The sequence below is a fragment of the Prinia subflava genome, chromosome 3, assembly GCF_021018805.1.
Source record: "Prinia subflava isolate CZ2003 ecotype Zambia chromosome 3, Cam_Psub_1.2, whole genome shotgun sequence".
Classification (NCBI taxonomy): domain Eukaryota; kingdom Metazoa; phylum Chordata; class Aves; order Passeriformes; family Cisticolidae; genus Prinia; species Prinia subflava.
The window spans coordinates 45,670,525-45,804,698 of NC_086249.1; the positions used below are offsets into that span (position 1 = coordinate 45,670,525).

Consider the following 134,174-nt stretch of genomic DNA (forward strand, 5'->3'; position numbering starts at 1 on the left):
GGGGAATGCTTCTAATACCCAGAGGGTAGTATTCAAATCTGATTGGTGGCAGGCTGAACTTCCAGGACCTGCCAAGAGGACTCTTCCCCACTTTACATGAAGAGCCTCCCAAAGAGATGCAGGTCATATGGGTCATACTGCAGTCTCATTCACGCTGCTTTACACCAGTACGTGAACTGCCAATCTGTCTTCTTCTGTGTTAATTTTAGAGAACACATGGCATTTGTAACTCTGCACACAGAAACTGTCTGTGCAGTTTACCTTTGTCAACATTCTCCATTGGTGTAGGCAGTTTGGACAGCAGCTTAGGAGGCAGAGGTCTATGGAGCAATTTTGGTTGCTAAATTTCCTGCTTAGCCTTTGTTCCTGACAGATAAATGAAGATATTTCAAAAACCAGAAAAATCTCACAACGCCAAACAAAAGAAATAATCACCTCTAGTTTAAGGTGCTGAGCTATGAATGTCTGCTTAGATAAAACAGGTGATAAAAGAGCCATAACATGCAAGAAGTGGCCAAAAGGGGCATTTGTTCTCTTAGTGACAGATCTAACAATTTTTCTAGTTATCATTAGTGTTTCAGGAAATAAATCAGTGACACTAATTAAAAAACCACCCCAAACCTATTCTATTAACTTCAAATACTTTCATTAAAGAATATTATTCAGCACTTGGGGTGGTTCTGTGCAGGGCCATGAGTTGGACTTTGATGATCCATGTGTGCCCCTTCCAACTCAGGATATTCTATAATGCTGTGATTTATAATTCTATAGTTCTATGACCTCTGTCACAAAAGGTGAGGTAATTAGAGTTTTTAATCTCTGAGCCAAAGGAGGTACAGTAAAACAGAGAAATGCCCCATGGTAGCCATTACAAAAGCTCCCAGAAACAGTTTTCGGCTGGATAAACAGATTTAATAAGAGCAACTATTAACCCTGGAAAAAGGCCGAATCTGCAAGTAGTAATTTTATGCTTCTTTCTAGTTTCCTATTAGTTTATGAATAGATACAATAACACTGATTTCAATCAAAGAATCTGTAATTTGGTGTCAGAAATCCTCTTATTGCTAGCCAATTTTAGCAAATCTCTGAGTCACTGTAGTTTTCAAGATTATCTATATCCTAAATTGCAGAGTGTGTTGGTTATGTTGTTTTTTCCTGTAGGGCTGAAAACATCTTAGACATTGTACAGTATAAAGACTCAGTCCTAAAGAACTGGAAATCAGAAGGAAAACACTGAAGGGAGAGCACTGATGAAGGTGACTTTGAAGAGAAACTAAAAGTGCCATCAGGAAGCTAATGGCTTACAGAAAGATTTACAAATATTAAGAAAACTGTCACATACACCTAGAAGCAAGGGTACCTCTAGATATTTTTTTCCAGTAATTTGTTTAGAAAGTAGATAAACTTGAGATTTCAGTGCAATTTTGCACATGGACAAGATTAATTTAAATTAAGTGCAGCGTTATATAAAACTGTGATGGAAAGAAAAGTAAATATTGTGATGAAAAGAAAAAAGACAGTGCCGGAGTGAATAATGAGTTCAGAGTTGACACTTAACTACTGGGTTTGAATGGCATTTAAACAAGGAGCTGGAGAAAGGAAGAAATGGGGGAAGTTTAAAAAGGAAGGTTGGAGCTCAATTATAGCCCTGCTGAGTTTGAATAAATGGACAAACATTGCAACAAGATGAGGCACGATGACACAACAATGGTTCCTGATGTTAACCAGATGCTGGGGACGGTACCCTTGCAGTAGACTGGAGGCACAGGAGGAAGAATATATAATATTAAAAAAAAAAACCAAACCAACAAACACCAAACAACCCAGTAACAACAATAACTCTCCTCCCTCCGGCAATGCAAGACCTCTTAAAGAGCCAAAGAAGTCAAATTGGAGGAACAGGAACAAAACGCACTCTGTAATTATGTTTGTACTTGACACACTCCAGCTTAGCATTCCAGTTTTTTCCTCTTCAGGATAACATTTCTGGCACCTGCCACACGGATATTGCACAGGGAGGAATTCAGCCTGGAAGATACCTCAGGAGGTCTCTAGTGCCAGCTCCTGCTCACAGCAGGGTTGAACTATAAGCTCTGAGCAGATTACTCAGACCTGTACGCAAGGATGGAGACTCCACAACCTTCAGGGCAACCTCTGGGCCTCCTCCCAACACTGATAAAAACCCAAGACACAGAGTGCACACCTGACTAGGGCACACATCTAAAGATAAGTGTGCTTGTTTTCTCTCATTTGTAGGTAACCTCTGCTGAAACTGGCTGACAGATCAAGGATGGTGAGAAATGCTTGCAGAAGTGGTCCTCAATGCCATGAGGAGCACTGCCTGCAAAATTTCAGGAGGAAGAACAGGCTGTAAAGAGATGAGGACCTAGGATGGGAGTGGAGTGGAAAAATTCCTGAAGTGAGTGAACACAGCACAACTCAGAGACAGGGAAGGAGGTGATAACACAGGAGGAAACCTGAGGTTACAGAGGTTAATGAGAAGAAAACAAGAGACTCGATTGGGGGGAGTGGAGGAAATGCAAAGTAGACAAGAAACCCAAGTGCTTCTGGCAGGGAAGAAAAGTAGAGGTGTTCAAGCTACTAGAGACAGAAAGGATAGAAGCACATCAGAGGGAGAGGGAACATGATTTTCTCATGAGATGAAAGGGACCATTATGTTTGGTGACATTTTAGGTAAAAATCAAAATGAAATCAGAAGAGAGTCACAGAATATTCTGAGTCAGAAGGGGCCCATCTAGGGATTGAACCCACGACCTTGGTGCCACAAAAACATGACTGTAATTACTGCTGTGGGTTCAATTTAGTTCGAATCAATGGGCAGTTGAGCCACCAAGACCCATCAGTGCTGCAGAAGGGAGAACAGAAAACTGGTGGTGAGAAAATTGAGCGTGGTGAAGGATGCAGGAGCAAAGGAAGGATGTATCTGTCATGAACCCTGCCAGGCTGCTCCTTACAGTGGGAGAAGAGCAAAGTCAGGGCCTGGAGAAGAGGGAAAACCAATTCCAAACAAACATATGTGGATCAAGAGAAACGGGGATACAGCTACTCTAACCACGCCCAGGTACCAGGAACTTTCTGCTGCACAGTATCAAAACCGGGCTAACACTGATGAGGAGAAAGCACCTGTTCTGTTATCAGCTCAGGGCAGAACTCCTTACAGAGGCACCCTTCATCAGCCCAGTTAGCCGAGCCAGGCGCTGGCTGCCCGGTGTCACACCCCGGGCTGGCCTCGGGGACCCTCCCGGTGCAGGGGCGTGTCCGGGGCGTGTCCGCGGGGCTGGGCGGGGCACGGGCGGCGGCGGCAGCGGGCGGAGGGCGGAGGGGCTGCGGCTGCGGGAGCGCGCCCGGCCCCGGCCCGGCACCGCCTGTTGCTGCGGCGCTCCCGGCTGGTAACTATCCTCTGCGACTGTGTGCGGGATGGAGGAGGTGGTGGTGATAGCGCTCCTTATTGCTTTTAGTGTTATTAGTGCTATCCTTGTAAATTAAAGTTACTGTGAAGCGGGCTCCTCCGGGAGCAGTTACCGCTCTTTCGGGGGAGCGGTGCGGGAATGCCGGGATGACCCTGCGGGGAGCGGTGCGGGAATGCCGGGATGACCCTGCGGGGAGCGGTGCGGGAATGCCGGGATGGCCCTGCCGGCTGCGGGAGCGGTGCGGGAATGCCGGGATGACCCTGCGGGAGCGGTGCGGGAATGCCGGGATGGCCCTGCCGGCTGCAGGAGCGGTGCGGGAATGCCGGGATGACCCTGCCGGCTGCGGGAGCGGTGCAGGAATGCCGGGATGGCCCTGCCGGCTGCGGGAGCGGTGCGGGAATGCCGGGATGGCCCTGCCGGCTGCGGGAGCGGTGCGGGGGCGGCGGGCGCGGTGCGGCGCCGTGCCCGGGCAGCGGGGAGAGCGGGGCTGTGCTGTCGGTGTCACTCTTGCCCCAGCACAGCAGTGCCGGTGGCCGTGCCGGATGGGGTAGCAGGTGTAAAGCTGGTGCTTCTTCGTGCAAACCGGGTCGAGCTGAGCCGAACCTTTCCAAATTCATCTCGGCTATATCATTACTTTGAGGAATAGGCCCGGCACCGCAGTCCTGATTCAAGCAAGTCTCATTTGGTGCACTGTAATAGAAATTTTAGCTGGGTACAAAGTCTTTTGAGAGTGACTTACAAATGCAGGGTAGGGCAGAGGGAGAGACAGGGCAGGGCAGGCTTTTAGCATCTCTGATGCCTTTTAGCATCTCTGATGCCTGCAAATGTTCTCTTGAGGTTGCATTTAGGGACTGATGAGTAGTTGGCATCTGTGTTCTATGAACACTGACTGACCACCCACCATAGTTTTCTCTGTCAAAAAATGCTTGGCTCATACATTTAATCCTTGTATTTATTTTTTAAATTCGCTTTTGTCCACAGGGCCCCACTAAAGACAACTTTATATCTGTAATAATTTTGAAAATTTCTGAAGGGCACTTCTTGTGCCTCACTGTGGAAATGAAGAAGCTGGTTTGCATGTTGCAGATGACTCTGCTGTTTGTCTTTTGCCTGCAAGGTTAGCGTTTCCCTACCAGGCTGGCAGCAATCAATTTCCCGCTTTCCTCTGCTTCTGTCCTTCCTTTGCACGTATTCCACTGCGTAGAGTAAGTGGAATAGGCTAAGGGGAAAATTTGGATGTCTTTCCTCAAAAGAAGCTGAGTAAATGAAATTAAAGGCAGGGTTGCAACATGCATAATAGGTGCCAGAGAGGGATTATTTAACACACCAAAGCATTTACATTTTTCTTTATGTAATCATCGTTCAAGGATCAATACAGTGCCCAAGTGATTTATTTCATCATCGGCTTTTGTGCTTAGCGGTGCGAGGTTGAGAGGAAAACGTCACCACAAACAAATACAGAATACAGAATATAAATACATCCATGTGCCATGTGGAACCACGGGCTCTCCCCTGCGGGGCTGGGAGCTCTTTTGGGCAGGAGCAGCAATGGTTGTGTCTGCCCTGTGGAGCTGCCCTCCCCTGCGTGGGGCTGGTGGGACACCCCACTGCCCACCCTGGCGCCCCCGGCACTGGGAGGTGGAACAGGGGCATTCGTGTTTGCCCTTGGGGTTGGAGCTGGGGCACAGCTAGAGTGAGCCTGGGAGCTCGTCCAAACCCGGGAGCCCAGGCACACTCCTGAGTGCCCTGCTCAGATGGAGGTGCGTGCACTGAAGATGACAGCCTCGGGAAGGCTAGGAGGGTACCCAAAGGATACCAGAATCCTCCTGCTGAAACATTTTGCAGGTCTTCCTGCCATTGATGGTGAAATACTGGGTTGCAGACTTCCCTTGGAGGTAAACGTAGAATCCAGTACAGGAGTGTGACTTAGGCTTCCTTTCCTGAGGAATTTTGCCACCTGTGTTTTACAAGGAGGATGAAATTTTGCTCTTATAGGGATTTGTGAGCTGCTGTGGGATTGGGTTTTTGATCCTTTCTGATGAGAGGAATAAGGTGGCCTTTGTGTTTGCAAGATCAAAGCCTGTCTTTGTTTTGTTTCAGCATAAAAGATAATTGCAAGAGTTGTGCTTAAACCACCATCTCACTCAAAGGTTTGTGTGTAGTTTTCCCTGGTGGGAAAGGAGCTCTTTTCCACTTTCTTTTCCACAACTTTCCCACAGTGATGGCAGGGGCCATGACAGCAGCTGGATGATGGCACTGCCATCTCAGCAGGAGTCTGCTGTGACAAGACACGTGAGAGGGTCTCTGGCCTGGTCCCCTGCAGTCTCTGTCATCCACTGGAGATCAGTCTTGGGTGACTGGTGGGGGATGCATCAGCTGCTTCCAAAGTCACTCCCTGTATTCTTCTAACAATTGTTCAGATGTAACTGTGAATGAGAAGATCAGCAATAGTGGCAGTCCAGCAGCGGAATGTGCTGTCCACGTTATTCCTGAGTTGGACAACAAGAGGGAACTCAGATGAAACTTCCTTCACCCCACTACTGCAACATGCAGGGCTTCCTGGCCATTAATACTTTCTCCCTCACGGCCCATCACCATCTCCATAATGGACCTGCAATTCCTGAATTTTCCCATGTACAATGCACACTTCAGGTAGCCCTTGATAAAAACAATAAGTCTTGAGAAAGTGCTTGCCCTCTGATCATCCATTCAAATTCAGAGAAAGAAGCAGTGGTCTGAACAGGGAACATGGACAGGGTTTTGTTGGGAGCACATGCTTGGAGATCAAAGGGAGAAACTCAGAGCAAAATGTTTTTATTTCTCCACAGGCACACATGTAACCTGTACTACTGCTAAATAATCACATTTATTATTTATTCTACAGATACCAGCAAGTTTTTCTCAGGAAAATACAATCATTCATCCAAAACTATAGTCTCTTCCTTGTTATTAGAGAATCCACGTGTCAGTTTTGAGGGATGGATGAATTAAGTACCAATTGTAGCAGTGTGGGTTACCAAACTGGAATGAATTTCACCCAGAAGCCAGGACCATGCTGCTGCTCTTCCTGCTGACCTTCAGCATTGGCAGCATAGGGGGCACTTGACTGGAAGATTCACAAATAGGTAACAGCATTACAAGTTGGACTCAAGGGATGGATTTCTAATTTGACAGTGGACTCTGCAAAGAAAATATACTTCTTTTCTCTCAATATTTTGCTTTTTTTCAGGCTCTCCATGTGCTATCTATAGGCAGAGCCCTGACACAGCCAAGAGCCCTGATGTGAGTCCCACTGCATGCAGGCTTTAAAGTCTGAGTGGAATGGGGAATAGTCCTGATATACACATGTGCAGCCTGTAGGCTTCCTCTTTTCCTTTCTCCCTTACCTTGTAACCTGGTGACTCTGAGTATTTGCGGTGCATTCATTTTATTCTCACTTACAAGAAGAGGTCTAGTCCATTTATTTTTTATGGGAAGAAAGCAGCCCACTTAATCAGCATTTTAAATAAACACTAGTTTGTACTTTAATCTGCTTTAGTCATATTTAATCTGTTTCTATTGTGAACATCCTTATACTTTTTTCCCCCTGAGGTTTTACCCTGAATCAATATTTAACATATTTGTCTAGTTTAAAATTAATGTGTCTTTGTTGGTTTTCTTTATTGAACCTTCAATATTTACTCTTCCTTTACTGTTGTGACATTTTAGCACCAGTAGTCTTTTATTAGATTGTGACTGCATGCCCTTGACTACTGCTGTTTCAGGAAGCCACCGAAGTTGTTTGCAGGGCTTTTTCTTTAAAGGAGGTCTCAGAAGAAGGTCAGCACATTTCATTTTGCCCTTTCCTGCAGAAAGTGGACCATTTTAACTAAGAACACTAATAGGAATGAGCTAAGTAAGCATGCATTTACATCAAAAAAGTTTCCTTCCTCGTAGTATTGAATTTTAATGTGACCCACTGAATATGAGGTTTGGGTAGATGAACTCCAAAGTTGCCATCACACCTACATATACACAGTCTTTTCTTCTCAGCATATTTAAACTGTGTACCACAACATGGTAAAGCATGGTTAAAACTCTAATGTCAAAATATTTGGGGAGAGTTGTGTGGCAGCACATTTAACATTTACATCACACTTTAATCGGCAAGTCCAAAAGCTTTTGGGAAAGGAAAGGAGGTCAGCATCATTCTGGAATTGATTTTCCCAAAGATAAAGCACTGTAAATGCAGTGGTAAAAATATTTGTTTCCGAGACCTGAGTACTTTACAAAATGTGTTTGTTCCTTCAGACAGAAATAGCCATATTTCTTATGAAACTGGAATTTCTTTCCTCATTATAGTTCCTGTCACCATGCTGTTATGTTGCCCTAACCTTGAAATAAAAGCAGTTTTTTTAACTTTTTACAAATGCTTGTTGCCATGTTGGGATTGAATGGCCTATTCCTCTCAGGGCAGATAAAAAACCCCAAAAAGTTTCATTTTCTTGTATGTACTGGTAAAAGGGAGGCAGTGTTCTGGGTAAAAGAGGGACTGAGCAGGAAAAAAAATATGAAAAAGAATCCAGTTACTGCCTTTTTTTTTTTTTTGTTTGTTTTAATGGGTTTATATGGTCATTTTAGGTAACAAGGAAACAAAACCCAATGTCTGCTCTTAAGCAGAAGTTTAAAGTTGAATCACTGAAAACATATCTTAAAATAGTATCTTAGAAGCAACTTCTTTGTTTCATGATTATGTGAAGAAACATGAGAACATTCTCTGATTTTTATAGAGAAAAGGTCCTGAATGATTGACTTCAGGAAGTTGTCAGTGTAATTTTTCTTTTGCTTATGGGAAGAACTCCAAAGATGAGATTTCAATGTATATTACAGACAAACTCTTCTTTGCATTTACAAAATAATTTATGTCCTAAGTCAAAATCTCTTAATTAACTAAACATTTTTTACCCAGCTTTTAAATTCAGAAGCATCTGTATTAAGCATCAGCAAACTCTTACAGTATTTTTGCCCCGTTGTTTTCTATACAGTCCTTGTTTGCATGACCGTCTGTAAAGGGATGATTTTTCTCTTCTTCCCCTCCCCATACGTGTGCTGTCATTTTGTACAGGTGGGTCTCATGAGTTCACTCGTCCCTCTCTTCACCTGTGTATCCAGGTTAGAGTGTTCAAAGTAAAACTTAGTTTCAGATTACCTGGTTTAAAACATCCAGGCATTCTAGAACCTCAGTTCAGCCAGGGTTAGAGAAAACAGCAAAGGAATGCAGCATAAGTGGAAATAGCTTGGATTGCGTTTTGCTGGCAAAGTGAGGCCATTTGCATGTTAGTGACTTCATCAGCTTGGCTCTAATGAGCAAAGTTAGTCAGGACTGTGATTAACACAGTAAGTGTGAGCAGGGATGTGCAATGAGCAGCAACATCAGATTTTGTTTCTTTGTTGTTTTTTTTTTGCCTATGAATTAAAATAAAGTATTTTATGTGTTCTTTAAAAGACCCCTGGTTTTCCCTAACAGCTCTTATCTTGGACCCAGTTTATCAGGAGGTGTCCTCACTGACTGCTCTGTTGTAAGGCTAGGCAGAGTAACTCCTGGCTCCTCTTGCCAAAGAGACAAGAATCAGAGGAAAGTATCCCACTCACCAGGTACCCAAAGCCAAATGCCTTGTGCAGGTGTCTGGTGGGGTTGTCCCTCCAAAGAAGCCATCTCTGACTGTGGGAACAGGCTCCTCTGTGCCTAGTGGGGGATACCTGAGGTGCCATCAATTGATAATCCTGGGGGCCATCTGCTGCTTAGGGAGTGTAGAAGTAATAATATGGAATCACATGGACAGATGATGCTGAGGGAAATGGGGCAGAAAAAGAACCACCATGCTACTCCTTTCCTGATGAGGAGAGACGGGTGGCCACTGAAGGTCTCCCATGTTCATGAAAGAGTGTCTCAGAACCGTCATCAACCTTTCAATAGCTGTTCTTTAAAAGGAATGTCTTTGAATGTGTCTGTCAGGAGGAAGCCTGGGGTTTGGGTAGTATTGGAGGTGTCAGTATGCACAGGGCATTTGGGACTAATGATTGAAAAATTCGTGCAAGAGAAAAATACTGTTTTGCACAGTTTGCTTCTTGATAATGGTAAGTGTTTTACATGATCAGGCAGTTATCAGTTTCTTTATTCTTATATTGCAAATACAGTTCTAACATTGTCTGTTTGCCTCAGAGAGATTGCTAGGTCATAAAAGAGATACCAAAGAAGAGATACTTCCCAGAAAATGAGGAATAGATTTATGGTCAATTAGAGAGAGAAAATGTCCTTTTTAGATCACTTAGACCTACCTTCAGTCTCCTGTAAATAACAGGATAGATGACACTTTTTAATTCTGGTTTCTACTGTCAGAGGAAATCAAAATATTCGTTAATATTAATCACATTTTTTGAAACAAATAGCATCCTTCTCTTTCCTTCTTTTCATTTTGGGCATTTATTCAGTTAAAAAGGCAGTGCGGTCTTAATGTTGTGATATACCAATGAGCCCCAGTAATTCTGTGTGAATGCTACACACATAGATGAGAAATTAATATTTCAAGCAAATTCAAAAGCAGCCTTTAGAGGAAGGCTGTCACTTTACACTGGTTTTCAGTGCAAAGTTGTGAGTGCCCAAGTATTTGCCTATGTATGCAGTTATCTAAATCCCAATGTCCAGACTTAGTCAACATCCACTTTCAGAATTATGTGTCCAAGATAGACAAGCAGAAGGTCAGAAGAGGAACAACCAACCAATAGTTAGACCACTATTTCAAACAGTGAGAGGTCTCTTTTGGACAAATGTTTTAGATATATGTCTCTCACTTTTTTTTTTCTTTTTTTTCCTGTTTTTTTTTCCTTTTTTTCCCTTTTTTTTCTTTTCTGCACTACTGTGCCTTCACAGCACGGTCACAGTAATTACTCTCTTCCTAATAGCTACTCCAAACACATCCTCTTTCATCTTAAAGCATGCCCTTGTGAAAGTTCCTTCTCCACCTGTCTTGCAGGCCCCTTTAAGTGCTGGGAGGCTGCTAGAAAATCTCCTTGGAGCCTTCTCTTCTCCAGGCTGAACAACCCCAGTTCTTTCAGCCTGTCCTCATAGGAGAGGTGCTCCAGCCCTCTGATCTTCTATGTGGCCCTCCTCTCCTCAGAATTTGTTGCTGCAGGTCCGTGTCCTAATGTAGGGGTCCCAGCTCCAGAGCTGAAGCAGCACAGGTAGGGGTCTCATAACAGTGGAGTAGAAGGGGAGGATCATCTCCCCTGATGCTTCTTTTGATGCAAACCACAAGCATCACAGCCTTTGCTTAAATGCTGACTTACTTTGCAAGGGCAGGTAGGAAGACCTGCTGAAATCTGTCCTTTGGTAAAAGTCGGGGTTTGAGAATGCAGGTACCTCTGTGCTGGGAAGGGAGGCCACAAAGTTTTGATGCAAGGCTGCAGAGCAGCTGGTGCATGAGATCTTAGAAAATGCACAATAATTTCATTCGTGTGTCTACATCTCTTGCACTCACTGGAGGAACATACCCTTAGCATACCCTTACAGAGTAGCTGTAGCATCATGGTTCTTATGCCTGCTGTCCTCACAGAGCTGTGTCCAGAAATGAACTTGGCAAAGGTGTCCCTAGGCTTTAAGCAGAGAAAGTCTATGGTGCTGGAATCCCACTGGGATGTGGAAGTACACTTACTTTTACAATTAAAGACAACAGCTCTCCAGCAATGGAGGAAACAGAGGTTGTGACATACAGCTGAGACTACTGTGGAAATGTAAACAAAACCTAAATCTAGTCTTTGCAAAGGCATCTGCAAACCCTCTTGTTCAAGTGTGATTTGCAAGCCCGAGTGTGCCCTGTGCAGTTGGTGTCACAGTGTCAGGGTGCTGCTCAGGAGCGTGGTGGGTCTTACCTCTCTGGGGAAGGAGTCAGGAAGAGATGGGGGTGGGGGGGATTGCTGCAAGCCATCAGAGCCAGACCCTAGTTTTTCTTCCTCTTCCTGCTCAGTTGCAGGAGCAGCTCACGTGCACAGGAGAGAGGGGAACCAGGCAAATTGGTGGGATTTTCTTCAGTATGAGAATTTTGCCTGGCTCTGCTACAGTTTGGTGTTTCTGTCCAGTATTTCTGACAGCCAAAATGGATATTTTATTACACAGCTACTCAGTCATGTAATATGCAATGCTGTGAAGAGCTGAAGAACATTCCTAGTTAAACCTAAACCTTCGATACTTTCCAGAGGAACACTTAGAAAAGGACTTAGAGTTCCTGTCCTGTCAGAAACTTGTTGCTGCTGATGTGAAGCTCATAACTCACCAGGCAGTCAAAGACACAGAAATGTCTGAAGGAGCATTAAACAAGAAAAAGCAAGTTTAACCAGCAGGCAGACTGCTCCTGCCACTCTTGACACTAAACCCTCTTTCTCTTGAGCTATTTGATGGTTTGTGCTAATCTTTTATCTCAGTTCACCCCTCCTGTGTGCCTGACCTTTAGCCCTGGCTAGCAAAGTGGATTGAAATAAAAGCTAAGGATGCTCCTTCCTTTTCCCCCCATGCTTTCCAACTCTCTGAATGATAGTGGTAGAGCAAACCTTTCTTCTGTCTGTCTGTTATGTCTGGTTCCTCTTACCTGCCTCTCTCTGTCATCTGGCAGAGTGCAAGACCTTTGGGAAATCTATCTTTCTTCTTCTCTTTCTTCAGTTCCTGGAACCACAGTGCCTGGAGTCTCCAGGACATTTTGTAGAAATCAGTTATAGGAAAAAAGAAGACTTAAAGATGTGAAGGAAAAGCTGAGCACCCAGGAGCATTCTGGAAAAAAATTCTCAGCTGCATCACACATTCCTCTATGCTTGATGTGCCAGGGAGAATGGCCAGCACTTCACAGTGCTGAGGCATTTTCACCTCAAGCAGCAATGTGGCATCCTGCACCTGGTCCCAAGTTTTGGGGTGGATCCTCAGCCAGCCTGTGCGCACTGCCCGTGGCAGTGTGTGCCGGGCGCTTCAGTGGGAACGGGGCCAGCAGAAGGGGACTGGGGCAGTGCCAGCCCCAGGCTCCCTGCATGCCCAGGTCTTGTCCTTGGCACAGCTCCAGCTGCCTGGCCAGGGGCAGAGGTGGTGGCCATGCCTCAGTTGCCCATACAGGTCAGTTGTCACGACCTACAGATCACATTGGCCAGTGGTATCACCTGCAGAGATTTCCTCCCTCCTCAATGTGTCCAGGGGTCTACATCTCTGCTGTTTGAGAACAGCTGAGCTCAGAGGTGATGGAGTTTGGCATTCATTGCATGAGGCACAGATAAATACCCCTGAAGGGGCCAAGCAGATCTGCCTGAGCTCATCTCCAAAGCTGTACTGCTCACTTGCTCAGCAGTGAGGAATGGAAACTGGGCAGCAAAGCCATGTGTGCCTAGTGACACTGTCCCTTTTGGGGTTTTGGTTTAGGGGATGGGTTGTGTGCACCTGTTCCCTACTGGTCAGTGAGTGCCTGGGAAAATGGACCTCACTGATGGCTTGGGGGTGACCTGCAGAGGTGCTGTGTTCTGTGCATTTATTTGGTGGGATGCCGAGATGAATAAGTCCAAACTCTTGCTCCTTGTGCCTTGCTTCTTTTGCTGTTTATACAGGGCATTTTGGGGCAGCTATCCTGAACAGTTTGGGTTTTTTTCCCTGCTTTGTGACAGCAAAGAGGGCAGAGTGACCACTGTGTGTATTGCTTGGATAGCACATGTCTTTCCTCCTGGATCCGTGATTTCTAAATTCCTGACACCACCCACCCCCCATAAAACCAATACAGTTTGGAGTTTTTGTTTGCTACAGAGTTGTTTAACATTTCAGTTTCCCCTGTGCCGCTTGAACACTTTGTCAAAAGAGCAATTAACGTTTGCTTCAAGTTTGTCTTTTAGATAACACTCCAGCTAAAGTTTTGTTCTTTTTTACGAGAACAGCCCTTCAGGGGCTCTTTTGAGTCTTCTGACATTTGAAAACACACCTGATGTCTTTGCCTCATTAGCTTTCAGTGTGCACTGGTCACAGCAGCACAGAAAATGGAGCAGCTAAGGGAGGATGCAGAAACGAGGAATTCCTCTGCTTGTCTGTGGATGTGCTCTGCCCATTCCCTGGTGGCACAGGCAGCTCCTGGATGATACCCACAGGGAGCAACGCAAGGAGCATCTCTGGGATCAGACTCACGCCACCTGACACCCAGGTGCTTTCGAGGAGCGGCCCTCTCATCTCTCTGTGCTGCCTCAAAAACCTTTCACTACAAGCAGTGAGCAAAATTAAAGTCTGGTCTTCTCTTTTCTAACATGTGGCTTCTGTAGGATTTTTAACTTAACAACTATCCCAATATAAAGGGTCTTCCTGACTATATTCTTAGTCAGGTGCTAAATATGTTGTTTGCTAAAACTCATTCAGGCTGCCTCAAATATTTGGTCAGGTGTGTCTTGGCCACTGTTACTGCCAAAGCCTGGCTCCTGCTCTAGAGAGACTCTGAGAATAGGACCATGCCTTTGGGTGGATACCCTTCAGTTGCCTTGCAGGGATTTTGTATTCACATCTCTTCTAACCTCATCTCAGCGGATCTTCCAAGAAATATCAATGCTGACCAGTAGGGGAGGAAGGTGTTTGGCCAGGAAAATGAATTTAAAAAAACCAAACAAACAACCAAAATATCAAGGAAAACTTCTTTTTGCTTACTTGAGATAAGCAACACTTAAAAACTGAAAATATGAAGGAATCATTACTGTTTTTTTGTGGTGCCAGTGCTTGTCATTGCTAGAGGAGGCAATGTTTCCCCCTTCCAAAGCTTTTTCCTCTTGTATTTTTAATTTACGTGTGTCATGTAAGAGATTAATCCTAAATACAAGCTCTGACTCAGAAGTCTAGTTAGTCACTATGTAAAAACATTTGGAGCACTAGATTTGTTCACATTCTTTTACAAAAATAGAGATGTAACAGGTAAGAGTTTGTTGGATTCAGAACCTTTGTGAAAAGCCTGACCTCAGATCACAGAATAATAAAATAATAAAATAATAAGGTAACAGCATAATGGATTGGAAAAGACCTTTAAGATAACATTAAATTCAATGATAAACCAAGCATTGTCAAGTCCACCACTAAACCATGTCCCTGAGTGCCACATCTACACATCTTTTAAATACCTTCAGGGGTGGGGACTCAACCACTTCCCTAGGCAGCCTGTTCCTGCCTAAGGAAGAAATTTTTCCTAATAACCAGTTTAACCTCCCCTGGCACAACCTGAGGCCACTTACTCTTGTCTTGTCACTCGTTAATTGGGAGAAGAGACTGACCCCAGCCTGGCTACAACCTCCTTTCATACAGTTGTAGCGAGATGCCTCCTGTGTTTGTGTTCCATATGATGCCTCCACCAATGAAAACCCTTTTTTTTTTTTGCAAAAAAGTGAAATCTTTTTTGTCTTCCTGCAGCTTCACTAGATGCAGGACATGTTCCTTCTGAGCAAAAGGCTGACACTCAGCACATGGCATGGACACCCTAGTGCTTTCACCCCTCACCTGCAGGAGGATCACAGGTCCCCCAGATGCAGCTCCAGAAGCAGGACTGACTCTGCAAACACAACCATTGCAAGGCTGGAAACAAAATCCCTTCAGTTTGGCAGTGCAGGGGGAAATACTTTTTTTTTTTTTTTTTTGGATGTGCTGTAGAAACCCAGCAAGTTCCTTCTGTGTTATGCAAAATTTCCCGTCCTGACAGGGAACTAACAACTGCTTGTGTGTGTTTCTGAGCAGCAGTTTCAGTGCAAAACTTGGGTCCCAGGTTTGCATGTGAGAGGCTGCAAACAAGACATGAAGATTCTGATCTGAACACAGTTACAAATTTCATGAGGAATGCTGGCTTCAAAGCTTGAGAGCAAGCAAGCAGAAACTGCCAGGATAGGAGTCAGGAAATGACAAGAGGTAGATGGAAAAGCGGAAGAAAAAAGAAAATGTGCAAAGGAAAAATGAGATAATAAAGGGAAGCATGCCAAAGAAAGAGGAAGATACACAAGAATATAGCTTTTTAAAAAGCTGAGAAGCAAAAGATGAAAACTAAGAAAAACACAGAGCAGACAGCCTAGGATGTAAAATTTCTAACATTTAAAAACCTATAAAGTCAGAACATAATGATAGAGTGTTCAAGGAGACACATATGTGAGTGAACCCATGTGCACATGACATTTGTTCAGTCCTGCAGGTATTTGTGTGCAAATTTTCATCTGCATCCCGAGGAAATGGAATTATTCTTTTCTTGGCAAAAAGCTGCCTGATGTTCAGGAGAGCAGTGTAATTTATAATCTGGGGTTTCTTTTTCCTCATGCCATGGTTTGCAGCAGAAGACAGGTACTTGAAATTGTGGCAGTGGGTTGGCAGTGCCTGAATTTGCAGCAGAACAGCTTTATCTTGGCTGTGACAGCCACCCTGTGCAGGGCAGGGGCCCTGGGAAATCCCATTCTGCTACTTTGTCAAAGCCTACGGTTCATGCACCAAAAACTGAGTGAGACTGAAGCTGAAAGTACATGAGAAGGTTGGTTAACCATGAGTCAGCTTCTGCCAGATCAGAAAAATCAAAAATCATTACTCTGTTTCCTCCCAGTTTTGCAAAAATAACTGGTATAACAAGTGTAATTAAAAAAACTTTTTTTTTTTTTCCTATCTGTTTCTCATGCTTTTTGCTCCTGTCAGCCTATGGCCAGTGGACCCACCAAAGTCACATTTTCATGTATTTCCACCCATTACAAAGCTGAATTATTTTCCAAAAGAAAACCAGGAAAACTAGGAAACACATTGGATTGAGTTAAGCTCTAACCAAGACACTGGTTGTCTTTTGTAGGACTACCAAAACAGGATAGACAGTATTGTTGCAACAGCCTCCATGAATGACACTTCTAGACCCATATTCAGCTGGGAATGGATTTATCAGCTGGAATAGTCACTGCCAGTCTCTGCTGGAAATGTGGGAATTCCATGCTTTCCTGGGAGAACTTGGAGGTGTGCCCTTCTCCCACTGCAGCCAGACCTGGGAGATGACTGTGGCCAGGCTTCTCCAACCTCTTCTTGTCACTCTCTCACCAAGTAAAACCTAAGATTAGCTCATGCACTGTTATTAATATTTCACTAGTATTCCCCTTTGCAGCAAATGGATGGTTTTGATCAATAATTCATCGTTGGGTGTTGCCTATTAAATTTAAAGTGGGTTGTATGCTTTCCTGTTATTTATTTATCATTGCTTTTATTTTACAGGGTGTTTTTTCCCCCAGCTATTTCATTTTTCACTTGCTTAAATGCCTCTCCTTCAAAGTTCAGACTGCTTGCAGGAAATTAATCTTGTGCCTTATGACTCTTAAGTAAGACTGAGCTCTCTTTGAGGGCTGAGCCACAAGGAAAACTTTCAGACTCACTCAGTCACTTCAGTGCAGGAGATCTCTTTGAAACAAATGACTTGGGAAATTTGGAAACAAATCCAATCGCTCAAAGCTCATCTGTGGCCTCAGAGCTGTCTGCTTTTTGTTTCACAGGGATATTTGGCCACTTCTGCTGAGGGAATAACCTGCTCCGAGACCAGAATCCGTCCTTGCCCTGTCCCCTCCTTTGCCAGTGGGGGCTGTTCTACTGGAACTGTCCTGCACACAGGTTTTGGGGAGTGTAAATCTTCCTGGGCTGGTTGCAGGTTGTATGCCCTAGTTAGAAGTGGCCTCTTGCTTTGCTTTGTGAAAAGAGTATACTCACAGCTTACTTGATTTTTGTGGCTCATCTTGACTCATGAATAAGACAGATTGTAGTGAAACTGAAATAAGGATTTCCTTAGAAGGCTGTAAGACAGGTTTCAGAGTTTAGGGCTTGGGAACTGAAAGCTGCACAAGCACGTGAAATCATAAACCAGTCTCCAGCCTAGCTTTAACAGGCCATTGTCCTCCATGTCATTCCTGTGTCTAGATCCAGGGGAAAGGGTGAGGTTTGGAGAGCTGCCGATCTGAGAATTACCCTACCAGAATCATGCTTTTTCAGTATGACAGAACTTCTTTCTACATTCCTCTTTTTCCAGCCTTGCCAGTATGCAAGCCTGGCTGTCCCTCCCTGGCATAAATCTCTTGTTGCTGATGGGCACTCGAGGCTGCTGTATTTGCTGTGTGGCACCTGTGTGCATGGCATGGCCATCACCTTCCACCCCACCTGCCTCTCCCCTCCTCTCCACACGGCAGCCGTGCAGGGTGCCCTGGGAATGCCCACACAAGGGACCCACGGGGGTTGGTGAGTCCTGCCATGGAGTGTGGTGGCTGGATGAGGGTCAGAGGTTTCTCAGGGAGGGAGGGCACAGTGGCAGACTCCAGCTGGAGGCAAAGCTCTGGCAGGGGTAGATCTGCCCCACTCCTTCCTGCATGAACAGATTTAGACGAAGAGTGAGATGCTCTTGTTGCACCAAGAGATATTTCACGATATCATGATTCCACCTCCAACAGACCCCAGTATCCATGTTGTGACAGGTTCAATGAGATCACCCATTTGCATCCTCAAGGCATTTTCTGGCATATATAATGCAGGAAGAACACAGTGTAAAAGGTCTGAGTTTCACGTGCATTCTGCAAAGCCCCAGTCTGCAGTATTCTCTCTCCTGCAGAGATCACAGGTGGCATTTCAGGGTCAAGTTACCCTCTTGCAGCTGAGCACATGCCATCAGAGTAATGACTCCTGCTTCACAAAGACTCATTTACCTTTCAACAGCATTGAACTTCTCAGGGTCCGTATTCAGAGACAGTTCAGTGCCTAAGTCACTAGTGGTTACAGGAGGTGTCAGTGACTTTCACAGGAACAAGGACACAAAATAAAGGTGCAATTCAGATAGCATCAAACTGTAGCGGGAATTAGATCAGGTCCTCTGTACTTATATATGACCAACACATTATTTGTTAAAAGGAGAAAGTTTTAAAATAATATCCATTATTTTGATTTGCCCTAGTTTTTCATGGACCAGGATGTTCCCCTCAAAGGGTTCATTTAAAATTGTGCTGTCATTAAGTCAAAGACACTTTGCAAGGTCCAGAAGAACTTTAATTCAGCCTGGAAGGTCTGTGCAGTCCCCACTCTGCTCCCTTCCACGCTCTTCCCATCCCAGAGCGTAGTCTACAACCTGTGACCCTGGCAGCTGTGGCGAGGAAGGTGTTGCATTACATGAGTGTGATTTTGCAAAGCAGTGGCTTTTGGAGGAAGTAATTTCCTGAAGCAGAAGTGGCCTGCAGGAAGGCAAAGTTCTTGGGAGATTGTTAACAGCAGGCAGTTAAAAATGTGGGAGCCAAGAGGTGTGTGTGCCAGGAAAGACCCCCACAGGAATACACTTCCCTGGTGCCCAGAAGGAAACTACTGACCCACAGCAGACCCCAGCTCCCTCCTCAGCTGGGGATCCCTGCAAATGCCCTCCTGGCTGCCAGGACACAGCACTGGCAAGCCAAATGGAGCTACTGGACCTCTTCTTAGGCAGATGCCCCAGATCCTTCAAATGTAATTCCCATTCATTGGTGGAAGTGGGATTACTGGCTCCTGCACGTTTCTGGGTTGTCACTTACCTTGCTAAGACACACCCAAGCCTCGTGGCAGGAGAACACAGGCAGTTTCTGCCCTTCCCAAGGCTCCCCGCAGCACCCGGGGGTGAAGGGGAGGACAATAAGAGCCTGTTGGCTGGTGAGGAGGTTGAAGTGAAAGTGCTCTGTCACTCAGAGCTGAGGGGCTGACTCAGGGGTGGAGGCGAGGAGGAGAAAAGTCGTGGAAGGGTTTGAAGCCTGTGGTGACACAGTCCGGCTGATCTGCAGTGGAGTGTGACTGCATTACAGAGGCAGCAGGATGGGAGTGTCAGCACTGCAAAAAGTACTTGCAAAGAAAGGTCCTTCAGGCACAGGGACAATAAGGGGCAGGACTTTTGCAGTGTTGTAGTGGTGAGAACAGGGGGGAAAAGATCGTTTTTGACCTTCTCAGCTGTGTCTCAGGGTCATGGTCTGTTAACAGGTATAGTCCTCCCTCTGCAAGTGATTGAACATAGTGCATGCTAATTTATGGTACTTAATTTGTAGACAATCATCTTGGATATTTCCTAATGTCTTTTCCTGTAATTGGAGGACCACCTCCTTTAACTTTTTTACCTTTCATGCACATAAATGTCAAATCAGCTGCATTGATATTTTGGCCCTAAGACTGAAGTTGTAGGTCAAGTGTATTGTTTTTCTGAGGTGGGAGAGTAATGGACATTTTCCTCAGTCCCACAGTACAGCCTGTCCTAACACCAGCTGGCCTGTTCCTAGCCATAAGCATACTTTGTGGCAAAATGCAATTTTGTATTTATATTGCTATTTATATTGCAGAGTTACAATTCACCACTGTTCTAGGAAACCAGTACTGTAGTAATAGCCTGCTCTGTTTAAGAAATTACTTTGGAGACATCACCCTCATGGAATCCTACATTGTCAGCAATAACACAAATGTCCACCACACAGGTACAAGTTAACCAGGTAGGAAATAACTATTGCACCGTCCCACTTAAAAGTGTTTTGGTGCTTCCCAGTGAAATTGTTATTTGTGTGATGCTTCAAGGACACATTGCAGAGTTTAAATAGTGTGTCATGGCAGGGCTTCAGCTGGGGTTGTATCCAAAGACTACCCAGTTTAATAATATTTGGTGAGACAGCATTATTAACTATACAGTGACAATCCAGCAGGTCTTGAAATGAGGCAGAAAAAGGCATACATGATCCACACACAGCAAATCTCTTTTTTGTTTATGTCTGCCTCATAAATCTGTCATACTTTACATCTCATCCTTGCTGTCATTGTATTTCCAAGCTTGTTTGAACGCTTCTTTAACACAGCTGGTGCCTAAGGGATGTGCTGGTATTGAATCAGTGCTGAGGACACAGTGTTGAGCTCAGTCTAGGTCACATAAATATAAAATAGCACACAGCATGGTGGAAACTCTCAGTTGCTCCCCTAACTTCTGCATAAGCTGTAACAACTCCAGAGAGGGTGCTAAGAGTGTTAAGCAAACATATCTGGTAAAGGAAACAGCCACCCCAGTTTTCCTGTGCAAGTAAGATTTAGAGCACACATCCCATTGGTGCCCTCTCCCTTATCTCAGAAAAGACATTGCAGCATTTAATGGGATGTCATGGAGACCAATGAAAGTAATTAAGGATTTGGAAAAGGTCTGTAAGAGAAAAGCTGGGACAAGCCATCAGGCTGGTGTAAAATATCCTAGAAAACAAAGAGGAGCTGTGTCACAGCCTATCAAATAATCAAATACCATAGAGGAAGTATTTTTTAAACTGAAGTGAGTAATCAAAAATGCCTAGAACGTGTTTCAATGTACTTCCGAGTAGAGCAAATGTATGTTGATTCAAGGGTGGATCTTTATGGTGGAGATTTGCTCATGAGAGGGCTTCCTTGAGTCTCTTTACAACAGCACATAGCTCATGGTCCAGCTGGTCTGGTGAATGACAGCTTTTTCATTAAACATATACAGTTTGGTAATCTTTTTCACCTGCCTGCTTTCAGAGGTAAAAGTGAAGAGTTGTTGAAAAAGCTGAAGGACGATTCTTCAGCCTGTGGAAAGTGGCAAGAATCTTGCTGTTAAGGCAGGACCTTTCTTAAAATCCCCGTGGGACTGATTAATTACTTTTCTCTCTTGATGTTGTGTTTTCAGATCTAAGGCTTCTGCAATGCTGCATCATCAGGGCTTGAAAGATAGTTTATATTTGCATTCATCAAGCACTTTTACATGGACCCTCAGTGCACTGGGAAATGTGTCCTTGAAATCTGTGTCAGTTGTGAGGTGGTGTGAGAAGTGCTGTGTCCTTTCTCAGGCTTCCCTGTTCAATAAAGCCTTGGGCAAACTGCAGGGAGACACCAGGATGTTACTGGGATGGAACACAACAGATCAGAGAACAGGGAGAGAGGGCTCAGCTTGTTCAGCCTGGAGAGGAGAAGGCTGAGAGGGAACTTGGCATCTACACCAACCTAATCAGAGCTTATAGAGAAGACGGAGCCAGACTTTTGTCAGCAGTGAACACTGATAATGAAAAGGTCATGAGTTGCATCAAAGGAAATTCCAACCACTTGCACGGAAAAAGTTTTCACAGGGAGGGCAGTAAAACGTTGGCAGAGGCTGGGCAGTGATGCTGAGGAGTTTCCATGCCTGGTGACTCTGTCCCAGCCTGGCTTGGCCGCCAGCCCTGCCTGGTGGATGAGGTGTCACTGCGGACCTCGCTGTTCCGTGCCTCCAATGTGGCTTCCCTTACCAGTAAAGAAAAGAAGTGCTTTGAGCGTGAGTGTGTTCTGTGAGAGAGAGAGTAGTGAGGGGAAGCGGTGCAAAGCAGTGGCCCTTATTGGAGGAGAACTGAGGTGAAGAGGTAGAGACCAGAGATGGTTTCTTGCCTTATAAAGACAAAAATCTATTGCACTGTGGGTTTAGTCACCGCTCACTTCCCTCTCTGGGCTCAGACGTGGGCTGGTACTCTTGGGCTTGCCTAGTGGCGCTGCAGAAAAGGAAGAGCTTCCTTGTCTGCAGTGACAAGTGCTTTGCTGTTCCTCCACCCTACAAGACGTTTGGTTTGTTTGAGAAGTTCTGCCCTTTCCGTTGGGTTGGCAGTGGCTGAGCTGATCGTTGCTCTGACAGTTTGGACCCGCTGATTGAGCCCGGGAGGTAAGATCACAGCATTTGGTGGTTTTTGGCAAGCTGCTCTCACTGAGGACCCCAGCAGTTCAACTGCACAGGAAATTGTGGTCGCCATGAAAAAACAGAGCAGGTTCTGTATGACTGTGAGGCATTTTCAAGTAATCTTGTGCATGGCATTGCTACTGACCTTCAGGGAAGAATTTGATGGATTTAATTTAGCAGAGTGGTTTTTGGCTGAGTAGAATGGTAGTCTTGGAGTTGGCATTGGCTTGGAAGGGCATGATAAAGTAAGGAGCCATTATTTAGATTGCAGGCTGGATCCATGTAAGAAGGTAATTTTAATTTCAGTGATGAAAAACACTGATTCATAAGTATAATGTATTTTGGCTCGTAGTGCTTACAATGTAATCTGCTGGCTGTTAGGACATTTATATCAGATTTTTAGAAATGTAATTTTACTTTCCAGTAGATAAATAAAACTGATTCATGATAGGGCCTGATTGCAGTAAGGACTTCTGCTTTAAAAATAGTGATATGGGGTGGTCCTAACATTATATTTGCCTTTTAAGATCTTGACTGATGCATCTGGTCAGGTTTGACCCTTGTCTTTTTTGGGATTTAATCTCAGGCTCTAGATGAATTGTGTGCTGCAAATATCTACAGATATATTAGGTGTTGGTACTGTGAACAGGAGCCTCCAGGCTGAACTGTCTTCTCTGTAAAAGCAATAGCCTTGCTGGTTTTGTCATGTAGTGATTTTCTTGGCACATTTGGATTTAGTTTGAACACTGATCCAATGGAACTTTAGGTCTTTGTTATCACAACCAAAGTCACAGACTGGGTTGGCTGACTGATCTTCTACTGCTACAGGTGTCAGGTGATCTCTAGCAAATGCAGCTGGCTTTTGGGGTTTGATCATCTTGCTAAAAGCAGATCACACCCTGAAGCCCCTCCTGCAGAGAAACTGCAGCAGGTTTCACCTTCCTTCCGTCTTGCCTGCCCACAGGAGCAGCCTGGCCTCCTCAGCTGGGGAAGCTCTCATGAGTAGACAGGAGATGTGGAAACCCCCTCTGTGTTGGGAAAATCCACTGAGGAGTGATGTTAGAGCCAAGAGGGACTGGGAAGTACCTGCCTGCTTGCTGGTAATGTGAGCAGGGGTTTCTGATTCCATCCTGACCATAAGGTCCAGATTTACTTAGCTCAGAAGCTGAAGACAGTGTTCACTCTATAGGTCAAAAAAGGGATGTATTGTATTACTGGGTCTGATTCTGCTTCCTCAGCTGAACTGGAGTGACTGTTTGGACTGTGGTTATAAAATGTTTGTACTTAAATCTAGTGGTGTTGCTCTTCTGCTCACAGAACCTGCTACACTCCATTGTCTTGTATTTTGCTAACAATTTTTTTGACCCTGTTTCTTTCTGATTTCAGTCATGAGCAGCTTAAAACACAGCTGTGTAGCTTGGAGCAGAGTTATCTTGATAGAGAACCTACTGTGAAAATCATCACATGTTTTTTATAAAGCATGAAAGAACTCAGAAGAGATTGCGTAAAGGGGAAGGAAGGAGATGGGGAACACCAGGGAAATACAGTGCATTCAGAAATGTAGTTCATTTTCATACTCAGACCCTTCATGCAAAACAGCAGGCTCCAGTGAAATGCTGATACAAAATGTAAAATATTTATCAAAATGAAAAATATTTAGGAAAAAAATCTGAAACTGTATTTAGGTGCTGCAGGATAGAGTACAGGAGGTTCTGTTGGATGCTCTTGTTATCTGCAGTTATCCAAGAGGAAAGCTGTAGGATGGGAAATTCCTCTAGGAAAGCTGTCTTCTCCTTTTCTTGCATTACTTACCAGGCTTCCACAGCACATTTGGGTCAGTACTTTGTGACCTGACCTCTTGCTGTCAGGCTGAAGTCCACAGGAATAGGAAGAAAAGATTCTCTCTGTCTATCCAGGGTTTTATGCCCATCTGTCACCCCAGTTGTGATGGGGCAGAGCTGGGATTGATTCTCATACCTCTATCCAAAGCAGACCCTGCAGATGCTCTCCTCTTCCCCCACTTTTGTCAGTGAAGATGGAACTGGGTGGGACAGGGCTTTCCATGCAAATGGGACACCTGTTAAATTACTGAAGCTGTTTGTCAGCTTAAGAATCAAAATGTTTGCTTTATCTAAGGAAAAATGTTTTCACTTTAAGGCCTGTGTTGATAAAGAGATGAGAAAGATAAGTGACCCAACAAGAAATGTAGTGTATGGGATCTATTTTTGTTTTTAAGAAAATTCTACAGACTCTGGTTGAAAAATACTACGCACCTATATGCTGTCTCCCTAGGAGGGTGTATCTGACAGATACATAGGGAGAGTATTTATAGGTTCAGAGCTCTGCTTTTTCAATGTCTTAATTTTCTTGAAGGATTATCCCTTCCTGCCACTGAGTGGTATATTGGAAAGAGATCTCCATCTCTTTCCAGACCCTGTGGATTTTCCCCTCCTAAGCCCTGTTGACCAGTATTTGATTTAGGACTCAGGCATTGCACTGACAAATAAGGTCCTTTATAAAATGGAACATTAACAAATAACTCATGGGCATTGCTGTGCTCTTTCTGAGCAGTGATAAATGTCTTTTTTCTTATTGTTTTTTCAAATTGTATAAGAAAAAAAAAACACAGATAAAGTGCAACATCTTAATAATCCCAGTGCCTACACACATGGTAAGATTTGCTGTAGCAGGCACCAGTCTTTTAAAAAACTTTTGAGGCAAAGATTGTCATTTATTGTGGGCTAAATCATGAATCTTTGTAAGGTACTAGGGAGGAAGCATTTGCCATATCTTCAGAAAGACTTCTCTCGGTGTCTTGAATGCTGGTTTAAACAGCAAGATCCCACCCAAACTGAAGGTACTGTGATCCAAGTTACCCATTGCTAACAGAGCCAAGTATGTTTCTGTCTACTTTAGGATTTAAAATTTAGCTCGGCATCTTTGAGGAAATGAAAAAAAAAAGCTCTTGTTCATCTGTAGTTATTTCAGTAGGGGAAGTGTCATAGCCCAACACACGCAACATGAAAAAAGTAACTTTTAAAAATGAACCACCTCAGGTGTTTGAAAATGTTGCAGTTTGTGCTTCTTAAATGATTTTCAAAGTTCTTGTGTAAGAAGTGTGTCTAATTGGCCTGTGGCCAAACCTGTTTGTGTTTGCTGATATTGTCAGCCATGGTGAGCAGCCGTCTGAGTAACTCACCAGCATGGCAGAGAGATACGGCCTCTAGTTTTTATCTTACATCATGAGCAGAAAAAAAGCTGTCCCCCCCAAAAAATCCCCTCATTCTGCCTGGAAGCTGCAACACCAAACAAGGATAAAGGACACTGGTGGGATTGTTTGTTTGTCTAAGAAGGCTGGATACCCCAGAGCTATCACTGCAAATGATCACTGGCAGCTCACTTTAATATGGCATTGGAGCTACTTTCCTATATTGCTGTGGGTGCAGTATGGATCACCCTGCTAGTGCAGGGATATAAGCACATTACTTTGATCAGAACTGTAAGAGAAATAACAGCTAATAATAAATATATAGGAGAAAAGCATGATAGTAGCAAATGCTGAGACCGAAGTTTAATTGGGAGATAAATTATTTTGGATTATGCAAAAGAACATGTTTGGCTGATTGTCAACAAGATGGCTTTGCCTGCTACATTGTAGTTGAAGGTTTTTGCTGATGAGCACAGGATGAAACTTTCAAATTGAGGAACTTCTAGGCTACGCCGCTGCAGTTTTGTAGCATTGATTCTTCTTTCTACATGAGATCTACCGTATGGTTTATCTTTTTCTCACCCTTTACTGACAATGAAAATGGCAAAGACATGTCTCCAGAAGGAAAGTATCAAAACCTAGCTCAAAAATCTTCTTCTCTTGTCTCCTCCTCAGCCTTTCCACCCTGTAGGGAAACAGCTGAGATGAATCATTTGAACAGAAATGCATATGGATACATGGACTTACATGTGGGATCTTATGAGAGAAAGGTAGAGGGAAATGTTTCTGGGGGGGAATATCCTGTCAGGGATATTCTGATGAAGGACCAGGAGTAGGCAGGTATGCAAAGGTGCAATAAATATGGGACGAAGATTGAATATGTGCAAGATAATCTTGTTTTCCCCTGTACTTTTCTGGCCTTCAAGATGCTTCGGGTCTATCACAAGAGGTTCTGCACAGTTCCAAGGCCTCTTCTCTCAATCCTCCCTGCTGGGGGCATTATCCAGGGCAGGCTTGGGGGAGGATTGCTGGGGGTACCTCTTTGATGTCAGCTGGGAGGGAAAGTCTAATGCAGAAGAAAGCTGGGGAAGTATTCCCCAGCCTTTAAGAAAGCTGGACTTTGGAAACTGAATTTGTGAGTGAGATAAGAAAGAGAAGAGGAGATAGAGCTGTGAGCTCTGGTAAAGTAAAAGGCAGAGTTCTGTGTGTGCAGGGGGACAGTCTCACACTGCCCCATGAAACTCTGACAGCTCTGTTTTGCCACAGCAGGTGCCTCTTATTTCATCACTTTCTGAAAAAAACGAACAAATTTGAAGAGATGATAGCAGGAAATTTATATACACCAGGGAACATGTGTCATGTCTCTCTCCAACAGTAGACAAGTTATCATACAGTTAGCAAAGTACTAGTGCATTAACAAAGCAAAGCCCTGATGGTAGAAAGTGTGTAAATTTTAGTAGTTTCTTTGAATTTCTTGACACCAAATTCACGGTTAAGTTGTTCCTGACTAAATATGTTTGTGAAAGGTAATGTTGTCCCAAGAAATGTACTTTTTTATTTTGGGGAAAGGTACAACTTTATGTCTATCTATAAAATGCCATTTCACATCTTCAAGGTTTTCATTGCCTCACTTGCAACAAAGTTTAAACACCACTGCAGTGGAGAAAAGTATCAAATAAGGTAACCATTTAATACAAGTCTTGGAAACCTTGAGATTTTAATGGTTTTGCCATGTATTATTTATAGTGCATGGTGGGTGTACACTTTGCGAAGCAATGCATAACCAGGCAGCTCCTCCGACTATGGCTTCAAAATCGAAAAGAAAATGAAAGAACATCAATATCACTGTGTTTCAATTTAGCAATTATGTTCAGGTCTAAGAATATTTTAGTTCTTCCTTTATATTCCAGTCTAAAAATAGTTTGTTATTAGATCTCTTAAAACATCAGTGTGGTTGTAGGTTCTTCTGAGGGTAAGGTCAAACAAAAGGAGGCTTTGAGATACAGCTGTAACCTATTGGTTTGGAAATGGCAGCAGGGAAGGGAGTGCTTTGTTAGAGACTCTTCCGGTATCAGTTTGCTTGTATTCTCAGCAGCTTAGGTGAGAACCTCTTCCCTTTTTTAACTGAGCAGTCTTCTGAGGAGGAAAGAGCGTATTTGCAGAACTCTATATTTTGCTTTTGCAATAGCGGGTTTATGCTGCTTGCCAAACAAGAACGAAGCGTCGCTTCCAGGCAATGCTGCAATCTGGATGTCCTGAAGCCATCTGGTCTCAGACTGTCTCAGGGAGTTTTCTATTTTCTTCTGAATGTTTACTACCTTCCATTTATTTCTTGTTGGCAGTTGCACTGCTTTCTTGCTCTGACCCAGGGAGCTGTCTTCCCCTCCTCAGCATCCTGTCTCAGCAGATAAGCACGTGCTGACTTTCACTTCATTCTTCCTAAGACACTTCAGTTTCTTCACTGCTTCCATCACACCAAGTTCAAGAGCCTTCCTCACAGCTGATCTTCAGTATCTCATTTGTGCTGACAGCTACGCTGTTTGTGTTCAGTCTATATCAAGCTCACCTCTGTCTTGCCAAACCTCTCCCCTGCACAGCTTCTCTCTTTGCTTCTGGCCATACATCACTTTGCTCAAAGCCATTGCCTGGTTCTCACCAGCTGGTTTTCCCTTTGCTCCTGCCTCAGTTAGCTCCTCAATAAATGTTTCCTCCAAAGGAGCTCTTTCAGCTTGCTCACATTGCTCATCATCATTGCTCATCCACATATTCTCCTTTGCTCTTGTATCATCCTCTGCATTTTTTTCTCTGCATTTGCCTGGTCATACTGATTTTGTAAACAGTTTGGAGCAGAGCAGAGCACCATGTGAGTTATCAGTACCTGGACTATTCACACAGGATTGTCGGATGCCTTCTTGATGGGATGCCCAAAGTATTTTCACTTTGCGTTGAGGACGGTGAAGTGCTGAAAGTGTTTGAACCCTAGAAGCAAATGGCTCTGCTCTTGGGTGGTTAAATCAGAAGAAAATATTGGGCCTGACTTCTCCCACTACTATCCAGAAGCATTTTACACCTCTGTGTGCCTAAATATTCTCATTTAATGATCTAAGCAGAATAAGAATTTTAAACACTGAAAGGTAGCTTTTTGAAAGGGGATTTTCTCCTTTTTTGCTGTGTGTTGCTAAAACTTTGGACTTCTACTCACTTGATTTCCTTATGTTTTATTTTTCCTACTTGAACAATTTTAAAAATGATAGTGATTTTCCACTGGGAACAACACTGATGCCTTTAATCTGAAAATTCTGGTGCCTTTCTGAATCTCACTGTGTTGTGAAACCACAGTGGGGTATTAATCAGCAACCCCTGGTGGATTTAGGTACTGGAACCAACAGGCTGAAATCAAGAGGTGCTACGAGGGTGAACCTGTAGGAGAAACTCCGTTGTGTTTTGGAGCAGGCAGGGACCATCCTTCTGTCACCTGAGGACAGCCACCCCCAGGTGATGGAGGTCCAGTCCTCGCTCTTGGTGTGCACCTGAGATGAATCTGATTGCTCAGCTAAGTGTGGTTACCTTCACAACAGTGGATAATACTGACCTAAAGAAGTCAAAAGGGGTCATTACAGCAAAGCTCTTCACCCTATTATTACTATGTATGTACACGTGTAAACATATGTATTACTAATAGGCTTCTCTGTATTTACCACATTACTTTATTACATATCAGAGCTCATAACTTCTTATGCAGTCTGGAAGAGACCATTTTATGTTGGTGATACTTTTTTTCTCAAGCTTACTTGGAAAAGTAATATTATAGGCAAAAATCTGTAGTGTTTCCTACCTCTTAAGCCTAGAGCAGTCTTCATGCTGTTAAAAGTTGTGTTGCAAATTATATTGCTTGATCAAGCAACTGGACTGGAAGGAATGATCTTGCAGTGAAATATGGATTTTCTGGCTGATAGTGTAAGATTTTCATGTGTCCAGGTGCATTCTAGTTAACCCACAATTTGTAAAAACACACAGCGGGCAAGAGAAAAAGTTTGGCAGTGAGAAATCAGAGGCAGGAAATATACCAGGACAGACTGAGGGAAAACTATTGATCTAATTTTACCTTAACATACATTTCTAGTGGATCATAGGGGTTTTTAAAGGTAATCCTTGAAAGTATGGTGGTTAGAACCAACTGCAAGAGCAATGGCATTATGGATTCTGCTGCACTTCTCTATGAAGGTTGGAGTGAATGAACAGATTTTTTTATCACTGTCCTCATCCTAAAACCACAGTGATTAGGCAGAAAAAGGGTGCATGATACTACTGGGAGACAGCACACAAGAAGTTAACCACATGAGATTGTTTTTGGGCTATTTCAAATCCATGTCTGTAGGGGTTTCCACAGACACAAGGAATCAATGCATGAGTTCAGCAGAGCATTGAATCTGAAGCCCAGATAGGCTGTACATAACTCTGTGTTTTTACAGAGGGCTATAGCAAATCTAGCTTGTTTTGTTTGTTTGTTTTAATTATGCAGTGTGAATTTTACTTTGGGAATGGCATATTTCTGATTTTTTTCCCCCTCATTTGATTACTGTAGCTACAGCAACCACTTCCCAGGATCAACTCGGGTTTCCATTCTATTCTATTTAAATTGTTTGGTTAATTAATACTTAAAGAGACATAGGACACTATAGTCATTCTCACAAATATAGAATAATAGATAGTCTGTCTCCTGAACAGTTTCCTCATGAATAGATGCAAGGGACAGTAGGTGCAGGAGAAAGCAGATGGGGATAATGTTCATCTTCTAGCAGTGTATTTAATGATGCCATGAAAGTGAAGTTTCCATTACTAGTTATTAAGAAAAGTGCCTGTAAAGTGAAAGCCTAATCCTTGCTCCTGTTTTGTATCTTTGATGAGAGGAAAGGCAGAAAAACTCATTCTGGCCACACATTCCTAAAGCCACCCAACCTCAGGCACTAACTTAGACACCTTGGAAGGAAAATCCTTACACTCCTCACATATCCAGGGAGAGAAGTAGCTGACTTTTGGGAAGCCAGACCTGGTGCTCTGAGCACCTTGTGAAGGAGCCTCTCTCCATCCCTCAGCCTTTTAAGGGTGAGCAGCTCCTCATTAGGTACCCAAAGGTAAGTGGTGCAAATGTCCCCTGAGGCTCTGGCTCCAGCCCAGAGCCCTGGGAAGCACTCAGGGCTGCTTCTGTGCCAGCACTGATGAAGAAATTGCTGGTGAATTGTTTCCAAGGGGGAATAATAAGAACCAGCACAATTTAATCCATTTTCTCCATGCGAAACTAAAGTCAGCAGAGTGAGGATTTAATTTCAGTTAAATTAGTATAAACAAAACTGTTGTAATTTTGAGCAGGGCCTGGCAAAACAACAGGAGGGACATGGAATTGTATCTCATCTACACAGGATTTTATCCCTTCACTTGATTTCAGGATACAGGGAGGAGCTGGGTTTTCAGCTATGGCAAGCTGCTCCAGAACTTTGAAAATGCAAGTAAAAACCTCTCTGTTTCGTCCCAGTTGCAAACCCAAAAAGCACCAAATGAAAACAAGTGTCTTCTCCTTGCAGGCCTGCCACTCACAGAAGTAAGAAATGGCATCGACAGCACACTTCTCTGAGGAGGAGCTGGCAGAGCTCCGGGAGGCTTTTGGCAAAGTTGGTGAGTGCAGCCACCAGCAAGGGCACTGCTGGAGTGTGAGTCCGTGGCAAGCTCTTTTCTCATGGCCTGACTGACTAGCCCTGAGGAAATGGAGTCTGCTCCAGCACTGCTCTGTTGTGTGACAGCAGACACAGAAGGGCCTTTTCCTGCCACTGCAGGCCTTCCTGATGAAACCACATCAGCTCGCTGAAACCACATCAGCTCACAGCAGAGCACTGGACTCTGAAAGAGGGGGATGCTGGGGCTCCAGCAGAGTTTATGGAAAAGATTCAAGAGCTGTACGGCAAAACATGTTGGAAATATTGCCAAGTGTTTTCCCAAGAATATTGTTTATTCATGGCAAATTATTTGGAAGGCAAAAATATTTTATTTTAATGTAAATTGAGTGTTCCCTATGGGAAGGAAGAGTGTGGAGAGGACAAATGTCCAAATGGATGAAAAATTTGTAATCCCTTTACAATGACCTTTCAGGCCCTGTATTTCTACTTTGTATTTTCTTTCCAAACCTTTAAACATCTCATCTAATTGGTCTCCTTTGAAGTCACACAGACCCGTCACTGTCTACCCAAATTCTAACAAAAGGCCCTGGAGCCTCTTACAGCTCACTTAACTTCTGTCAGCAGATCTATCAGCCTTGCTGGATTATGCACTCATCAGTTGTCCATTCAGGTGGTGGTTGGTTGATTTCTGAGCACACAACAGTCTAGGCTGGCAATCTTAAAAATCTGGTCCCTGTGAGTGTCCCCTACACTCAATGCACTGACAAGGCAAATCCCAGAATCCTAGCTTGGTTTGGCTTGGAAGGGACCTTAAAGATTATCTAGTTCCTACCCCACTGCCATAGCAAGGACACCTTCCACTAAATCTGGTTGCATCCCCAATGCTGGAAGGAAGCTCCCATTCCTTTCCCTGACATTTCCCTCTCCAAGTCCAGATCCTTTTGTTTTATACCATGGATAGGATGCTCTTTGCAATCTATATTAATCCGTGCTACTGGTACTGAGAGCTGAGTATCTTTTTGCAGCATGCAACAAGTGACTCAAATTGCAACTTACTATGCAGGAAATCAGCACACACTGCTTTGAAATCACCTCAGCCTCCAGGATGGTGAAAAGGAGCCTGCAGAAAAAGAAAGACATAGACACAATATAATGCGAATATAAATAACCATATATAACCGCATATACATTTATCTATGTTGTAACCATAGTGTTTCAACAAAAACTGTCCATGTGATAAACTCAGTTTGCTGTTTTTATCTGTGGAGCTTTTCACTAAGTGGAGAATAAAGGACTATGACCCAGTATTGGTGATCGTCTCATCAAATACTACCCAGGATCTTGCAGGAAGCTCAGCAGGAATATTCATGTTAGCACCATCACAGAGAAACACAGAAGGTTTTATTTTGAACATGACCATATGCAATTCCAGCTTACTTCTGATGTTATTAGATGCAGAAAACAGGCTAAAATCACAGATTATATCTATGGATAAATGCATATGTGTATTGTGTCAACTTTATTTTCTTTAGCTGTTCTGTAGACAGGATGCTTCCTCTATAGATCACATTTGCCAGTGTGTAAACCTTGGAATGGCAATTATATCCATTTAAACCTAGCTTTGTTAAGGTATTTCTATGTCTAAAAATATAAATTCATCACTATGAGTTTTTGTTTGTTAAAAAGGATTGTAATTCTTTCTTGGGTGTGAATAACACCAAAGCAATTGAAAATACCAAATTTCTAGACAACAAATCTTTTTATTTTCCTTGGGTAAAATAAAAACAGCCTTTATGTGCAGAAAATGTCACTGGGCTGATGCAGAATTTAAATGTTTGCTTTAATCTTTGCAGATATCAGTGGGGATGGCTTCATTGATACCAATGACTTAACAGAGGTGTTGAAGGCTGCCAATCTCCCTCTCCCAGGATATAAAGCCAGAGAGCTCATTCAGAGTCTGACAACCACAGGGAATGGCAGGATCAGTTTTGATGAATTTATTTCAGTAAGTAAGATGTTATTTATTTCAGTCGCTCAAGGTTGTCCTCAGGGCACAGCAGAGGCACAAGCACAGGGTCTCATGGGCACCTCATTAACCCAGTGAGTCTCCTCACCAGAAAAGTGGAAAGCAGAAAGTAACCAAACTAGAAATTCTGCAATGAACTGGGACAAGTTATGTGAATACAGCTGCCCATTGCATAGGTGTCATATCTTTCAGTTTGGTTGATGCAGCAAGGTAAAGTTTTTCAGTTATACACTGCAAAGAGATGGCATTCTGGCTGGATGATTACAAAAAGTGTAAGCAGATCGAAACTGGAAACTTCATGGGGCATTTTTTTAACCCAAAAACTTCTTCTTTTTCTGGTCTGAACTGGATCAAAAGCAAATGCTAAAATAGTGGAATTTCCCCCGGGATGGAGAAGTAGGTTTTTACTTGCTTTTTCTTCAAACCCAAACTGCTCTGCTCCAAAGTAACATTTTTTGTTACTTAGCTGATCTTTGTTCCCTGATTTGAAAGCCTAAAAGCTGAGTATAATCCTGTTGTACCTCAGCAGATACACAGATGGTACACAGAAACCCACTGAAAATACTCAAATACTCAAATTTTAAAATACTGCCCTTCCCCATTTATGAAGCAAAGAGAATGTGTCTTCTGGCCCAAGAGCTCACTGTTTTAGCTTGGTCTAATTCTCCAAAATTCTAAAATCCTCTCTCACGCTTGAAAGATTTTCCAAGACCTGAAGAGCGATGATGTTGCTAAGTCTTTCCGGAAGCAGATCAACAAGAAGGAGGGGATCTGTGCTATCGGTGGGACGTCGGAGCAGTCCAGTGCTGGCACCCAACATTCCTACTCTGGTAGGTGCAGCTGTCCCACACTGATGGCACCAAGGGAGCCACAGCTGCAGCAGCACAGACACCTGCCCACTGCTGCCCCTGCTCACCAGGGAGGCAAGGCTCAGGTTCCCCCCTGCTGATAACCCATTTCCCTGTACGTTTTACCAGACACTCATTCTGTAAACTCCCCTTGCAACCAGGTAGTTCCTGACTTTTTCCCATGGAGGCAGAACCCCATCAGGGCTTTTCTCCCAGCCTGTGTCTCCAAGCTGAAAGTTGGTTGCTTTTGTTACCTCCTGGCCACAGCCCACTCTGAAGCAGTTCCACAGGGAGAATGTCCCACCCTGGCTGTCTTCTGCAGGGGCAAGAGTGGGGGACTGACTCTCTCTAGGGAAGGGAGAACAGAGGGTGCTCCAAAGGGCTCCATCTACCTTCATCCCAGAGGGCACCTCCTCTGAGCTACTGGGAGCCATGTGAGCTGCTGCTGGTACAGGACAGCTGTGCTTCAGCCCTTTTGAATTACAGGCACATCTGCCCATTGCCCTCTGAATGCTCTTTGTCAGAGCCCAGTCCTAGCCAGGCTTTTACAGATATTCCACATGAAGAGGGTATAATGTACAATACAGAGTTGTTTGAAGTTATATGGGATTTCTATTTAGCAGAGTGGTACAAAAATTAATTCAAATGATGGTGAAAGCACAAATCACTCCTTGCAGAGCTTAACATCTGCACTGCACATTCTAACAACATGGACTTCATCACCAGTCTCTGTAATATGCCTGCCCTCATGACCCAGGCAACACCAGTGAGTGGGAAGGGGTATTGAAGGTGTATTAACCAGCCCAAGCCCATCGCTGTCCTCAGCTCATTTGCGTGTCTCCTGAGAGCCTCTTCCATGCAGGGTTTTGTTGATCAGTCCCACTGGTGGGAAAGGCTCCCCCAGGAGGTCTGCCTTTGTAAGTAAAATGATGGTAGAGGTACTGCACAGCAAGCTGATGGATTTGACGTTGTGTCCACAGAGGAAGAAAAATATGCCTTTGTCAACTGGATTAACAAAGCCCTTGAGAAGGACCCTGACTGCAAGCACGTGGTGCCAATGAACCCAGACACAGATGACCTCTTCCAGGCAGTTGGTGATGGCATAGTGCTTTGGTAAATAATACCTTTCTTTCTCACAAACGGGAACCTTGAGTCTGCAAAAACTCACATTTCTGTTTAAACAGAACCTGCTGAATTTACATTAAGCTCAGGAGCGTTTGCAGACTCAGGGCCTTGATAATACTAGGGGTTTTGTGCTTCTTCTACCTTCAAAAATATAAAGCATATTTCATGCTTAATGAGGAGTTTTCCTTGCCTCTAGACACTTACAATTAGATGAAGTCAGTGAAACTTGAGGAGCTGCTTGGTTTTATTTTTGCCCAAGGACTTTTGGTGTTTCACACAAAGCAGCACAAAATAGTGAGTGCTTCCACAGACATTTTCTGCACAACAAACTGCTCACACAACTTCACCTTGTGGCATTCTTGGCCTCACACCTATAGTGCAATCTCTATGTAGTCCAAAATAATTGCTTAAGTATTGAGTGTGTGCCTCCATGTACACATGTAGAAGCAGGGGATGATTATTTATTTTTGTGATGTAACTCTCCAGCTCTTAGACTTGTCTTGCAATGTAGAGACAAAAGCTATACCTGTATTTTGTGCACACATAGCTTAGTGTAATTCTTGTTATTTTTTTTCTTTTATTTCCAGTAAGATGATCAACTTTTCAGTGCCAGATACCATTGATGAGAGAACAATCAACAAAAAGAAACTCACTCCCTTCACAATACAGGTACTAAAACACAACAAAATTCTTTGCTTTTCTTCTTAGTATACTTCTGTGTAATCACTTAGAGGAAAGGCTTGTTCTGCCCAAAGCCATGAGGCAAAGTTGTTGGTGGCACAGTGACATCTCAGGTCCATGTCATAAAAACACAAAGACTTACATTTACATTTCTTTCCAAACTTATGAGCAACCTGACTAACCAAACACAACAAATAATGTTCACCAGATCAAAGTTTTAGATATTTTTGTGGTAGATGCCATATGAATGCAAGAGCACAGAGATAATACAGTCAGCAACTGCAGTTGGAGTAGCTTTCAGAAGGCTGAATTCCTCTTTTAAGGCATGGCAATGGACTTGAACTCACAACTGCTGTTGTTGCAGTCTGATGTCCTCACCAAAATATTAACTTTGACCCTGAAAGTACCAGTGCAACATGCCAGAAATCAGACCACTGCTGTTGCATGCCTTTTACAAGCCAGTACTTCACCTTGAATGCTGAATCCCTCCTTTATTTCTATCACATGCACATGTATATGATTTTTAAAATGGAGAAAAAGGGTGTTAATTTTCAGTGCTTAAAGTTTATTGTGTTTCTCACACAGCAGTACATAGAGAGATATTTTTATATGAACAACATCTATGTACCTGGTACAGAGTATAAATAGATATGTGGAATAGATGTGAACCTAACCCAGTTTAGCCCTCAGCTGCTCTGATTTGATGGAACATTAGCCAGACTCAAGTAAGCTCAGAAGCCATTAAATTGGATTTTTATGCTGTATACCTCATTTTTCAGTTCTAATCGTTTTGGTCAGCAGCATAACTTAATGATGCAGCTCAGATCAATCCCTGTCACACGTAGACATGATTTGATCAATATAGCTTCCACTTTAACTTAACCCTTTTCCAGCTGTCTGCTGGGGAAAAGGTAATTAATTTGAAATGGTCCAGTTTTTCTAGCTTATGAGAATTTACGCTGTGTCTCTCTCTGCATTTTGTATCTAATCAGATCTCCCTGTCATGACAGCAGTGCTGAAATTCATGTGAAAAATTTCAAATCTGTGTGATAAATTATATTTTCTAGGCTTCTTTGCCTGCTTTACTTGCCCTCTGCTTGCAAAGCCACCTTTTTGCATAGTGTAGACCTGAGGATCAGATTTTCTTATTCTCTTTATTTTAAATGGACAGGAAATGACAAGGGAACATAATGTTCCTGAAATATCACTTTTGTTTCTGCCTGTCATTGTGGATCACTGAATCCCTCAGCTTCCTTTGCACACTCCCAAACCAGGAGTCCATACTCCAAAGTTCAAAAAGAAAATATCCAGATAATGCCAGTTCTGACCTTGGCTGAACTGCAAGGCTAAAAACTCATGAGGTTTATTCACACTGATTCCTGGGACAGCGTGCTCTTTGCGAACACTGCCAGCTAACACCTTACTTGTATCTCAGGTCTCAGGGCTTTTGCAGAGAGCTTGGGGAGAGGTGAGCCTGGGATATCTGCCAGCTGATGGGGCCATAGCTCCATTCTTCCTCCATGTGTGCAGGGCTGAGCAGAGGAGAGTCCACCCTGTGCTGAAGCTACGGCTGTACTTGAGCATGAGCTCAAGCATTAACTCTAGGGAGAGCCTGGCCTTGGTAACCAGGATTGAGCCAGGACACCACTGTGAACGTAGACATATGCTCTGAGCTCCAGAGCCTTGTGACATGACACTTGCCACCTCTGCCAAAAAGAGGCCCTTGCTCTCTTTGTGCTGAGACCCAGAACTTGCCTGTAATACCCAGGAGAGTCTGCATTCCCCTGCCCCCTATGGCCAGATGTGTATCCTGGGCTGCATCACAACAACTGTGGCCAGCAAGTCAAGGGAGGTGGTTGTGTCCTTGTATTCCACTCTGGTGAGCACCCACCTGGAGCACTGCCTCAGGAAAGACATGGTCCTGTGTACTTAAATGCATTCACAGTGAAGCTGCCTGCAGATTTCACTTGTTTTGGCTGGGTTCTCTTCCTGTAGCCTCAACTCTCAAGTTCTGCCTTATTCAAAAGTTCTCATCTTTTCCTAGGAAAATCTGAACCTGGCCCTGAACTCTGCTTCAGCCATTGGGTGCCATGTTGTTAACATTGGAGCTGAAGACTTAAAGGAAGGGAAACCTTATCTGGTTTTGGGTCTTTTATGGCAAGTCATCAAAATTGGACTCTTTGCTGACATAGAGATCAGCAGGAATGAAGGTATGTATGGCTCTTCCTTTCAGTGCTCCACTGTTATCACTAAAGAGTCTTTCGGATAAAGCTCTTAAAAAAAATCTTGATTTTTTTTTTTCTTCAAGTGTTTGTTGTCTGTTTTCTTGACTGATCTGTTTTTCCTTGTTTTTTCACAAGTTTCAGCACTTAAAAGTCCAAAGCTTTCTGTAGAGTTGTGTGTTCAGAGCCTTTTCATGCTCATTGGGTCAGGAATGGTAGTCTACATCCAAGTATATTGCTTTTGGCACTAAATCTGGAATAAGGAAATCTGTATTCACGAAGCTTTGTTCCTTCTTGCTCTTGATTGCCAAACACCTTTCTTTGTGAAGTCATAATTATAGAGTCGTAGAATAATTTAGGCTGGAAGGAACCTGTGGAGGTGCAGCTTGGAGATCTGACTGAACCATCCAGCTACAGCTTTCAGCAGTACAGCATCTTAAGTATAACATATTAAGGTCAGATGACGTTGCTCAGGGCCTTTTTCAATGTTTTCTGGGCAGCCTGTTCCAGAGCCCAACCACTCTTACTCTGATTTTTTTTTCCTAGTTGGAATCTAATTGGAATTTCCTTTCTGGCACCTTGTGTCCACAGCTTCTCATCCTTTTCCTGTGTGTATTAGAAAAATGCAGATCTGACCACTCTATAATGGTTAAAGACAATACTTGCTCCTTTTAAAAACCTTTCCAGGCTAAATAATCTCAGTTTTCTCACCCTCTTCCCTTTTATCACAAACTGCCATCCAAACATTTTCAGGTCCTCCCACTAAACTTGCTTCAGTTTGTCAGTGTTTTGTCACTATTGGACATGAAATAAAAATGCTTGACTCCAGTTCAGCAGGCAGAAGAGAATCAGAAGGCTTAATTTACAATTCATTCAGCCTTTTGAATTACATGCTGCACTAAAAAGGCATGTAATTATACATAGTGCATAGGATGGACACCTCTCTCCATTGGTTAAGTAACACAAATAACACCTGGGAGAGAGGTTGTTATGGGAAAGGAATATTGTTTACTTGGAAATGTTATGGGAAGAATAGTTATTTACACAAAGTTGCTTGGGAAAGGAGAGACTGCTGAAAAGTTTCCCTTAGAAAGCCAGCAACTGTCAGCTTTCAGAAACATTGGACCCACATCATTTCTTTTGTACTGGGCAGCGAGAAACTGGACACAGCATTCCAGGTGTGTCTCACCAATGCCAAAATTCTCCATGAGGCAGCTTCATCATGAGGGCTGTGGGTGTACCTGCAGTCCACACAGCACCTCATCTCACTGCTTTGCTCCCCATGCCTCTGGATAATCCCTCAGTCACCCAACAGTGACACTGCTGTCCTCCAGTTTCTGTGCAGGTGTTACCTTCATTGCCTCACCCCTTTTACATTTCTGTCTCTTTCATTGCCAGAGCCACCAGTTCCTATTCCTTTGTAGGTAGTCTTGCCCTGCTTATTATTTTTTCCCTTTCTGGTATTTTCTCCCTCACTTCTCATCTAAGGCTTCATCTAAGACTAAACAAGCCAAGAAAATTCTGATTTCTTTTCAGGTTCTCTTTCCCTCATAGCCCTTCTCTGCAGCAGTTTCAGGTAAAACTCCCCTTTCTTGAACATGGGACCCTGTATTTCGAATGAGCTTTTATGAGCACATGATATCAAGGCAGTAATACATCCCAACCTCTATGGGAATTACCTGTGATGCACTTAATATCATGTTGGATTTTTCCCATGTCATATCAAATGCTGGCTCAGAGTAGCTTGGAAGACATCTAATACACTCAAGTTCTCCTCCTTCATTCAAATAAGCTCTTAGCTAATAGCAGTTATTCATACTGACTCCCCAGTGAATGTCTGTGAACATGGCACTATTAAATTGCATTCCATTTTTATTACTGTCATCTAGCTCATTCTGCCTGATTTCCTGATCATCCTCTGTATTGACTATGCCACCTAGTCACTATCATCTTCACATTTTTAGCACGTTGCAAGTATTTGTGCCAAGATAATTGATGCAAAAAAAAAGGAGAAAACATTAATCCAAAAATCAATCCACAATCAACTCCACAAGAATCCTTCTTCCAGTCTTCTCTCAGTATCCACACTCCTAATAAAATCCTGCCTACTTTCAAATGCTTCTGTTATACCCCTCTGGTCCAGTTTAAGCCCATTGCACCCTATATCAAATTTGCTATGTAACTCCACTTATGGTATTTCTCCACTGTTTCCTTTATGTAGCAAATCCAAGATTCTTTCAAGGACTGACAAAAGATACTGGAAGAAAATCAGAGCAATGAAACACACTCTCCCTTTTTACCACTTTAATAATTCGTTTCCATGTTAGTTCTGCTTTTCAAAACTAGTTCTAAAGCCTTTCACGGTCCAGAGATCAGCTGCATTTTCAAGGGTCAATCCTCCTATCCTGCCTGTTCCTCTTCTTATGAGCATGGTATCAATTTTTCTATATAAATAGGATGTCTCCTCAACTGACAGATGAGTTAGCACATAAGCCCATGAGGTCATGTGCAAGTATTCCAGAATGCCTGTGAGAATCCAGTTTCAGTGTGAAGGTCCCTGAGATTTCTTTCACCTAAGCTGTAAAAACTCTGTGTTCATACTTTCATTCCAAGCTTGCCCCTGTGCTCAGCATCACCACATCCAGCTCTGCACTTCTCAGCCCAGGAAAGACTTGGAGCTGTTGGAGTGGGTGCAGAGGAAGGCCACAGAAAGGCTCAGAGTGCTGGGGCACTCCTGTGAAGACGGGCTGAGAGAGCTGACATTGTTCAGCCTGGAGAAGAGAAGGTTCCAGGGAGACCTTATTGCAGCCTTCAAGTACCTGAAGGGGCATATGAGAAAGCTGACAATAAACTTTTCAGCGGGGCCTGTTGCAATAGCAAAGGGGGTAATGGTTTTAAACAAAAGAGGGTCAATTCAGACTGGATATGAGGAAGGAATTTTCCACAGTGAAGGTCGTGAAACACTGGCAGAGGTTGCTCAGAGAGTTGGTAATGCCCCATTCCTGGAAACATTCAAAGTCATGTCAAATGGGGCTCTGAGCAAACTGATTTAGTGGAAGATGACCCTGCTCATTTCAGGGAGGGTTGACCAGACCTTTAGAGCTCGTGGGCAGTTCTTAGACCACACTGAAATTGTCTTCCACCTGATTATGATCCACTACTAGATACACAAATTACAACTTTGTACTCATTTTACTGATGAGACCCTTTTCCTATGTAATCCTCTGTCATGCTAACACAGCTTGAATTTTGGCAACGTTTGGGCAGCTCACATGTAGAAACTAGGGTAGGAAAGTGTAAAAGAGAGAAAACAGTTATACATTTTCCTGAACAAGTATTCACATCATTATTTTTAAATTTTTTTTTCCTGCTTAGCTTTGATTGCTCTTCTGAGAGAAGGAGAGAGCCTGGAGGATCTGATGAAATTGTCTCCAGAGGACTTGCTGCTGAGATGGGCAAACTATCACCTGGAAAATGCAGGATGCAACAAAGTCAACAACTTCAGCTCAGACATCAAGGTATGAGAAATATTGACCAACAAAAGCAAAACAGCAGCTCTACGCCCAAATTCCTGCCCTCCATGCAGGGATTGTGCACTGAAACACTCCAAGCAGCTGAGACTGCTCTGTCAAGCATATGGAGCTGGGTACATAAAATGCTTCCATTGGGGTTTAACTTGGCACTCAGTAGTATTCCTCCTCTTCCTCCTGACCTCCCAGTCATCACTGCCAACCCCTGCACACCAGATGCCTGGGAAGGGAATGGCTGCTGGCCCTGGAGAGAGCCTAGGGACACTGTATTTTCAGTTCCTTGCCTCTATTGCTCTCCTCCTTTCCAAATCTCCCTAAGTAACTCTTGATGTGACTTTTGCTTGAAAAAGCCTGGACCTTACTCAAACATGTAGGAAAAGATGATTGGGCATTTCCAATTCCCCCACTTGATCTTTCCTTCACCTGGGCTATGTGCTCTTCTGTCCCAACATCTGCTATAGCCCTGAATGCAGTTATCTGTGAGTTTTAATTCACTGGGACTATTGAAAATACTACAGCTAGACTGGGAGACACTTGCAAGGGTGGGTGTGGAGTCTGGGCAGCATTATTTCATATACTCAGGACCTCTTGGGCTTGTGGGTGCAGATTTCAGCAGAGCTTTCCCTGTAGGACCTTTGTTGTTCCCAGACAGATGTATCTGAACCTCAGTGGTGCCCACTGATTAATTTCAGACACTAAAACCCAGTGCGAGGCCCAGACAGCATCCCAGAGCTGTAGAGGGTGTATAAGGGAGGGTATCTGAGCTGACTTACAAGGAAGTCAGGGGCTGGCCAGCACACCAGCCTCACCAGCCACCACCTGACTTGCCTGCTCCCAGAATAGCATGGGAAAAATCCGACTCCACAGGTACCTGGTCGTAAGCTTCACTAGGGACTGAAGCAAAAGCACAAGCATTTCACTGAAATACAGAAAAAAACCCCAAAACCACCAGGGAAGGCAACAGGACAGGGTAGAGAGTTACATTTGGTAATACAATTTTTATTGTAACAGATTTTTGGTTGACTGTGTGGTGGTGATTGGAGAATATCCATGAAAAGGGAAGGAAATGCAGTCTTTCACATTTTTCTGTGTGTTGACTAAAAATCCTATCTACAACTGAAAGCTAAACCACAATTCTGGTGTTTACAGTTGGAAAATAAGGTACACATTTACAAGATTTCAGTGTTTACAGACATTCTCTAAGTCTGCCTCCCCACCTCACTTCTGTTGTAAATAACCACTTCCTAGGTATGGTGCATAGTAATGCAGATGTAAAATATTTAAAATAATTCAGGCAGTCTGCTTTATATTTTGAAGAGCATCAGTTGGGTTAGTTAGTCAAGTCCCTAACATCAACATGTAGCTTTATTTTCAGTTCTTTGGGCTGTTTTTGAAGTGAGTTAATATTTTCCACATATGGAAGCAGCATTGTATTTCACAAAAGATTAAAGACACAACATGTTAAATCCTTGTCTTATTCCTGTGCTTTTGCATGACAGATGCTGATACTGTTGTCATTGTTAACTTTTGTCTTTGAAAACTATGCTTTTTCTTCCACAACTGTTCCAGCCTTGCTTTGAAATCCACTTTAAACATCTGCTTTCTCCTTCTGCATTTTCTTTTGTTAAATTCTCGGCAGCCTGACTTCTACAGCATTATAAAGGTATGCATTTTTTTACCTCTAATTTTATGTTCAGATTAAGTACATTCTGATGTCTTTTTGCTGTTGCTGTCTTTTCTGTAAGTTCTACACACAGCAGTTTTGTCTCGTGTGTTGGGCATTCTGCAGCACATATATATTGGCTCAGGGAAGAAATAGATCTGGCAAACACAGCATAAAGTAGAAATTGCTAAGTGCTACCAGCTTAATTAATTTAATTATGTAGCCCAGTGATCGATGTAATAAAAATGAAGCATGCAGGCACATTGTTCAGGGGAGCACTGGCATGTAAAGGCTGAGCTTTGGATGTAATTTTTCTTCCCTTTAATTTCTCTGTCCATCACAGGACTCAAGAGCTTATTACCATTTGCTGAACCAAGTCGCCCCCAAGGGAGATGAAGAAGGCATTCCAGCTATTACTATTGACATGTCAGGATTAAGGGTAAGATGAGATAAGTTTGGAGTAAATGCTGATATTTTCTGTCCATTACTTGCATTGCTGGCCAACACAGGGCTCCACCGGGATGTCAGAACCATCAAATTCTTCCTTGCTTTGCAACACGATCTTCTATTTCAGAAATCAAAGCTTAAAAGAATTAAATTATGTGTTTGGATTTCTGTTAGATAATAACTCTGAAACTTCAGCAACCATTTAATCACACTAGTAAGCTTCTAGCATGTAACAAGTGTTTTTAAACACATTTATCTGTGGATTTCATAAAACCATCACATATTATATGGAATATGGCTATAAAAGCAATGTGATGAGGTGGCTGAATCGCAGGCAGAGGCCATTTGAAAACCCAGGCTTGCCATTAGTAGAAGTGGGAATGGGGATACCTGTAGATCCATAAGCAGCTAGGTCCCCCCCCAGGGAGCCGGGGGTGTGTGTGCAGAGCGGGCGGGGTGAGGCTGATCCCGTTTGTGCCGGGCAGGAGAAGGACGACGTGCAGCGCGCCGAGTGCATGCTGCAGCAGGCCGAGCGCCTCGGCTGCCGCCAGTTCGTCACCGCCACCGACGTCGTCCGCGGGAACCCCAAGCTCAACCTGGCCTTCATCGCCAACTTGTTCAACAAATACCCTGCCCTGCACAAGCCAGAGAACCAGGACATCGACTGGAGCTCCATTGAAGGTCAGGAAAGCGCAAACATCGCACGGTGCACTGTGATGTGTCCCGTGTGTCTCCTTCTGTTCGTGGTTCGGTGCGCTGTAAATTCAGTTAGGGTTTCTTCCCAAAACACACCAGAACACTTGTGGTGTTCTGCAGGCCTTTGATTGATGTGTCTGTTGTTTTAGGTGAGACAAGGGAAGAAAGGACATTTAGGAACTGGATGAACTCCCTTGGCGTTAATCCACGTGTAAATCACTTGTACAGGTAAGATGACGTATTACACTTCCCTCAGATGATAAATACAGCCAGCAAGTTGTTTGCAAGAACATAAAAACTTCTGGGCCCTATAAGAATATATACTGCTTTGTGTTTTCCAAGAAACTAAGTTTACCTCTGCTAATAGTTGAGTTGTGTTTCTTTGCTCTGTTCTTTGGACAATGATCTATCCTTTTTGTTGTTTTCAGTGACCTGTCAGATGCCTTGGTTATCTTCCAACTCTATGAAAAGATCAAAGTGCCAGTAGACTGGAACAGGGTGAACAAACCACCATATCCTAAACTGGGTGGCAACATGAAGAAGGTACGAAAATCTAGAATAGCTCCAGTAGTGATGCCTTATCCTCAGTGAATGCCTGTATCATTTCAAACAGCAATGTGTGTACTCATGTTGCTCTCCAGTCCCAAGGACAGCACCTGAAATCTTTTTTTTGCTTAGTCAGTGGATAATTTTTCATTCTGAAAAAGGAATATACATTAGACTTGCTCTTTTGACAAGTGAAAAATATTTGTTAAGTAAAAAGACTTGGCAACTTTCGTATCAGTATTTAGAAACTGCATTTGCAGATCCCTTTGCTACTGCTTTAGGCACTGATTGTAATGCATCTGGACTGTGAGATGCATGGCACCAGCTTAATTGCAGCTGTCTGGATCACTGCCCTCCACATCAAATGAAGACAGTGATGATAACCATTCTTGATCAGATGCATCAAGAACTGATCACACAGCTGCTGCTGAGTACAAAGCTTTCTCACAACTATCTGGATGAGTAATTGCGTCCAGTTAGACCAGAGCAATCAAACAATCTAAAATATTGGCTGGGACACTAATCTTTTGTCTCAGTGCAATGCCATGATGCTGGAGGTACCCATGAGCTATTATACACTTATTTTCCAGGCTAATCTGCTTTTCAGGCCCTGATAATGAAATATTGCATTTTCTTCTATATTGAGTGTTTATAATGGTATTTTTGGGATGGATCTGCCTGTTGGTAGTCAATCAGCTGTTTTATCACAGAGCCCCAAAATTCCTGTTTGCCCAGGAGAATCTGGGCTAAGTGATCCAAAGAATTTAAAGTAACAGTGTCTTGTCTTCTTTCTTTTTTCTTTTCTATACTTTTGAACTGCACCAATTGACCCTGCCATTAACAGCTTGAAAACTGCAACTATGCAGTGGAGCTGGGGAAGAATCAAGCCAAATTTTCCCTTGTTGGCATTGCTGGGCAAGATCTGAATGAAGGAAACCGTACGCTCACGCTGGCCTTGGTCTGGCAGTTGATGAGAAGGTAGGTCCAGCCAGGCACGAGCTGTGGAGTGTTTTGGTGTGCTCAGTTTGCTCTGGAGTAGTTTCCTGATGTCTCAATGAGGAGGCTCTGCAGGCTACTCAGCCTTCTCATTCCTCTGTTTGTGCTTCAGTGCCAAGGCAGGGTGACCTTCTGCTCACTCCTAGCTAAGCACGTGATCAGAGAACATCTTGTGGGCAAGGCCATTACAGTCAGCTCATGCAGAAGATTCTTATTGTCACTCTCTGCATAGCAAGAAGAAATGATCATTGCATAGAAGAGAGGAAAAGAAGTTAAAAGGTGTCTGTGTCAGGGAATGAGGACAATGTTCCAGAAACAAGGAATTGATCCAGAAGTTTTGTAGGCTGCTCCCTGAACTGGGCACAACTCAGTACCTCTCCCCATTTTAATTTAATTCTCTGTGTAAGAATGTTTCTCTGTTTAAGAAGGCCATAACTGAGAGTAAAGAGCCCCAGTGGTTAGGAACTGACTACAAACTAAATTCAGACTATAGAGAAAGGTTTGGTTTATTAGTAGGGTAGTTAAAACAGTGATGAGGTGATTACTTACCACCAGTTTGGGATATCTTTCCAAGGTGTATGCTGACATATAAGCAAAATGCTCCAGGTTTGTTTTTATGCAGAAGGTCAGTCTTATGTGAGCAGAAGGATTCCCTTCTATCTCTAAAATCAGTGATTATTTTTTAGGCACTATAAGAATGAGTAATTTGCAATGAGATACATTAAGAGGGGCCTTCCAAGAATTTTAGGTAACCAAAACTTTTAACATTTCCAAAACAGTGATTAAGGAGTTGGGGATGAATTAAACTCCTTAGATTAATTATTGTATTACAATATAAATCATATGCTCTGTGAGTGTGTGTGAAGCAAAGGAATATCAGATCATTGGGATGATCCCAGACAAGCTGTGCACATACAGGACTGTTCTGAGGTTACAGCAGCCTTTGAACAAATATCCTGGCTTCCCTCTTAAGGTACACCCTGAATATCCTTGAAGACATTGGTGGTGGAGAGAAGGTCAATGATGAAATCATTGTCAGCTGGGTCAATGAAACACTCACTGCAGCTGGGAAGGATTCAACCATCTCCAGTTTCAAGGTACAGGTTTTTTCAGCAGTCTCTGCTCAGGAGTCTCTTATTCAGTGTGCTCGTGTGTGATTTATAGAAGAGTGTATGGATACACACACACACTCTGCATTATAATTCACTACATAGATTGATTATTTTTCATTCCCTTTTAAAAGCTTGTTCAAATACACAGATTTTATTCAAGGGACTTTATTGTGAAAAAGTAATAGAAAAATGATATGAACACTACTGGAAACACTTTGAATTCCAGTTTGGCATGGGAAATCAAAGGATGGAGACAGGAATGATGACTGGAACTAAGAAAGAACTGCTGTACTGTTGGTTATGAATCAACAGCAATTACAAATGGCAGCATTAACATGAACAATACCAATACATTTGTAACCTGGTAGTACCATCCAGGGGTTCCTTGCCCTATTTGGCACGGTACCATACAAACACAGAGACAGACCAGTTCTAGAGCACTTCCAATTCTTCTAACATATCTGTGACACTTCCCAAGCTTGGAACACTCAGTGGATATAAATCAGCAGTTTGTACTAGGTGAGAACAGATCCATCAAACTTCGTGTAATGAGCTCAGGAGTCACACAGCTGGTCCCTCTCACTCTTCCCATCAGTAGATGTCGATCAGTGTCATCTCCTCACAGGAAACAAATGCATTAGCCCTGCACCCCATCTTTTGCCTTAATGGTATTGTAGTCTATGACAAAGTGACCTGCTTCATGGATGTGGGAAAGGCTGTGGATGTTGTCTACCTGGATTTTAGTGAAGCCTTTGACACTGTTTACCACAACATTTTCCTGGAGAAACTGGCTGCACATAGCTTGGGCAGGTGCACTATTTGCTGGGTAAAAACTGGATGGCCAGGCCGACAGAGTGGTGGTGAACAGAGTTACATCCAGCTGGTAGGCTGTCACTAGTGGTGTCCCCAGGGTTCAGTTTTGGGGCCATTTAACATCTTTATTGATGGTCTGGACAAGCGGATCAAGTGCACCCTCAGTCAGTTTGCAGAGGACAGTGAGCTGGATGGGAATGTCGAGCTGCTGAAAGGCAGGAAGGTGCTGCAGAGGGATCTGGACAGGCTGGATTGATGGACCAAGGCCAGTTGTGTGAGGTTCAATGAGGCCAAGTGCTAGGTCCTGCACTTGTGTCACAACAACCCCTGCAGTCCTACAGGCTTGGAGAAGAGTGGCTGGAAAGCTGCCCAGCAAGAAAGGGCCTGGGGGTGCTGGTCAACAGCTGAACATGAGCTACCATGTGCCCAAGCAGCCAAGAAGGCCAATGGCATCCTGGCCTGCATCAGCAATAGTGTGGCCAGCAGGACCAGGGCAGGGATTGTGCCCCTGTGCTCGGTCATGCCTTGAATCATGTGTCCAGTTCTGGGCCCCTCACTACAAGAAAGACACTGAGGTGCTGGAGTATGTCTAAAAGGCAACAAAGCTGGGAAAGGCTCTGGAGCATAAATCCTATGAGGAGTAGCTGAGGGAGCTGGGGTTGTTTGGCCTCAAGGAAAAGTGGCTCAGGGGAGACCTTATCACCCTCTACAAGTGCCTGAAAGGAGGGTTGTAGCCAAGTGGGGGTCAGTCTCTTCTCCCAGGTAACAAGTGACAGGATAGGAGGAAATGGTCTTCAGTTTTGGAAATGGCCAGGGAAGGTTTAGATTGGATATTAGGGGAGGTTTCTTCCCTCAAAGGGTTGTCAAGCCCTGGAACAGGCTTCTAGCAAAGTGAGTCACCGTTACTGAAGGATTTAAAAAAGATGTGATGTTTAGGGACATGATTCAGTGGTGGACCGAGAAGTGCTAGATTAAGGGTGGACTTGATCATAAAAATCTTTTCTAACCTAAACAATTTTATGATGTTTCATCCCTCAGGTAAAAAAAAAATATCCTTGAAAGAGTTCTTAGTCTGCCTTAGATAAAAAATTATTCTAAGCATCCCTTTGTGAAGTTCTAAATGTTATTTGATAGAATTGACGATTGCTCTTGAGTTTAGACTCAAGACTTTGACTTTGACTTTGGCTTTGACTTTAGACTTTGTGGGAGTTCTGTCATCCCGTTCTTGCATTTAATTTTATTTTTCATCTATTCAGGATAGCAAAATCAGCACCAGCATGCCAGTCCTGGATCTCATTGATGCCATTCAACCAGGGTCAATCAAGTATGACCTCTTGAAAACAGAGGACCTGAATGATGAGGAGAAGCTAAATAATGCTAAGTATGTTTCTGGGAAGTGGCACTTAGCATGAGTTACCTGGTCAGGCTTGCCTAACTCTGTCTTTAAAAACTGCTCTGCTGTCATTCTCATCTGGCACAACCTCATGCGAGAAATACCACCCGGGTTGGAAGCATGAAGGCTGGGAGTTAGGTAGTAAAAAGACTATCAATGGAAATGGAGTGTGTAATGTTGTAGTTCCTGCTTTATAAATCCCTTGAAAGGATTGAAATCACTTGGTTTCACAAGCTCCTATTTTCTCATATTAAATTTAAAATCCTTTCAGAGATCAGGGAACAATGCCAACAATAGTGAGCCATGGAAAACAGGGATTAGAGGTCATGATAGCTCTTCAGTCACCTTCAGGTGGAACACGGGCATATTTAAGAGAGAAAGGGGAGGACAGGAGTCATGCCTGAAAAACTGGTTCTGTAATGTGGCTATTGATTTTTTTTTCCCTGAATGCAAACGATTTCCTAGCAGAGAGTCAATTCTGGGGGCATCTCCCTCTCCTTTCAGAGTTACACAGATCACCTCCTGGTCTGATCAGCAGTTTAGCTTCTCCTTTTCCTATGCAGTAACTACAAAGGAGGAAAAAATGATTGTAAACCAATCAGACCTGCCATTATTTTTGTAAAGACTTTTTCCCCACTGTTCTTTTTCCCCTTCCATTTCCTACCATCTGTTCTCTTTCTTTTCTTGCAGTCCTATGTGTGTCTTTTTCTGTACTGTATTTCTTCATTCCTCTGCTGTTCTTTTCCTCATTTCCCACCCCCATGCCCCCACACTCCCAATGTTTCTCTGCATTTTGGGGAAAATTTCACAAATGTATATGTTCTGAACTGGGCAGAACCTGGGATTTTCTAGCTTTTCTTAATGAAAAAATAGAGAGAAGACACAAACCCATGAGAGAACCACCAGTGGCTCTGAGCAGGGAAATGGGAATATCAACTTGCACATTCTGGGTATGAATGAAACAAGTCCCCAGATGTTGATCTCCACTGACATCAGTCTTCTGCTTCCATCCTTCCAAGCTTATGAGCAAAGTCTGAGTCTCAGAGATTGAGGAGGAGCAAGACCAGAATGGCTGGTTGTGAGGATAATTTTTCAGGGGATGGAAGATTAAATGTTTCGTACCAGGGTCTGACCTGCAGTCCCCCATCCTGCAGTGCTGCAACCATCAGGAAATGCACTCTGCCTTTTATTAGAAATGTGGTTTATTATGACCCTGTCTCATACATTCCTATAGAAAATTTTAAGTTTAGTGAATCTGTGAAACCTGTTCTGGTATTGATCATATAAAACACTTAACAGGGGGAAAAATAATACTACTGAACTAGTTTCTGTCTTTAATTTTCCTTTTTTTTTTTTCCACCCTTGCAATGCAGATATGCCATCTCTATGGCAAGAAAAATTGGAGCAAGAGTCTATGCCCTCCCAGAAGATCTGGTGGAAGTAAAACCCAAAATGGTCATGACAGTGTTTGCTTGCCTTATGGGAAAAGGCATGAAGAAAGTTTAAAGCACAAAAGACTTGCACTGATTTCTCTTATTATCCCTTTAGATTCCTTCAAACTGGACGCTCTTCTCTGTATCAAAGAAATACGCAGGGTGCTCATGCTTTTAAGGCATGAAAGTTATACTTGGTTCCAGGTCATACAGAAGTCGTGTATTCATGTGTGTACAGGAAATACTTTGTTTGGAACAGTAATACGTGCTTGATTCCTTTGCCTTATTTTCCACTTTACTAGCTATAACCATTTCATATTCCTAAACAAGTTTTCAACACTGAGGCCTCAGCATATCCTTTCATTAATGGATAGCAGAGTTTTCTGTGAGAGGTCATCCAGTGACAGACAGCTTTTAGGAGTATGAAATGTTACACTCTGCTTCTGCCTGAAAATGTTGTCATGCTTTTCGTAGCATTTCTGCCATACTTACCTTCAGGTTGCACCTGGGATAACAAAACAGGTTTCCCCAAGCCAATGCAAGAATTAGTGACTGTATTTTTGGAACAGTAGGATCCTCTGAGGAAATGTCAGTCCTTTCCAGAAAGAAGTGTTTGGTGTCTGTGATGAGTTGCTGGTATGTAAACTGAGCAGTACTTTTCCTTGCAAGTTATGCCTCTTGACATCCATGCATTACTCACAGATTACATTACTGCTTACCAAAAAAACCACACTGCAGCCTGGTCCTCCAAGAACACCCAGACTCTGGAACCTTTGCGACAAACATTCTCCAAGGGATAATTAATTTTAATGTCCTAATACACTTTAAAAAACATTGAAAAGCATGATAGAAATGAAAGCCATGTTAAAAGAAACTAAGGGAATGTACTCAGTAGCAATACTATGAGAAGTGAACAAAGGGATGCAGAATGACATATTTATGTGGACAATAAAAACTCTGTTAACTTCACAGACTTGCACTCAAGGGGCTGCAGCTCTGATTCAGGAGAGCATTTATACCTGTGCTAGCATAAGAAACACATACTTAAATGCTCCCCTGAACCCAGGCTGGAATCCTCAACAGAGCTAAATCAGCTTTGCTTTGCAGCTAACAAGGCACTGTAAATTTGCCTCAGTTGAGGACCTAACCCTGTCTGTGGATCATCAGTGGGATATATTTGCACTGAATCTCTTCCTTGGCATGAGATGTTTACTGGCCTTTACATGGATTTTACTGTGGTGAAATGCAGAAGGAGGGAATTTTGCCTTAATGCAATCCCGTTGACAGTCTCAGTCCTCTCCCTCTCCCCCTCCCTTTCCTCCAACCCTTCAGAACTGCCTTAAAAAAGAGCCAATATTCCGTAACATGAGAAGTCTCTCCAAATAAAATGTTCTATAAAGCCAAATGTCTAGTCTTTGCTTTTAATAGTGGATGTGCTAGTCGGTGTGTGTCGTAGAGCTGAAATGGGGAGAGAGTTAAAAATAATCTGTGGGCTCGCTGAGAATGTGTCTTCTGCATTGCTATTGAAACCACAGATTGCAAAGGATTGAAAGAATTATTTCGTAGGCCATTTCTGCAAATGCCACCCTGAGACACTGCCAAAGATGGGACACTGTTCTGGCTGGACTTCCAGTATGATTTCCCCATTTGGTGCTCTGCCCAGTATCCTCTGCCTTTGCCCAGGTACCCATAAATTTTGCTTCTTTAAGCATTCTTTAATGCAAACATGCTGCTTTGTTTCTGCAAGGATGGCCAAATCCTGTTTCTGATCAGATCTGACTGCCCTGTTCCTCTTAAGAGTTTAATATAGAATGAGAAAAGTACAGCATCCTAAAACCCATTCTGTCCCAGTATTTCCCAGTGCTGGCAGAGGAGGAGAACATCCAGAGTGTTATGCAATGGAGGTGTCTCCCCAGCTTATTGCCCAGGAAGGGAGAGTTACAAGACCATGGCCCCTACACCACTCCTCCTCTTTTCAGGTGTAGGACCTGCTGTTGCCAGAGAAGAGGGGTGGCACTGAAAAGGCAGCTCCTCTCCCCTTGTGATTGACTTGGGAGTCCTTCAGAGGTAAAGCCGAGAGAGGAAACTGTGACTGCAGAGCTTCTCTCAGGTGGGATAACCATGTATTGTGTTGCATGCATGTGTGTGCATTTGCAAAATGAAGGGCCCATTTTTTCTTAGGTAAATGGTGTACATCTGAAAGGACTGGGTAATCCTGCCTAAAGACAGCCCTGCTTCAGGTTTCTTGTTTCAGGGAGATGGTCTCACCCCAAACTCAGGGGCAGTCACGAAGGATGAAGTAGATGACAGATTGGAAATGGCAGCGGAACGAGGGCGAGAAGGATGGCTTTTGCCTTGACCCCAAATGAATGCAGGCATTTGCCATCCCCAGAGAGCAGAAGGGATTTTCAGTCATTTTTCCATTCACCAGCTAGTAGCAACTCAGCTTTTTGCTCAGGGGTAGGATTTTTAGAGGAGTCTGCTGAGATCGGCAGAGAGAGGACACTTCCATACGTCATGAATTTCCACTGGGCAAGGTGTAGGACTTCGGGGACTCTGGAAACTGAAAGCTGCCTCTGCCTCAGGCTCTGGAGAGGGGCCGGGTGATGTATGGTGTTATTTGAATCACGTTTTGTGAAAGGGGCTGTGCTTTTCCTCCTCCTCAGCATCCCAGCGCCGGAGCCGGGCACCCCGGCCCGCAGCCCCTCGCTGCAGAGCTCCGGCCGCGGGCTGCTTTTGGGAGCACCGCGCCGAGCGCCAGCTCTGCAGCGGGGACAGCTGCCCACGAGATGGCACTCGCTGTCCCCGGAGCTCCTGGCAGAGGCAGGACACCGCAGGAGCGCCGGGAGCCCGCTCCTCTGAGGAACGGAGAGAGAGCTGGATGCTGATCCCCCGGCACCAAGGCAGCACCGGCCGGCGCGCAAAGGAGCAAGTGCTGCGGGCAGGGATGCCACAGGGAACACCCACCGGACCTGCAGCCCTGGCTCTGGGATCTCACTTGGAAAAAGAATCTGTCACGGCCCCGAAGGTGTGGAAATAGCTCCGTTCTGGTACAGGAGTGTAAATATTTTCACTTTTCAGTGCATTTCTGTTTAATCGAGTATTCTTACTTATTTGATGGACTTGAGGTTTTGCTTTCGTGAACTGGTAATAGCAGCCTGTGATAAAGGTCTCTTTCAGCAGATGCTGAAGGGTTAAGCCTATGAGAAACACCTCCAAAAATACCAACCAAGATCTGGAATTTTTTGCTGTTGCTTTCCTCGAACTTTTTCCATCCCTCTTAGAGAAAGCAGCTGTCTTTGGGATTCACTCCCAAATCAAGCTGGCTTTGTAAGCACTTCCATTATTGATTTTCATTGCACAATTAATCATAATTTTCAATGCTTCAAAAAGGCTTAGACATTCACACGAATAAAAATAAAGCATCAGCATTTAGACTAACTAGGAGAAAAAACCACGAGGACAATCAATCCACATGCCTCAGGGTACACTCTGATCACCAGATGGACTTAGAAGGAAATGTGCCCCCACAGAGTAGTAAAGCATAATTAGGTGTATGATGAGGATTTTACACCTTCTTGTAAATCATCTATCCTAGCTAGAAATCATCTGTTCTAGCCTTAGAAAGGCGACAGCAAGCAGTATGGCTGGCTGCTGAGCTTTTGTAGAGATAAGGTTGTTTCTATTTCCTCCAGAACTGGGACTGAACCAAAACCTGACATCCCTCATCCTTCTAAGTGCAGCCTTAATTCTATTATGAGCCTAACCACAAATGTCAGCTCTTGGTGCCCACTGCTGCCTAAATGAGCAGCAGCTTTGATCTGGCATCTCTTTGGGAAACAGGGCCCTGTCTCTGTCAGCTGGCTGCAAAAAGCACATGAGCAGCAAAAAGCACTGGTCCTGCAGCAAGGACCAGCGATTGCCGTTTTCAGTTTGATGGAGAAATGGATCCTGGTGCCTCTGGTCTTGCAAACCCATATGCTGAGTCGCTCAGAGTCAGCTCTCTGTCTTCTCCCGCTTCTGGCAGCCTCCTCCACTATAAGAAAAACAGACTTGCCAAGAATTTGTGAGGATTTTCCTTCAGGCTGCTTAGCCACTTACTCCCAATAGTTGTCAGGCAAGCAAACAAGGCAAGCAATAGAGAGTAGCACCACTGAGTGCCTAACTCTCATTGTCTGCTGTGTGGTGAGCCACTCTGTAGTTAAAGTTATCCACAAACCTAAGAAGCTGTTCATTAAGCAGGATATGAATCAGAGGAGCACTGTGTACTGGTAAGGTGGCATCTGTGGATTTTGTACAGCTTAATGTGAGAAAACTGAGAATTAAGGCCAAGCTCACATTATAATGCTCTCAATTATTTTGTAATTGTCAATCAGTGCTAGGTTGTGGTTCTCTTCTGCCACCAGGAAAACTGTGTCATTCCCCTGACAATTCCTTTGCTTCTCTGAAAGTAACACACAGCTCTTAGTTCTCACCAAGTAAAATGACTATATTTATAAAATACTGTTTTTCATTGTACCTTATTTACTTTTTGTGCCCTGATAACTTTTCAAAGGCACCCGTGCTTCAAGGGAAACCTAACCTGTTTCCAGAGTGCAAACTACTGTTGCTGTTCCAGATCCATGATAAATTGTCCAAAGCTGAGAAAGGCCAGAATTCACACAGGCCATGTGCTCACAGGTAATGCTATGTCTGAAATTTGTGAAAAGAGCAGAAAGCTTTATCACACGTAGACACACTGAATTCCCTCAGGACAGGCACCCATTTAGTGCATTTGTTAAGGATCTAAGGAAATACAACAATGAATATCTGTAAATGCATAAAGCATAGAGAGGATGCACTCCAGAAATCTGCTAGCAGGTGCCTCACATGCGTGTTTCTGCTTTGATTCTCACACGCAGAAAAGCAATGTCCCATTGCCAGGCACCTCTGGCAGCCTGTGAAGTTGTTCTCATTCTTCTCTGCAGATAAGCAAACTGAACAGCTCAGAGCACACATCCATTTGTGGCTGAGGTGGGAGACACTCTCACCAACCCCCCAGCAATGTGCCCTCCCTTGATTTTGCAGCCCTGGAGCAGAACACCCTGCATGTCTGAGAAGTAGTGGACAAGATTCAGGAGCAGCAGCCTTGCCATGCCTTCTCCTCAAGGCCTGTGTTTGCCTGGGTGTCAGTGAAATCACCCTGTGGTTGAGTATTGTGCCAGTGAAAGGCTCAGTCAGCCAGAGCAGGGAAAATAGAGATTCCTGAGGAGGGATGCAGGCCCTGCCCACCAGCCCTATATCCACTGCTTGCTGCACTGTCAAATCACAACTGGCATTAAGGAAATGTGGCCTCGGTGTCCTATAATGCTTCTCAAACCTACCTGGGGTGATGCTGTCCATGTAGTGATCAGATCTCGCATACCAGTCAAATGCCCCTAGAAAAATTCCGAATTTGTAGAAGCTTCCCAAATTTGCGGTTGGAGCCAGATTCTAGAGCAGTGGTGGAGTGTCTCTGCAGTGTGGGTCTGCCTGCACAGACTGATGGTGGTGGGGAACACCCCAGCCGAGAGGGGTGAATGAAGGAGCACAGGACCTTTGTTCTACTGAGTTTCTCTTCACCAGCATCCTCAAACAGGCCCTGGCATCTTTCAAACAGATCCCAGCATTCTCCAAAAGCCCAAAGGAAGGGTCCACTCTTCTAATTTCTGCCAAAAGCCATGCAAGAAATGTGAGCAAGTGCAAGGAGTACAAAGAAGAAAGAAAATCCTGTTGATCCAGCCAGTGATGGGCAGAACACATTTAGCAATTAGCTCCAGGGCTATTTGCATTCTGGATATGTGCACACAAAACCTTTTTACATAGAGAGGGGGACACGTGTGCATCCATTCATGGGCAGCTTGGCCAAAGTGTGCTCTCTGTAGGTGGCACTTGGACACCTTCCTTAAGTGCTCAGAAGTTCTGCTTGGAGTGCTCCTGGGACTCTCTTTGATATCCTTTGTTTACCCAAACAAAACTTGCCTTGCAAGTGCTCCTTGTTAAAACTCTGGCAAAGGAGTCAGTGTGTACTGGCAAAAAGAAAACACGAGTCACTCGGTCAAGGTGTTTTTTGGGTAGTAGTTTATAACAGACCTCAGGAAGCAGAGCTCATGAAGAAAATGTTTAAACAGTACAGACACCTCCCACTTACCCCAAACCATGCGTACACTATAGCAGCTTTCTCTCTGCTAATCCAGGAGAGCTGACTAGCAAAGAGAGTAAAATAAAAGAATAAATAAATAAAATAGTTTGGCACAACTGAGGACTCAAAAATACCAAGGAAACATGTATTTTCAGCCTCTGCTCACAGCTATCAGCCATGATTGAAACATACTGCTGAGGTCTGTCTCCTCCCAAGTTAATCCATCATTTTCTAGCACAAGCAGCAGCTGATTTTTATATTTGAGAATGATGTGAGGGAGACATGCCAGAACCACAGACATTTCGACATAGTCCAGATTTTCCCCTCCTGGTGGTTTCATGGGCTGCAAAATTGTTTCCTGAATGAAATAACTGAGGTTGGTGACATTGGCCATGTATGCAAATGATCAGAGTGTCCTACAGAGATTAATTGGTTCATGAATAAAGATGAGGAGCTGAGGTGTGCAGGGAGAAATCATTTATCAATTATATGCCTTGGAAAACTGAAAGATGATGCACCCTTAACGGCTGAATGGGTTTGAAAGGGGGACTTGTAAATTGAGTTCTAATTCTGTTCTGCCACATTCAAAATAAAGAGCTGTTACACTAATTGCATCCTTGTGTGGCTCATGAGCAACAGCACTCAGCTGCATCACACAGGGAGCAACAGAGATCAGAGTTTAGTCAGATTTTAGTCATCTCCTGCCTTATGTGGGAAGGATGCTCTCTGATTACCTTTGGCCTCATCAGTAGTGATAACGCACAAAAAAAATGGCAAGAGCCTATCAGCAATTTTCATGAGATTATTTTGCATTTGAATCTGAATTTAAAGAACCAGTAAGGACAGCACAGACTCACTTGGCTTTTATGTTTCACTTCAGTCACACGGATGCATCAGCATGATCACCCATTCTAGAGGGACTGTCTGATGAACTGGAAACAGGAGGATTCTGGAGGATCAAAACCGTAACAGACTGTGCAAATCCCAAACAAGGAAAAGGATCTGAGGGACGTGGCTGCTGATAGCAGCTGACCTGTGCTCCTCCTGGCCCTGCTGAGTGCTTGTTAACAGGTTTACAGTTACAAACAGGCAGCACCAGCCTAGCGTGGGCTTTAGCGCACACTGAAACACAGACCCAGATCTGAGAATCTTGATGAGGCTTGTTATTTAAAATCTTGCTGCTGGGTACTGTGGAAGCCCCAGGATCAAAGAGCACAGCCACCCTTAGGTCACAGTTGAGTATAAAGGAAATCTTGTGACACTTGGGTTGCTGAAAACCAGGGGTGACACTTATGGGAGTCACTAGAGGTTACTCAGTGGCACTGCTGCAACTTCTTGAGACCATTTGGCTGCAGCAATTCAAGAGGTTTCTCCTTTGATTTGGTTAATCTAACAGCTTTCCAGGGTCTCTCTCTCTTTCACCAAAAAGAGCAGCTTGCAGGAGCCCAGCATCCCAGCATGCACAGAGGGGTCTTGAGCAATGACAGATACCCTGACTTAGCAGGGACACAGGTGCTGGTCTCTTCTGCTGCCACCATTTCAGGCACCGACATCTTAAACCAGCACATAAAGATGTGCCAGAGCCTGGTCTGGCTGAGATACAACACCCAGTCTCTGTCCAGGGGACACTGGTGTATGTGCAGGGGACATGTGAATGTGCAGAGGGAGAGACAGCATTCAGCCAAGAGTGAAGACATCTCTTTAGAACTGCCTTTAAAGTGTGATTGTATTTTTAAAAGCAATATAATGATGGCATCAGGAGGCTATACATATTGCCAGTGCTAATTCCCAGAGGCATCATTTTCAACAAAGAAATCAAGAGAATATTTTGCTAATTATCTGCTCTGAAAACCAAGACCTGGTCATCCCTCTTTTAATGAGAGCCTGTGCATCTCCCCAAGCAACCCTAAAAGTTAACACAACTAAAATTGTCCCCCATTAGTACCAGGCCTCTGGTCATATTTGTTATTGCAGCACTTGCAAATATCAGGTCAGCATAGCCCATGGATTACCCAGTAGAGAAGGAATAATTAATCCAAGTGCAGCAAAATCTTTGAACTCTGACAGAATTTTTGACCAAGCATCTCTTTACCAGGGAACACTGACTCAGCAGAAGCAAAAGAGGTTGCTGGAAATGATAGGTTTTGATGAATTTCTGAAGTAGAGAAAAAATAAATTTGTTCAAGAAAGGAGGATTTCAAATCTTCTCAAATTCAGCTGAAACCTTAACTCGCAACTGTTTCTAAATTCAATCTTATTTCGTCCAGGTCTTAAAAGCAGATTGTAGAAATGCAAGTTAATTTTAAATAAAATAATTAAAATGCCATCAAAAAATCAAGCAATAGTTAAAATTCTCAAAATAAAATGGTTTTATTAACTCAATTATTTTTATAGTTGCCCTTCACAGTGTTTTTTAAGACTGCATTTTTCTTCCCAGATAATCTGGGAAATAGTTCCCAGGTTCTCAGAAGTCCTCAGAGGTTATTACAAGTTTTACTGCAGCAGGTAGGGTTTCCTCAAACATCCTTTTTTTTTTTTTTTTTTTTTTGTATGAAATATTTTCTCTGCATTCCAGAAACCACAAAGCAAGTAGGGAATCAGTAGCTTTCAAACACCATGTGAACAGTCTCTTTGCAATAAACTGGAGAATCTACTGGAAATTCAACTAACATTAAAAAATGTCTTACAATTACCATTTGTCTAAAACTTTCTTCTCAGGTAGACAGCAGAAAGTGTTCCCTTCTCCAACTTAATTAACACCCTAAGATATGTAGAGATATGATCCTTTCCTTCATACATAAAGAGCATATAAAGAGCAATCCAACTCCATCAGCTTTTCAATCTCTTCTGTTAAACCCAGCTCAGCAGATCAAATTTTTCTTCATATCTGTGCATGAAACATTTCCACATGAAAGAGTGTCTGGATGAGCCAGTTTTCTCTCCTCCTCCTTTATTTTATTTTTATTCGACAGTTTCCTTTTGCCTGTGTGAGGAAAGAGCATCTGAACCACTGGTTTAAAAATCAACCCTTCTGGCAGAGTGCTGCCCACTGCCCTTGCTGGGAACGGTCTCTGTACCTTATCAGAAGTTCCTATTTGTTTGAACAATGTCTAGAAAAGATAAAATGAGAACTAAAAGGCCTAGGTAAGGCATCAGGGGCTTCACTTCCCATGAGGCTTTCTTTGCCCTTCCTTTTGGTGTCTGGTTTGTGCTTAACTCCAGTTTGGGGATTTTCAGTGTTGGTGTATTTTCTCAAAGACATTAACCCCAGTGTACTCACTTGGGAGCATGATTCACCTCTGTTGACTTCAGTCACCTAAATCTCAGCTGTCTAGCCTCTTAGGACAGGGCTGCCCTTCTGAAACAATTAAAACAAAAAAAATCCCTCAGGACTGTGTTTGACTTCCAAAGGCCTGGCTGTCTGCTTAGGTGAAGAACTGGCTCTGATCCAGACCACTCCAGAGCTGTTCTAGAGGATGTTCATGGATGCAATCTAGTCTGCATTACTTAACCTTAGCTCCAGGGCTTGTTCCCAGTCATTTTTCACCCGGGGTATAGCTATAACCCTAAGCCACACCTAGAGCATCAAATAATTTTGTTTCCTCATTCACATCCAGGTCTTGGCTCCCTGGTGTCCCTATTACGTACACATTGATTCAATCCTCAGTCTCTTCTGGAATGGAATCCCTCTGGAAGAGGACTTAAGCCAGGATAATAAGCTGTGTCTTAGTCAAGTTTGGATTTGCTGTTCAAGCATGGAACAGAGATGAAGATCATCTATTCTGGACATGCCAAATTCACACAGCTCCTCAGCATGTCCTGTACAGATAATTGTGGATAGAGATATGGGAAGCATATCTTGGGGACATGCAAAAATTAATAATAATGAGATGAAGAGTCACTTGTACTTTTTCTTGACAAGTAACCCTTATGACATCCACAATAAAAATACATGGATGTCAAAGCACCACAAAAACATATGTCTCACTTGCTCCTTGTTTTCTCTGCTAGCCAATGCCAGGAAAAGAAGCTTTCTTCTTCAGAATTTTTCTGTTCAGACTTAACCTCATTCCTACTGCTATGAACCAGATTCATGCTTGGCTGTGATGTTTTATAAGAGAGCTGGATACACAGCATGCTGCTGGACCTCCACAAATACTAGATTACAAAAGCTTTGTGCTTGGTGCTCTTTCCTATGTCTGTGGTTCGTAGCTGCAATAAAATAAAAGACTGAGATGACAAAGTGATTTGTCAATATGAAAATGTCCAAAATGTATTTTATCCTCTTGTACACGGATGGTACCAATACAGGCAGCACCTCCCCAGGGAGCTCTGTCATATTGACTTAGCCACCAGGAGCTTGGGGTTGAAGTGAGAGGCAGTATTAAATTTTAACTACTCTTTAAATAACATTTTTAAAATCAATAATATGGGTCCTGAACCCCGAGCTTTCCTCTTGCATTTGGTTTTGTTGTGGATGCCATGAAGATGAAGTTCTACCTGCTCTTTTTTACACTTTTTATCTTGGTTCCAGAGACGCATGTCTTCACTATTCCAAGGTAAATATCTACTGATGCTGCTGGGGGTTCTAGTATATGGTGTGTGGGACAGAGAAAGTATTGATGCAAAATAATTCTGAGTTGCATAAGAAAATATTTGTCAAAGGCTGACATATATTTATTGCCCTTGTAATTGGATACGTGGTTCAATTTACCATAAAGATGGTGGGGGAAACGAAATTATGTTAAGTTTTCTTTGCATCCATAAATCCTATGTTTTTAATCCTATTAAGACTACTCTTTTTGGTCTAAGTGCAAATCAATTCTGTTCATTCAGTACTTTTGAATGCCAATAAAGGGCATTTTGAAACTTAATGGGAAAAAATAATTTGCTTCATTTGCCTTAAAACAAGATCTTAAATGAATTACTTCTTGAGGTAGAAAGAGAAACCATTTCAGAAAGTGCTAACAATCTGTTTTCTTTCCAAAGCAGCTTTTATGATGGTTTTTCCAGGCATAAATCATTTTTGAATAACCATCTGGTATTTGTACAATGTTTCAGAAGCAGCTTTATTGTTACCTATCAATAAACTTCAGAAATGCCCTGAAACCAAATGCTTTCTTAAAACATGAGAACATATGTCGAAGATGAAGACAGGCAAAGAGCTTTTATTTTCTGCATGTACCACTGGCTTAAAAACCTGAAATGTTTGAATAAGTTGAACTAAAAGGATAAGTTCCTCATATGGTGATTTTAAGAAAAGCTGAACAACCTAGGATTAAATACAACCTGCTCCCAAACTATCTAGACAAATAAAATGTGAATTATTTCTCATATCCCTTCCGTGGTTTCACACCACTCTGCAGACCTTTGAGAGGTAAATACCATTGAGTTCATGCCTTAGAAAGAGAACATTTCCTCTCCCTTTGTGTTGCAACCATATTTTTTTGTGGATTGCTGTGGAGGTGGGAGGGCTAAAGTAGGGGGAAACAAATGTGGTTTTAGGTGAATTCAGTGGAACAATATTGCTCTGTGCTACTTGAAGATTTATTTATTTCATGTTTAAATAGAACACTGAATATCTGACTCTTAAAGAAGAATATGGTGTTTCCCACTGGAAAGCAGGAGCTTAACCCCCCAGCCCCAGTTATGAAACATATGAAAATGGCTAAAATAATGAGATTCACCTGCCTAGACAGAATTTTTTCACAGCTTTGCATAGGAACAAGTCCCCTTCACCTTTCTGTACAGCTAGTGGGGAAAAATATGTGTACTTAGAAGGCAATTCATTTCAGGTTAGCACACACATCTGAATTAGCTCAGGTTAACCTGACCCCTAAAGTGCCTATTTCTTTATTAAAACAGTGCCTTGCTCAGATGAAGATATCAAACCCACCTAAAATTAACTAAAATGTATCTTACTCACTTACAGGGTAAGATCTGAGTATTGTAGTGTGGGGATGGCAGCTGGACTTCTACCAAGAGGTAAAAGGGAAAGGAAAAAGGCACGGGAAACAGGGACAGAGTCCAGCGGGACTCTGGCAGAACGTTGGAAGCAGGAAATGACAAGGACCTTTTCAAGGACTAACTGAAAGCAATCAGGGAAGGAGGGCATGAAAACAGAAAGAAAAGAGGTGTGTTTGAGATGACCAGGTCCAGCTGTACAGGGGCAGCAGGCACAGCAAGGAAGCTGGGAGCAGAGGGCTGTTTCTGAGCTTGGTATAAGGGTGACAATTAAAGCTTTTATCTGGGTGTTTTCTGCAAAGAGTGGGGAAGAAGACAGATGAAAGAGGGTATAATGCCAAATCAAAGCAGGGGTACTGAGAGGGGCAACAACTACAGTTTTGGCTGTTAATATCGCCACACTAAAGTGCAGGGACAGAATTTTGATCAGCTTATCCAGAGTATTCACGTCCCACTACAAGAGCTAGAAAGGAATTGTAACACTTGCTCAGTACTTACAACACTCAGATGAAATATTTGTGCAACAAACAGTGGGGTACAAGTACACATCAGCTTCCTCATCATGGTTGTCTCAGGCTGTGGGAATCATGCAATGAAACCAGATGCACCAGGCCTTTTCCTGGGTCCAGTGTGAAAAGACTCCCTCAGCTATGAGAAGACATTCATTATTAAAGTAGCCTCAAACACAGACTTCAGAGTGCACTTACGTAAAGAAATAGGCAAACTGCCCACCTTGCCTATCCCTGATTGTTTTTTGATGTTCTGTCAAATGATGGTGGAGGCAAAAATAGGGTTGGCATGTTGTTGGTTCTGCATGAGAAACAACAGTGATTGCTTGGAGCCTGGCTAAAAGTAAAGATGAATCACCTGGTTGCCAGATGCTGTCAGGTTTCTGCTTGAAATCAATCACAACAACAAGCTGTGACAATCATGTTATGCTGCTTGAAAACCCTAGTTTTGAGAGCCCTGACTGTTTTCTTTTCAGGACAATCTTTGCAGACAGGGCTGGCAGGGACTTTGATCGTGCCTGGTTTATATGGTGTCACCAGTTCCACGTGATTAGATGGCTGAGAGCCACCCCAGCCCAGGAAATGGAAAGATGGGTCTGACATTCCCCTGAGTCTCCTTCTTCTACACACAGAAGTTATTTTCATTATCTATCCAATGCAACTTTTAACTACATGACTTGCAAGACACTGCTGATCAGGACTCAATGCCAAGTGCTCTTTTTTCTTTCCAGAAAGTGAATTTCACTTCTGTCACCATCAGTGGGATCAGGCATGGAGTAACTAAGCAGCACCATGTCATGTACAGCATGTCTGGACCACGGTTTTCAAATAGAATGGGAATATAAGTTACTGGGCAAACATGGGGAGGACAGTGGTGCAGACCATCTGAAACAATACCAGCAGAGGGACACAAATGAGGAGACCAGAAAAACTTGACTGAAGTAAGAACGCACATCTACAGAACATCATATTTGGCTTTTGCCAGACCTGTGAGGGCTTTTGGCAGAGAGGGAGGGCTGATGTCTCTGCTGAGCAGTGACTGAGAAACTCAGGGAACAATAGGGGAGCCATCTTCCTGTTCTCAGCTAGCTTCCAACTGCTGCTGGTGCACTGTGGATTAGCTGGGCCTGGTGGGTATGGTGCCAGTGTGATCTCAGTGTTCGGCAGTAAATATTGGCTACCAAAATCCTGCACCATCTTTTTCATGGATTTTACTGATTGACAGATGCAGAGGCTAGAACCAAATTCAGCATCTTCACTATTGGATCATCTTTGGGTTCATAGCAGCCAAGCTGGGAACATGAGAGAGGCCAAGCCTGCTTCCCCACTTCTGCATGAACTGGAGCTGTTCCAAGTACCTCTGCTTTACCTAAATTCTCTTGTTTTCAGGGATGAAGTTTTGTGGGCTCTCCCACAAACCGATGAACAAGTTGAAGCTCTTCAGGATTTACTGAACACCACTGAGGTAAACAGATTATTTTGTCTCCCTGCACTCTGGGCCATATTTTCCCCCAAGTGCACTAATACTGCTTCTCTCTCCCACAAAAGATCTAGCCCCTTCCATTCATTTGTTCTAATACATCTGTTCAGGAAATGCTTGGGTTTCATTTCTCACTACCTACTGATTTACATGAGGACACCCCTCCACAATGTTTCAGTAATGAATTATATCAGAGCTCATATTTCTGCAATTGATTTTGTGTATTAAGGCACTGCAAAACTGGCAAAACACCAACACACAGTGAGCAGGAATACATTTGCTAGGGAACCTCAGCACTTTTGACCAGTGTGATCTTGATCTATATGGCCTGCACACCTTTGAAGATCAGGACTGGATTTTTGTAGTATTTTTTTAAAGGTAGCATCTAGAAGAAAAAACATCTCAAATAATAACTTTGTATTATTATTACTTATATCTTTCATTAGATAAAGGAGTATTTAATTAAATTGAGACATCTCTTCCTCTTTACTTGCCCAGTCATACCCTCTCAGCTTGAACTCAACACTGCAACAAAGGTGTAACCATTCCCTCAATCAACACAATTTACAGGATGATTGAGGATGGGTTTCATATGACTGAGAACATTTAAAGGTGTCTATGCCCAGTCTTTCTCTGGCTTTCTTGGCTCCTATTCATTTTATGCCCACCCCAAAATCCTTCTGCTGTCCCTACTAGCATCTTCTTATCCTTCCCTTAAATTTTCAGAAACATTTGGATAACTTTCCTTGCTCTTCTCCACCTTCACAAGTTAAGTTATATATACGTTTCTTTTTCTGTACCAGCATAAACCTCCTCTCCTCCATCTTTTTTTTACTACTGTAATTCTTCACTTTCTTGTACACAGGAGCCCCAAGAAGTCAGGAAGAAGAACTGCAGTACATTCAATACTTGTGGTGGTTTCTTCAAGTCATTTATGAGAATACGCAAACCAAATATTTTTTGTGGGTTATAAACCAGACAATTTGTTTCCATGATTATAAATCGGGCAAGAAAGAAACAGAATGGGAATGGCAAAAGGAAAGGCAATAGGAAAGGGAAAGGGTAGACACAAACAGTACCTCCCAACCAATTGTAATGGTTACCATTTATTGTTCAAACAATATTCCTTGTGCAACAGAACCATAAAAGAAAAAAGTAAACCCTATCATCTGGTGACTTCATGCTGTATGATGCCCTAAAAATGCATCCAAGAATTATGCTTTTTTCACACTCTAAATTTATGCCTGATTTACTGCTAACTGTCACCCCTAGATCTTTTTGTGTTATTGGTTCTGAAGTTTCAGTCTTTTATTGAATATATTGGCTTCTGATTTTATTATTGTAAAATATTTAATTTTACGAAGAACAATCTCATTTTCTTACTTTTCTGCAATTTCTAATCTCTGTATTGCTTCTACAACTCGACTTATATTCAAACCCCTTCTGGCACTTATTTCTTCCCTGATCAAAGTCATCAGAGAATACAATAACTACAAAGACAGGTCTGATCTTCATTAATTCTCCAAATACCCTCAGGGAAAATAACTCTCCGCAGACTTGGAAACATGTAACATAATAACAAGCTAAACATATCTATTATACTAGAAATACTATCTCAGAAAAGGTTATATTCTTGTCTTTGTTCTTGATTTATGAATTTCTGTGCAGAAGTCATTATAAACCTTTCTTAAATACACACATTTCATTTCCAGAAGTAGCAGAATGCTACATATCACAAAGAACATTAAACTGCTTGTTATGAGCAGTCTCTTAAATTGAAAACATATGCTTTGATTATTTCCAAAATGCTTATTAAATGTTAGTAAGAATATTTTTTCTTTCCTCAGTAAAAAAAAATAAAATGTTTTTGGAAACTTTGTAGGTCATTCTCTGGCAACCTGTTGTGGTTGAAAACATCAAGAAGGACAGAGAAGTCCATTTCTATGTCAGGGCATCCAACATAAATAGCATTAAAGCTCAGTTAAGGCAACTGACCATCCAACACAAGTATGTATCTTTTATTTGTTGTCATGAATGATTCTGTTAAGTTGTCTGTCATTTATTTAACAGGAGGTTGTGCTCTTCCTTTGTTATTCAGAGTCTTGATGGGAGATGTTCAAGGAATTATTGAAAAGCAGACTGTCAATGACACAGTCAATGCTCGTGGATCTTCCTCATACTATGAAAACTACCATTCAATGAAAGAAGTAAGCTAGTTTTGTTGTGAACATCTGTAGATGCAAAGGGTGAAATTTGTCTCATGGTTGAGAATGGAGACAGAAGGAAAGAAATCATCAGCAGTTAATAATTGCCACTGTACTGCTCAACAATTAAGAGCTCTATTTATTGTAGTGCTTTCATAGAGATAGAAGGAAGCACCAGACAAAATCTCTCATACATGTATTGCCTCAAACTGTCACTCAAAGGCAGTAAATACAGAAGCGAAATGAAGTTACAAAACAAACATGTAAATATTTAAAACATGAAATCAATAACAATTTAAACAAATAGAACTAAACAGGAATTTTAGGGCTACCTTTGGACTGTGTTGTGACTGTATCTTACTGTTTGTTTTAACAAAAAATAGAGTCAGGCAAGTGGTAAGTGGGTTGAATTATTAATTTTTCTTTACCATCAGATAAAAATTATGGGAGGTAGAACGAATTTAAGTCTAGACCACTTTCAGAGATGAAAGAAAACAATAGAGAGAAGATGCACTTACTAACTTTTCCCTTGCAGATATATCGTTGGATGGAGGAAGTAGTGAAAGTCCACTCTGACCTCCTCCAGAAAATATATATTGGATCATCCTATGAGAAGCGACCTCTTTATGTTCTGAAGGTACACCTGGGACTTACTTCAAAAGCTTTCAAAGTACTACTGTAAGCAAATGATGGGGTTTGGCCAGGACATCTTATTGAATCTATACCTACATTCATAATTTTTGTGCTTTTTAGAAGTCTCCTAAGTTGTTCTAGTAAGTTGCATTACTGTTGCAAATGCATTTGACCAGATTAGGTTCCTTTCTGGGTCACAAGGAAGTTACCACATCTAGGCCATCATGCAAAGGCATGCAATACTGGTACAGTGGATACCCTCCTCTGTTGATGATGAGACAGTCTAGTCTGTTGCCCTGCACAGCTGATGGCAGACTCACTCGACCTCAGGTCTTGCTGTAGCCTTGATGCCTGTGCCTGGACTTTGCAAGCAGCCTGGATGTAGCTGTCTGACTGCATGCAAACCTAACCAACAGCTGCACCCTGGCCCAGAATCAGTCTGAGCTCTCCTTACAAGAGAGATGCTTCTTTCATCTGGGTTATCTTTTCACTTCTGCTTTTATGTGGTACCCTTTACAACGGTGACATTCAAATGCAACCTCTCTTTTGTCAGATTTCTAAAAGCAAGGAAAACTCAAAAAATGCCATATGGATTGACTGTGGTATCCACGCTAGAGAATGGATTTCTCCTGCTTTTTGCCTGTGGTTCATAGGTCATGTGAGTACATAATCACATCAAATTACTATTTTCAAAGCAAAGCAAAAAATCTTGATGCCATTTACCTCTGTCCAACTGCATTCTAGGATCCATAAAGCCCTAATCCATTTACTCCCACAACACCAACACATGATATTTGTGTCTAAGCTGCAAGCACAGCAGTGTGTGTGTGTGTGTGTGTGCATGGCAATAGATAAGGGTATGTGTGTATGAGAGAAACAGAACGTCATTGGGAGTGAATGCAAAGGAGCTCAAATGTACTATCAAGTATGAAATAAACCTCAAAGTACGTGCAGCAAATTCAACGGAGACATTTACTGTTGTGAGTGGTGAGGGCATGGCAGAAAAAGCACGTGTTTGGTAATCTAGGGCCATGTCTGTACTGCCCAGTGGATTCCAGGAGTGGTCTTTGCTCTGAGTCATGCAGCACATGATGACTTGTCCCTATTACTGCAACTGGCACTGCCTGGAGCAGATCAGAAGACATACAGGGTGAGCTCAAGCTGTCCTACAACCCTTGGCTCTTCCCTACATGGCTTCCTAGAGCAGTAAGTATCCCACACTTGCCTGCTCCAGGCCTGGCACAGCTCAGCTCCACACCAGCAATCCACTGGCTGTGATGCATCACCTACTCCTGTGTCTATTGCTACTGCTCCACCTGACTCCATGTTTTTCATTTGTCTCCTGCTTTTTTCTGGATCTGCAGAGAATAAAGCCACATAAGCCACCTTATTCTGAAGGTATTATTCCTGTTAGTGACACCCTCATGTCAGGCCTCTGGAACATGACCAACAACATCCAGCTGTAGTACCAGTTCATGGAAACTAGAAAATCACTGACTGAGCCTGTAGATTGATCACTGATGGGATGGGCTTAGATTAACCAGCCTTAATGTGCAGCCACAGTCAAATAGACACATCTGTCTTTAGTATCTTTATTATCTACACTGCTCGGGAGAGGGAACAAAGGTGCAACAAAAGAAACAACATCCACGGTTTACAACTGGATTATAAAATACATTGCCTTGGTCTTTTTGAACTTAAGGCATCTCTGCTCAACTCCTTATGCTGAGCTGCTGACCCAGTCCCTGGTATGGACCAGGAAAAGACTTCTGAGGCCTCTCTGGCCCAGACAAGCTAATGTTCTGAGATGTTATTTATTATTATCTTTCCACAAAAGCAAAGTTCTCAGTAAAAATCAACTAGATGACACTGAGACTTCAGTCACCAGTACTGTAGTCAGAGAAACAACAGAAATGAGTCCTTGAAATGTGAATTATGATTTGGCCATGATGGAACTCAATAATGTAGATGCTGCTGCCAATGATAATAATAAAAAAAGTATTTATTTTTGTCATCAGTCACAACTATAAAATCTCAATGCCTAAAACATTTGAAAGGATATTGCAGGAGTTAGGGACAGATATAGCTGAATGTACCTTGTGACACACTGATAATCCCAGCTTTCAAGGTTCCACTGGATAGAAATGCATTTGCCCTTTTCACACTGCTCCAAATAATTACCAGCTGTGCTGTCATTTTGCAGTGACACGTCCCTGCAGCATTTTTCAGAAGTAAAAAGCTGAACATTTAGGTTCGCCGTTCCTTTGATCTAATATATGTGGTTTAAATTCAAATTTTGTCTCTATATTTCTTCATGAAGCAACATTTTAAAAATCTGACATTAATACACTTCTGCACACATGCACTAAAATCATCATCTCTCCCTAGCAACTCCTAGGCATTCTTTGTAATGGGTCCACTTTTTATAACTTAATGTTGTTGTTAAGACTGTAGAAAGATTGACATTTCTCATTTAGTCAAAGGTAGTCCATTCCCTGAGGATAACTAGGAAGGATGTAAAATGAAAGAAGGTGATCTAAGTAAGGCATTAAAAAAATGGATGATGAAGGACTTAGTCTATTCTAATAGTAACAAACCTACTTATCTAAATTAAAATTTATTTCTTTGTCATGGAACAACAACCAGGTTCAGTATCACTAAAGCCTTCAAAATAGGCTGTGAGGAAAAATTAGCAATGTAGTTCTTACTGACTCTTGTCATACCATTGCATTAAACTCACAATGTAACCAGCATACATAACGTTATATCCTGCAGCCATTTGAAATATTACTTGTTATTTTGGAGCTTGCTGTATCTTGGGCAGGGAGGCAGTTCTATTACTTGCACAGGCAGCAAAAGCTCAAATCTTCCTATTAATAGGCTTCATTTCTGTCTCATGACCACCCACTAGCACTAAAGGACTGCAGTGTATCTGACTGACTGTATCAATTTCTCCACCTGGCCCTTCTGAGCAGAGAACTACTTTGCTATTTAACCATTTCCATCACGTGATGAGCCTTATCAGACTCAGGAAGACTGCTCTGATAATTGCACAATTATTTTACACATGCCACCAGGTACCTTAGTAGGAAGGTAAGAAAAATAACAACTACAAATGTTTTTAATAAGTTTCCCCTGTGCTTTACAGGCAATCCACGTGCGTGAGAGAGATCAGACCATGACAACCCTTCTGGAGCACTTTGATTTCTACATCATGCCTGTGATAAACGTGGATGGCTATGAGTACACATGGAGCCACCCCTCTGTACGTAGACCTTTTCTGATAAGTTGTGCAAGGTATTGATTTGCTGTTTATGGGAATTATCACTGTGCATGGCTAGGGCATGGTTTTCATCCTGGAACTGCACATCCCAAACTCTTATTCTGTGCTTGGAATTTCTGCATCTTCGCCCATAGAATGTTGGATTTGTGCTCCTTAACTCACATACTTGGCCAAATTGTATGTCTTCTGCCCACCCTCCACAGTCCAAATTCCATTGAAATCAGAATGGGATCACTTCTGATCCTACCCAACATATCCTTTTATCACCCAGCCTTGCTGGCAAGGTTTTAGAATCTTCCTTGATCTTCACTAGCACAGGACTGCAGAGGCACAAGTGGGAAGTCACACTTAACTAACCATTGAGGGGGTGCATTGACTATTTCAGCATTTTTCCCTCAACATGGTTTGTGCGTCTCTTTCCATAGAATCGGCTGTGGAGAAAAAGCCGCTCCTCACACGGTAACAGCAAGTGCATTGGTACTGACATGAACAGGAATTTTGATGCACACTGGTGTGGTATGACATAACTTTCTTCCTATTGTACCCCTGACTCACTTCTGGCCTTTTTTTTTTTTTTTTTTTTTTTTGATTTTGAAAACATTTTCATCTACCGTTCCGCAAAGTTACAAAGACAAATGCAGCTGAGTATCTGTTATGAACCAGTGAAAACTTTCCCGGCTTCACATAATTCTTTTTGGGACCCAGGATTTTTCATCCCCAGATAACACACCATGGAATAACCTCTTCCCAGCACTACAGAGCCCTTTGCATCACACCATGACACACCTGGGGGAGGCTGTTAGTGGGAAGAAAGAAATAGGGAAGAGGTGGCCCTTGCCATGTCACCCAAGGCCTGTTGTACTATCGAGCTGAGTAGACACCCCATTGGGGTGTACAAACTGATCAGCTCCACCATCCTTCCATAATGCCGGGCTGACCAAGACTTTTTTGCCCTTAGTGTTTCTTATGAAGATTATTTCATATTTAGTTACTACAGGCACTTTAGTATTTGACAAGTTTTTTTCATAGTCTGCAGAATAGCTGCCTTAAAGTGTTATCCTATAGATCAGATCTGACTTCAGTCAGTGCTGACACTAAAGTCCTATATGGATTTCAGTCATTCTAGCCCCTTGCTAAACCATCCATGGCTGTTATATTAAGAAAAAAATACTCTTTTTTTTTTTTTTTTTTTTTTTTTTTTTCCTAGACATTAAAGATCCTGACTGCTTCCAGAAAGTTATTTGGTCTTATTCTGATTCTGGTCTTATTTGGTTTCCTCAGCTTCCCATTGGGAGTTTGATTTCCCACAAGATTAAATAATCATGTAGAATTGCATTTTTCTTGTAGTACTTCTAGATTTTAAGATGTGATCTCACAATCATGTGAAGATTTTAAATGAAGCATAATCATTCTCTTCTCTAAGACTTTTTATCCAGTCTTTAAATTCTTTTTTTCTACATTTTCTCCTTGATTGTTTGTAAGAGCATTAGAGGTGAGATATCCTGGTACACTCACAGAGATTTCTTCAAGCATGCGAGTTCTTTCCATAGCATGGTGGAATCCATGATTTCTTGTCTATTAGCATCACACTCTGCTCTTTCATTTCATGCTCTTGCATTTTCCATGAACAGATATGGAGAAGGGAAGAAGCAAAGGAGTAAAACTGTGCACTTGTTTTTTGTTTAAAGGTCCAGGAGCATCTCACTCTGAATGCCAGGAGACGTACTGTGGACCCTACCCAGAGTCTGAGCCTGAAGTGAAAGCAGTGGCTCGCTTTGTCAGAGACCACAAAGACATCATTAAAGCCTACATAACCATGCACTCCTACTCCCAGATGGTGTTATTTCCATATTCTTACACTATGAACAAAAGCAAAGACCATGAGGAACTGGTAAGTCCTCCCACCTCCTGAAGTTTCACACTTATCTCAGAACTATTCACCCAGCTTGGTTAGTCTTGTAATTAGAGAGTGACTGTGCTGTGAGCATCAAGAATAAGGATACGACATTTTTCTTGATGTTCTTAACAACTTTAAAAAGTCCAGGCTGGTCTAGTAGTGTGTAAGTCAGTAAGCTGCTTCTGAAAGCTGCAGAAAAACGAAAATATTTGTTCCAGATTGATTATACATCAACAGCACTAATATGTTGAAGCTGCTGCTAAAAAAGCAGAGTCCTGTTGTTCTGGACATCTTGAAAAGATAGATATGTGCAAATTCTTCATTATGTTGTATGGTTTATTTAAACTCTGAAATTAATTGAGTATGTGGGTCTTGAAAACACCCTTTGCATACCTAAGCAATGAGGTATTCTGGTGGACACTTGCTACTTTTATTAAAGCTTTTTCTGGAGATACTTATTTAAAATTGTCTTAGTGGTAGGATGGAGAGTATATGTGCATATGTAGAATTTTGCTTTCTTGAGCCACCAAGTGACACAGTACAGACTCTCATTGAAAACAGCAGAGTTCAAAACAGAACAGTTACTCTTTTCCTCTAAAGCAGAGTGGTGCACTGATTCTGGGCATTTCAGTCTTCTTCATGGGTTAAGAGTAGGGTTCTCTCAAAATATTCTCCTGTCATATTTGTCAATATTACTTAAATAAAGAGTGACTTAAATACTGTGGCAGAAAAGAAAAAATATGAGATGAATGAGAACAAATGGTTTGATAACAGTTTTCTGCTAGAAGTGGGGATAAGGTCCCATCTATACTTTTTATCTGTCCTACAGCAGAAATGCAATCTGTAGCATGGACATATGCTGAAAACTTTTACCACATCCAGTAGGTTTTCTAGAACCTTTTATATGATTATTTAACTAATGTGAAATCCCGAGCACACTGTAAGTAAATTCTAACTGTGTACATATTATCTATTATCACAAGGCCTTAAAGTTAATAATAATGGTTTGTTTAATTTCAGGAAAGTCTAGCACAGAAAGCAGCTAAGGCTATAAAGAGGACAACTCGGAAAACGTACAGATCTGGTGCTGGTGCACAAACAATCTGTAAGTATGACTTTACTGCAATGAAAGGTATGACAGTATATCCTTGCTAGCATCAGAAGACAGCTTTCGAACAGAGAAATTCTGGTTTCAGGCAATTTTTCTATTTTCTCTTCCTCACACAGATTTAGCTCCTGGAGGGTCTGACGACTGGGCTTATGATCTTGGCATTAAATATTCTTTTACCTTTGAGCTTCGAGACACAGGAAATTATGGATTTTTGCTTCCTTCTCGAGAAATCAAGCCAACTTGCTTAGAAGCACTTTCTGCTGTTAAAGAGATAGCTCAACACGTTCTACAAAATTTGTAATGTTGAATATAATTTATTCCAACATGACTGCACTTACTTATGAAAATGTAATAAAAAAAGCTTGTTCCTTTATTGAAATTCTTTCTACATAGGCAAAACCCCAGAATGAGTGCATCCCCCGTTTCAGAACACATCAGGTTTTTTCAGCCATACTTATATACCTCTATCTACAATGGCAGCTCACTGCACCACAAGTATAATAGAGTGAGCACCATATAGGGGGAAAAAGCACACAGGAACTCCAGGTGAAAGGGTCTCTGGCTGACACAGGGCACATTGGGCAGACTCCATCCTCAGCAGAGATTCCCCCATGTAGGTCATTTGCGCAATTGTAGGATTTTGTTACAAGAGAACAGCCCTACTTACCATGTCCACTGTGAAACAGGAAGGGTGTTCACAGCAAGGCAAGGACATTCAAGTGGCCAAAGCACCAAGTGGCAGCTGCCCAGAGGCTGCTCCACTACAACTAACCCAGTCCATTCACCCTGCAGCCAAGGGTTTGTTGTAGCACAGCACTAGCCTGAAAACTCTGTAAGCCCTTTGTAAGGTGCCAGGACAAGGGGCAATGGTTTTAAACCAAAACTGGGCAGGTTTAGTTGAAGAAAGGGGTTTTTTGTTACAGTAAGGGGGGGTGTGGCACTGGCACAGGTTACCCAGAGGTGATGGGTGCTCCATCCCTGGCAACCTTTATGGACAGGTTGGATAGGGCTCTGAGCAGCCTGTTCTATTTGAAGATCACAGAAACACAGATTCATTGAGGTTGGCAAAGCCACCTGAGATCATTGAGTTCAAGCTACAATCCAACACCACCCTGTCAATTACACCACAGCACTGTCATGTACAGTATTTCCTTAAACACCTCCAGCTACAGTAATTCCACGACGTCCCTACACATCCATTCCAAAGTTTAATCATCCTTGCCATGAATAATTTCTTCCTAATGTTAAACTTGAACCTCCATTGGTGCAGCTTAATACTAGGTCTTCTTGTCCCGCTACTTGTTATGAGGGAGAAGAGACCGCCCCCACCGGGCTAAATCTCCTTTCAGGTGGTTGTAGGGAGCAATAAAGGTCACCCCTGAGCCTCCTCCAGGTAAACACCTCCAGCTCCGTCAGCCGCTCCTCACGGAATTCGGGCTCCAGGGCCTCGGCTGGCCCCATTGCCACCCCCGGAAGGGGCGGGGCCGGACGCCTACCCCGCCCTCCCCAAGATGGCGGCGCTGCCGCTTCCGACCTTCCCGCCACCGCCCTCCCAGCTGCGACGTCACCGCCGCCGTCATCGCCGTCATCAGCGGCGGCGGCGCGGGCGGCGCGAGGGCCGCCGGGAAGGGCGCGCGGAGGCGGTGGCGGCGGCGGCGCTCCCCCGACGGCTGTCCCGGCGCGCGGGGCGGGAGCGGCGGGTCCGCGGGGGCGCGCGCCGCTCCGCGCGCTCCTCCCCCTCCTGCCCGCGCCGCTCCGCGCTCAGGCCCGGGAGGACGGACCCCCCCCTCGCCCCCTCCCACCCTCTCCGCCCCGGGCGGCGGCGGAGGAGGCGGCGGGGAGCGGCGCGGCAGCGCAAGGAGCAGGTGAGTGCGGCGGGGCGGCCGCGGGCGCGGAGGGTGGGGCGGAGAGGCGGGGCGGGCCCCCGCGTTCCCTTCCCCCCGCCCGGCCCCGGCCCCGGCCTTGGCCCCCGGGCCTCAGGCGCGCTGGGCCTGCGGAGCGGCGGCGGGGAAGGGCCGGCTCCCGCCCAGCTGGGTGCGCGGCCGGGCCGCACGGGGGGTCCCCGAGGAGGGGGCCGAACGCCCGGAGGCGCCATCCCGCCGTGTGCCCGCGGGGCCGTTCCGTCACTCGGTGGCCGTGCTGGATGGAGTCTGCTTCCCGTGTACTCGGATATTCCCTGCTCGTGGGGTTTCTTGGGTTGGATTTTGGTTTTGTTTGGTTTTTTTTTTTTTTCTCCCACTGAAGTAGTGCTCTTCTCCCACTTTCTGGCAGTAAAATCGCTTCTGCTTTATGTTCTCAAGAGGGACTGCTAATTTCGCTTGTATAAATCCACTCATCACCATTCCTTCAGGCAGTGGCTGCAGCTAACTCCCATCCCTTCAGAACTTGTAGCCGGGCACGTTAGGTTAGTGCGTTATGGGTGGTCTGCTTAGGGCCTCGCCCTTGGCTTCTCGATGGATTCTCACTCCACCGTTGATTTCTTGTCAGCCTTCTGCAAGACTCTTTGAAGATCAGGTGTTTGCCTCTCAGTGGGTTAGCAACCAGCGCTTTGAGGGATCTTGGGCTAGTGATGAAACACTCACGGTTCCTCTGTGCAGACCGGAGTGGACAGACTCAGCCAACGTACCTGAGCACTGAAGAGTTGTGGCTTTATGTGGCTGTGCCCGAGATAACACCCCCTGCTTCTCCGCACGTTTGCTGAGAGTGACAGCACGCTAACGTGCTGATCCTGCTCACAGATTACAGAACGGGTATCCAGCAAGCTGGATACTAAGGCAGAGTGAACTCGGACCTGTCCATGCCAGTCTGCACAGATTGCCCCTTAGTCTGGGAAACATCTTCTTTGAGTATGAAGACTTTGTTAGACAAGGCATGGAATACTCGGTATTTCTGATATAGTACTGGGGCCTGATGTTTTTATCCACGTGTAGAAAGCCAACCATGATTTTATATTTGTGCAAACATAATTAGCAGTTGTTTCTTGCTACTAATGGAGAAATAGCATATGTGAAATCAGAGGGATAGGTTCAAGTGACTATGGTGATGGGTTACCAACAAGGAGTTTTAAATTTGGATTAATTTCTAGTATTTGACTGCTCTCTTGGAAGGTTCGTTATGAATGCATTTTACCATTATTAGTGATATTTTTAGGTAGTAAACCCATGGAGCTTCAAATAGCACTATTTTTTTTATTAGTGATGTGACATGCAAGTGTTAACATTGTAATAGGACCCGAAATATTTTCAGGTAAAAGCTCTTCATTTTCAAAAGTGCAGGGAACCATTCTCAAACCTGTTACTTAGTTTTCAACATGTATTTAGTTTATCAAGGAGTGTTAATAATGAGTTTGTATCTGAACTTCTGTAGGACTTTGAAGTAATTTCACTTGTTATTTGAAATGGCATATTGTTTATCTCTTCACAGGTAGGATTTGCTCAAGTGATGTTATGCTTAGCTTGTGTGTGGTGTGGTGTGCATGCGCAGACGTTGACATGCTTATGAGTGATGTCTTGGACTTCCTAAAGAGATTTTTATCTCCTTAAATGTTTTCTTGTTTTTGAACTTTGCTTTTGTTCTGTTACATCTCAGTTTCAAGTTTTTCTGTAGAATACTTCAGGACTAATTTTTTTCAAGGGGCTGGATTAGGTTTTTGTAACAGAAAACCAGGGGTTTCAGATATCTCTTTATTGTAACTTATGTAGTATCACACTGATTTTGAAGAAAAGTGTTAAGCATGCTTGACACGAAAATATAGGAATACTGGTAATAAAAAAACAGAATTTCAGTGAATGCTGTGTCAGTCATATCATGCTTCATTGATTTCAGTTCATTGGTTAGTGCCCACTAGGTGCACTCACTTCTCTCAAGTCTGTCACATTTTAGATGATTCATGTAAATAACACTCTGTGATGTGTTCTCCTTCAAATGGTAGTGTAATTAATGTCATTAACAGATTGTCTCTCACTCTGGGAAAGTTACTTCATTTAAAGAATAATAATGATGCATTCATGAATGAGTTATCCTAGTGTTATAGTATTTATAATTTATTGTAAAGGTTGTGTGGATCTTATTTATGCATGGAAAAGTGATAATTTACAGTTAAAATTTTAGATATAGAATTTATTTTAGGAGAATAAAGTTAACTTTCCTTAGGTTCAGAAACTTCATTTTGTTTCAGAAGTAGCAGAAAGTTCAGTGCCCCATGCAACATCATGTACCTGAAACAAGAAAGTGCATAATATTCTACTGATTTTTTTTTTTTTTTTAATCCTGGTGGTAATTTTTTGAAATGTTGAGAGTGCTTAAGGCTCAGTCCACTCCCGGCTGTCTAATCCCACATCAGTGTTTGATAAGGAGATGGTAATTCAGAGGCACAGACATCTGATGGGAAGTCACTGCACTGGCCATCAGCGTGGGATTGATATCTGGACTGTGATCGTCAATGGCAAAACAGCAGAAGGGGAAAATGTTTGACAAGGGGAATCTTTATGGGATGTTCCGTTTAAATTGTTCTTGGTTCTCCATTAATGTGCAGTCTGAGAAATTTGGAAATTAAACACATAAATTTTTCTCCTTATAGTACTTTTTTATGAGCAAGGAACCTTCTCAGAAATACAAAACCTGTCCATCTGAGATTTTCTTTATTTTTCCAACTCACTTGGTCCTCAGAGAATGAAAATGGGACTGACTGCATTTGCAAACGCAGTCTCTCAAATGCAATGTTTGACAAAGTGAAATTCCTCAGTTTGCCTCAGAATAATGTGTCTGGACTCAAATTCTGCAGCCTTTGATAACATCTATATTCACTTTGCAGTGGAATGTCTTTCAGTTCTTGTTACATGAGCAAGGCCCTCATGTGATAATATGTGCATACAGAAAGTAGTATGCTGTGCACTCACAGCATGCTGAGTTTGTTTCCACGGAGTAATTTCACATGAAATATCTCTTCTGTTAGTAAAGGATCTGTTGTTAATTGCAAACTGGTAGATGTGGGCCAGACTGTGAGGATAGAATTGAGGATAGATTGCTGCCTGAAATAGTGGAAGTTTTTGTTTCTCATTTCAAGTTGTTATTTAGGTTTTTTTTTATATAGGAGGTTTTACAAACCTTAGAAGATTCAGGTTTGAATGGTATTCTTAATTTCCTCGTGCCAAAATACAGGGGAAAAGGCGGTTGGAATTAAATTATCTGTTCAGTTATGATGATGTTGCCCCCTTCATTCTCTCTATGTTTATAACTATCCTTTTAAGCCTAGTCATCATCATAACTTCCTATACAAGTTAATTCCAAAAAGGTACTAAATGCTGGGTAAAAATGAACTTTTAAAATGAAAGTTTTGCCTCTGTTTCTTTGAAAATAAAAGTACATTGGAATTGAGGCAAAATGAATGTGATTTCTCTGTATGCTGCTATGATGTCAGTGTGTGCTGTACTTGCGTATCAGGCTCATCTGTCCTTCACGTGTTGAACCCTCTCCCTATGCCATTGCCAGTGTCATTTATCTAACCCTTTTTATTTCAGATATGGCTCTTTTAACTGTAAATATTTAATCCAAATTAGGCATTTGTTATATGATTGTGTTATTAAAAATGCTTTTGCATGTGTCACTTGATTTTTATATCTTCTATTAAAAGGGTGTGATTGTGTGAAACTGTGGAAATTTAGTAATTTTTTTCTGAAACTCTGTGAGAATCCTGAAATGAAAGGGTGCTCAGCTAGGTGAGATGTGGTATTGTTTTGCTTTCTAACTTTAATGGTTTATCCTGTCAGACTTTTAAACTACTGCTGCACATTGAGCTGTCCACAATGACTCCTAATTCTTTTTCTCAGAAGACTGGACTAATTTGGTCTCATCAAATATTTAGACAAAATCATTTCTCCTTGTGTGCATTGCATTATATTTATTTGCATTTCATCTGCTGTTGTATTACTCAGTTCTCTAACTCAATTAGATCTTTCTGGAAATCTTTATTCTCTACAGTTCTTACTAACCCAAATAATTTCATACTACTGGAAATTCTAGTATTTGACTATCTGCTTCCACTAATTGATGTTAACCATTGTTTTTAATGTTTGATATACACCGTATGGTTAACTTCTACCCTCCCTGAACATTTTGGTTAATGTCTTGATTATCTGAACCTTATTTATGAGATAAAATTCTTCAGATAATCAGAGGCTTGGAGAAGGAGTCGATAGAGTAGAGGTCTACTGAGAAATCTCAAATATACAGTGTAAGCTTTCTTTCTTTTGTTGTTTATAAAGGAGCTAAAGTATGTCACAAGAGCTTCAGCACAACATTTTGTTTGTAGAAAATGTACAGATGTCAGACTGCTAGGGAAGTCTTGTCATGGAAATAACTGTAGGGTTCAGATAATGAAGTGTCCGCTTTTATACATTATAATATTTTGTTTCTGTGAAATGTAACCTGACCATAAGGATACATGGGAACATATTGCTGATCATATGGTGAAGATGTCTATTAATCCTCTCTGGTGGATGTTAGTTTAAATGTGTATTGTTCTGGCTTTGTGAATGAACTTTGTCATTTGTAACCTGCTTGTGTATGAGTTTGAGAGTGTGTGTGTGTTCTAAGTGCAGAGACACGTGCCTAGGAGCAGAAGGGTAGGAGATTAGTGTTTGGCTAATCATGATCTACTGATTAATGAGGGTGATGGCACATTGCAGTACAACAAAGAGGTAGTTTTTTGAGCTGTATATAAATTGTTGAGCACCTGGTAGGTGTTCCCAAATTGATTTTATTTTTATGTAGATCAAGTAGAATGTAAAGAATGGACAATAGTTTTTGAGGCCCTTTTTGTACAAGCTGTGTGTAGTTCTAAATATATATGTTCCTTTTCTTTTTTCTTCAAATATGGTGGGTTTTTTTTCTTTAACTCCTTTGTTTCTCAGGTAAGATAAATTGTAGCTTCTTGTTTATCAAAGTTATGCTGTATTTCTTTAAATTCTGTTTTTCTTACTGAGAAGGAGCTGTTTTTTGAGCAGCTTAAAAGAAGTGCATCATCATTATGGAGTTTTTGGGTTTTTTTCCTAAACTCATGTAATTCCAAATAGCTGTAGGAATCAGACCGATATCAAATGCAGGCTGTGAATGATATCAAGATGGTTTTGAGTAGGTTGTCATACACAACAAAGGGAGAAAAAGAATAAAGCTCTCATTTTTTGAAATTTGTTTCAAAAGTGGGAGTCATTTTTAGTGGTTGGAACTGGTTTCTGAGAGTTTGGTGAAGTAACATTAAAGATTCTGTTCACTTTAAGTCCCTTGAGCTCGTGCACCAAAAATACATGATGAAAGAAAGCATCTGTCCTGTGTGGTGTTTGCTGCCTAAACGAATAACATGTCATATGATCTTTCCCAAGGGGAAGCTGAAGAATCTAAAGCAGGTCATAAAATGAAAAAAAATATCATTACTGGTGTTCAGCTGACTAATTTAAGTCAGAAGCATTCCTTGTTATTAGATACATTTCATTCATTTATGACTTCTTTTTCTTTCTTCATCACCTCAGCAGCAACTCTTGCAACGTATATCATACTATTTTGTTCATGTGAGTTCAGTGTCAATAGCCCCAAACTGAAGGATTTTACAGTTTTGCTTTTTTTTTTGGTTGAAGTAGTACAAAATGTCAAAAATTAGAAGGAAGGTCACAGTGGAAAATACCAAGACCATATCCGATAGCACATCCCGAAGACCCAGTGTGTTTGAAAGGCTTGGACCCAGCACTGGAAGTACTGCAGAGGTGAGTTGTAAAAATGTTCTTCTTTTCCTCCCCACCCCAGCATCTTCTTTTCCAGGACTTATGTGGTGGGAAAGAGTAGCTCACAAGCACCAAATGCTCAGATGTTCCTGAGGTTAAGTAAAGGTGAAAAGAACCTAAAGCATGGATGTCCAACATGCTAATACTAGAATTTTCAAATACCGTGTGTTGTGCCAGCTTCTGGATGGAGCAGTAGTACTGTGCATATTGATAATATTTCCACCAACCTAAATTTTTCTCTGCCAGATCTGATATTCTTTGTTGATTTTTTTTTAATCAATTATATTACTGGTGGACAGAAATTACAGATAAATGGGACTTAATGTGGAGTCATTTGTTTGTTCTGCCACACTCACACCAATGGTATTTCCAGAAAGGAGTGTGAAATTCACCCAGTAATGTCTGTCTCTTAGACACAGTGCCGTAACTGGCTGAAGACTGGCAACTGCCTCTATGGGAACACATGTAGATTCGTACATGGCCCTTCACCACGAGGTAAAGGCTATAGCAGCAGTTATAGAAGGTAAATCAAGAACTCACTTTGAATTCTTCACATGCTGTAGGAAAATAGCTTTTGCAACTCTGTCTTTTGTTTTGTTTTTGGTTTTTTTTAAGTGAAATGCTGTGGTGTGCCTAATTGTATGTTATATCAGTAACCAATTGCCTTATGAAGCTGCTTAAAACAGTTGTTTTGGCGATGTGCAGGATTCTTGTGTGTATAAAGCTTTACAAAAATGAGTAGAGTCAACTGGATTAACTATGTATTACTTGAAATGGAAAGTTCAAGTACCTTAGTACTTTTTTGTTTTGGCATTGTGTCACTGCAGCTTTCTGGTATTCTTTTCCATCCTGTACTAAAATGTTGGTTTGTAATTAGTTGCAGCAGTGCTCACACTCACAGCCGTTCTGCCTTTGCTATGTTGCTTGATGAATGTCTATCCTTTCTCTCCTGTTGTGAGAAAACACTTATTTTAATACACAGCTTTGTGACTTTATCTGTCAGATATAGAAAAACGTCCTGTATTGTAGGGGGAGATCCCAAAAGTTACCTCTTTTTTCAAAAGAGAGTATTTTTTATTATATGTCTCTTCATATGTTACTAAACTTTGATTTTTTTTTTTCAACTGTCCTTCATGTGGCATAACACCTAACTTGATTGAAACCAAGTATGGCAGTAAGCTTGTGGTATTCTTGCTGTAAAGGACAGAAAGATGTTACGGTTTTAGCATAGTATCTGTTTCTGTGAAGGCTTCACAGTTTACAAAGAGCTGTCCTTCATAATGCCAATATTAGCTGTAGATTATGCATGGGCACACTGAAGCATCAAAGAGTAAAGCAACAGGAAGGTTGGCATGAGGTTAGGGTTCTGTGTCTGGTTCTTTTTTCTGTTCCTGTGGCATGCACTTAGGATGATCTTGACTTTGCTTGTTTGATCTCCATTGCTTCTAAGATGGTAGCAGCTGTGATACAAAATACATCACTGAGTTTAATGTTTCTTTTGGTGTGTAAAAGATTTTACTCTGTTCTGCACTGAATGCTCCAAATGAATAAAGTGAGTGATTTACTGGTAGGGATGAAATTTTAAAACTGTTATAATGTCACTTTCTCCTTGCTTTCAGTGTTTGGAACACTCAGTGCATAGTTCTGCTTGGTCATTTGAAGAGAAGTGACATTTCTTTTAATGATTAAAGCTGTGTTTCTGCTTCACTGTCACCACTGACATTTAAGAAAAACGTTGATTTCCTTCTTCTTATTGCTAACTTTTTTCCTAGGACTATATGAAAAGTCGAAGGACAAATCTTCCTGCTTATTAAATGCTTCAGCATTTAATAAAGGTGTTCTTAAAAGTAAAAAGGGGGAGGAAACCCACCATCCCCACACACCCCGCAAACCAGACAAATGAAAGAACTGTGCCTGTTTTCAAAAGTTTCCACTAATAGCTCTTGGCCAGGCATTGAAAAAGCTGGTACATAATATGTACATAATAAAATGTTGGCATTTTCATGCCATTTAACATTAGAGAGATTTTCACAAATGTTATCCAGGCACTTCAAATGCAATTTTATTTGCTTCAGGCAAGCGAAACTGATGCTGCTTCTGCATCAGTTCAGTTAAAGCAATATTCTTGTTCATGTATCTGGGATAACAAAACGGCAGCGTGTCTGCATGTGTTCAGCCATGCCTGCCAGGGAAGTCTCATCTGCTTTGCAAGGAGCTGAGTAGGACATAGCATGGCTTGCTGCCTTTCTGTCTTCACACCTTCAAGTTCCATACCTGTCTGCAGTAAATCCTGTTTTTAATGGTTTTATCTGACCCTAATGCCTCCCATAATTCAAAACATCACCAGATACCAGGAAAACTTGACTATAAACTATGAAAAAGATTGTTCCATTTTAGCACTAGTGTTGCCTCTCACAGCATTAATTTTAATCTTGCTATAAAAATAAAACCTAATGTGTTTTTACATGAAGCTTACCTGATGATAGTATTAAGGTTGCAATATTATACCTGCCACTCTTCCCGAGATCAGAATTAAGGAGAAGCTAACAAAGAGCTGTGTTAAACATGCTATACCACGAAGAACTTTCCTGTTTCTGCACTTGTAGATTATTGGTTAGTTGCTTGGCAGCTTCTTGGCTGGCTCCTTCATGCAATTGTCAGGATCAATGCCATTGCTGGGCCCTTTTCTTAGACTGAGTGATCCTCTTTATTTGGGATCATCACACTGCATTTAAAAACCAAACCAGTAGTCATATTAGGAAAGAATGTATGGATTTTGAAAGTTTTAAATATTGCAGTGTTTCTTGAGCAGTTATAATATGTACATAATACATATGTAATCTTGACATAATACATACATATTGATATGTACATAATACATATGTAATTAATGACAATAAATATTGTTCACGTGTGCACTCACACAGGTACACAGAGCTGTCCTCAGGTAGGTGTGTGCCTGTTGCTGGATACTTGTTTCTGACACTGTAAGAAGTACAGGCACAAATGAAGGCACTGTTACAAATGTGCATTTCCTAAATGCTGTTGAACGTGGAGAACTGAACTGTTGCAGGATGTAATGCTGTTAAAGTCACTTAACTGCCTTAGAATTTGAAATCAGGAAATTCTGCAATTTAGGCCTTATTTAAAAGATGGGCCCAGCTCAAAATATTAAAAAGAAATTGCGTAATGCCTTTTGTGTGAAAAGTTCTGGCAGTTGCTGTCTAGCCACATCATCTTAAACTGCAGAGGTAAATTGTCATGATCTATTGAAGTTCAACAGTGAGCATGAGCAGGAATAAACAAAAATCCCTTTTGTAGTGGGCTGGGGGAAAGTTATGTAAAAATGAAGCTGTGGTACACATAAAAGAAAAATCAGTGAGTAGACCAGCTTGTTTTTCTGTGCATTTAGCCAAAGCCATTGTATAACAGTCATGGCTTCCTAAGTAATTATTTCTTAAAATTTGACTAATTGTCAGTCTTATTTTATTAGTTTTTGGAGGGTTATGATGTCTTTGGGGAAGGAGAGATACGGTGATTACCATGATTTTGCTTTAGTGTTCTGCTAAAGCTGAAAAAAGCTGACGCAGTAACAGCAAAACCAAACAAAAAATTGACCAACAAACCCCATCCCTGAATGTGTACTTTTTAAATTTCTGTGGGGTTTTTTCATAACTTTTATAATATTTAAGTAGATTTGTATAATGCTTTAGCAAAATATCTTTTTTCAGCATGGGAGTGAAGAAAAAATTTATTAATTGAGGGTAAAGTGGTTTGAATATTTTGTTTTTTACTCCAGCTTGTAGAAAAAAAAGGTATTAAAATATCAAATGTCACTCTGTAAGATGTATGAACTGCATTCAGTGCAAGTTTTATTGCTTTCTCCTTCAGCTAATGGGATTTTTTTCCTGAAGGTATTCCTCTTGAGGAACAATATTACAAATACATTATTGATAATCCTTCTGTCTTTTAACTTAATTTTCAGTTTCACTAATCCAGATCCTTTGTAGCTTAAATATTATTAAAAATTAAGGTGTTGAATTGCACTTTAATGCTGAAAGACAGTTTATTTGTTGAGGTAGCTTATGGTTGAAATGCTTCAGAGAGTTTTGGTAATGCAAAGAATTACCTAATAAGGGGGAGGGGAAAAATACTTTGAATCATAACCTTTACTAAATCCAGACACTTTAAAGATCATATAGTCATGCATGCAAAGAAGATAACTTATTTATATTTGTATGCTGGCTATTATTTGATCCTTAGTGATGAAAAAAGCAGAGCTCTACTCTTCTTTACATTTCCTCTGATCTAGATTGACCTGTACTTACAATTTCATGGAGAATTAAATGCATTAAAAAAATGAGAGCGGTCACTGGTCTTTGTCTCTGTAGATCCTCATGCATTTAACCCTATGATGCAGTTTAAAGAATTAAATATAGGAAACAGTGCAGGGGAGGAAATGAAAAAAAAGACTTTGTCAAATATAAGCAGATTGAAAATGAGATGGTATTAAATTAAATTTATGTATGCATTGACTGTGAAAGACAGTTTACCCTTTATGTATAATGTGACAGGAAGAGTGGGAGAAATTACTTTCTCAATGGAAACTGATTTGGTCTGAGAAAGAAATGTAAATATTATTCATATATTACGTATAAGTTTTCTAATCAAAAGGCAGCATTACTATCTCTCTGTGATTCTTTAGTGTCATCTGATAGGTACAGATGTAGTACTTGTATACAACCATTTCACAGAAGAGTCCGTAATTACAGCTCACAGCCATCACAGAAGTACTAAACTCAGTATCAAGCCAAATGTATATGAACAGAAAATTTTGTTTTCTTGAACAGAAAGATCATCTAAAACAGCACCTACATTCCCTTAGCTTAGGAATTTGTTTGAATCATAGAATCACAGAATAGTTTGTGTTAGAAGGGACCTTAAAGATCATCTGGTTCCATCCCCCCTGCCTTGGGCAGGGACGCCTTCCATGAGACCAGACTGCTCAGGGCCCTATCCAACTTGGCCTGGAACACTTCAGGGATGGGGCATCCACAGCTTCTCTGAGAAACCTGTTCCAGTGCCCCACCAATGCAATGGTTGTTCTCTTTTAACCCATAAGGGGTAAAGGAACTCATGAATCCATACTAAGAGGTGACAAAATTATAGTAGTCTAGGATTTTCCTCCTCCCATTGTATATCACAGCAATATCTTTTACAGAAACTATATCATAAAGGTGCATGACTAGTAGAGTTAATTCTGTATTTTGTAATTAAATAATGAAATAATTATATTAGTGCAAGATGGAAAAGGCTTCCAAGAATTAATTTCTGGTTCATGGTCTTGCAGCAGTGTTTTCCTGTGTGGCATCCTCACCTAGACCACGGGAATTTGGTTCTTAGGTTATCTTCTTGCAGACTTCGTCCACATTCAGAGTTGTGCTTCTGTGTGGCTGTCATTGCCAGTCTATAGTAGTTTGATTCTGTATTAATTGTAGTTTTAAATATACATATGTAATGTATATAGAGACACACTTAGATTTATGTGATATATATAAAAATTGTTGCAGCTTAGATTATGGAGAAGGCTAAATCCTGAAATACTCGGTAGGAGTGATTGTGAAAATATTTGCGTGATGGTCAGAAAAAGGTTATTTATTCTGGATGGGATCACTTGAAGCTGATCTAGAGTAGTAACTGAGTCATGCCATGTATACATACAAGTAATTTTTCTTAGAGTCAAGTCTTCCTTGACTTTCTGAAAGGATTGGGGTTTTTATAATGCTTAAGCCCTTTAGAATGGAGTATTTTTTTACTCATCCACCTTGCCTCTGGGTGGGAGGTTTAGATTTTTCTGGATATACTAATAAAACAGGTATTAAAAGACAGTTAATATTCCTTTAAAAATAGTACCATAGAACTGGTTATATTATGTTTCTGTATAATACAGGTCACCAGAAAGACCCACTGGAGATCTTCGGGAAAGAATGAAGAACAAACGTCAAGATGTTGAGGCAGAGCCACAGAAACGAAGTACAGAGGAATCATCCTCTCCTGTTAGGGTAAGAGTGGAGTTTGCAGAACTCCAGAATCCCTCAGTAGCAATTGGGCAGTGTGTCCTAGAAGCTTTGTTGCTGTGACTTGTAACATCCAACGTGTTTTAAGGAACTGATCATTTTGTACATAGCTTATCACATTTTTTGTTATGAAGTGCCTTAACAATTGTACTGTTCTGCAGTTTTATAGTGCTTTCTGGTCTTCTGGTTCCCAAAGATTTTATAAATCCCACAACTTTAAAATGTGTTATAAATACTGATAAACAGGTATTTAATAACAGTGCAGACTCTTCAGTTATTACCAGGAAAGTATATTAACCATTGTTTCAGTCATCCACTTTTTTCCCCCCAATACTTACTCATATGCCTTATATACATGCATCCCAACTTAAGCTGTTCACCCCAAATTTGCTTTTGATGAAACCATGCAGTTACTATTGTGCTGGTTCATTTTACCTCCCTCCTCACATACTCATCAGGCACTCCAACTGCTAGCTTAATGGATTGTGAAAAAAATTCATTATTGTTCTTCTTTTGTAAACATCTTTCTGCAACCCTGTGGCCCTCAAATATCAAATTTAATTATTTTTAAATGATGTTATCCGTTTCTCATGTTACAAACAAATAGGGATAGAGTTCATAGTGTGACCCTGTACTTTGTAGCAATAGCACCACTGTGTTCCTGCACCATGTTTAAGACGATCTTCATATGAATAATTTTTAAAAGGTTCTATTTGTAAAAAATCAGTTTTGCTTCTGCAGGTATTAACAATGTTCTAACATTTCCTCTTGGTCTGTTCCTACTTGCTGTGTAAAATGAATTTTTTTATGTCAGCTGTAAATAAATCAGGAGCAGCTGCTATCATTAAATTGAATGGCTTACCTTCCAATCATGTTTTCAGTTGCTGTAAATTTGTGTAAACCCTCAATCTTTTTACTGAAATGTGTTTCTTTTATTTTCTAATGGTTTGAATAAACTGTTCAGTTATTGAGTACATGGTTGGTGGGAAAATTTTTTTTTCCAACCGTCATTAAAAATTTGCTGTAACTTCTGTCATGGTGCAACTCTAATTTTGATGTAATTCTTACTTTTGGTTAGTTAAACCTTGCTTTTTTATAGTGTTCTCTTAATGTAATAATAAAATACTCTTAAACAACTAAAACACAAGTGAAAGTGAACTGGAAGCAAGAATCCAAAGGAATTGGAGAATTAGTGCTAAAGTTTCAAAGAATTATTTATAGATTGAGCACACAGCAGAGTAAAAAATTGCTCTGCCTTCAGTCTCATAAAATGGAAGATACAGGAAACAGCTCAACTTTTGTTTTAGTTCCATGGAGGCAACTCTCAAAATACAGGATATCAAAGAAAATATTCTGGAACAAATAGATGAAGAGGGACAGTCGTCAAGAGTTGCTTTGCAAAGAACCAGGATATCTAAAAGGACAGAAGACTCGAGTGACTGAACTGCTAAGAAAAATCTTGCTCCAGCGGTAGAGCTGCTGTTATGGTGGGGATCTAATATGTGATGTTTCCATATTTTATTAAAGCTTTTGGGGTAACAGCAGAGCTTGATAAGAAAACTTTGAAAAAATGAAAGGGAGCTTGTTCCATAAGAAGTTTCATAATTTTGGTTAAAAATAAAAAAAGACTGATCAGAAACGTTCCTGCAGACAAAATCTGTGCTTCACCAGACTACTAGACTGAAACTTCGATGGAGAGTAGTGGTTAAGAGACTACTGCCTGACATAGGTCAAACCTGTTTTGAAACAAGGCTTCTGGGACATATCTATAGATAGTCAAATAATAGCAGGTGTATTTTAGGTTTAGATGCCAGCTAAGGAAAAAATTTTAGATTAGTTTGAAATCGAATTACACAGAGTGGTATCATAATTCATTTAAAGAACTATAACTTCAAAGAAAGTAGAAAAAATGTTGGACATCCCAAATGTCAAACTTTGCAGATTTGAAAACAGTACTTGAGATTACTGAAGTCTGAGGAACGCCACAGGGGTTGGGAAGGATAGGTTTTGGCAGTACAATGGCAGATGAAACTTGGTGTTGGCAAGGACAAGGTAATGCACAATGAAGAAAGTATTTAAAACAAAAAAAGAATGAATTTTTTAAAAGTAACTGAAAGCTTGCAGTAGTAAAATAAGTTATTGTGGACAGCTCAATGAAACCATGTGTTCAAAGTGAAGTCACAGTTGTAGAAGCAAACATTCGGGTATATAAAAATGGAATAGAAAATACTGATAACATGCTGTAGAAATTCATGGTCCAGTTTTATTTGAAATGCTCTTTGGTTGTCATCACCTGTATGCGAGAAAATACAGTCAAAGGTCTTCTTGAAGTGGGCAAAGAGGTGAGAAATAAACTGGAGAGAAGAAAGGACATGGGACGAATGCATATAATGTATGTTTGAGAAAATAGAAGTTAGATGCGTCATACTCATACTTTATCCCCATAGAAAGAGTGACAAATTTAAAAAAGACAAGGGAAAATGCTATTTATATATAACAATTCTGCCTGATTGTCAGAAGATAGACACAGAAAGCTGAATAGATTCCACAAGAATGCTTAGAAGCTAAGACAGTATAACTAGTACAAAATCTTTTCAGAAGAGATTTTGTGTTCTTTGGAGACATAAGATAATTAGTACAATCTGTATGTATTTAGGAAGAAACTTCTGATATGGGCAGTTTATAGACTATATCCCTTTTTATTTCTTCATGCTTTGTACTATCATTTGCAGAGACAATATGCTGTATTATGTGGACACCTCCATTAAACTCAGTTGATTTTTTATTTCTTGGATTTGTGTTTGGAATTACTTCAGCACTGTATGTTAGTGTATGAATTATTACACAAATAATTAGATGAGGTTCCTGCTGTTACTGTATTCAGTTGGAAATTTTTATTTTAAACTTTTCACCATATTATGAGAAGAGAGTTACATTGGTGTGTATGAAGTCTTATCTAAAGTCTTAGCCTGAAAGGTGTGTGTGATTTGGGAGAAGCAGTTGGAAGAACTTAATGTACATTTAGGAATGTGTTTCGTATCTGTGGGTTTTGTCACAGTAGCTTTTAACTATTTCCACTGGAAATAGGACTCAGCATTGTCTTCCATCTCTGAAATGGGAACAAATATCTCCTAATGTCAGGAGAACTTGAGATTCATTTTCTTATGTTTCTGTAGCTCGGTAGTAGTTTACACTATAAAGATGATATACCTAGAGCAAAGTAGCACTGTGCTTGCCCAAAAGGTTGTAGCTGTAGTACACGTAGCTTACTATGGGTTTAAAGGAATCTGTGCTTTGGAATGAGTTTATTTTGCTACTGCATGTACGTGTGCAACCTGATAAGGTTGAAACCGAGGTTTCTGCAATGCAAGAATTGTAGGTTGTATGAGTCTTCTATTTTTTCCATTGGTGTTGGCAAAATAACACTTGGCTAGAAGCATGTTTTACAGATTGGATGAATCCTTTTGTGCTTGGCCAGGCTTTTCTGGCAGTAGTGGGAAATACATTCAAGTAGGCATCAAGTCTTATTCTGTAGAGTGCTGATCACATAGAACTTTGACTGGAATAGACATTAAATTGAATAAAATATCATGGAAGTCAGCCATAATGTCATCCATTTTTCCCTTTCTTATGTGGCATCTCTCCTGAACATCAACATGAAACTGTAGGCATCTATCCACACCTGCTATGTTTATCTGTGAGCATACCTGAAATACAAAGTCTACTAAATCATTATTTCCTCTTAGGATGAGCTACAATATTTTTTTAAAGTAAATAAATAGATAATTATGTAAGTGTAATGTTTCTCATCTAGTAAATGGCATTTTTTCAGAGTCTGCAGAGAAATAGTTAACAAGAGTGACTGAAGGGGATATATACAGCAACTTCAAGTACAAGTGAAAGACATGCTATTGGCCTTTAGGAACTTAACTTTATTCTTGGTGTGTTAAGGGAGAGACAAAAAAGGTCTGTAAGGATATGAAAGCAATATTTCGTTCCCATGGTATGAGGGTATCAAATGTGTTACAAATGTAATGAGTAAAATAAAAGGAGTATATTGAAGATTTTTCATTGAGAAAAATTAGGTATGTGTTCTAAACCATCATAATTTAAATTCTTGATTTGCATGCCACAGGAGAAATATACTCAATTTCTAAACTGATACTTGTTTTTCAAGATGCAATGTTGTCAAAATCTTTTTTCTTGACAACTAAACAACATTAGTGTAAAATACTATGCTTCCCCTATATTCAGTATTTCAGTTTACAGATAGCTGTTTTTGTCTTCAGTTCTTCTGTAGAAATACGATTGTGCCACTAGCAAATCTTTCCACTGAAAGGAGAAAATACAGGCTCTTTCCAGATGCTTGTATTGGCTTGTAAGTTTGAGGAGGTAGCCATGATACATACAGGTTGTGTAGTATTTTTAATTTGGGTTATTAAATTGAACTTGAAGCATTGACTTGGTGCACATTCTTTGATGACAATTATTTGATGAATAGTCTTTGAGAGATTTTTTTTTTAATTGGCGTAGAGAGCTTGTCCTAGTCTTCGTATTTGTTTGCTAGTAAGAAGTGGTGTTGAATTAATAGAAACTAGTATTTGTATTTAAGAAATTATGGTTTTGTTAGTTTATGTTGTAGGACTTAGTAGAAGCATATAGCAGAAATATACAGTTCAGTGGAAGAGATGTGGCCTTCATGGAAGGTGGGCTAGAAAAATAAGAACAGTCTTACGAAAGAAAAGAATGGTTGCAGGGAAGGTTTGTTATTCTTAGAGCTTTTTATATCTCATCAGGGTAATTTTCTTTTAAAGTGATTTGCTTTGGGGCATAGTAGAATTCTGGCCCTTAGAATGAATGCCTTTAGTACATGCTGAGACGATGGCTTAGGGGATGTAGACTTGTCTGCAGTTGATGTCAGCAACCAGCGTGACTTATTAAGTTATTCTGCATAATTTTAGAGATTTACATCATTAAACTTAGAGATAAGTTTTTAACATTGTTACTGAATGAAAAGGAATAGTTGAATTTTACTCATTTTTGAGTGACTTTCTGCAGTTTGATGTTCTTTCCTTAATGTGCTACTAAGGTGGTGTTAAGGTTGTAAATTAAATCAAGATCTAAGTCCCAGTAAGGAATAGCTAGTGAAATTCTCAGGCATCTCCTTTTCTTGGTATTTCTCCCACATACCCACCTGAAAGAATCCCCTGAAAAACAAAGGAGGGGACTGTGTGAGGTGAGAACAGCAGGGCTATAGGACAGACTTTGCTGTTCTGGTTTTCTATTTAATAAATTAACATGAGATACTTCTAAGCTTGAATTTTCTTCTTTTGCTAGTAGTGAAGAAACTTTATCGAGTATTCCACTTAAGCCCAGGCAGATCATTTAGAGAATGTTGCTTCAGCAGATGCGGAGGTGCAACTATGTAGCTTTATGCTGGAATTTAGCAGGGGCACAAGAGCAGCACAGCATCAGTTGACCTGAAATTATCTTTTTTCTTGCAAGGATAGTCTCTGACTTTCTTAGGTGTTCACAGGATCATCTGCCACATGGAAATAGGGCTACTTGTTAGTTAGACTTGTCTTGGAGAGAGTGAAAGTCAAACACAAAGCCATCAGTGGAACTTGATTCAGTTGTGTTGTTTGAGATTTTTTTCGCCTTCTGCCAACCAAGGGTCTCTGGGTTTATTTAGTTTATTATGTTCTCCCCCTCCACATTCTTTATCTTCTGAAGAGTTAAAATGGTTCCAATTCTGAGGCTCATCTGCCTTGCATATAAATATTCTTATTTACGGCTGAGAATTCTTTCTCAAGCTGTTAAGATCATACTCTTTAAATGTTCATTGAATTTCTGGTCTTTAGAACTCAATCTCTTCTTTTGGTGCTTGTTTTAAACTTCATTCTCTGATGTGTGCTTGACTCTTGCCCTGCCTTTAAGCCTTCTTGTTTTATGAATCCTTTATTCTCTTTTCGTCATCTGCGATTTGCATTCCGATTATATGAAACTGCATTAGAACATGTAGCCTGTGGAGTCTCTGCTTGTTTAGGAAGGTATTTGTTCAACAGGCTAAAGGGGAAATGCTTTTTGTAGTATGAAAAAACTCCAGCTAAAACACCATGTAAAATACGTCTGCTTCTTCAGGCTTCTTTTAAAATAAAGTTGTTTACTCTAATGCAGCACTTTTCCCTTTATAGAAAGAGTCTTCACGAGGAAGACATAGAGAAAAGGAGGATATCAAAATTACAAAGGAGCGAACACCAGAAAGCGAAGAGGAAAATGGGGATTGGGAAACAAATAGAGAAGGTACGTATAAGGTACTGAACTGACAGTCCCCTGATGCCTCAAAGAGCTGTGAGATTTCTGGGCTGTGTGTCAAGTGAATGCTTCAGCATCTGGCTAAGCAGAATCTTTTATGCAGTAGCCATTATTTTTTTTGTTTTTGACGAGAACTAACAAGTTAGCTGAGTTGAACTGCTACAGTGGTTAAACCAACTAGCTTTAAAAACACAGGCTGGTTTTTTTTTCCTCTTTGGCAACTCAGGCAGCAATGAACTTAGGTATGGGCTACTCCATGGTGAATCTGTCACGTTAAGATCACTAGCTGAATCCAAGTTGCATCTAAAGTAATTTTTGAACTTGTTAGTCTGAAAAGAAAGTGTAACTCTTGAATTCAAAAGTCAGTCATTTTTGTCGCATAATTTGTTATGGTGTAAACGGACATTAACAAGGTCTCCATTAGAATGAATATAGCAGCAGTTGAAGGTGGACATTGGTGAAATATTTATGTTCTGAAAATACTTGAACAATGCTAAGTGTCTTGCATTACCTTCTGTAGTCACTTTGTATGAGTTGGTGGGTGGGAGTTTTTGAGTTTTGACGGTTTAGGTGGTTTCGTTGTTGTGGTGGTCAGTTTTCTTCTCTCCTAAGTTTCACTTTTGTTTGAGTCCTAGTTCACCTGATAATGATGTTACAGGAGCTTCTACTGAACTGTGATTTTTCTGTAGTTTTCTAAGGGTCCGTGTTTCAGAAGTAGTTACAACGTTGCAAGAAAGAAATGGCAATTCTTATCCCGTCTGAGGGAATTCAGATATAATGAACATATTTGCAATGAAGTTAACTGCAAGTTGTAGGATGGAGCTCCTTGGTCTATATAAACATATGGTATTAATGTCTGAAGTCCTAAGACACTGAGACTTTCATCTTGGGAATTCAGCTTTTTTTTTTCAAAATATTGTCAATTGTCAGTATCTGAACGAAGGAGAATTACTATCTGTTAATTTCTACTGAGTGTTATATAAGTAGACGGATAGACTGGAAAAGAACCTATGCTGTTAGGAACTGCACCTTTCTCTGAACTCTTCCCATGCATTCATGACACATGAAGGCAGTTTGTAGACTGAGTTTAGCTATTGCAAAGCCTTTTATATAGTTCATGTATGTAGGAAGGGAGTGAAAGCTAATGACTTTTTAATGAAGTCATCTTTGACAGATATTTTCCCAGAATGCTTTTTGAGTATTGGACTTAAATAGCCATAAACAAAATTAACATAAACAGAGTGAGTAAATTCAATTTTCAGTAAGACTTCAGTTGCCAGATTGGAATCTTAAGATTTTAACTGTCCATGACTTAATGAAAAAGTGAGAGAAATAGCATTTTTTCTAATGTGAAAACCAAATAGTGATAATGTTGTAAAACCAGATGTAAACTCTTGAAGTGTATGTTTATCCAATGAAAGGGTTCATACAGAACTCTTCTCTTATTTTGAAATAAGTGTTTACATTATAGTAATTTACAAACAAGTGGTTTACTGTGTTTGCCTTGCTACCTCTCAGATGAATGTTCATGAAAGAAGTTAAGGTGTTCTTTTTAATGAAGTTTAGGAGTTGAGATTCAGATTGTGTGGAACTAACTGGAATTACTGAGGTTTGCACACATAATTGGAGAAGAAATTTGGCATTCATTCTTTGGTCCATTCATGCAGTGCTTAAAAGTCATGGAAATGTTTATGGTTGGCATCTAGTATGCTAAATGTTGTTATATTTTTCATAAGAAATTGTCTACTAATCTATTTACTTTCTTTTTCTTCAAAAAAAGACTCTGATAATGGAGATGTTAATTATGATTATGATCATGAGCTGTCTTTGGAAATGAAGCGCCAAAAGATTCAGAGAGAACTCATGAAATTGGAACAGGAAAACATGGAGAAACGAGAGGAAATAGTAATTAAAAAAGAGGTTTGTATTATGTAAATGTGAAATAAAAAAGATAAGTCATCAACCATTTCATAGCCTTCTAGTAGTTTCCCAGAAGTCTTAAAGTTTTTTGGGCTACACATGCACTATTGTGTTACATAATAAATAACTGACACCTATATAATTAGTATGTGATTTGAGTGCTATAAGCGAGTATCTGATCAGTCATCCAGCACAGTAACCAAGTTTTCTCCTTTAAATGAGTAGGATTTTATTCATTTTAGTGATACAAAACTAGTAAGATCTGTAACAGAGAAGATACGTACAAGAAAACTCAAGGCATTTCCCAATCTCATTTTCCAGCTTGCCTTGTAGTAACAGAGTGGAGTGACTGAGACAAACCTGTAGGTGTTAGAAACTCTAAAATTTTGGGGAAGGTTGAAAAAAATCCTCTAAGGATGTCTTTCTTTTTCTGACTAAAGTGTTAGTTGTGAGCATAGTGATTTTAAACTTTTAAGTTACAGTTTTTGTAACATATTGCAGAGCGCATCACCATCTCTTCCTCTATGCTTTATCTGTTGTCTTCCTTTTATGTGTTGTTCCTTTATGGTGTTCTTTGCAGTGTGATGAGGTTGAAGTAGAGATGTACATGGTTCTCATGCTGTCTCACTTGCTGAATTCACATATTTGACACACATATTGGCATACAGTTACACTTTTGAGCATTGATATCTTACTGGTTAATTACATTCTTTCCCTCAAGATTTCTCCAGAGGTGGTCAGATCTAAATTATCGCCATCACCACGAAAGTCTAGCAAATCTCCAAAACGAAGATCCAGTCCCAAATCATCATCTTCAGCTAGTAAGAAAGACAAGAAAGCATCCACTGTCTCTTCACCACTTTTGGAGCAGCAGAGGTCAGTATGTAAATGCATCTTGCAAGAGAGTGAGAACAGAGAACCACACTTACATTTATTACTGGAGTTTTCATGAAGAGTATTTTCCATTTTCCTTCCTTTCAGTGCCCTGATTATATAAATTTAGGAGAATATCTCAAAATTGTGCATTGTGAATCATCTTATGCAGAAAATTTTTATATGGATGTAGTTGTCAGTTGATTATTTTTATGGTTTACAAGCAGATCTTTTCTCTTTGAATCTCCAAAATCTTTGTGAGGTAATGAGAAAATATAAACCATTGAAAAGTGGCAAACACTTTTGTTTGAAATGCTGTGGCCTGTGAAGCAGCCTCTCTAAACTGAAGTGTTTAAAATTTGACTAACTGCACATTCTGTTGGTATTGCATATTACTATTCAAGATATAATGTGTGACTTTCAAGGCAGGGAATTTCTCAGAATTCAGAGGATAAGAAGTGAGGGATGGGGGTGGGGGAGCAGGGAAGAATTAAAGTAAAAATATGTAAAAATCATGGGATTTTAACTGGGTGCTGCACCACCAAAGTCAATCTCCAAAACTTGCTTATAAAGTTCTTGCTGACCTCAAGATGTTTTGAATTGTTGTTGGCCGCTTTTAGCTAGAAAAGGAATTACTGCAGCAGTGTAACCAGGCACATCTGTGCTTGTAAAAATCCCCCATTTAATCAATTTGTTAAAGGGGCAGAATAACGTTTCTGCTACAGGAATGGTATAGCATATGCTGCTGTGCTGCTGACATATGCAGTGATACCTAGTTGATAGGATTTATTTTTGTGATAAATTATGTGGAAAATATATACTATTTCATATTGTGAGTTGCATATTCAAGAATGTTTAGATATTTCATCCTGTCAGGTAGTTAACATTAAATTGAAAACATGAGTAGTTCAAGTAATTTTATGTATATGGTTGGGGTATTGCATTGCAGAAACGGGAGTCTAAGCAGACAAGGTACTGTATGGTTTTTGTCTTCTGGTGTACGCAATTCATGTAAGGGCATTTTATCTTTGAAAACTGGTTCTGTCTGAACAAGAGCAATTCCTATTTTTGTTCACTTCCTTCAGAAAAAAAGGCTATAAATTGAAGAGCTCAACATAAATTTTTACCAGCTCTATTCACATTTCTGTCAAGTTCTGCTATTGAATGGTGCTTTCTAAGGGAGTTGGTAAATCCTGTCCTAAAAGCTTCAGGCCTTTTATGTTATAACTTTTCTGTCAACATCTGAGAAATTGTTGTTTGAAGTAGTTGTCAGATCTCCATTTTTATACCTGCAATTGCCCTGTTACTTTCTCTCCAGGAGTTCTAAAAGTAATCAGAGTAAAAAGAAAGGTCCTCGTACCCCTAGCCCTCCTCCTCCAGTACAAGAGGAAACTTCCCTGGGGAAAAAACACAAAGAAAAACATAAAGCGAAAGAACGTTCAGAAGAAAAAGCAAGGGAGGTGAAAGAGAGAGGGCGTGACTTTGAAAGGCACAAGGAGAAAAAAGAGAAGCAGAGGTAAGTTATGTAGCATTATTAACTTTTAACTGTGATGTAACCTTACTTTTAAAGTTATCTTTTACAGAACACTGAATAATAAGGGTAGTATTACCTACTTTGCCAACAATCTTTTCAGTACACAATGAAGTATTTTTAGTGTGTTGTATAGATGGATTGATAAACTATAACTAACAGATTGATAGGTTTTAATTACATAACTTAGTAAGTTTGTAAAATGCCCCTTTGAAAGATTCATTACTTCTCAAGAATTTGGATCTTCACCAGTGGAACAAGTTGTTTGCCAGAATCTTTATTAAAGTCATTCACTGGTCTGATTGCATGCTTTTCTGAAATCTTGGAGGACTAATACCTTTTTAAGTTGTGCACTGTGCATTTAAACTCCCTAATCTTCAGTAGGTGAAGTATGTTAGAAGTACTCAAAGACTACTGACATTTTAGAATTGCTTCATTTTTGCATATATACATATCTATATATTTTAAAAAACGGTGGACTGCTATGACTATTCCATTATTTCCTGGAGCATACATGTCCATTTAAGCTGAAAGAGACATGATCTACGTTTTTATGTCCCATATTTTCTTGATGGAAGTAGGGTACATGTTCTTAAGTCTTACTTTGTAACTGGCATAGCAGGCTAAGGATTGGAAGAGCAGTGAATCGCGTATTTTTAATTGATTAATAAATTCCACCATACTTACTTGAAAGTATTTATTTCCCTCATGACTGCACACTCCATTACTGGAAGGAAGTCACAAGCAATAGAAAAAAACATTCAAGGTAGTGCTGAAAGGATCAAGACCGTACTTGTCTTATCATTGTACTATAACCAGGTATTGCTGTCATGACTACTTATTTCACTTATATTCCAATGCTGGATTTTTGTCTTTTTTCCCCTACATAGTAAAAATGAAGTTGCAATGTCAAATCTCTATGAGGTACAGTCAGTGAAATAGTTGAAGGTTTTGACAGATTACTTTCATTCAGTTGCTACTGGGATTAGCCTTTAAAAATGTGGCTGAGCTTGAAGCTGCTTAAATAAAAGTTCTGATATTACAGAAGTTTTTTTATAAGGTAGCAAAATATTTCTCCATTGGTAAGAATTCTGTTTTACCACCACATGAAATGTTAGGTAAAATTACAAGAAGGGTTTTTTTTTTGGTTTTTTTTTATCATGTTCTAGTTTTTACAGTCCAGTGTAGCAAGAAATTTAGTGCATATCTTGCATTCTTGAGTTTTGCTAGCTTAAGGTAATTTCATATGCGAAATCATAAGTGGGACAAATGATTGTATGACCTATCTTGATATGGTAATCTCAGGTTCTGTCTTGGAGGTGTTTGTAGTTTCTTAGAAATGTGCTAATGCCATCTTAGCCCTGTTAAACCAGCTGCTGTTTATGTTTCCCAGGGATCCGTCTGAAAGCTCCCGGAGACAGAAACGTTCTCCCAGTCCTGCAGATCACTCTGGCAGTAATTCTTCCCCTTCCAGAGAGTACTCACCACCTGCTGCAAGACGAAGGCAAACCTCCCGGGCGCCAGCCAAGTCAACCACTCACAAACATAACTTCTCACCCTCTCGCAGGTGGGAGGTCAATTCTGTGGATTTTATTTCCTTTAATGGTTCTGGTTTGGAAACTTCTCTTGGTTTGACTACTTGTTTATGTGTCTGTTGTGAATATGTTTGTGCCTCAAACGCTTGACCTCTTTTTTTTTTTCTTGCCAAGTTACTACATTGAGAGTACCTGTCATGTCAAGAACACAAGTCAGGGTGAAAGTTTCTGTTTATCAGTTCCTCTCAAATGTTTTGCTTTCAGGTAGAACTTCAGAAGTCTGATATGAGATATAGTCAGTCTGTGAGTCTTTGGGAACTTTCTTCCTCTCTAACCTTCCCCTTTTTAAAAAGTGGAACATGAAAAAAAATTTTACCTTTGAGATGGGAAACAGGCAGATTTCTCCCTTTTGGAGTGGGTGAAGTCATACACAGGTCCAGGTTCTGCACGTCGTTCTTGAGGAGCAGGCACCACTGGCTAAACAATGCTGTACAAAGTTTCTTGCAGGAAGCTTTGGGGAAGGTATCATTATCTGTTAGTTCTTGGGGCTTTGAAAAAAATGTTTTAGCACCCATTAAAAATGGAGTAGGCTCCTTATCTTGGCCTGAAAGAGTGTAAGCTCAGGTTTAGAATAGCAGTGCTAAATACTACTGTGGTCCCATGTTTGTATAATGGAAAGCATGGCATTCTTATTTTCTGCACCATTCATTCAGCAATCAAAGAGTTGTAAGCAAACTGTTTTACTTCTGTGGTGACTTAGTTCAGCTGGAACAACATTAGATTATGTTATGGGGGATGCCACTGATGGACATTTTTGCTATATTGGATTTTTCACAGGAAAGATAGATCCTCCTGGAGCAGTGGTACGGCATCTGTAGAATATCTCTGCTATACTCTTTTCCCTGTTTTTTAACTTACTCCAGGGTCCTGGTTTCAGCTGGGATAGAGTTAATTTTCTTCCTAGTAGCTACTGCAGTGCTGTGTTTTGGATTTAGCATGAGAATAATATTGATAGCACACAGCTGTTTCAGTTGTTGCTAAGTGATGTTTACCACAGTTTCGCACACCCTGCCAGTGAGCAGGTGCACAAAATGCTAGAAGGGAGCATGGCCAGGACAGCTGACCTGAACTGGCCAAAAAGATATTCCATACCGTAGAACAATAGAACATACTTCAATGTTTAAACTGGGGGAGGTAGCCAGGAGCTGCCAACTGCTGCTCAGGGATGGGCTGGGCATCAGTTGACGTGAGCAAATACGTTATGCATCACTGTTCCTCTTGGTTTTCTTCTTCTTCTCTTTCTTATCTCCTTTTTTATTGCTATTATTATTACCATTATGATCATATTTTACTTTATTTCAGTTTTTAAACTGTTCTTATCTCAACCCACAGGCTTTACATTTTTCTCATTCTCCTCCTTATCCTGTGGGGATGGGTGAGGGAGTGAGCAAGCAGCTGTGTGGTGCTTAATTGCTGGCTGGAGTTAAACATGACATTGAGTATTTTGCTCATCATTGCCTACTTGTATCAAGTATTGTGCAAGGGACTGTAAAGCAGGGAAGATAAATGGGCCTTCCACTAGAAGCGGGGAAGGATACTTGAAATACTTTGTCTCCATACCATTGAAAGCTCTCCATGCAAGCCAATTTTGGCAACCCTGTGTTTCAAAATAATGGTTTCACAGGGAAAAATAAACATAGTCTTAGTTTAAAGACAGTAAATCATGAACGTCGTTTGGATTCTGTCAGTCATATCTAGCCCTGAGAGAATTTTATGTTGACTGCTTTGGAAGTTTTACTACTAATTCCAGGTCATCTGTTCCATTTGTGTATGAATTGTCATCATAGAGGCATGCAGGCTACTTGTTTCCTCAGGAACAGGGAGATTTTTGAAGATATGTTGTCCAAGTGTGGCTTTTTAACGCCTACACTTCTTCTTGTCATCTCTGGAGTTTTGTGAAGAAGGGAGTTAAGGACAGTATATATTTCATAAGAAAAGATACTTGCAAGTTACTTTGATGCTGATAAGGGGAAAAATACTCCACTACTGAGCCTAAAAGCTTGAAGTGTGTTTTTGTCCATGTTAGTCATATTATGAGGAAATTTTTTACTGTGGTGTAAATTGTCTTTAGTTGGTGACAGAATTGCAAAGATCAGAAATATTTTGTATACATTTTCTTACTCTATCAGATGTGAATTTCCATGTTTGTGTAAGCATTCACGTTTGCTAACATTTTAAGTAGGTATGTGTATGTTTTTTCTGGATCTAAGAATTGTTTCAAGATCAATCCTCACAATAAAAGGTGTTAAAAGTGAGTAAGAAGGAGATACTGTTGCTTTGTAAAAGAATTCAGTACTGTTGCAAACAAAAAATCTTAGTTACACCTTGTAAAAATTATCTGTGTAATTTTATTATGAACTTCAAAAAGAATTTTATATTGAAGAAAACAATGGTTCTCATTTGGGGATGGAAAAGAAGATAATGATTTTTTTTCTGACTCCTCCTTCCCTTCCCCTACATTTTGGTAGCTATGTAATACAATTTTGATTGGACAGATCTTTCCTGGGCATTAAATAAAAAATAATCATTTAAAGATAAGCATATTTTGAAAACATATAATTTGCACCCTGGAGGAAAGTCAAGTTTGATGTTTTATAGAAGCAGCACATATTTTCAGCAGTCAGAGTGTAGAGAATACAAAAAATATTTTAATTGCTTTTTTGTATGGTATGTTAAGAACCTTTCAAGTCAAATTATTACACATGTACCTGTTTTAACTCTTCCTTGCAGGTCTGCTTCTCCATCAGGTCAGCATCATTCTCCCATATCCTCGAGACATCACTCCTCGTCCTCACAGTCAGGCTCCTCTGTTCAAAGACATTCTCCTTCCCCACACCGCAAAAGAACTCCTTCTCCATCCTATCAAAGGACAGCCTCCCCGCCTGCGAGGCGGTCGGCTTCCCCCTACCCCCCACACTCTTCCTCTCCACCGCAGAGGAAGAGAAGTCCTTCGAGGCACCGATCTCCGGGAAGAGACAAGGGGAGACACGATCGTGATCGCACTTCACAGTCCCATGACAGGCGCCATGATAGGCGGGATGGTATGAATGCAAATAGCACTGCAGAATCATTTTTATTTGTTTGTGAACTGCATTTTGAAACTTGATTTTCAAATTGTGGCATTGTGCACACCCAGCACAGTGGCAAGGGGGTGAAGAAAATACTGGCTGTGTTTACTCTGTGCGGCTGGTGCTGTTTGCAGGTGCTGTCTATTAGAGTACCCCTGGCAGAACTGCTTATGTAGGCTCAGCTGATTGTAAAGGTGCTTGTAGGTATCTTTGTAGGTGTTCCTTGTGTAATACAATGGTGGTGTCGGTAGGAAAGTGATTTTCAAGGCAGGGTACATCTAAGTAACTATTACTCTTTTCTGTGAGGTGCCCAAATCCAGTCCCCACTGATTGCTGTCTGTTGTCTTTGTAACTGACATTAAGTGGGCTGTGTGCAAAGAAACAGTAATTCCCTCTGTTTGGGTGTGAGCAAACATGCTGTTTGCCTCCAGAGACAGATTACAAAGAGTATATATATCAGCTCTATTTTAGACTGGCTCTAAATTTAGCTTCCTGTAGCAGTAGTCTTACAAATATGTAATAGAAAAGCCCTGAAACCAATCAGACCCCCAAACTCAAACCAACAGGTTTTAGTAGGGCATTGAGGCCTTACAAGTAAGGCCTAATGTACCACAAATGTTTTGGAAATGTCTCTGGGTGTGTGTATGTAGAAAATAAGAGGAATCTATGATTTGAGGAATAATAATGCTACCTTAAAATTATTGAAGTGCGCTTACTCGTTAGTATATTTGACATCTATTTTTATTATACTTACTGTGTTTTGAACAGGTAAATAACTGTACAGATTCATATTCAGAATAAGATCTTTAAAACTTACCAGATGTATAGATAGATAACCCAGCATGGTCTTGTCCTACTTATGTATTAATTTTGACTCACTAAGTGTATTTTAAGTATGTTGTTTTTAGTGTTATTTGTGTGCTAAATGTTTGCTTGCCCTGATTAAGCCAGGTATATAATATTCATTTGAACGTTTTACAGAAACAAGAGGCAAGAGAGAAAAAGAAAGAGAAACAAGAGATGATCGTGATTATGACCAAGAGCAGAGTACCTCCAGGGACCACAGGGATGACAGAGAGTCTCGTGATGGAAGAGATCGGAGGGACACGAGAGACGCCAGAGATCGACGAGAGACACGGGAATCCAGAGATACTCGAGACTCCAGAGATGCGCGGGATTATAGCAGGGATACCAAGGACAGTCGTGACCAGAGAGACTCGCGCTCCACACGGGACTCGCATGACTACAGAGACAGGGAGAGTCGCGATGCCCATAAAAAGGATGACCAGTATCAAGACGACTTGCGCAGCTACGGCAGATCCCATGGCAGAGAGGAGAGCTCTCGGGCCGAAACAAGGAATGACTCCAGAAGTGACTCCAGAAATGAGAGCAGAAGTGATAGAACTGGCAGAAGTCGAGGCAGAGGTCCAGAATTATCTGACAAAGGTATTGCATAATTTAAAAAATTCATGTGTCCCTATCATTGAAGATTGAATATTTGCATTTATACTGCCTTGTTAGGTATTTGATATGCACGTACTGCCGAATAGTTCATGCCTTTAAAGCTGTGTTCAATTCTTTAGTCATTAAATTAAAACTGTTCTTGAAATTTATAGCACTTCTGTGTTCTTCATTCATTAAAGTGGCATAACATTGGTATTCTGCCATCCCATTTTAAAAAAAAGCTTTACCCTTACATCACTCTGTTTAATGTTTCTACAAGCCTAGGTTTTCCCATTGGCTACAAACACGATGAGAGGCTGATGTGTAGTGGAAAATTCATAGAGGGTAGTGTATCTCAAAGCACTGGGCAGCAAGTTTCTTATGCTCTTTCAAAAACAACTGCATGTGTTAGATGCCTGAATACCATCTTTCACACACACTCACCTCTGCCTTCCTCACCACCCTGCCCCATTCAATTTCCAAAAAGTATGACTTTAATCTTTAAAATGGCTTTTGGAGTCTGATGCATTAATAATAACAACAACTTTTAATAATCTGTAATTTATTTGGCTTTTTCAGGCTTGTTGTGACATTTTCATTAGGGAAATTACATACCATTTTTACAGGGAGAATGATCTCCGGTTTCTCTGCCTATTTTTGCTGCACTGTCTATTAGCTTACAGCCTACCCAGAACAATTGTGAACTGGCTTTTGGACTGATATTTGTAGTCAAGAGACCTCATACTATGACCAGGGGATGAGGATTTACAAAGTTTTGGTTTTGCAGTTTGCAGATAATAACTTTACAGTTAAAACATACTAAATGTGAGTAGTTGGTTAAGTAGAGTTTGATGTTACAATCTTAAGTCCATGAACAGTTAATTCAAATTTATTAGATATTAATACATCAGTTATTATTCAATGTCATTGGATTTCCTTACATGTGGAAGCTCATGTTTTGTGTTGTTCTTAATCTCCATTAGGAAGTCGGGGGACTCGAGGATCCCAGGTTGATGGTCACAGCAGTAGTGGGAACTACCACGACAGCTGGGAATCGAGGAGCAGCTACGCTGATCGGGATCGCTATGACAGTCGGGATCAAGCAAGGGATTCCTCCTTTGAAAGAAGACATGGTGAACGGGATAGGCGTGACAACAGAGAAAGAGGTATTTTGATGTCTATTTTTACTCATGCATCTGTAGTCAAATGCACAAGCATGAATGTGTTTCCCTCCTTTTTCTACCTTGTTCTGCCCCCACTGATTCATAACTATCTCATCTAACACCACACACTGACACTACTCCAATCCTTGATAGAACATGACTTCTGTAGAAAGGTCGTTCATTTGTGCATTTGTATGCACAAATGCTGTCACCTTTCTCCAGCCCTGTGGCCTGATACTGGTATCTTCTCTGTTTATTCATCTAACTGGTATTTAAACAAGCTAAGCTTCAAGGGATTTCATTGTACATGGGTTAACCCATGTTAAGCTTAGAGTCCATGTAAGCTTAGAGTCATGACTGCACTTCATTTCTGGTTCTATTTGTCTGTATAGAAACATTATGCTTTTGTACTGTAATTTGCATTGAGTGTGTTTTGGGGAAGGCCTAACCTAGACTGACAATTACGGACTACTTGCTAGTAAAATAAGGGACAATTTAAATTTATGCTTAATTCAAAAATATATTGTCTTGGGAGTTTATTAGTGATGAGTGCTTTGCTGTTTTCAATAATAATTAGCTAATAAGCATTGATACAGATACCAGTAATCATGAAAGCAGGATGCAAGACTTACAGTAATCTTTGACATAGTATACAAGATGTCAGACTTCTGTATCAGAAAGTGTACTGTGTTGGCTTGAAGGAACTTGGTACCAGCTTACACTCTGGAATATATTTGTATTGCTCACCAGTTAAGAGAACAGGAGTCGAGGAAATGAAAATAGAGTGAAAATTAATAGAGGAGCTTTAAAGACTGAACATAAAATTATAGTTGGTTATTTTCTGTCTTTAGTTTTGGTTTACAGGTGACAAATATATTCTAGCTGCTGTGTAATTTCAGTTTTTCAGACACATTTTTGTCTGCCATTTCAAAGGATACTTTTTAGCCTGTTGAAACAGATCTATTGTTGCTTGTTCTTGTGAAAGGCTCCGCTTCAGAGTCTCTCTCATCTTCAGGGCAGGATTTCAACAGACCTAAACTCCAGGCTTCCTTTTTTCATGTCAGATGAAAAATCCTCAGGACTCAATGTGTCCTGGGGGTTGGCTTTTGCAGTCTAGCTTTCATCTCTTTCACCTCCTTAGCCCACATAAATCCTACATATATGTAATATAATTTTGTGCCCTTCGTATCCTAGCAAGTTCTTAATTTATTAAGAAAAACAACAAACATCCACCCCGCAAAAATTCAAAACAAAACCCCAAATCAACAGAAGAAACCTTGGAAATAAAAGCATGTATTCACAAAAAAATAAATTTCTAGTAGGGAAGTTGCTTTGAATCGGTTGTGTTTGCCTTTGGGGAAAAATAGAGAGCATGCATTCAAAATTTATTGTCTTCTTCCTTAAAAGTTTAGATCTCTTTCTGTAATAATAAATCCTCAGAGTTATAATTCAAGACAGTTTCCCTAATTAGACTACAGTTTTAATATCTGTCATTCTGAGAAAAAGTGAGATAGATTTTGATTCTGTGATATGCAAGGAGTGTGATTTTAAAATGCAAGCTTGCAAATTTGAGCTGTCTTTATTCAACTAAGGCAAATATGGGAGTTTTCCAAACAACCACTGGAACAGTACTTCAAAAAATGAAGTCACACAAGAAGTGCTGACTATCTACATTTAATTGTCTAATATGCTTGCAGTATTTGATTCACATAAGACTTTCATGGGGTGTTCTGTCACCAAAACTGACATAACAAATAGGAGTTACAGAACTTCTTTATAAAATTTAATACTTGGTATGCACAGTAAATCATATTATAGTGTTGTAGGCCCCATTAAAAAAATGTGAAACCTGTTCACGGAACCGATTGTGTGGATTGATGGTTTACCTTTTTAAAAAGGCAGAAATGTCACTCAGCTTTGCTTTTAATTTTACATGGTAACAAGGGAACACTAAATCATTGTTAATTCACTCAGAGATGAAAATTGATTAAACTGATGGAAATTCACATTTTATTGATTTAGTTCTGTCCAAATGCTGCCTGCTCACGCCTAGTGGACATTGCCTCAATTTACAGTGGAGTGCGCTCAACCTCAGAGTAATGGAGCAAGAAATACCAACCTCTGTTCATGCCTTTTTTTGTCTTTTGTATATTTTTTTTAATATATATTGTAGGAAAATAGTTTTATTGATTTGTTGTGGCTCAAATACTACTAACGTGAGCGTAGAAATTTTTATGAAGTAGTCAAACTTACAGAAATACTCAAAAATATCCAAAAATACAATGAAAAAAATGTAGATAAGTCTGTGGAGAGTAAATATAATTGGATAAATCAGATTTCACTGTCCTTCTGGATCAGTCTTTTTCTACATGTTTAGTTTTCCCCATGACTAATCCACTGTCTGAACAACAAACTCGGTTCTGAACTATAAGACTCTGCAGTGAACACATTTGAAAACTTCTGGCAGCTCTGCTTCCCCGATCTCATCCTTGCCTCTCCCTATCTTGTAGATTGGTTGAGTGTTTTCTGTGAAGAGATCTCTCCTGTGATGACACAGGCCAGTCTTTCTAACTTTGGAGAAACTTCTACTCTGTGTTGTAAATAGGTTGAGTCCTTGTAAAGTACTTGACTCCTAATAAATTTAGGAACTAAAATCTTTGTACAGAAATTTTAACATTTCCTATGCATGCCATTCCCAGCTTTTTAAGATCTTAAACCAGATTTGGAATCATTGGGTAATGCAATTGTAATAGCTTCATTTTGAGGCATACATTTGTCTTTTGAAGCCATTCAGAAAAGTCTGGTAGAAAATTAAAAATCTTTTCAGCAACTTTTGGTTAAGTAAGCGAAGCCCACTTCCTAAATGTTGAAAAATTCTTTCAAAATTAGTTCTTCTTTTTGTCTTCCTTCCTCCCCAAAGGAAATACTGGAGTTTCTGCAGGGAGTTGCTTTTCATTTAATGCAAACCAAGATCTAGATTGTCAAGACAAAGGCTCTTTGTTTTATTTTTGTAGTGGAAGCAGTGTCTATCTGTTTAGCTCTTGGTAATCAAACCTTCTTCTGTTTGCAGATCAGAGAGCAAGCTCACCGGTACGACACCAAGGACGGAGTGATGATCTCGAGCGCGATGAGAGGAGAGAGGAGCGAAGGGTGGATCGGTCTGATGACAGGAGAGATGAAAGGGCCCGGGAGAGAGAGCGGGAAAGGGAGAGGGACCGAGAGAGAGAAAGAGAAAGAGACAGGGAAAGAGAGAGGGAGAAAGAAAGAGAGTTGGAACGAGATCGTGCTCGGGAACGGGAGAGGGACAGAGAGCGGGACAAAGACAGAGACCGTGAGCGGGACCGAGACAGAGACCACGACAGGGAGAGGGAACGAGAGAGGGAGAGGGAGAGGGAGAAGGAGCGGGAGCGAGAGAGGGAGGAACGAGAAAGGGAGCGAGAACGAGAGAGAGATCGGGAGCGCGAGCGCGAAAGGGAGAGGGGTCGGGACAGAGACAAAGAAAGAGACCGCCAGAGAGACTGGGATGACAAAGAAAAAGGAAGGGAAGACCGCAGGGATAAGAGAGAAGATATTCGAGAGGAAAGAGGCTCAAGAGATGTCCACGAGGAAAGAAAATCCAAGTGAGTGGATCTAAATGTTTCTTCAGTCAAAGAAAAAAAAAAGGCATTCTTTTAGTGTTGAATTTGTTAAGTTAGTAGACAGAGGAGTATCTTAAGGAAGAAGACATCCTGTTTATTCATAGTCTTAGTCTGGACCTGTCTCCCCTGCATCTGTGTGGCACATGATGGTAACCCCCAAATTGGTACTGGTGAACTTATTCCAGTGTTTTGTTAGTGCTGAATCATGAAACTACATATGATTTAAGAGTTGAGTCAGACAATGTAATTATCCCTTTTATGCATGCTTGAATTGTCTTGCCTTTAATAATACAGTCATTAATGGCAATGTAGTAGAAAACTGTGGTACATTATGAAGTCTGAAATTCAAATAGCAGCTATCTAGGTCAGGGTTTGTGACTTTGTTAATTAAATTTCTTTGGAACATGCATTACCCTTTGCACTACCAAATTTCCAACACCAGAAGACTACCAGTGAAGGCGTGAAAAATATCCCCAGTATGTGTTGTATTTCCTTTAAGTGCATAGCTATTACTTGGAATAGCAACTTAGAAAACTACAGAACTTCATGACACTTTAAATGTCTTCTTTATGAGGTGCTTAGAATTCAGGGATTGTATTGATGATGAACTCAAAGCATCCTGAAAAAGTTTGATGGTGCATGTTCCCTTTGCAGGAAGCGTCACAGAAACGAAAGCAGTCCGAGTCCTCGTCAGTCACCCAAACGTCGGCGTGATCATTCTCCTGATAGTGATGCTTACAACAGTGGAGATGATAAAAGTAAGTGGGGGTGGGCTCTCTCTGCAGCTGGACCCAGGTTATCTTCTCTCTGATTAAAAATAACTTGCAATTTTAAATAGAGAAAACATGGGGAAAGTTTTGTAAATGTTCCCCATATTTTTATGAGCACTGCCATTTTTCTTCGTCTTTATTTGTTGTTTATCTTCATTTTGTTACTATGTATTGTGTCTGCCAGGTGATAGTGACTTCCACAGCTCCTGTTTAAGATGCATGTTTACCAAATTGGAAATAGTCTTTTGCTGCTGCAGCAGTAGAAAAATCTAAGAAATCTAACTGAAGTAATGGGTTATGTGGTTTAATGGACACTTTTTGGCATGCAGAAGACAGAAAATGCTCACATGTTCTCTTTCCTACACAGTAAAGGCACATTGTTTTTCGCATTTTGCAGATGAAAAGCACAGGCTCCTGAGCCAAGTGGTGCGGCCGCAGGAGTCCCGGTCACTGAGCCCCTCTCACGTCACGGAGGAGCGGCAGAGCCGCTGGAAAGAAGAAGAGCGAAAATCGGACAGGAAGGAAAGTTCCCGGCGCTATGAGGAACCAGAGTTTAAAGAGAGGGTTTCTTCAGCAGATAAGCAAAGAGAGCAACCAGATGCTTCAGAAAGTTCCCGGTCCAGGGTTCAGGAAAATCTTGGACACCGTCCTTCTGAAGAAAGAGATGCTTCTGATAGAATGCATGATGACAGCAAGAAGAAGTCTAAGATACAGAAAAAGGCCACGAAGAAGAAGAAAGATGATGACAGCGGGGTGGAAAGGTATGCTAATGAACCAGCAACCGAGGAAAGCCAGGTCTTTTCCCCTAAAAAAGGTCAAAAAAGGAAAAATGTGGAGAAAAAGAGGAAGAGATCCAAGGGTGATTCTGAAGTTTCTGATGAAGAAATTGTTCCACATCATAAAAAGAAAAAAGGCCCAAGAACTCCTCCTGTAAATAAAGAAGAATTGATTGAAGCACCACCTGAGAAAGCAGTGGCAGAAGTCCCCACAAAAAGAGAAGATACAACATTTAGTGACTGGTCAGATGAAGATGTTCCTGAACGTGGTGACATTGTTGTTCCAGAAAGAACCACTGAGGATTCCCATAGAAAAAGTCACAGGATGAGGGGAGAAAAGGTGGAAGCCCCTCATGTTACTATAGAGAACGGACCACACCGTAAGCCTGTGGACCAGAAGCGCAGCAGCAGCCTCGGTAGCAATCGGAGCCATGCCTCCAGCAGGCTTAGATCCCCCTCCAACGAGTCAGCGCATCGCAGTGGGGACGATCAGACTGCACGGAAGAGGATCCTGCACAGTAGCTCCAGGGACAGGGATAGGGACAGGGAAAGGGAGAAGAAAGGCTTAGAAATCACTGAAAGGAAGTCCCGGATTGATCAGTTGAAACGAGGAGAACCCAGTCGCAGCACATCTTCAGGTAATAAGATATGTTTTAGTGAGACCGACCTATCATTCTGTGTATAAGTCCCAAATTGTTCTTCATGGCTCTGATTAGTGTGACAGGAGAGGGAGGTGCTGTCTGCCCTTCACATAAAACTGCAATGAATTAAGATTTCCTGCAAGTGTTAACATTTTTGAAAAGCTGATTCTCAGTGGGCAGGATTATCATTTTGTTTATACCAAAACATTCGGTTGGATTTGGTTTGTGCTGTCTGGGGAATAAAGTAATTTGTAGGACAGAAAAACCTCATAGAGAAAATGCTTGTGCTAACAGAACATTGAGGTTGCTTTATAATCCAAATAATGTTCTTAAATTCATTATTAGTGTTAATTTTGGTATGGAAATTCCTGAAATCATGCAGAATCAGGTAAATTTTTTATGGTTCCTGTTAGGCATATTTTTATGGCACATGGAAATCATCTTCATTGCAAATCAAAATAGTCACATTTTTTAATGTGTGTAGTTGCTGTGAAAAAAACAACAGATCAGATACTTTAGAACTGAAACAGCATCAACTCAAAAATACCTTCTTCCGAAAGTGTTTTGGCTCTCTGTTCACATCAGGTTACATGCCTGAAATTGTTTTTCTGAATTCATAATGTTAACTAAGGCATTCCTAGCTTTCAGAAGACCTGTTATAAAAATGTTGAATTTTGAGGTGATTCTCTTTTCTTTCCCCCCCATGCCTAAATTTCTGAGTTAAGTGTGTCTATGATTGTATACCTTCAGTTGGTTTCTCTCGTAGTAGAAAGTAGCCACTAAAGTTCTTTTTTGGAAGTGAGAAAAGTTACCTCATGTTTTTAAGGTTAAATCTTCTAAGGCAATCTGAAAGCACTAATAATTTGAAGATGATGCTTTTGAGAGGTGTGTTTTCATACCTGAACCTTTAAAATGCTTTGGTCTAGAAAAATGGTATTACATTTATGTGTCATTGTCATGCTCATATATACAATCTTTTATCCAGATCGTCAAGATTCAAGAAGCCACAGTTCACGAAGAAGCTCCCCTGAGTCAGATCGTCAGGTTCATTCCAGATCCGGATCCTTTGATAGCAGGGAAAGGCTTCAGGAGCGAGATCGGCATGAACATGATCGAGAACGAGAGAGAGACAGGAGAGAGGGGAGACAGAGGGACTGGGACCGAGATGTGGACAAGGACTGGCCAAGGAGCCGGGAGCGAGAGAGACTCAGGGAGAGAGAGAGGGATAGGGAGAAAAGGCGGGAGCTGGAGAGAGAGAGAGACCGACAGCTGCCTGATAGCGCTGAAAGAGAGAGAGACAGAACTCTTGACATCTCCTCTCAGAAGGAATCATCAAAGCACAGTGAAGCAAAACTGGACAGAGATCACGAAAAGGAATTTGATGGTGTTTGCCGGGACTCAATGGCTTCTGAGAAGGAAAAAACAGACAAAGATTTAGGATCTTTGCAAGGCTTTGAAGATGGAAATGAGGCCGAAAAGGTAGAGAGTTTAGAAGGTGAGCTATTGTGGGAAAGAACCTGGATTAACAAATATTTTATTCTTTTTTAGCATAGTGCTAAACTGAGCTATATTGCAATAATTTTCTACTGAAAGGCTTATTAGCTTCAGCTTCTCTGCTGTGGAAGCAGACAATGAGAGAAATCTGATGAGTGTCTTCCTTACTGTTAATTTTGTTAGTTTCTTAATTTCTGGAGAAGTCTTGAGGCAAAGAAGCATAAATTATCTGAGATAATTTCACCAAAATGTAATGTTTCTGAATAGGCAGTTTACTTAAAGATAACACCAACATTTTATTGTCTTGTTATATAAGATCTGTTTCTTCCTTTGGGATTGACAGGTAATGAGTGAAAAAAAAAAAAGAGTGTTGACTTGGAATTGTTTCTTGGTTTTTTTTTCAGCCAGAGCCCAATTATCATAGAACTGTTTATCTGATTAGTAGGTGAAACATATGTATGGCTTGGTACAGTAGTCCAAAAATAGCTTTCCTGAGGTAATCTTATTGATCTTGCCTAATCTAACCTTATCTGAGGTGATCTCAGTAATATCAACTGAAAATACAGCTTCATTTTGCTGGCCCTAATGGTACTGGGGGAAGCATGCTTAGAATTGATAAAGTCAGTAAGGGGTAAACACTAACAAACTCCTAACAGTTTGTCACATGGATTAGAAGCTTGAGCTTAGTGAGAATAGGGAGTTGGCTTTTATATGAACAACATAAAAGAAACTAGAGTCTACCAGTCCAGAGTAACCTGGTGTATGTTATGGATGTGCTCATTTTGTTTGCCATTCTCTGTAAGAATTACCTGTAGTGTTCATTGTTAATTTGGGCAGTTAAATGCTGTCTCAAGAGGGTGGTGAGGAGTATCTGATTACTCATAAAGTGGTCTTCAGAGTTGAGAGATCCTGTTGAGAAAGTTTCATTTAAGGAGATTATCTGTGGAGTGGAAGCACTTTACAATGATAGTGTTTGAAGTGAGCCTAGAAAAGTCTACTTTTGCTGCAATAGACAGAATTAACTGCTTTTAAACTAGAGGTAAAGCATGGTGTGATAAATCTGAGAGTACCATGTGGTAACTTGAGAAAAGAGATAATGAAAGGCCATTCTTGGGTACATGACCTGTTTCCAAGAGGGCACCTGTAATCATATAGGCTGTGCATGTTAAATGTGTTCTTAGGTGTAGCCTTTCAGTGTTCTTGTTTTAGTGTGTGTTGTTTTACCTGGTTTTCAAAGGTTGTGTTATAAATTCTCTGCAGGTTATTATCTGTAGGAAGTTGTGGTATATTTAGGAATTCCTAATTTTTTTAAGAAAATCTATTTTTTAAAATATTAGATGGCATTCCATTAACGCATACTCTATATAGCATGGTTATGATTTTCTAAGGTTTAGTATACTTCATTGTCTTTCATTACTTTGTAACTCCTCTTTACATTGCTCCATTCAGCTGATGAGTGTGTTGAGTTTTTAAGGCAGAATTAATATAAAAGTACACTTCCACATAAGAGTGGTAAAAGATAGTCTAGAAATTATCAAACTTTCACTTGAAATCCAAATATAAAGTATTTTTTTAATTATGTATTGAAAATTATGAATTCTATTATTTTAAATTTCTTAATACAGTAAATTTTTAATGGGTCCAGGCGTGTAGTACTGATGAACTAGTGTATCTGGTACAGCAGTGTGGATGCAGAAGATGGATCTTACAGACAGTAAATATTTGAAGTTGTAAGACACAAAATGAAATCGAATGCAGATCACCTTATTCTCCTTTCTAAAAAGGAAAAAACTTGTTAGAAAACAAAGTAAAATTTCCATGATGTTGATGGTGTTAGGGGGAGGTATCTGGTATTTACTTGGGGAAATTACTGTTGTATATTGTCTTAACAAAATATGTCAGGATCTTATTAAACTACCTTAATGCTTTGAACCTAATGTGTTTGCTTTAGGAGTGGGCTTAAATAATGCCTGGGATGCTATATGCTTCCTCCAAAGCATTGCCAGATGGTCTGAGTCGTTTGTTTATGCTCTACTGGCTTGTCTTGGACTTGCTTTTTCCTTGATGATTTTTAGGTTAATTGAGGTGACTACTTTTTCTTCCCCCACAAAGGCAAGCCAAAAAAAAAAAAAAAGAACCAAAAAACCAAACCCAAAGAACAGGGGGGAAACTTAAAATGGAAGCTGATGGCTAAGGAAGCTGGAAGGTATCAGAATAGTTGTCCACAGAGGAGGATCCCTGTAAATTCTGTCCAGTTGGTGTGGCACGACTCATTGCTAGTACCCGTGGTGGAGAACTGTAGCAAAGCCTGAGTTTAGAGCAGTGGAATTTTTAAATGCTTGAGTCAGATCTTTCAGTCTTGGTGAGAGGATGTCCACTTTGTGAACTGCAGAATTCAGTGTTTGAGTGTCTTGTGTTCATGGGTCCTAAGGAATATGTTTCCACATACAGCACATGTGTATGCAGATAGTATGTGGATAGAAGGGAGGGTAGCAACTAAAAGAAGTTTGGTATGGTTTTCTAAAAGCTCTTCTTGTGACTGCTACAAAGAGTCTAAAATGCTGTACATAATTGTTTCATTAAGGGTACTTGTTACCTTTTTCTATTTTGGAGTTTTGTTATTTATTTTAGGATCTTTGGACTGAATCCTGATTTTAGATTAATGTGCTAAAGCATCTGAAAGACTTTGTGCCACCAACTTAGATTTTTATAAACTATTTATTATTATAAACTACATGTCAGGTATCAGATAATCAACATGTATGTTGTGAAAATGGCCTTCTCTGAGCAGTTTGCACCAAAAAATTGACCAGTGTATGTAAAATGTAAACTGCCACATTGTGTATGGGAGGAATAACTTCACTGTTTCTGTGGGTTAATCCCAGTTTTTATGTTGCATATACTTGTTCCTAAAAGCTAAGAGTTTAGTTTGCCAAACCTCTTTGTTTTCAGGTAGTGTACAGCACGTTTAGAAAACAAATACATTTGCTTTAAAGCTACAGTATGTATCTGTCTCTGCAGGAGGAGAGGATGAAACAAAGACTAATGATGTGCAGTCACTGGGGTCTGGTGCTGGGGAGTACGAGCCGATCAGTGATGATGAACTGGATGAAATTCTGGCAGGTGATGCTGAGAAGCGTGAGGATCAACAGGAGGATGAGAAGATGCCTGGTAAAAGTATATCAACCCCCCTCTGTGATTATTTGAATATACAGATTAGATCAGTGTGCATATAATGCTGTTGTGGTGCTGACAGTATTTCTGAATTAGGAGTGCAGTCTGTGAGATTCTGTCTGTGCTTGAATGCTTTCCAAGCGTGTTGGGAAGAATGGAATTGTCTAATTGTCCTAAGTTCAATTGGGTAATCTGGCTTTCTAGTGTGAACTAGCTTTCTGAACATTTAATTTGAATCCATCTTAGCATGTTCAGTTGTACTGTGACTTTTCTGAATGCATAAGTAATATGTCCAAACCTGCTGGCTAAGCAGGATCTGAGCAACCTTTCACAAAGGGATTGCAATAAAAATAAAGCAGAAAGGCATGGTTTGGGTTTTTTTTAATCCATATAGCTTTTTATTTCTATTTCTTTTTGCATTTCTCCTGTTTTCCACCCATCCAAGTGAGTTTTGACGTTCTTACCTGAAGGGTCCAAGAGGACTGCAGAACAATTTTCATCTAATATATCTATTGCTTTCAGGAGACAGCCGTGTGCACAGCATGTGAAATTAATCAGCTGTGGTAAGCGGTGGTAATGTGGTAACTCATCCTCTGTCAATGTTTTTTTGCAGATCCAGTGGATGTTATAGATGTAGACTGGTCCAGTCTTATGCCAAAGCAGCCAAAAGAACCACGTGAGCCTGGGGCTGCGCTCTTAAAATTCACACCAGGTGCTGTTATGTTGAGAGTTGGCATTTCCAAGCGATTGGCAGGACCAGAGCTCTTCACCAAAATAAAGGAGACATGCCAGAGAGTGTTAGAAAAACCTAAAGGTAACTTCTGTAGGGGTTAAGCTGTCTTTTGTGTGTAGTGAAAAAGTCTCTATGAAATGTGCATTAGTTCATTATTTTAGGTTTCAAAGACCACAGAAAGTGTATAGTGAGTATTGTGTGAAAATTACAGAAATGTGATACAGCAGCATGTTAGTCAGATTAGTGTTTTTATTCCAGCAGTGGTGAGGAGATCTAGACTAATAAACAAAACAAAATTGCTTTTATCTTAGTGGAATATTTTTTGTGAGACCATTCATACTTTCTTAGCCTAAAGTGCATGAGCAGTTTCTTAGAGAGCTAAATATCTTTTCCAGTGAACGAATGGCAGCATTTCAGGAAAGAAATAAGATTTCTTATTTTCATTCTAAGGATACTTTCTAGAAATCATAGATAAGGATCTTGGATCAGAATGAAGGCACTAAGTGAAATATGTATATTATACCTCTACTAAAAGTGGGAAATTCAATAATTATTTGGAATTTGGACAAAGTGTATGTCATAAGACATGCATGATAAATGGGATAGGCATCAATTGTACTAATGCTGTTTACTACATTTCTGAGTCTTAGCAGGGCTTTCCCATGAGAAAGAATACTGATTTTTCTTTTTCACACCCCAGGAACCAGCTGAGCTGCTTGCAACAACTTGCATGATAGAATGGTTCTTTGGGACTATGAAACATTTGCTTTCTATAAGACCTCTATGCAAATTATTGCAGGATGTAAATGTTAGAAAACTGTGCCTTATTAATAATAGTATCTGCAGAGTTCATGGGTTTTTTTACTCTGTAAATTCTAGTTCTTAATTTGAAAGAATACCTTTCACTTTACATTATTCTTTATGCAGTTGTCCTGTTAACCTCAGAGTCTCAGATAAGTGGGGGGAAAAAAATCCAAAACATCTTTTAACTGTGCAAATCTCTATCAATGTCACTGTTTGCCTGAGTCATTTAAATTGTATAACTGTATTAATTGTGAGCTGTTACTACTGCTCCTACTTTTTTTTTGAGCCAGATAAAATTTTGAGTCTTCCTGAGTGTACAAACTGATATAGTAAGGTATGAACCGTGTCTCTGTCTTTAGTTTTAATGTAAGCTTTAATTTTTCTGTATATTCAACAGTTCTTACCAGGGATTCCTTGCAACAGCAACTGCACTGCAGGATCATTCCACCTGGCTGTTTACAATGATACCTGAAATAATCTCAGCAAGCCTTGCATGCTTCCCTAGAAATAAAGTCCTTAGTGATAATAGGAAGCTCTCCAGCACTGCTTCTGGACTGTCTAAAGTATACTTGGGTTCAACAGAACCTTGCTCTGGAGAGGATGGGGGATTTGAAGTGCCTCTCTTGATTCCCCTTTGGTGTGTGTATGCAGTCTCACACACATCAGAGTTCCTACACTGCCAGTGGGCTTTCAAGTGTATGCACTTCCTCTGCAGTCTGCCAGGTGAATGTTCTCTGTAGAGAGATCACACAGCCACAGCACATATATTCTAAAGAAAGGCACAAATATGGTGACCTGAAAACTGAATGAGTCTGAGCTAGGTGTACTCAGTGTGTGTAACAGTGAAAAAGTGGCGTTTTCACTCTGGACTTCATGGTGGTATAATTTGTCTCCCTGTCTTATTCCTGAGGTTGGTGTTCCCATCTTTGTTGAGGAACAAATTGAAATATTTCTAGTTATACTATTAAATGCAGAAAGTATGGAAATGACACCTTGTTTCTGGGTGTGCTTTCTAAATTATTTTTTCTTTGGAAACAAAAATATGTATATGTGATGGTACTGAGATTTTTAGCTGACTTGCCCTCTATTATATGCAATTGTTCCTCTAAGGATATGGACATGCTTACTTGCCAGATATGCTCAGCAAGCATCTGGCACCTGAGAAGATGCTGCAAGCTGTCTGTGTTACCTTTGAAGTGGCCTTTTTGTGTCTTGTCACTTATTTCCATTTTTTGATTGTCCATTGAGGTTGTCTTTGACTTAAGTGCAGTTCTCTTTAACCTTCCCTTCATTTCATGTAACTTCCTTGTTTCTTTTCACCTTGTTTAAGAACTTGTTTAAAAAACTACTGGGTTTCATCCAAGTCCTGAGTGGTTTAAAAATTACATCTTTGTCCTCTTCTGTGTTCATACTGCCAAACTGCTGGAGCAGTCTTTGCTTTTAAATGCTGTATTTTCCCCAGGGTTCTTCACATCTTGAGTGAGGTGGTAAATTCTCTGCTGAACACCCAGCTTTACTATATAGAGGCAGCTGGATTTGACTCAGCGACATACCTTTCCAGCTTTTTTTCTATTACATGATAATCTTCCTGTTTATTGTTAAATGGCTATAAAATCAATGAGCTCTGGTCCAGCCCTGTGTGCTCTTTTTATATTGCATTTCATAGAAACAGACTTGTTGCAGAACAAGATTCACCTCAGGATCTATCTTTTCTAAAAATGTTCTTTCTGCACCCTGTTTCTTCTGGTAAATGTGTTGAAGGACTGGTCCTGTCACCTTGAGTTCTGCTAAATGCTTTTGATGAGCCGGTAGGAAGGGGTAGTCCATGGGCAGCTGCTGACTTGTTCTCCAGGTTCATCCACCAGAAATAAAAAAAATATTCCAGATAGTTGTATTTCAGTTCTGCATAGCTATTCAGAAACAGTGTTGACACTGGCACAGTTATCTGATGTCTTGCAAGGAAGTGAAACTTGGGCTACTTTATGATTAATGCAAGTGGTAAAGAAACACCTTTTGTCCATCACTCGTCTGACCATAAATCATGCCCTGTCTTCTGTCCAAAGCTGTCACTTCATTTTTAGGCTTCCCAGTGATTGCTGTCTCAATATTGCTTTCAGTGCTGAAACTAAATGCAAGGGTATCCATCCTTCCCTTTGAATGGTGAAGAATTTATTCATGTTATTTTATAAACTCAAATACTCTTTCTTTTCCAAACCTTTATATTGTTTAGAAGGCAGAAATACGAATAGTAAAACGTTAAGAAAATTCCTAAGACTGTATGTTACTGTTCAAAAATACTATGTTTATATTGATCTCTGTAAATCTCATTTCTTTCTAGATGCAGAAAACCTTTTTGAACACGAACTGGGAGCACTGAACATGGCTGCACTTCGGCGAAAAGAAGAGAGAGCAGGTCTTCTCAGCAATCTGGGTCCCTGCTGCAAAGCGCTGTGCTTCCGCAGGGATTCTGCAATTCGTAAGCAGCTCATGAAGAATGAAAAGGCAAGTGCTGGCTCAAAGTGTGGCAACACAGGTGTCCCTAAGCAGAGCTTTACTCTTGGGAGATAATTTTTGTGTTTGTTGTTCTGAAGCAGATCTGGTCCTTTAAATAATAAACTGTTTTTTATTTAGAGAGGTTGTAGGGTCTTTATGTTTTATGTAGAATGAGAGATTGAGTTTGAGACTAGAGCTGGGTCCTGTTTCTTATCATTTTGGGGTTTAAATTCTGGAGATATATTTTCTATATTTAGAGAATACATAATAAAAATAATTAGGTAAAATATTATTTCAAAGGTAACAGTTGAATAACTTTCCTGCTTAAGATTCCATGTGCTTTTATAAGAAATGGAAGAATCCAAGTTAAAATTAAAACTTCTGCAGTAGGTTTTATGGTTTTGTATGCTAGTAGAAAAATCATTTATGCTCCAAGTCTTTTCTAGTGGTATGATTAGTATGATTAAACCTCTAATTACTGAGAGTACTTGAGGTTAATTTCCCAGCTTGCATGTTAAAAGACATTGGTTTTAGTTCTTCCTTTTTTAAAATTGCATTTCCAATTTCAACAGGGTGCAACAAAACAGACTTACACAAATTCCGCAGCAATGGACAGCGACTTGTTACGGTTGAGTCTACGGTTATTCAAACGGAAGACTGTGTGCCAAGTTCCCGGGCAGGAAAAAACAGAGGACAGCAAAATTCCACAGCCAGCTCTCCAGCAGGAAGTGTGTGTGACTTGAGGAAATGGCTGCATTGGCACTTCCTTGATTTTGAGTTGATTTCTCACTTACCAGTGTTGGTGTTGCTGTTTAGAACTGGTGGCTGTAAAGCAGCTCTAGAAGATGAAAGGAATTACTCCGTTTGTACACAGTTAAGAATATTTGGTTTAGATGTGAATAGGAGTGAAAAATTAAGACTTCTGTGTGGAGGTCTCTGCAACTTTTGTAATATTGAACCTTACACTGTAACATAAACTGTTTTATGGTGCATCAAGTGTAATAATGTGAAGATGTTTGGTTTTAGCAGTTTATAACATCAACTGATATTAAACTGAGGAAAACTGTCTATATATCTTTTTCCTTATTATGAATGGGTATTTCCACCACCACCTTGGTCCCTCAGTACGCTTCTGAAATTTGTTAAATAGCTGTGAGTCTGTTTGCCTTCTTTTTTCCAAATCCCTTTCTTATCACAGTAGCCTCTGGTGTGGATTTGGATCAAACTCTAGCTCTTTTCCATCTTTAATGTAGGTTTCCTTTAATGTGATATCTGGACACAGAAACCTAGTCCAGTCAGTTAAGGCTCCCTTTCTTGTTGATTAAAGAGAAAGTTTAAACAAAAAACAAAACAAAACAACAAAAAAGAAACACTTCAAGAAATTATTTATGACCAGTTTTAGGTGTCTATATTTATAAGACTAAATGCACTTTGGAAATGCTGGCTGCTTTCAAAGGGACTAAACACCTGAACAACAGCGCAGTCATTGATTACAGCCAGGAGGGCTTTTTGTGCTCTGCTTTTCAAACCTGATTTCCTTTTACAACAAGGTAACCCATCTGGTTGATTAAGGGAAGCCAGTTGATGTAATCTTCTTGGATTTCGGTAAAGTTTTTGATTTTGACTGTCTCTCAAATACTGTTTTGGACACAAAGGATATCTAGCACACAGCTGGATAAGCACATCATGCAATAGGTGAGCAGCTGGCTCATGGGTCAGGTACACAGGGTTATAGTGAACGAAGTGACATCAGACTGGTGGCTTGTCACTAGTGGGGTTCCACAGGGCTTCATCCTCAGCCCTCTGCTCTTCATCATCTTCATTAAGGGCTAAGTAAGCTTGCCAGTGATACGAAATTAGGAGGAACTCTGGATTCCCTGGAAGGCAGAGGGGCCCTGAAGGAGACCTTGCTAAATTAGAGATGCACAATCACCACCCATATGAAGTTCAACAATGGCAAGTGCCAGGTTCTGTACCTGGGATGGGACAACCCCGGATGTACAGACAGACTGAGCAATGAGAGGTTGAAAAGGAGCCCCATGGAAAGGGTCCTGGGAGTCCTGGTTGATGGCAGGTCAGGAGTGCCCTGGCAGCCACGAGGGCCAACCCTGTCCTGGGGTGCACCAGGCACAGCATGGCCAGCTGGGCAAGGGAGGGGATTGTCCCCTCTGCTCTGAGCTGGGGCAGCCTCACCTCCAGTGCTGGGGGCAGTTCTGGGTGCCACAAGATAAACAAGACATTTAACTATTAGAGAGTATCCAAAGGAGGGCAGTGAGGATAGTGGAGTCCCTTGTGGGGATGGCACAGGAGGAGCAGCTGAGGTCACCTGGTCCCTTCAGCCTGGAGGACAGTGGAGACCTCACTGTGATCTTCAGCATCCTCACAAGGGGAAGAAGAGGGGCAGGCACAGATCTCTCCTCTCTGGTCACCAGTGACAGGACCAGAGGAAACAGCATGCAGCTGAGATGGGAGGTTTAGATTGGATATCAGGAAAAGGTTCTTCACCCAGAGGGTGGTTGGGCACTGGAACAGGCTCTCCAGTGAAGTTGTCACAGCATCAAGCCTGACAGAAGCAAGAAGGACCTGGACAAGGCTTTCAGGCATATGGTGTGATTCCTGGGGTCTTCTCTGCAGGGCCAGGAGTCTGACTTTCATGATTCCTGTGGGTCCCTTCCAACTCGGGGTGTTCTGTGATTAATTTTACATTCTGTAATTATCAGGGCAGATCAATCGCATGCAGCAGCCTGAGGGTGTTTCACAGTTGCTGAGTTTCAGGAGGTTTTGTATGTTAGCTGTAGAGGCAGTGACCAATGATGTTTTTGCTGGATACTAAGATTTCAGAGGCATGTTAGGGACTTGTCAAGCCTAGGCTCAATTTTGTAAGAGTTGTTGTATTACAAGATTGGTGAGGGATCTTTGGATCATACCAGTAAGGTATCTTTAGGTAGTCTCTGTTGTCCTCTGTATGAAACCAAGACTTCTAAAACTTCAGACTCAGTCTCTGTATACATCTCTATACTTTTCCTGGCTTTAAACTTGAACAATTTCTTTGAATTCTGCTCACAGAAGATTTAAAAAAAAAAAAAAAATCTATTGCTATATCTTGATACTGGGTTGCTGCAGAACAACTTGCTTTTGTTCTCACTCAGGTTGAAAATGAGTTATGAGCCACTAAATTTTTTGACAAGTTGGTTTATATCAGTTTCTTATCCTTTTTCTCCACTTGGAAGCAGCACACTGTGGTGGGATGTTGAGTGTGCTAGCAGCAGGTCTGTCTCACATCTCCTGTGATTGCTGACAGTTGGATTGGCTTCATGCAAAAGCCTACGAACAGCAATGCAGTTCAAATACAGAGACTTCTTACTATAATGCTTTCTGTAACACCTGAGGGTTTAGTAAAATGTTCTTACACTACATTTAAAGAATTGTTGAAGAAGACATGGGGAAGTTTTTATTTCTGTTTTTAGTTCTATTTTTTTAAGTGACTACACAGCAGTGTATAGGACTCGTATCAAATATAAATGATGTGAGAAATCTGCCATTTTTTTATTCTTTTTAAACTATGTGGCTCAGGCAAAACTTCATTTTATGTTTTTCACTTGCTGAACATTTTTAGCTTGCTAACTATTATTTGTGATGTCATTGATGATTTTATATATGCTTTTAAAAAATAACATCCTAAACACTGTAGCACCTGAGCAAGAGTTAACAAACCCATTCTATTCAGCATTTAAATGTTTTCACCTGTTCTATAGCTACAATAATGCTGCCTTTAAGCTGAAAGGATTAGATCATTGCTACCATTTATGTTAAAGCCTATTTTAACCTCTGTCTCTAAAAGACATAAAAATGTTTGATGGCTAGAAACAGCCTTATCTAAGACCACAGTACACAAAATAGATTAATGGTGTGGCATTTAATTACACTGTGCTTTAAACTGTCTTCCTGTAAAACAGTCAAGGTGTATATATGCACTTAGTTTGGAGAAGAATATTTCACATTACCCTAGGAAATGGAAAATAAAGTAGGTCTGATGGGCTACCATGATTATCTCCTGAAGTGATAGTGTCCCATCAAAGCCAGTGCTGACCTGTACCATCATTTGTTGGGATTATACAAAAAGCAGTGCCGAAATTGCCTCTTACACACCTTTGCTTTAATTCAATTTGCAACACTTATGACTGCAGAAGTATGTTACACTACTGACAGAAAACATATGTGTTCCTGTGGGGAGCACTAAGATCTTTTTTCAAGCATTTGCCTTCCCTTGGCAGGAATTACTGTAGATGGAAGAGCCCAGTAAGTGAGAAGTTCCTGTGTATGAGTATTTTGGTCTGCATCATTTTAACTAAAAGCAATGTTTAGTTTGCAGGAAATATAAGTTAAAAACTGTCATCAGACAGTTTTGCAATAACTTTAAGAAAAGGAGAATTGCCCACATCCCAATTTCAGAAAAGGCATGAAACTTTTCTGAATTGCAGACCTTGCCTTAGGGCCTCCCATCTTTGGACCCTCCAAAGTGCCCTGTGTTGATCATCATTTCTGTGATGGGTCTTCTTGCATCTCTTCCTTCCTCCCCATTTATCTCCTAGCTTGATTTTGTGTGGAAAAAGAATGGGTGGAAGAATTTTAGTCCATTTCACATTTTGCAAGGCTTCACGAGGATACACAAGAGGCTGTAATATTTCTGGCACTGGGGCTAGATATGTGCCTTGGGTGCCCTTTTGTGCTCTGGCTTCAAGTCTGAAAACATGGAGAAGCATCTCTCCCTACTCGGTTTCTCCTTTTAAGCTGTGGCAGCGACTTTAAAGTGGTCCCTGAACTAGATTAGAGACGTCTGCCCTCTCTGCTGCTCAGCCCATGCTGTGCCTAGTTGGATGATAAATTAGTTTTAAGCATCCCCGAGGTGCTGCTGGCACGTGGCGCTGCAGAACAATGAGCTGTGCCTGTGCTGGTGGATGAACCAGGCTTTTGTCCCGGAGAAACGCTGGGCCCAGCTCCTGCAGCCGGAACGGATTCACAGGCAGAGCAGAGAGCAGATTTTTAGAGCCTCGGGACACAAAGGGGACTGTGACCTGTATCTTGGGGTGGTGTCACATTCATTATCCCAAACAGTACTTTAGGGCTATTGCTGCTTCAGCTAGCGGAGGGAGATAGGGATTTTGACAGTGGGCCATCTGCACAGTGTACTCAAAAGGCAGAGTTTGAACAATTTTGCTAGATTAAGGCTTTTATTTGAATTGCCTTGACACAGTTGTGTTCTCCTTTTCCTGCTGTAGGGATGCCCTTCAGCAGGGAACAGGCTGACTGGAGCTGGATACAGCCTGTGTGTTTAATTCCAAAATCTGCTACCAGCTAAAAGAGTTCAGGAACCTCTTGTTTTGCAGTAGAAGTCCAAGTCTGTTTTTCAAAGAGTCCTTTTACAAAGTAGCTGTTTTTCTCTAAAAATCTTTGTTTTAATGCCAGTTGGAAGCCCAAAGATACAGTACCAAATGCTTGGTCTCATTGCACACATTGTAAAGTGAGTAAGGGATTGTGGACAGTGTGGGTGTCCAAGGTGGTTTTGGATGCAATCTGGATTTGGATACAATTGATAATGGCAAATTAATTGTTAAAATAATAATAAAAAGCTGTAAACAAAGCCCTAAACTCCAAAAAAAGTTATGTGACCAAAAGTCAGGATGTGATGAGTTCCTTGAACAACTAGCCTCCAGAAAATTTGAAAATTTGTCCCATCGAATTCTATAAAGGAGACAAATCATGTGGGAGACACAAGTGCTAAAACAGTATTTAGTGGCCAGTTGCCCAGAGTTTTATGGAAGAAGACTGTTTTTATACTGAACAGCTGGTATTATTGCCTCTGCCCTATCAGCGGGGATCAACTGATGAAAGGGGGAAGATAAGCTTCTTCTGGGAAAGTTTAATTTCTTGATATTTGCTTTCACTGCTGGGGATGCATCTACCACAGGCTTGCTTTCTTCCATTAGTGACGAAGTATTACCTATAAAGACTGAAGTGTCAGAATACACGTTAGTACAAACTGCTGAGGCACAGAGCAATGTGCTGCCAGGTTTTAAGTGTAGGTTCATGTGTGAAAGGGCTGTGATGGTTGCAGGCATGCAGTTCCTAACCTAGGGAAGACTGAAGCAATGGGGTTTGGATGAGGATTTTAAGAAAGCTCACAGCTTTGGGTGGAGTGGAAAATGTTCTTTCTCGTCCACTGAATGATTCAGTTCGTTCTTTGGATATATTATGGGTATGAGGAGTGTTTGGGGCACTGCCTGGAAAGTATTTGAGGAAGGGAGTAACAGAAATGGGGCACAATTTGAGCAGCACAGGTTGTAGCTTTCAGCCTGGGAGTGTGGCTTCACACTCCTAGAAGCTGGGAGCTCACTCATAGATGATGAGAGGCAGAAGGATCTAGATGTACTAAGTGAGTACATGAAGCACTGCTGAAATAGCTCTGGAAACAGGCTGTGTGGCTGTAACGTGGTTCCAGATGGGTGTTTCCAGCAGGGAAAGGAGTGGTTTTACTACTCTCTGTAGCACCTGCAGATTCTCACCTGCACTGGTCTGCTTCCCTTGTGCTTTCAGAAGCTGGATTCAACCTACAGACTCAAAGAGCCCTGAAAATTAGGAGAATCATGGAATATGAATTTTGTCTTGTGAAAAACTGAGAAAGTGGGTCAGAAAAAAAGAGTTGGGGGCCTACGCGGCTCATATGTATTTTTAAGATGGCTACTGAGATCTGAATAGGTGCACACAAGATTTACCTTCTCTCTGAGTTGCAAAGGTGCTTTGTACCATCACAAAAGACACAGTTGGCTCTGTCTTAGCCATCGTGCCCACATCTGTGCCTTCATGCTCACAGAAAATGTGCAAGCAAGAGGTTTCAGAGGACTTCTGAAACATCTTGCACAAGGTTAGTAGGAAAAAATGAAGCTGCAGTGAGTGAAAAATAAAGAAATGGCTCGAATTTAAAATTATCGGGGAAACAGAAGGTAAAATAGAGGATTAACTGATCACGTCTCATCACAAACAGCTCACAGTGGGTGACATCCCTGTACATTCGTGATTTGGGAAAGAGCTGACTGAGAAGCAAGATGAGAAAATTGGTAAATCACAGTTACAACTGGAGGGAAACCCAAAGAGATGTGTTTGGTGCCACATGGGCCATTCATTTAGCTCAAGTCCTTCTGCCAATCAGCATCAAGGTGTTTAAAAGTGATTTTATTTAGTTTGCTCGCCATGGGCTTTATCACAGGGGTTTACAGGGATGGTTCTGTGAGAAGCAGCCAGAAGCTTCCCCCATATCTGGCAGATCCAGTGCCAGCTGCCTCCAGGACTGACCCTCCACTGGCCAAGGCCGAGCCCAGCAGTGACAGTGGTAGCACCTCTGGAATTACAGAGTTAGGAGAGGGAAGGAAAAAGCCTGTGCCTTTGTGGATGGAGAGAGGAGGGAGAGTATATAAGAGAAAGAGCCCTGCAGACACCAAAGGCAGTGGAGAAGGAGGAGCAGGAGTTGCCTCAGGTGACAGAGCTGGGATTCCCCTACAGGCCCTGGTGCAGCCCATGGGGAGGCAGCTGTGCCGCTGCAGCCCATGGGTGTCCTTGGGGAAACAGAGATCCACCTGCAGCATGTGGAAGAGCCCACAGTAGAGCCAAGGGATGCCCAAGGGAGGCTGTGATCCTGTGGGAGGTCCATGCTGGAACAGCCTCCTGGCAGTACCTGTGGTCCTGTGCAGACAGGAGCCCACACTGGAACTAGCTTGCTTGCAGGACTTGTGACCCTGTGGGGACCCACACTGGAGCAGTTCTTGAAGAACTGCAGCCCGTGGGAAGTTCTCGGGCAGAAATTCGTAGAGGACTGTCTTCCATAGGAGGACTTCACAGTGGAGCAGGGGAAGAGTGTGAGTCCTCTGAGGAGGAGGAAGAAGCAGCAGAGACAACGAGTGATGAGCTGACCACAGCCCCCGTTCTCCATTCAGCGGTGCCACCGAGGTGGGGGAGATAGAGAATTCAAGAGTAAAGTTAAGCCCAGGAAGAAGGGAAGAGTGAGGAAAAGGTGTTCTAAGATTTGGGTTTATTTCTCATTACTCTGATAGTAAGTTAAATTAAATTTCCCCAACTTGAGTCTCTTTTGCGCATGACAGTAGTTGGTGAGTGATCTCTCTCTGCCCTTATCTTGTCCCACAAGCCTTTCCTTATATTTCCTCTCTCCTGTCCAAGTGAGGAAACTGAATTGAGTGGCTTTGGTGGGCACCTGGTGTCCAGCCAGGGTCAACCCACCATATTGACATAACACTGAAGCAGAAAATTTAATCAATATCTCTACCTTGTAGTGCCATAGGTTTGTGATATTGGTGCCAGAAGGAAACCTAAAGTTCACAGAAAACTTCAATCTGATGTAGAGAGATATGTGTAAAGCCAAAAATAGAAGAATATACAGAAAAAAAATGTATGCAGAGGTAGAAACTACACAATAAGTAGATTCCTACTGTAAGAAAGTTTATTGCAAAGCAGGTGAGAACTTGGAGAAGGTACTTAATATCTTATATCAAGGATATTAAAATTCTTGGGACTGTGCCCTTAGATAGGAAAGAAGTAATAGTAGATACTATTAAATTATGTGAAGTAGTGGTCCAGAAAAAGAAGCATGGAAGATACTTTTTTTCTGCTCTTTATGATGAAGCTCAGTCTATATTCAGTAAAACTGAAGACTGGCAGAACTGAATAATGAAATAGAAATTCTTATTTTCCTCACAGTGCCTAAAATAGGTTTAGAGTTCAAGCTGTAGGACGTGGCAGAAGCTAAAACTTACCAAAATTTTCAAAAGGTTTGAGCATGCTGTGAGCATATACAGATGTTTCTGGGAACTAAACAAAGGCTGTGTCTAAACCAGCTTCTATTACATGAACTTCTACACAGTGGGGAAGGCTGTCAGGCATTGTGAGCTCCTGGTATCCAGCAGTTTGCTTCTGTGTGAGCAAGCTGTCCTAACTCCTGAAATGGGATATTTGCCTGTTGGGAAAAGTCCCTAACCCAGCTGTCAAATCACATAGGGCATTTGGTTGGGAAATATTCATGTTGGGGTGAGCCACGTTCCACCACACAGCCGTTTCGACTCAGGCACGTTCCTGCACTTGGGAACCATCCTGGACACGTTTGAATCTTCCAGGGTGTCATATGTAGGGGCTTAAACAGCTCATCTCTTGGAGACTGTAAGAGCTGCTGAGCAGGCTATGTCAGCCTGTGTCTAACTCTGGTAGAAAATAGGAGACTCTGTCTGATGGCTTTTGAATTTCCCTTTGAGGTGTCTGGTTAGGACCACTGTAAGAGAGATAAATTGACAGATAACATGCCCGACTGTGACATTTTTCCTGCATGATCTGAATTTCTATGTTTTTTTTCTTTTGGGGAATGGCTTTTTTTGCTATCTTATCCAAAAACAAGTTGTGCAAATAATAAATGCACTGTTAAATCCACACTTAGCAGCAACTATTCTGTTCTCCACTTCCCCAAACAGTGGTACCCCTCTTTGAAAATCTCATCTGATGCATGAACTGTCAAAACATAAATGGGCAACTGTGACTTCTCTGCTGTCTGCTCTGGAATGATAGCATAATCTATTTGCTGTATTCATGCCTTTAATTTCCATTTTTATTACTATAATCTCACCCACTTTTTTTTCTTTCTTAGTGCACAAATTATGAATATGTCCTTGCCTATTCATCAGTGGAGTCTGAAGTGCATGCAGTGTGTGATGCACAATCCTGTCTTGTTGTTTGGTCTAGTTAATGCTGCATTCATAACTATACATAAAAAATGGGAGTGCTGCATGATGACAGCTTGGTGTAAATTATGGCATCTTCTGGCCAAAGTGGAAGCAGGGAACCTTAGCAGATCTGACGCTTAAAACAAAACAAAAAACAAACAACAACAACAGAAAGAGAACAATAAACAGTTCTTTTAAAACCTTTCTAAACCTGTGAAAAACAGAGTTGTTCTGCTCCTCTGTTTGTTGTACTGGTTTGAATGAACACATGAGCCTTTTCCTGGAACACAGGACCAATGGCATCACCATTTACACTGAAATTTCACCATGGGAGGGCTACATAACCACAAGATTTGTCCATAAGGAAATTCTCAAATTAGGGTCCCACTTCAACATCATTTTAGGAAAAGCAATTTAATCCTGTTCAAATGCAGTAAGAGAATAAATCAGCCTGCTTTTGCTTAACTTGATGGAGCTTATAAAAAATGCATTGGGTAGTTAATAAATAAGGCAACTGGATAGAGTTTGAGAGTCAGACTTCTTTTCTGGCCAAGGCATATATCAGGTCTAGACTTGGCTTAACCATGCACATCTGGATAGAAAGGAAATATCACATTTATGCATGGGAGATTCAACTCTAATTTTCACCTGTATAAACCAATGTGAAGTGTGAAGAGAATGACATGATAAAATTGATGTACTACTGAAGTGATAAATCCAATATCTGGAAAGATGTTTTCCTTCCCTGCTTGCTTCTGAACCGTAGAAATTGGCTTTCAGCTCTTCACCCGGGGACAGCAGAGGAGGATTTATCACGTGGGGTTATTTTTTTCTTTAGAAGTATTTTGTGTTGCTCTGAAAGTGCCTAATCACTGCAGTATTGATTTCTGTATCAAAAAGGAATATTAGTTAAAGAGCAGAAGTTCTCTTGGCTTTTGTCACTGATTGTTACTGGAATACATATATATATATTTACTACAGTTTCCAAAGGGTAATTTGTCTGAGCTGGCCATGGGACACAGGCAGTGGAGTTGTTGCCATCAGGCTTGAGCCTGTGGGGTGCCCGTGTGGTGGTCTTGGTGCCATGGAGGGGCCGTGGGCTCACTGTGCTGCTCCTGGCCGTGTGCAGCTCCAGTGAGAAGCACCAACATGTTGGCCATGGCCCCAGGGGCTGTCACAGCTCAGGCTGCCTGTGGGCAGAGGTATCCTAAACATGTTTGCAATCAGCATCTTCAGGAGGATTTATGTGATGGCACTGTTTTTAAGCACTGAACAAAAGCACAAGGTCCGCAGCTACAAAAGAAATATTTTATCTGCAGACACTAATCTGATAAATGCTGACACGGCCCCATAAAGGGACGGAGGAGAAATCAATGTAACCCTAAATTAATTTGAATTGTTGGGGTTTTTTTCCTCCTCCTTTTTCAAGACTAGGGTATCTTTGTGATTCATTGATCAAGGGCTGGGAAAGTTTCTTTCCAGGCTTACAAAATTAAATTTTGTGCAGCTTTTGACCTGGATCTGTGGTGGACAGAGCAATATATAGCCTGATCCCAATTATTTCTTAGCTGTCACCACTGCCCTGCTCCATCCCTCCAGTGCTGGCATCTGCTGCTCTTTGTGGGCTGGCAGCTGCACAGAAGCTTGCTGAAAAAGGAGTCATGGAAGGGTTATTAGATGGCAATAGAAAGCTATTGTAAACAAAAACATTCAAAAAGCAGCAGAAGTCTTAGGCATGTCTTAAAATACATTGTAAAGAATATTGCAAAGACCATTTTAGAGATATAGTTATCTTCAGTATAGCTTTCCTTCTAATTGAGTCTTAGACCCCCAATGGTTAAATGACTGACTTTCTATCTACATGGTTAAATGTTTGGGTTTTTTCCAGATAAAAATTTAAGAACACTTCTCCTGTTACAAATCCTGAAGTACAATTTACATTGACAATAAAACCTTTAACAATTGCTAAAACAGTTAACCAGCATCATAGATCTAGCCTGAGGAAGTTAACTAACAAACATGTTATTAACCACTGATGAGGAGCTGCTTGGAAGAGATCATTGCTTAATTAATCTTTGTACTGAGCTAATAAGAGTGTTAAATGGGCCTCTCTGTTGAACTGGGTTGTTAGTACAGATTGCAAGTTCCCCCGGGGGGAAATCTGAGGCCAATATGACATTAAAGTTAGCCATCCAACAAAGAAGATATTTTAGGCATTACAAATAACGAAGCCAAACATCTCCATTAATAATGCCGTAAGATTCAGCGCCTGTGTATGGATGACTGAGTGTACGTGCGTGTATGGATTACTGTGCTCTTTCCTTTCCTGGTAAGAAAGCTTTGTCAAAAATCTTATTTAGATTCAGTGTTTTTCATCACTGTTCTGTTGTGGCATAAATTAAACTTGTCACACTTATCTGAAGGAGGCAGGTTCCGCTGATCAGGGAGGCAGAATCTGACGCAAACTCTAATGTCATCTGCTTATCCTAAGAAGACAAACAAGATCAAAAATCTCTTCATATTAATGAACTAGATAAACCCTCTGTTTGATACAATCTGATGCCACAGCAAAAGGCAGTGTGACCAGATTGCCCTTGTGCTTCACAGCATTTTTAGCAGTGAGTGCTCCAGTTTTAGTCATGCAGCCAGGTGCCCATACTTAATATTAAACATTTGTTTTGGAAGGCATTATAATTCCCTGCACGAGAAGTTACCTACTGCCTTGAGCTCCCTTTTAACACACACGTTACATCTTTTGGGAGAAGATTCCATAAAAGAAAGGTGAGAAAGGAATAATTTGTCCTTGAATATCTGGTGTTAGTAATTCAGAAAGTATATCGGTCTGTCACTAGAGTCACTTCCCCAGCAGTCCTTGTCCCTCATGAGACCAACTTCCATACTTACACCCAGCTCAGAGGTGTTGACTCTGTGTGTGCCTGCATCCCATCATCTGAATATCACACTGAGTGTGTGATTACATTTGTTTTGTATGAAATTATCTCAAAAAGGACTAGGCAGAGAATGTATAACATGAAAATGTCAATATGACAAAAATGCATTCAGGCATACCTGTATTTTTGATGTTTGGGTTTTATCTTGCCTGAATTCTTGCTGGCTTCATGTTTAATACATGGCACACACCCCCTTGGCAAAGCCTGGGCATGTCTAGGTGAGATGAAATCTTTGTGTGCTCGTGTCATGGGTTAGCACTGGCTAGATGTTAGTGCACCCATGAATATATGTTTTTTTTCTCTAACAACTCCTGTGGGATGTGATCAGGAACAGAGCAGAGCAGGCTTAAATCTTGAAAATAAAAAAAACCCACCAAAACTTTATTAATTACATAAGAACAGGGACAGAAATACTCTTAAACACACACAGAGACAGAAATAAAAACTTCTTAGAACATTTCTTCTCCCAGTTTCTACCTCCCCACCCATCACTCTTCAAAGACCAACTCTTGGGTTTTAGATTAAACAATCACCACTCAAAAACAAACTAATCTTCAATTCAGCAAGGGAGAGAGGAGTCTCTCTCGCACTACAGACTGTTCCTCAGAAAACACGGGTCCACCCCTTATGTGTTTCCATGTCACCCATAGCACCGCCCGGAGAAGTCTGCCAGGGTGACACTCTCTTTTTCCTATGTCCAGCGCTCTCACCGCTGTCTCATAGGCCACAACTACATACAGGGCTTTTTAAGGATGCTGCATGCCGAGCTCTCCCCTTTTTACCCAGGGGCCGGGGTTCCAGGAGCAGGTCTGCCCTGAGGGCAGAGGGCACCACCTCACCCTCCCCCTCTCTTCTCTGCTCGCTCCACTCTTCCAAGTGCCAGTCACTGTAGCAAAAGCAGGGGCAGCTGCATCTACCCAAAAATGCAGTTTATGTTCAAAAGAGACTCAAGTTCAGTCCATGGCTGACATTATGCAAGAAAAGTCCAGCTCCAAGGCTACTCCTCTCATTCTTCCATCGAGTTCCTTCCAATCATGCTTTATCATCTCGGTCCCAGGCCGCTGCCCTCTCTCCGAAAACCACCAGTCATGAGAATCAATGTCTAAGAAAAGTTTCTTTCTGCCAAGCAAGGGTTAACAGTTTCTTCTCAGCAGGGTGCTGCAGGCTCAAGGCACTCCCAGGCTCCGCAAACCCCCACGTGGCTCGGCACCTTCTCCCGGAGTTTGGGGGGGAGGAGGGAGTGAGCACACACAGAAGGCACTTCCACAGTTTTCCACCCCTCCATCCTGGACGGGGCAGCTCAGTTCCAGTCCTGTCCCTTCTCTTCTCCCCCCCCCCGGGGGCTCCGGCTTACCTGAGCTGACCACGTGTTTCCCC

General features: G+C 41.2%; 3 protein-coding genes across 8 annotated transcripts; all 3 read left to right on the forward strand.

The window, feature by feature from the left end:
- The first annotated feature begins 3,292 nt into the window (after window positions 1-3,292).
- Window positions 3,293-51,945, forward strand: LCP1 (lymphocyte cytosolic protein 1). 3 transcript variants are annotated; one of them, XM_063392121.1, is made up of 16 exons: window positions 3,293-3,410; window positions 30,926-31,016; window positions 32,869-33,020; window positions 33,742-33,871; window positions 34,870-35,002; window positions 35,602-35,683; window positions 37,740-37,905; window positions 41,293-41,435; window positions 43,454-43,549; window positions 44,043-44,238; window positions 44,403-44,481; window positions 44,682-44,796; window positions 45,644-45,777; window positions 46,769-46,892; window positions 48,977-49,101; window positions 50,487-51,945. In XM_063392121.1, exons 2-16 carry the CDS (start codon window positions 30,950-30,952, stop codon window positions 50,617-50,619), a joined length of 1,875 nt encoding a protein of 624 aa, XP_063248191.1. In that variant the 5' UTR covers window positions 3,293-3,410; window positions 30,926-30,949; the 3' UTR covers window positions 50,620-51,945. The 3 variants fall into 3 exon arrangements, with proteins under 3 accessions (XP_063248191.1, XP_063248192.1, XP_063248190.1); XM_063392122.1 differs by lacking the exon at window positions 3,293-3,410 and adding an exon at window positions 3,427-3,447; XM_063392120.1 differs by lacking the exon at window positions 3,293-3,410 and adding an exon at window positions 21,920-22,120.
- A 9,202-nt stretch (window positions 51,946-61,147) lies between these two features.
- Window positions 61,148-74,545, forward strand: CPB2 (carboxypeptidase B2). Its single transcript, XM_063392127.1, has 11 exons — window positions 61,148-61,265; window positions 64,569-64,644; window positions 66,542-66,666; window positions 66,758-66,866; window positions 67,399-67,500; window positions 68,050-68,154; window positions 70,645-70,761; window positions 71,205-71,295; window positions 72,468-72,670; window positions 73,697-73,781; window positions 73,904-74,545. The coding sequence occupies exons 1-11, from the start codon at window positions 61,189-61,191 to the stop codon at window positions 74,086-74,088; spliced, it is 1,275 nt and encodes a 424-aa protein (XP_063248197.1). The 5' UTR covers window positions 61,148-61,188; the 3' UTR covers window positions 74,089-74,545.
- Window positions 74,546-75,283: 738 nt separating this feature from the next.
- ZC3H13 (zinc finger CCCH-type containing 13) lies at window positions 75,284-121,138 on the forward strand. 4 transcript variants are annotated; one of them, XM_063392123.1, is made up of 20 exons: window positions 75,284-75,652; window positions 81,422-81,544; window positions 81,976-82,085; window positions 87,513-87,624; window positions 93,834-93,942; window positions 95,735-95,874; window positions 96,596-96,750; window positions 98,066-98,263; window positions 99,672-99,845; window positions 102,604-102,914; window positions 103,923-104,387; window positions 105,368-105,550; window positions 108,618-109,167; window positions 109,840-109,943; window positions 110,353-111,369; window positions 112,358-112,867; window positions 115,888-116,043; window positions 116,654-116,854; window positions 119,916-120,079; window positions 120,643-121,138. In XM_063392123.1, the coding sequence occupies exons 1-20, from the start codon at window positions 75,299-75,301 to the stop codon at window positions 120,811-120,813; spliced, it is 5,307 nt and encodes a 1,768-aa protein (XP_063248193.1). In that variant the 5' UTR covers window positions 75,284-75,298; the 3' UTR covers window positions 120,814-121,138. The 4 variants fall into 4 exon arrangements, with proteins under 4 accessions (XP_063248193.1, XP_063248194.1, XP_063248195.1 ...); XM_063392124.1 differs by having other exon boundaries at window positions 115,888-116,037; XM_063392126.1 differs by having other exon boundaries at window positions 75,514-75,652; window positions 81,419-81,544.
- The last annotated feature ends 13,036 nt before the right edge of the window (window positions 121,139-134,174 follow it).

Coding starts and splice junctions, on each gene's coding strand:
- LCP1 (XM_063392121.1), top strand. CDS start 30,950: ATGGCATCGACAGCACACTTCTCTGAGGAGGAGCTGGCAGAGCTCCGG. Junction 35,684..37,739: donor TCACTCCCTTCACAATACAG/GTACTAAAACAC, acceptor ATCTTTTCCTAG/GAAAATCTGAACCTGGCCCT. Junction 37,906..41,292: donor AGAGATCAGCAGGAATGAAG/GTATGTATGGCT, acceptor TTTCCTGCTTAG/CTTTGATTGCTCTTCTGAGA.
- CPB2 (XM_063392127.1), top strand. CDS start 61,189: ATGAAGATGAAGTTCTACCTGCTCTTTTTTACACTTTTTATCTTGGTT. Junction 66,667..66,757: donor CAACTGACCATCCAACACAA/GTATGTATCTTT, acceptor TTTGTTATTCAG/AGTCTTGATGGGAGATGTTC. Junction 72,671..73,696: donor GCAAAGACCATGAGGAACTG/GTAAGTCCTCCC, acceptor GTTTAATTTCAG/GAAAGTCTAGCACAGAAAGC.
- ZC3H13 (XM_063392123.1), top strand. CDS start 75,299: ATGGCGGCGCTGCCGCTTCCGACCTTCCCGCCACCGCCCTCCCAGCTG. Junction 93,943..95,734: donor TTGGGAAACAAATAGAGAAG/GTACGTATAAGG, acceptor CTTCAAAAAAAG/ACTCTGATAATGGAGATGTT. Junction 109,944..110,352: donor CAACAGTGGAGATGATAAAA/GTAAGTGGGGGT, acceptor CGCATTTTGCAG/ATGAAAAGCACAGGCTCCTG.